Source organism: Cavia porcellus, unplaced genomic scaffold, assembly GCF_034190915.1.
Source record: "Cavia porcellus strain 051 isolate PalLab524CR breed Dunkin Hartley unplaced genomic scaffold, mCavPor4.1 scaffold_6, whole genome shotgun sequence".
Lineage (NCBI taxonomy): Eukaryota > Metazoa > Chordata > Mammalia > Rodentia > Caviidae > Cavia > Cavia porcellus.
The window spans coordinates 47514966-47624620 of NW_026947489.1; the positions used below are offsets into that span (position 1 = coordinate 47514966).

General features: G+C 39.6%; 1 protein-coding gene and 1 non-coding gene across 2 annotated transcripts; both read right to left on the reverse strand.

Moving 5' to 3' along the window:
• Positions 1–3048: 3048 nt before the first annotated feature.
• On the reverse strand, positions 3049–90254 carry Kdm7a (lysine demethylase 7A). The gene is made up of 20 exons (XM_063249595.1): positions 90055–90254; positions 53837–53922; positions 48117–48234; positions 43766–43926; positions 39787–39928; positions 39297–39483; positions 37953–38115; positions 35509–35596; positions 33823–33929; positions 25852–25943; positions 21758–21847; positions 17735–17944; positions 16320–16444; positions 16005–16159; positions 14409–14506; positions 13668–13816; positions 13331–13539; positions 11889–11974; positions 9808–10081; positions 3049–9334 (listed from the first exon to the last, which is right to left on the reverse strand). Exons 1-20 carry the CDS (start codon positions 90246–90248, stop codon positions 9240–9242), a joined length of 2829 nt encoding a protein of 942 aa, XP_063105665.1. The 5' UTR covers positions 90249–90254; the 3' UTR covers positions 3049–9239.
• Positions 77890–77997, reverse strand: LOC111758526 (U6 spliceosomal RNA). Its single transcript, XR_002792704.1, has one exon. It is a non-coding gene; the product is annotated as a U6 spliceosomal RNA (small nuclear RNA).
• Positions 90255–109655: the final 19401 nt, after the last annotated feature.

Below are 109655 nucleotides of genomic sequence, written 5' to 3' on the forward strand. Positions count from 1 at the left end.
GGGTGACTGGTCATACTATGGTGCTGGAGGCCAGAGTTCCTCTGCATTCTGGAAACTCTCCTTTCCCTCCCTCTTAACAGGCTCCTCCTCTTTCTGCCAGCCTTATCATCTTGTTATGCTTTATCCCTAGGTGCTCCCCCAAAGCCTGTGACCACCAGTGAGGATCTGGGGAGGTGTTGGATCATGGGCGCATGATGTCCATCAGCAATGAACCACTGATGAATTTATAGCTAAATGTGATGTGGGAGGGGAAGCCCTGTGCGTGGCAGGGGTGGGGGTGTTCACTGGGATGTGACCTGGAAGGGTGACTTTTTTCCTGGCTCGTTCTTTTGCTTTCTGCTTGCTGTCTGCCATACCTTCCTTTTTTGGAGCCTGTCAACTATGGACTTCATGAAACCTCTGCAAACTGAAACCTCCTCCTTTAAATTTGACATATTGGGTATTGAGTGCAAGCAATGAGAAAAGTAACTAAGACACAGCCCCTTTTACTTTCCTTCACTCCTGCTTGCTCTGTTAAGTAGTCCTTTATTAGCCTCGTAATTACAAAGTCTGAGGGGACCACCTGCATCTTCCATGGGCCCCCCACCACACATACACAAATGACAGAAATCCCTCCTAGGGACACTGGAGAGAGGTTCATGAAAGAAGCAAACTGGGAAACAGTGTTCCTGAGAAAGGTTTCTTTTCCCTTGGATTAATCCAAGGAATAATAGTATTGAGTGGTCACATCTGTTGGTGTGCCTCGCTGTTTGTGGTGTGTGGGAAGCCAAGAGCAGTGAAGGCATGAGGCCAGGCAGGCATGGTGCAGCCACTTCCAGAGCACAGGGCTGTCACAGAGGTCTAGGTAGGACCTGACCTAAGTGTGCAGTGACCCAGGGAAGCAACAGGAAGTGGCTGCCAAGGGTGACTCAGTAGTGGGTGTGAGCCAGCCACCTCTGCCCCACATAAACCAGGCCCAGTGATGCTGTAGGGGAGGTAGCTGCTACTATAGTGACAGATATAAAAAGTAACAGTAACTTTGGTCCTTGTCCTCATGGTTATTATGGTATAATTAAGACTTAGTAGACTTGGATAAAGAGAGTAATACCAATAATGACTGATGTATTTACTGAACACGTGTGCCAGCACAATGCTACATGTTTTACATGGGTTCTCACCCACTGTCCGTAACAGCCATATTTGTAGGTAAGATGCCTTGTAAAGATTCTTATTAAATACTGGTTAATGAGTGGGTGAATGAATGAAGGCTGCTGAGGTTCCTATCAGGCCTCTGTGCAGCTTTACAGATGCCTGACATCTGCAGAACCTCATGTCCCTGCCTCAGCATCAGAGGGAGGACAGCAGGCTTTTCTTTCCCCTTCCTGTGTGGGCTGACCCACTCATACAGCCAAGGGGCACAAACAGTAGCAAGCACCAGCTTCAACGCGGGAGGCTGCCATGCTGGCCCTCAGGGCCACAGCCACTGTCTGGAAATCCACGAGGCCCACGCAGCAAGCAGCACTGTTCATCTGCCCCCTGCTCACAGCCCGCACTCTCCACCAGCTCCTCCCAGGTTGCCCAGCCCCTAGGGTACTGCAGACACAGAACTGAGGCGAGACACAGAACAGCCCTGCAAGAAAACATATTAATTTAAATGTGTGGAGCCTACAAAGAAATGTTTAGAACACAAGCCGGTTCTAAGAACCATCTATCTGCCAGGTCATTACAACCAGACAGACTTCAATCAGAATCTTGGTTCCACAACGTGTTCGTGAGTCTGGACACGAGTGTCATTTACTCTATGTAGCTCTCACCTGTGGGATGGAGCGAACAGTGCCTCCCTCGCTGGGGTCTGAGAGGAAGAAAGAAACACTATTTAGTGAGGAGGCAAGTGCAATGAAGCACAATAACGAGGGCTGCTGGGCCGGACGCAGAGCACCTGGTTCTTCACCTAACACCAGGCATGTACACAGCATCCTGCTGGAGGCAGGACACAAAATCAGGCTGCGTGCACGGCGAGTAGGTGCTGACGCCCCTCGCCCCTCATTGCGAGACAACAGGAATGCTGAAACATCACGATTAACACTAGTGTGTGGAGGTTCGAGAGAGAGCAGGCTATTCAGCCGTTTGTGTCACACATACACAAACAGACAGCTGGAAAAAGGGGAGGTGCCAGTTGTCTTCGTGCTACCATGAGAGCAGCTGCAGGGCTCTGGCACCCCTACTCTCACGTGGGGCTGGGGAAAGAGCTGGTGTCTGGGGCTTCTGCTGCCTGGTATCTGTGAGGTTGCGGTCTCCTCCAGAGTCCCAACCACTTCCCATCTCTCTCTGAGGCTTCCTGGCAGCTTGGGGAGTGTGCCTGCCCAGTGTTCCTTTGTGGCCCAGGAGCCCTATCCCAGTCTGAATACCAGAGCTTAGCCTCGCCCATCTTTCCCTGATCTATCCCAGACCTGCGTCCAAAACTTGGCCTACCTGCTCACTCAGTGCTCACTTACGCTCTCCACCTCACTGTGCAGCTGGACCACGAAAGCTCCTGGCCCCACTCCCCCTGCCACACAGCACACAACTGTGATCCTGGGGACTGAACAAGGGCTCCAGCCCTCCCCTTTTGTTTTTTGAGACAGGGTCTCGCTAAGCTGCTCATACTGAGCTTGAACACATGATCCTTGTGCTCAGCCTCCCATTCCTTTGCTCTTTCCATGGTGTACAAGCCCAAAGGTGTAGGCTTGACTGCTTGCTTCGGCAGACCAGCACAGGGCTGACATAAGCGCACAAGCCCATCTCCGAGGCCCAGCCTCACCTTCCCAATCACCCTTCTCTGTCTTTCTGCACCACCCTCCCATACATCTCAGGAAGTAAGGCGGCGCATTACTTTTAAAGCTCAAGTGGTAAGGAGCTGAACACAGCTTTTCACATTCTCAGATAATTTAACAAGCAGAAAAAGGGAGCAGAAAGTCAGAACTGGATATAGAATTCAGATTTTTTTCTTTCAGAGACAAATTTTGTACAACTTTCAACATTAATACTTTCAAACAAAATGAGCAAAAAATACACTGAGTGCTAAAAAAATCAAAACAGAAGTAATACAATTTTAATTTCAGTATTTTAAAGTACATAAATCGAAAAGAATACTAAATACAACTTTAAACAAGTCACTTGTCTTCTATAATAATCAATGTAAGCTACTTAAAGACTTACAAATTGGGTAAAACAGAAACAAAATAAATACTGTACACTTTCCCTGCCTGCAGGCAAAAGATGGGAAATACTGTCATGAATCAGAAAAAAATGCTCTTAAAGCTTCCGCATCCCACTCCCCAGCCATGCTCCGTTCCACTGTCACACGTGTGCTTCTGTACTCAAAGGACACACATGTGCACACACACTGGCGGCCTACACACAGATTAGACACTACCCCACAGACACCCCCAATGAGAAGGCAACAGTTACCTGGGACCATGGGCATAAAAGACCAGTAAGGAAAGTCAGTCAGGCTAGCAAAACATTACTACAAAACTAGTAAATACCATAGCCAACAACTGTCCCCTTTTCAAAGTTCACAGTTAAAACCCTAAAACCAATACTCCCCCTTCCCAACACTAACCCCCCAACATCCAAAAGAAAACTTGCTGAAGCACTGGTAAAGTTAGACATTTCACAGTAATGTGAAAATTCATATTATATAATCTCTTAACATGAACCTTTTCACCCTCTTTCTACAGCATGAAACTGTTATGGCTTTAATTTATATTAAAAGTAGAAAAGTCTTTTCTGAGGGAAATACAGCCTGCGAAGATGCATGTGCATTTCCTGGTCAGTGCTATTTCATATGTAACAACTGCGTGACTTGCTTTTGAAGTCAGCAGCTGTTTTTGGAAAAACTGAGGTTATATAGCTTTTGATTCAGTCTAACCATAAACTGTAAGGCCCTTAGTTTGGTTTAGGTTTCTTTTGCAAGATAAAATAACCTTGGGGTTCACTTAGCAAGTTACACCTTAGGTCCCTGACTATAATGTGGAAGTTGTATGTATGGTTTGTAAAAATAAAACGTTACTTATGAAGCTTAGAGGGAAGAAATGACTCTAGGCAAGGAATCAACTCCTTATTATATATTTATATTTAATGCTGGTAACTTTTACCAACCAAAATCCATCAAAAAAATATAAGTAGGTACGTGAGGGTTATTTTACTCCTGCAAAACATTATATATTCTAGCACTTATGATCATTGTTTTGGTGAGAAATCTTGGGGAAAAGTAACTGATATATTGAAGAGGAAGTGACCAAAATAAAACTGGTGAAAACAAATTTTCTGTGATTAAGTTCTACGTATAACTGCTTCCTGAAATAAAGCAAAGTGAATTCAGACTGTCGTGGTTCTTGCATAGGTAAACTGCTTGGAGGTCATGGGCTACTTGGTAGCCAGGGTTTATTATTGAAATAGTGCAGAGCAGGTAAGTTTGTTGGAAGAGTCACTGAATAGTTTGAAAAAGGTTTGAACAAAAAATGTAAGGCTGCACTTGTTGAGACAAAGCCTTAAGACATTAGAGGGGCACCAAGGTGAAAGGGAGAATCTAACTCAAGGGACTATCATTTTCTCCTCCTCAGTGAAGAGAAGGGATGACTACAGAAGAATAAAATCAATCAAAATAAATTAATTGCTTTGGAAATGGGCATTTGCTTAAGGATATTACCTGTTTAAAAGTATTCATGTAAAGCATATCAAGTATTTGACTTACAGTGTAATCACTGAAAAACTAAGGGAAGGGTTTTCAATAAGGCTATTTAGTATTAAGATTATATTCACCAACGACTTACAGTGAGTGTGGAGTGCTGCCCTCTTGCACCTACCTTTAAGGAAGCACATGGACCTGTTCACTACAGGCAGAGGCTGCAGCATCACGCAACAGGGGCTGTCTTAGGAAGCAAGATATCAGAGGTCTTAGTCCACTGTGTCCTCGGTAAATCACTGCCCTACTTGGTTTACACTTTATTCACTACCTTGCTTTAGGCTAAAGGTTGTGATACTTGGCTTTGAGATTGCTTCTGGTGAAGAAGTAGCTCATAAAGACAGGACTGGCACTGTACCCACTCCACTCCACCTATATGGGGCTCAGATCCAGGGCCTCTGCCTGCTGGGCAAGAGCTTCTCTTACCATAGGAAGGGATTTGGTTACTATTTCATGAGAAAGACAAACTTTTAAAGATGTTTAAATTTATATTAGGAAGGCCCTGTCTCTCCATGTGGAAACTACACTCATTGCTAGAACATTCACTTCTAGCAGCTGCACAGTGGGTCACTCTCAGGGAGCAGTCTTGTCACTGTCACAGGCATCTATGGGAGACATCCAACCGAGTCTCCTTCCCTCCTCTGTTCAAGTGAGCTCTCTGCCTATGCCTCCGTCACCCATCCCAGAACAGTCTCTGTGGAGTCCATTTGTTGACCACTCTTAATTTTTCCTGGTCTGAGTGGCTGTTTAATCAATCCCATCCCATGGCTGACTTCACTCTACCTAGGACCTGAAGAATATGTCAAATCTGGGGAGCAGCACCATCCTAATTTCTCTTTGAGAAAAACCTAAAGTACTTTCAGTTACTCTGAATTATCTTCATGTGTTTGGGGATGAACATTCCCACTCACTACCCATAAAACTGCTCACTTCTTTTACTTGAAGTGTGGAATCCAACTTCAATTCAGCACCTTGTTAGAGATTCATCAGATTTTTAGGTAGCATGCCCTGCATATATATATATTTGAAATGAAATGTTTTATGAATAATAGCAATTTTCACTTAAAATGTATGTAAATGTGCATTCATCAGTTTTAATGATAAATTATGTGTAACTATGAAGTGTTACTAGATTAAGAAATGCTTTTTTTCACTGGAGAGTAAAATAAGCAGTTTTGTCCAAACTTAAAAATAAGGAAACTCAGACTCAGAAAGTAAGTGACATAAGTTGCATACAGGTCACACAACTGACACATAAATGGTATAACTTGGACCAAAACATGTCTTTTGCTTCCTTCTGTGCTAAAGAGATCCTCATGTCACCGACAGAAAGTTATTAACTTATGAAATGTTTGTTAAAATTTAAAGAACTTAGATCTCTTTTATTTCTACTTCTACAGTGGTATATTTCAGCTGAAACTAATCAAGTGATGCTTTTTTTTCCCAATAGGCTCTCTTCTGCTGAAGTTTGCTTAGAAGTAAAAATAATACTGCTAACTTCCTGGAGAAGCCTTTTATGGGCAGAGAACAGAACTGCAACTACAGCACTACCTGGTGCTAGAGGCTCGTATCTGGTAAATACCTGCTATTCCATATGAGTAAAAATAGCAAGAGTTTAGTTTTTAAAAGGCAATCATTAGGATTATTAAAAAAATAGAACAGTATTTGAGCTAAGTACTGATAAAGGTGGGCTTGTCTCCTCTCTGAGTTACGGTTTCTGTCAGAATATTCAATGTTTTATGGTTCAAAAATGAACTGGACTCACGAGGTCCCAAGTATTTCTAGGATACTGAACTCTACTATAAACTGCTAACTTTGTATTTTTACATCATTCATCAATACTGGGGAGTATAACGTTATATGATGTTGTGAATTACAGTACAGAGGATTCCAGGTTGAGTTACTTACTTGAATCAATAATAGGAAAACTACTATTATCATTAAAGTTGCATACTTTAAATTATTATTTTCAATTTTACATAACTGCATTTGCTTATGACTAGGTAAACACTATCACTGCTGTCTTCCTAAGTTGTTATGTGGTTTATAAGTGAGACGAAGGAAAAGACAAAATGTTACGTTTACAGCTGAGCCCACTTACTGGCAGTAGTTACCTCAAAGTCCAGCCACCTCTATGAGATAAATGGAAGCATCACCATGGGTAAGTTTATGAGGTTTGATTAGAAGTCACTGGATCAAATGGTTGAATTTTTTCCAATTCAGAAAAGACACATGTATTTTCTTCTAGTGGTTGTAGTACCTTGGTGAAAGTTTTGTAACTTAGCCAGTTAATGGACTAAAACTGCCAAACAATGAATCCACAATACTTTCACTTAAAAATTCCACATACTGGATACTCAAAATTAGTGTTTTATCAGTCTTAGGACACAAGATGGCTACCAGCCAAAATTTTAATTCATAAAAATAAATTGTTCTAATTATATAGCTAAAGAAAAAAGTAAAGACACTTAAGAGTTGTGAAAAATGTAAAGAAAAAAATCTAGATCATGATGTCACTAGAAAAAAAAATTACAGTTATTTCTTAAATCCATTATGGATCACTATAGACCCATTAGAACATGGTCTATAGAAAACCAAGACATCACAGTGATATAGTGTGTGAGAAGGTTAGGGCATCTGTCAAATCTAAGTATTTGCACCTTGAGATATCTCCACTAGTTACAGAATCATGTAGATGGAGTTTAAGTAGGCTGTTCACAGATACTGAAGATTTCCATAAAATTATTCTTCCTGATACTCAAATAAAACCTAGAGTATTGGACTAAAAGGCTAATTCATTAGCTCTTTCATAGTTATGCCATGAAACCTGGAAAAGACAGAGTAATACTCCTCTTTGGCAATTACAACCATGAAAGATGATCGTATAGATTCTTTTTTCTTAACAATTTAAGTGATACTTAATACAGACGGAAAATCCCAAGTTAAAAAAAAAAAAAAGACAAATGCTGCATTATACGGCCATATTTCTTCTCCATAAAAATAAATTTCATCATATTTGTCTTCGTAGGAATTTTTTAAATGCTACATATTTAGACTTGGGAAAATTTCCACCTCACCCTCAGCAGTCATTAACTTTTACATCATGAGATGGAAAAGGGAAAACAAAAATTCTTACAAGCAACCAAAAACTGCCATTCAGTAAAAATTGTACATAAAGGAGATAAACGATTACCTTAAAGTTCAACCTGATCCTTAATCTCAGTATGTACTGGCCAAGTTAAGATAGATGGAAATAAATGCAATAAGCATCCATTTTACTCCAAATTCTTATGTGAAATAATTCCTTAAAATGTTCAGAAATAAAAAAGTAAACACATACACAAGATCTATTCCAACATGCTTGCTTCTATACAACTTAATATAGTATAATCCTATTGTATTACGGCTTACTATGAAGATTTGAATAACCTAAATCAAATCATACTTCTCAACAGATTAGGATTAGCAAATAAAAGCATCAAAAAATATAATCCTTGCAGCAGGTGTTGGCCCTGTCCTCCAACACCAGCAGTCTGAAGAAGGCCCTCTGTACTTACAATGTACTTTAAAAACTAGAAACGTGACATTTAACCAAACTTATAATACTTTCCCCACAAGTAGGAAGAAGATATTAAAGCTGTTCTCTTTGGGACCCAGATATCAGCAAAAATGAAAATGCAAGAAGAAGCCTATTTCCTTATATTTAGAAGAAAACCACACTGTCAAAGAAAATGAGTGATGTGGGGTCTTTTATGGAGCTCTTAGCCATTGGCTATGCAAGTATTTCCCTGCAAAGAGAAGAATCTTGTTGGGTCATCACAAAATGAGGGATGTAGAGGGAGGGGTGTAAGGGAATCAACCTGGATAACAGTATGCACCTTGGATGTTAGCAAAAGCGAAGCTAATAGCTTATAAAAAACACATGAAATATATAAAATAAAATGATTTTCATATACATCTTAATTTAAAATAATTAATGCATCAAATCCCTGTTTAAGACTTTAACCTGAATATCAAATTTAAGAGTCCAGACTAGTTACTGTTACCGTGGCTCTTCCCCACATGTAACACACACACTATCAAAAATAATTTAAAAACCTTCACATTCTTAAATCTAAATTAGTGAGATATTTCTCCAGAAATCTTCCAAATAAATAGCTTTAAAAAAGAAAAATTTAAAAGCTGTTAACTTTAAAAAAATCTGTTAAATAAATTATTGATAATTCTTTACCCTACTACTGAAAATAAATCAAGATGCTACCAACAACAAAATGAAATTCAAGCCCTGACAAGAGACCCTTTCCAGTTCAAGGTCTCTTTTTAAGGTTCTACCCTCCTCTCTCTCCCCACCAGGTCCAAAGGGTTATTGCTGAGTGGGTGTGGCACAGTGAAGATGCAGCATCAGGGTCGCTCTGCTCTTCAGGCAGTGTTCTTCCTGTACGCGCCAACAGCTCCAGGCAGGGGTGGCAAAAGCTCCAGGCTCCTGCCCCACACTGCTCCAAAGGGAGGCGCAGCCGCCACAGCAGCTCATTCACACAAAGAAGCGTGCGTGGCCATTTCTGTTCAACTTAAGGATCTTCCCAAGACGCTGCTTGGCTGTTGCCATTCCTTTTTTTGGACGTTTGCCTACAAAACATAACACCATGGTAAGTAATAATGCAAAGCATACCCTCCAGACAGCACCAGAAAGATTTAGGAAGGAAGCCTGTGCAGCACACTGCATATCCAAGCCACACTTCTGGTCGGCCACTGTGTAAAACTCCTTCCTCTGCTCACCCCAGCAGTGGAGCCAGCCTCATATACAATGCTGCGGCAGCACAAATGACTGCCTCTGGGTGTGGGGTCCACGCTCTCAGCTGGACCTGTACTGCTGTCTGTTCTGTTAAGGCGCTCATCTTACTGTCCTGTCCTGTTTCATGCTCCGTCTCCTCCTGAGTCCCAGGAAGCCATCTGGGCATCTTTCAGTTTGACACTCCTAGTAATGGGCATGCACCGCTATTAAAAGGCCATCCCATCGGCACAAGATGTTGAGCAACAGTACAGAGAGACTGTACTGCCATCACATATCAAGGAAAGACACTACAGTGGGTTCCAGTTACCTTTTGTTGCCTGGTTGCTAACAGGTGGTGGATTTGAAGCAGGTCTCTTGGTGGGGTGAAGGGGCACTGAAAAGGAGGGTTCTCCAGCTGGCCGCTCTGGGCTCACACTGCCGCTGTTCATCTGGCACATGCCTGCAGCCACACCGGAATTCTGTGCACAGTTTCCACTCAGAAGGCCTGTGCCACTGCTCTCCATACAGTTTCTACTTTGCACCTTCTGACTTGCTTCTGATGAACCTTCCTTTTTGATGCATTTCTGGTTTCTGTTTAGATCCTGAAGAAGTAAGGAAATGAAGCTGGATTTTTAGGTTTAATGCATGTTTAAGCTCTCTCTGCACTGGCAAAGTCAAGAGAGAAAGGAAATAAACTCTAAATTTGGGTTTTCTGAACATGGATTAGGCCTCAAACTAATGGCAATTTTCCTGCCTCAGCCTCCCAAATGCTGGAATTAGAGGTATGTGCCACCACATTCAGCTCCAAACCTGATTTTTCTTGAAACACAACTCCTTTTCCAGTCTTCAAAGACTACTGAGTCAAATTTCAGGGGAAAAAATACACCTGATGTATGAGTCTTACATCAACTGATGATAGGGTCATGACCAGAATTAAAAAGGGAAATGAATAGGGACTAAGGATATAGCTCAGTAGCACTGTGCTTGCCATGCATGAGGCCCTGGATTCAATCCATAGCACTGGCCAAAAGAGAGAGAGATAGACAGGGATAATAGGTATGAACAGAGCACACTGTTAACTAATTTAACTTGTGTGTGTGGGAGAGAGATGTAAATATATCTCTGTCATAATCAGTTGCAAAACCAGCATTAAACATAGACCTGACTTAGTCTTACAAATAAATATTCATGAGCATGAACAAACAAGTGCTGATGTGACGTGCCACTATAACACACTCTAGATCAGACAAAAGAAATTTAGTTTTCTCTGCTGTGATTCTACTAATCACGTATGTTCTGCATCTCTAGGTTCAAAGACAATTACAGAAACAACGGCCATACAGTTTATTTTCGTACTGAATCCTCCAGTGCCAATTTCATGTGCAAGCCCCTCTTTCTTAAACCGGCTACTCAGGTCTCCTCCTCTCGCTCTCCCCCAGTGTTTCTTCAGACTCACTCTGGGTTTGAATTCTAAGACAGAAGCAGCCAAGGACTTTTGCTTCTGCTGATTTACTTTCCCTACATGTGCTTAGGCTGGGGAGTCTAATTCTGCTATGTAAGAATGCTGATTCTGTATGTACTATTGTTGCCTCATTTGACATGTTTGTGTTGTGTAGTTTTCTTCTTTCTCCTCCTGCTCTTTTTATCCTGGAAATAAAACGGAATTTGGAAAAAAAAAAAAAAGAAGAATGCTGATTCTTTCTTTGGCTCCCACTTTCCAAGGTTTGCAATAAAAGGTCCTATCATTTTCTTTGGCTGGTGCTGCTGGTAAAGCTTTAGCATTTTTAGGCACCAGGGATCGAACTCACATCCTCACATTTGCCAGACAGGCATTTATGCTGCTGAGCTAAATCCCCAGCCCCAAGTTTTAGCTTTTTAAAAAATGCCATTTTGGGTTTATTTTGTGTGGTATGAGCATTTATTAATATGCTGGGATCCTAAGACGCTGAGTTTCTTCTCTTAAAAGACAATGTCAGAGGTTAAAAAGGAAATGTTTCTGCTTGCACTTTTCATTCTACCAAGGTGCAATCTCGAGGTGCCCACAGCTAGGGGTTTCCCTACAGTCCTGACGAAGGCCCTCTCCAGCTCACACTCCATCCTGAACCTTGCAGTAGTCAGAATTCCTAAAATGTATTGCTGTTCAAATGTGCACTGAATTGTAACTTTTTAGTTTCCTAGATATAGCAGTGGACAACCAGCTATAAATTAAACAGAAAGTAAAAATAAAGTTAACAATTCTAATTTCCTTTTAATTATTCAACCTCTAAGGCCTGTAATCAGGCACTTGGGAAGCTGAGGCAGGAAGATCACAAGTTTGAAGCCAGACTAAACTACATAGTGAGCCCTTGTCTCAAAAAAAAAACAAAAAAAAATTTAAAAGTTTTTAAAAGTTTTAATCTCTAAATATACCTGAGGATTAAATTTGGAAGTTCTATCAATCTGTTTAATCCAAGAAGAGGTCCTCAAGTCTTGCTCTTCAGTCTTCACATGATATCCTAGAGACATTTTAATTCATTTTAATCCACACAAACTTGATATTAAAGAACAAAATTAGCCTAATGCTTGAAACTGAAAGCAATTTTATTTTGACATTTTGTTTAGAAACATATTAACTCTTTACATTTTCTTCACATACCTTTTTTTTTGTACTGGGAATTGAACCCAGGACCGTGAGCTTGGGAGGCAGGTGTTGTGCTGCTGAGCTGCACCCTTAAACCCTCATATACCTTAATTTCACTACACTCTTTTTCCTCTCAAAAATTGGCTGCTCACAGTGAACCTGCTGTTTCTCTCAGCTTCTTTTATACACAGGTTTTGGGCCAGATGCTGGGAGATCAGGAGGCAAACCCTACGACCCTGCGTATGTGAAACCAAACACAATATACTCTAATATTGGCACATTTTCCTACATAGAATAAAGGCAGACGCCTGCATGAATTTCCATAAAACTCTTCTCTTTTTAAGTAACAAAACTGTTACACAAGGATCAACTGAGAGTATTAGAAAGACAGGTAAACTTAGATTTCTATTTTATTTGTTTCATTACTAATGCAACTTGAGGCAAGTTATTTATTCCTTCCAAACTTCAGTTTCCTCTTACAAAATAGGCAAAGACTTTGGGATCAGATCATTCTGGGTTCAAATCCCAACAGCATTGAGTAAGAGCTGTGTAAAGTGCAGACAAGTTAAATTAATTTCACTAAGTCTTCTTTTACCTGTAAAATGGGATAACACTGAGACACTATGTTTCAAAAATTAAGTAAAATGGGTATCAAGTTTCTAACATAAAGCTGACCTTTAATCATGTAGAACTGACTGCAAATGTTACATAGGCATTCAGTTTCAATGTAGTAGTATCTTCTCCCCAATCTTCATACTTCTGGGGAAGCAATTTTTCTCCAAAGACACAGAGATGAAAACACTATGTGGGAACACTGATATGCCACTGAATCAGTTCTTTTCTAATGCTTTCTTTTTAAGGAGAAAGAATACTATCACCAAGAAGAAACCATTCAAAACTTGTTTTCCCTCTTATAAAAGGAAAAAAAAGAGTTGAATTTTCTGGCTTAGCACACCATTTAGGAGGCTGGAACATCCTTTCCTTCTGGTCAAGCTGCTAAGCTGCTAATTAAAGGGAAACACCACTGTTTTGTGAGAGCAGTGGTAGAACTCTGCCACTGAACACAGTTCTTAGTTCCAGGTAATTTATGTTTTTAGTTCTGATGCCTGTCATCTCATGTATAATAAAATAGTCCTTATTTGTATAATCCTTAACCTAAACTAGAATTACAACACTAGTAAAAGTTGTGGGTCATGCTACTTTTCAGGCACTGTTAATTTATGTTTCTTACCGCATTCCACTGGTTTATCATAGCGATATGACTGCCTAACCTCATGGTTACTGCTGGGGCAGCTGCTGGGATCTTCGGGAGAGTTCCTTGCACCACTGCAGTCTGTGCTTTGCATTTGCCTTTGTAAACATGTGGAATAGTGCAACCCTGCCATGGACAGCATGCCCTGAATAGCTTCTTCCTCTGTGCTTGTCGAGGTAGGACACTCCCTAAGGGACAGGTGAGCCAAAAAGGCAAGGGTTTATTTTTTCTGATGATACATTTAGTAAAATTTAAAACAAGTTTTCATAACATCTACACCACAATATTAAACAATTGCTACCACTAATAAACCCACCTTTTAACTGGAATTTCACTTCTAGATGGCTTCTGGCTCTTCTGAAGGAAGTTCTTCATTGCATTAGATTCCTCCTTAAAGTTTGATGTTACTTCTTGTTTCTTTTCATCACCTGAACTTTCAGATTCTTCAGTGGTAAAATTAATTTTCTGCAATAATAAATATTTAAATGGAAACAAAGCTATGTAAGAAATTGGACAAGGCTATACAAATTAATCAAAAAAGACTATCTAGGAAAAGTCAATCTTAATTATCATGGAATTGGTTTGCAGTTTCATAGAAAATCTTTGGTGAGGCAGGAGGATTGTTGTGAGTTTGAGACCAGCCTGGGATACAAAGTGAGCTCAAGGCCAGCCTGAACTACATAGCGAGACCCTGTCTCAAAAAGTCAAAAAAAAAAAAAAAAAAAAAAGAAAGAAAGAAAGAAAGAAAATCTTTGGTAACTACCATAACATACTACCTGAATTAAAAATACACAGTACAGTCTTTCTGTAGGTAAAATATAACCTGTAAGAAATATGTGCAATATAACAATAGTATACACAGAAGCATCTCTTCTTGTTAATCTGGTGAATGGCAGAAAGCAGTGTGCACATGCGATCATCACTCCAGGAAGACCTTGTGCTGCACAGTCAGAGCCACGCTCTGGGAGACCTGCTGTGTGCTGTCCTCCCAGGTGAAGATACGTGAGCATTCACCTTCCCCTCAAGTGACACACACGTCACAGAGCTGGGAGCATACCAGTGCAGTGCAATCAGGTCCCGAGTCTTCTGAATCAGAAATATCAGAATATTCTGATGATCTGCTCCTGAGTTCTGACTTCACACTTGTAAAAAGCCCTGATGAAGATGAAAGAAGGCAAAAAGACAAAGTCATTAATTAGAACTTTATGAATAAGATGACAAGGCGATCTCTCTGGTCTACCCAGCTTTGTGATGCCTCTCAATCTCCATCCTAACCTTCCTTTGCACTGATATTATTGTCTCCCTTTGATTTGTCCCAAGGTCTCTCCCTAATTAGCCAAGTTATAGGCTTAAGTATGTTCTGAAAACTTTGTGGGAGTTACTGAGTACGATTATACATTCTCAGTGGGTTGACTTTGTTTCCTTCCAGAAAACAGCCTTCAAAACTAACATTAGGGTTGGAGGTATAAGAGACCCTAGCTGCAAAATGCTTTTTACTTTTGTGTAGGTTTTCTTAATAGAAAATAAAACGATAAAAAAAAAGAAAATAAAAAGATAACTCTTCTAAATGCCCTCATAGACATCGTGAGTTCGGCAAGCTTACATGATCTTTCCCACCTGGCACTGCCACACAGCAATTGTTACCCCAGTTCTGCTAGTGAGCTGCATTTTCCCAAGCTGTAGAATCAACCAACTATGAATACCAAACTTATAGTACTTGAAATTAGCAAGAATTGAGGAATTCAACATGAATGCAATAATATTTATCTCCTGCAATATGTACTCATCCAAACTACTAAAATATTTAACTATTTTTATAATAGAAGGGTATATGGAGGTCTTGAAAATGTTGAAAAGGATGAAAACTCTCAAGGAAAGGGAGGTATTAGTATGCTATCTAATTTTACTAATTTTATTTGATGACACCCAACTAACAATCCAGTAGAGACATTCTTGTCAACAGTCAAGTGCAGCCTCAGCATGCAGATTCCTAATAGTTTCTGATCAGCCAGATCATATATATCCTAATTCTGTTTTGGTCTTTTTTTTTTGGGGGGGGGGTACCAGGGATTGAACTCATGACCTTGAACTTGCCAGGCAAGCACTTAAGCCGCTGAGCTAAACCCCCAGCCCTTGCTTTGGTCTTTTTGAGACAGGGTCTCACTATGCAGTTCGGGCTGGCCCTGAGCTCACTTTCTATCTCAGGCTGTCCTTGAACTTAAAAGGATCCTCCTGCCTTAGCATCCCAAGTGCTGGGATTACAAGTACGCGCTACCACACCCAGGGCATATCCTAATTTTGAAAACCATATACCTGATACCAAAAAATATACATGAAATTAATTACATTTGAAATTTAATTTTGAGTGTAGAGGCCATAAGACCATAAAATGTAGGAGCTTTCAGGAGACTTTTTAAAAATGAACTAGAGTTGGATTTCACTGGTCCTGTACCTCCCTGGCCAAGATACTGCACATGGTATTCACATTCATTACTTCCCTGATGGGAGAGCTACAAAGACAGACTTCAGAGTTTTCAACACTGTATTTGTAATTGTTATACAAATTTAAGAATTTTCAAAGTAGCAAATTTCTTTACCCACTGTCACATTAATAAAGAACAGAACTTTGAAATGACCATTACAACAAACATACTGTTGAGTGGTTTCGGAGGTTCTTCCCTTTCCGTCCCCTCTATTTCTGAACTCGCTTCTGTTTTCATGTTGGCCTTCCTTGTCCTTCTCTTATCGTCTTCACTCTCACTGTCTGCTGTATAAAGACTCTGATCTGCGAAGGGCTGCCTCTCATCTCTGCAGCATGGGCAAAGTAAGTGAGTCAGAAGTCATATAGGCTATGTGTGCACTTCCCTCTTCACTCACACAGTAAAGAACTGAGAACTTCCCCGTCTGACAGTGTGCAACACCATGGATTAGGTTAAATGAGCAAGGGAATCCACTGAAAATTACATACTTAATTATTCTTCCATTCGTCAACAGTAATCGCAGATCATTATCTTTTGCTCTCCATTCAGGTACCGTGGAAGATGGTTGGAGATGTTTGTTGAATTTTCCATTCAGTTTTGAGCTCAGTGTGTCCTTAAAGTATGAAAACAGAACTGACTTATCCTCTACCCTCAGGAGTACCTAGGACAGTGCTCCCCCTTGCTCTCAGCCCTGCCTTGTCTGCAAGAGGCCCTAAGGTCAAAGAGTGAAGACCAATGTCTTTCAGAAGGGCCATCAGCAATAAAATACCTTCTGCAAAGCAGAATACAAAAGCCTGCAGAAAGCAAATCAAAGAAAGATCAGTCTCACAGGCTGAAAGCTGGAACAACACTGCTTCAAGTATCTGTGTGCTCTTTCTTGGCTTCTTCCCATTGCCGAGAAGTATGGAATATGCCTCCAGGCTTCCCACGCACCCTGACCTCATAGTCCCATAAGACACTGTCAAGAGCTTCCCTGCTGTTACTAGCCACAGTGGCCACCATATGACACAAAGGGACAACAGGAGCTACTTTTTAATATATTCAAAGTATTTCCTTTTTAGGATGATCTTTTCCTTAATAAACAGAACCTTTCATAAGCTAAATCTTTTCCAGACTGCTACGGGTTATGTTTAGAACAACACATTTTGGGGGATAATTATATCAAATTTAAGACACTAAGAAGGTTATGACTGTGGGACCTTAAATTTTCATCCAGGGCTACCTCTGTCTTACTCACGTCAGAGTCCCGCTCCTACTCTGCCTGGACACGGATCTTGCAAACTCACACCGTCTTTGCCAAGCTGCTGCACACTGATTCACCCTACTCCCATGCATCCCGCACTTAGCACCAGTGCTTGACTCCAACAGATTGATTCTGAGAGTCCGCAGGCCCAGAATGGCCAGACTGGCACTGCCGGCCCCAGGATGGGCTTTCTGAGTCTGCTCTTCCTCTGCCTGTGTCCTTCCTCATAGCTCTGTAGCCAGCTGACTTGGTCCCACTGCTAAAGTGTCAGTTCAACTGTCACCACTGAAAGGCTCTCTGACACTTTTTCCCACTGCTCTTGTGCTCTGAACACCCACTGCCAGAAATGATACCGTTTGGTACCTGTCTTCTCTGCCTTCCCATGAACGCTCACAAGGCAGGGCCCTGAGTTCTGCTCGAACTGGTGTCTTTTCCAGAGCAGACTCAATCTCCTGGTACTGTGAACACTCAGGGAAACACATCAGCTAAGGCTTGGTGCGATCAGGCTCCCTGCCCCGTCCAGGCCTAAGTACTGGCTGACTCCTGCAATTCTCCAGCAAAGGTCAGGTAAGAAGAACACACAGCATGGAACTGTGGCTACCCTTTGACGAACTCAGTGACAGCCCACTTTGTCTTCTCGTCAGGAAACACACTACTTGCCTCTTCCCATGGGCACATCTCCAATCTCTTGAGGACTTCCCTCGTGTGGAGCTCCAGGATGTCCAGGTTGGAAGGTGTTCGGACATTGTGATCCCGGAGCTTCCTCATCTTCCGTCGGGAATGGTAGGGGGAAGTTGCTTCATTTGAGGACCGTGCAACTGGACACACAGTAGGAATTCCCTGAGATTTAACTGGTTTGCTGTTTTCTTCCTTTAAGAATTAAATTCAGGATATGTTTTATAATGAGACTATTATATAACACCCAACTAAAACATATTTACTTAATTTTCAGTATCAGATTAAGGGCTATCACATTCCACTCCAGTTCTTTCCTGTGAAAGTCTTCACATAGGCCACACATATCTGCCTAAATCAATACTTTTAAAATCAGCCACACACTTGAGGTTTCTTATTTTTCCACCTTTCAATATACTAAAGATGGACAACAGCAGAGGAACAGCAGACCCAAAGCAATTATGGCAATGCTGTTACCCTCTAGAAAAAATGAAGCCTACAGATTTAGTTAGCATTTCAAACTTTTACTAAATATTTTAATGACTCACTGGGCGTGGTGGTGCACACCTGTAATCCCAGCACATGGGAGACTGAGGCAGAAGGAACACTGAGAGTTTGAGGCCAGCCTGGGCTACAAAGTGAGTTCAAGGTGGATTGAACTGACCTTGAAACCCTGTCTCTAAACAAAACAAAACAAACATTTTAACGGTTCAAAATCTACCTTGATATAAAAACAACCTCTGTTAAGCTTGTTTTCTTCTCTTTTTGTTTTTTGAGATAGGGTGTCACTCACTGTACAGCCCAGGCTGGTCTCAAACTCACAGAGATTCTCCTGCCTCAGTTTCCTAAGTACTGGCAGTACAGGCAAAACACCACCACATCCTATGCACTATTCTGCTGTCTCTATGAATCCAACAATTCATGGGACCTCATATAAGTGGCACTATACACTTATCTGCCCTTTTGCGACCAGTATGTTCCACTTAGCAAAACATCTCCTAAAGTTCACCTATATTGTGTCAGGATTTTCTTCTAGTAATTACTGAGTATGTCCCACTTTGTCCAGCCATTATCCACTGCCAGACCCTTGGGTTGCTCCCTCCTTTTGGCCGCTGAGAACAATGCTGTTATGAACATCGTGTGCACAGATCTGTGAATCTGCTCTTAATTATTCTAGGTGTATACTAAGCTCTTGGAAACCTTACAACTGTGTTTTCTTTCCACTGCGCTAAATTTCCAAATAACATGTTTTGACTGCTCTCAGCTTTAGATATTACTGATTCCTATTAAAAGTTTTTTGTTTTTTTTTTTTTTTTGTTTGTTTGTTTTGTCTTTTTGAGACAACAGTCTCACATCACAGTTCAGGCTGGCCTGGAGCTCACTGCATAGCCCAGGCTGGTCTTGAACTTGCAATGATATTCTTGCGTCAGCCTCCCGAGTGCTGGAATACGGGTGTGTGCCACTGCACCTCGCAGTAAAATAAATTTTTAACCCTCATCCTTCTAAACCATTGCCTCTACACTGTTCTTTCCTCAAACATTATTTAAATGGACTCAGTGAAAACTGTGGATACCCACTACCATGTAACATATTATTACAATATTTTACTTTTATATATCCTATCATATTTTGTTTCTGGATTTTTTTATTGTGTTTGTTTATTTGAGACAGGGTCTCTGTGTAGTTCAGGTTGGCCTTGAACTTACTATGTATCCCAGACTGGACTCAAACTCATACTAATCTTCTTGCTTCAGCCTCCTGAATGCTGGAATTATAGGCATGTGCCACCATACCTGACTTTTATATGGCCTTTGATTTTTCCCTTGAGTTAAAAATTGTCTGACTCAACTTGAGATTATCCTCATAAGTGAAATAAATCAGATTTACATTTGTAAATATCATATTCTCTCTAGTGTAAAAAATAAATAATAATAATAAACTAAAAGAGTAATAAGATCCAAAATGTATAACCGATATTGTTATAATGAAAGGGAAAGTGCTTGAAAGGAAACAACTTGTAGGTATACACATATAACTATGTATAAATGTGCAAGATAACCATATTACTTTTTGTTAGTTCATCAAACAGAATACTTTGTGTTGTCACTGTTTGTTCATTTTTTATGCTTTGATTTCATAACTTGAGCAACTACTTCTAAGATAACAATATGTAATTTATCAACTACGTGATTTTAATTCTGCATTATTTCTATTTTTTCTGTTTTGCTTTTTTTCTCTAAACAAAACAAAAAATTGCCTAACTTTCCATCTCCTTTGCTTTCTATGTACGAAGTAGGATCAAAAAAGTATAAGAAATGTTTAATTGTTCAAAAAAATCTATCACAGTAGAAGGCACACTGCCATTTACCTTCCCTCAAAATATTTCTCCAGTTTTTCAACATACTTATTCTCTTGTTCTTATCACTTTCTGAACCAGCTCTGGAAGTCCTGTTTCCTGGGTGTCTTTAGGTGCACTGTCATGGCTGCCGTGATGTCCTGACTCAAATTACAGGTTTCCCTTTCCTGGTCATTTTGACCTCTGAGTAGAGCCAGAAGTCTCAGAGTGCTGGACCCAGTGAATAAGGTGAGTGAGGACATAGCAGCATGTTTTACTTCACAGATACTGCCATAAATATTTATTTTAATGAGGCATATAAAAACTATAGTAAGTATTTAAATAAGAGAATTTTTTTTTTTTTTGTCTTTTTGGCTCTTTGCTATTAATCCCTTTCAAAATGCTTAAAATACTCCAAAATTCAAACATATTCCTGTTTTTGGCAATGTGTGTTTTGCTGAAATACTTTTCTAATTTCAACTCTCAGTGCATTTTCTATTTATCACTATTGCCTAAATTCGCCTTCAGAAAAGGTAACCACTCAAACATATCTGGTAATCACCAAATTTATGTTTTTCTTTGAATACATCCCTTCCACACAGAATTGCCAGATAAAACATAAGACACCCACATAAAATTTAATTCCAGGGAAATAACAAACAGAGAGCCTTTCATTCACCTGATCCACCCTGACCTACGTGTCCTCTGGGCCTGTCCCAGGGTTCTTGTAGTTTATCCCACCACTTTCAATCTGTAATATCGGATTTGACACACTTGCAGCCATAGCATACATGTCCATCAATTTGTATTTTACCTCCCTTAGTAAAGATTCATAGAATTTTCTTCACTGACTCACTCTTTTCTTGTTGAGTTTATACTTAGTTCTGGTTGTTACTGTGCATGAGATTCACTTGTATTTTTGTATCTATATTTTGAGATTATGATGATTTTTTTTATACTAAATCCATTTACACATAATTACTATCACTTTTTCCACAGAAGCTAAAAAATACATGAACTATTACTATCCTAACCATGGGTACTAAAGCTAGCACTTTAATTTTTCTTAGATATGTACCTCTTGCCATTCCTTAAACACAGTCCTAAAGTAAGATGTTAAATTACTAGTTGGGAAAAAAAGAATTCTCGGTTAGCCTCCATTCCTCACTGAATTAAAAAACAATACATGACTTTAATTAAAACCATCTTTGCTTAAATAGAGCTCTTAATTAATAAATTCAAACACTCTCCATCAAAGGCATTCACCTTGCCAGCTGCTCTAGGGTTTTCATTCACGTGCATCTTCCTTCTTTCCAACCCAGCTTCACCTAACCTTGGTTTTTCTCTTGTTCTAATTACTTAACACATGTTCATCTCTGATTAGCTGACATTAATTGGATCCGAAAACTGAACTGATTGCCCTGTATTTTTTTATTTCTCCACTAACCTGAAGTAACCTGGTACCTGCTTCCTTACTATTTTGTACTTCAGTACAATATAATATTCTAAATTTCTTTCTAGGACTTGAGAAGCCTGGAAACCTGAGTCTGTCTGCAATTCAGCTCACTGGTGCTCTAAGTGTGTCAACTCTTTCAGTCTTCAGAGTGATGGAAGATGGATCTGCTTCTCAAGACAGAGAGTACCCAAGCATTTAGATGAGCTTCTCTTCTTACCTCTATTGCTCGAATTACTTTAGAAAGTTCCTTAATAAGATGCCCCGGTCTAACATTGTCTGGAATTTCAAAGGCATGCTCAGATACAAGCTGTATTAACAAAGATAAGAAAACCAAAATTATTTACATTTTAATATACAAAAACTAATTTAATGAATACATTTTTGAGTTCTCTAGCCTTTATAGACATACACAGATAGCAGAAAGCCCAGTCTCGGAGTTCACAGAGTTGGTATTAAGACATCTTCAAAGGAGAACCTCATTATTACATGAAACCCTCTCAGACTGAGTTAAAAACTGACTTGTCTCACAGTTAATTTTCTTTTACATTAAGAATCTTGCACTCTACCTTTCAAATCATACTGACTTCCAGCTACAACTATTAATTAATAAATTAAGCATAACATTTAAATCACAATATATAAAAAATTTTTATGGGAAATGTAGGCATCTAACCCTAGTTTCCTATGTGAAGTCTAATTTGAATTATTTTATTTTTTAAAATTTGAATAATTTTAGTAAACTTTTTAATAGTCAAAAGCAAAATAGGAAGAAAATCCCATTATAAGGACGAGGAACAGGTGAGTTAAATATTCATTGATTTTTATGTCTATTTCCAAGTATTTATCTCTGTATCTAATAACATTTTGAAACTGGGTATGGTGCCGCACACTTGTAACCCCAGTACTTGGGAGGCTGAAGCAGGAGGATAGGTGCACATTCAAGGCAATCCTGGGCTACAAAGTGAGCTCAAAAACAGCCTGAACTGCATAGCAAGATCCTGTCTCAAAAAAGACAAAAATAACATTTTGGTTTTTAGGCACACTCAAGAACTTCTATATGATATTAGCATAATTTGTTAAATTATTAACAACAGTTATATTAATGGGGCTAATTCTGTGCTTTGATGTGCCAAGTATTTATGAGTATTAATTTATTTAACCTCTTCAATAATGGTATGACATAAATATTATAGACTGAACCTTCTTTATCTGAAATGCTTGGGACCAGAAGTGTCCTAGATTTCAGAGCACTTTGGATTTCAGATACTCTAATTTAAATGCTCAACCAGTATATTAATCCCATTTTGCCACTGAGGGAACTGATCCACAAAGGTTAGGTAATATATCAAGTGTCACACAGCTAATTAGTAATAAAGCTGAGATCTGAACCTTAACATCTAATTCTAGAACCTCTTAACATTATGTTGAGCTTCCTCTCAACTTACAACAAATTTTTGTTATTTTTTTTAACTTACAACAAATTTAACAGTTAAATGTGAACATGATTTTAAAAATGCACTTCGGGGCTGGAGATTTAGCTCAGCAGTATAAGCCCAAGGTTGTGAGCTTGATCCCTGGTACCAATAAAATAAAAATAAATAATAAAAGAAAATAAAAATGTACCTCAAATGTAACACCTTAACAGTAATTCAATGATGGTAACAAATTTACCATGAATGCATCAAAATTGCCTATGAAGTTTTTAGAATCAGACCTGCCCCAGATCTACTGAAGCGGACTCTCTAGAGGAGGATACAGGGATTTTTAAAACCTCTACAGGCAATGTCCATAAGCATGTATTTGTGAACTGCTTGCCTAAAACCTCTAACAGAAAATGAAACTTTTATAACATACACTTTATTTTATTTTTATTTAGTCATATGGTTGTTAATTTGCTTAGGATTTTCCTTGTCATTTGGATAATGAAGTCTTTGACAGTGGAAGACATGATTTTATTTTATGAATGTTTCCACAGTGCCTTGCTCAAATGGTGGCAATGATTTAAAAAAAAGTATAAAATTACTGGAACTGTAGCCTATTAATTATTGTCTCCATATAATTATATATTATATATATATTTTATATTTTTATAATTATATATATATATATATATTTTTTTTTTTTTTTTTTTTTTTGGGTCTTTTCGAGACAGGGTCTCACTATGCAGTTCAGGTTGGCCTTAGCTCACTTTATAGCCCAGGCTGCAACTCGCAACAACCCTCCTGCCTCAGCCTTCCGAGTGCTAAGATTACAGGCATGAGCCACCATGCCTGGCTATCTCTCAATATTTCTTAGGAGCAGAATTTTTATTTAAAAATAAATAAACAGTCAAGAAGTATGAGAATATGAAACTTATTAAAGAACCTTCTCAAGAGATAATCCTATTCCCCAACTACCTATTACTATTCCCCATTCCTTTTCTCCAATAAATTTTCCTACCCTTAACCTCTGCTGTTCATTCTCCAATTTCAGGGGACTCAAATTCAGCATATTTGATACCTAGCATTTCTCCTATATCATTTTGGAGGTCCCACTGAGATACCTGAAAGAAGGGATCCAACTACTAAAACAACTGTAGTTGCTAAGGAGTAATAGTTCTCTGGCTAAGCTTTATATTTCAAAATGCTTGCTATTCAAGCGCTACCAAACTCCAAGTGATCATTTAGATGGAACCAACAACAAATGTGCCAGACTCCTTTCCTGGAATTGACTAGATCAACCTTGTAAAGAGTTCATAACTGCTAAACACAACAGGACTTCTTTCTGAGGCCTATTAGATTAGCTCTCTAGAGAAGGCCCCCAATTGCAGTTTCCCCTACAACAACGGTTCTCAATTCAAAGCAGCTAGATGGAATCCACACCCTTTCTCCCCTAACCATAGCTAAGGGTACCTCTTCAGAGGGGAGAATATTAGAGACAGCTAAATTAGATAGAAATATAGTAGGCATTCAGACAGGGCTCAAGGGCGTCACTGCAGAAGATAGGAATGCATCAGGACTGTGGCTGAAGATTAAAGTCACAAGGACTAGTTTTACATCCTTCCCAAAGGGATAAATGGAAGCTTGAGATTATTAGTATCACCCTTTTGAGATTTTCCATTATCTCATTAAGGGTGGGCCATCCTCTCCCACTTATTAAGACTAAGCCACTAAGATTGCTAAGACTAAAGACAAGACTAAGACTATAAATTGACCAAAATTAATGATGTCGCTCATGTACCCCTGCTCCTATAAATCAGTATTACCTAAGCAACTATACTTGCAATTCTATTGGTTGATCATAATTTTGACTCACCTTATACCTGCCTCATGATTTTGGTCTATAAAACTTTGTTTGAGAGGTGGGTTTGTTGGCAACCCATTTGTGACCTCTCCTGTCTCTCGAGAGCTATTCTTATTCTCCATTCCCCCATTCCTATTCTCCAATAAATTTTCCTACTTTTTTTTTTTTTTCTTTTTCCTTTTTATCAGTACCGGGGATTGAACTCACGACTGCCTGCTTGCAAGGCAGACGCTTATGCTAAATCCCCAGCCCCAAATTTTCCTACACTTAAAAACATAAATATATAGTAAGTATTATGTGCAAAGCTCCATGGGGTTGGAATAAAGATGAGATAGTCACTGTTCTTCTCATTGCTCATATACCTAGAGGAGGAAATATGCAGATATCACTCTATATGATCAGTTTGAAGTCTGCTAGCACAGATTTTGTTCCCAAAGTATAAGGGAAGAAAACAGTAACTCCATATGAAAATTTGGGATGCCCTTTGTGTTTTTTTGAGACAAGCTTGGGATGCACTTCAGGCTAGGATGACCTCTTGGAGGTGGAGGAGCTAAAGGGCAAACAACTTCCTGCAAATGCAAAGCTCATGCTTGAACGATGCCACTCACCTTTCCCTTATGTTCTACAAGTCTAGCAGACTGGGAAAGAAGCTGCCATCCCAGACCCTAGCTTCCCATCCTAGTATCACCAATTTCTGAAGGTTAAATGAGATCATATGCATGCAAACTACGCACAGTGCTTTCTCTGTGCAGTCTAAGAGTTCAATGTGCTTTATTATTATTCTCTATCTACATGTTTATTCCTTAAATACTTGAATTACTTTCTTTTACAAATTAAAAATTTTAAAAAACTGTAACTTCTTTATTCTCATAAATATAACCAAAACCAAGAACATTATACTATATAATAAAATGTGAGCTATATTAAAGAAGGGTTTTCTTTCTACCACTGGCACTCATAAATGCTTCCAACACAGCAAAAGGGCTCTTTCTTAACCTTATCGTATAAAAAAGAACAATAACGACTTACTTCTTTTTTCATCCATAATTTTAAAGCAGTATGCAGTGCTTTCACTCCCTGTACTAGGTAAGTCTGAGGCTGGAAACCATCTTCTCTCAGTTCTATGGGAATGAAGTTGGGTGGGAAAAGGAGTTAACAGAGTTCTGACGATGAAAAGGATCAACTCTATGTCTTAAATAATCACTAAATAACAAATACAAACTTCCAAATGAATAAAAGAGAAGATTTGAATATGGAATAATTCAAAAGGCAAAAAAAGGAAATTACATTAAATGTAATTGTACTAAAAGTATCAAACAAAAACATACAAAAAAGACACCAACTTTTCAAGAGTTATATAGCTATATCAACAGACTGTCATTAATAAGCATTATTTCATAGTGACAAAAATTCATTTCACTAGGAAGAGCCATTTAAAATGTGTACTCAATAATACAGATTGAAAACACAGAAAGCAGTAACTAGAGAACCACAAAAAAAGTAACTAAATCATAGGGGGAGTTTAACACATGTAAGTACACAATTAAATAAGTAGATTTTAAAATCGTAGATATATATTTAATTTGAAATATCAAACTCGATTTATTGGCTTTGAATAAGATATTTATACCCAGTACTTGCAGAATATACATTCTTCTCAAACATTCACAGAACATTTAGAAAAATCTATTTCCTAGGGCCATAAACAAGTCTCAATAAATTCAAAGAGCTAAATCATCTGTATGTCTGCAGGCAATTAACCTAGAAATCAGTAACAGAGATCAGAACAAAAAGATAAGTAGAAAAAAGGTCATATGTTTTAAAAAAAATAGACATTAACAAGCAGACTACCAAACAACGTTTAAATTTTTTTGAAATTGCTGAAATCAGAAAATGTTTTGGTTAAACAACAATGAAATCAATGTATTATGTTACATAGTATACTACACAGACAAAATCTATACCTTTAAATGTTTATGTTAGGAAAAAAATGCTAACAATTAATGAGTTAAGGACCCACTTAGAATGCTTAAAAAGAAAACAAAACAACAGAAAAGGAGAAAAAAATTATTAGCAAAACTTAGCAAAACAGAAAACAAGATTGTTACACCTCAAACTGATTATTTGAAAGATAATAAAATTAGTAAAAAGAAGCACAAACATTCAGTACCAAAAATGAGAAATGAGACATTATAAATGCTACAGATATTAGTTGAGGATAACAGGAACAAGCCAGGTGTGGTGGTGCACACCTGTAAAGCCAGCACTCAGGAGGGAGACAAGAGGAACACCATTCCCGGGTATAAACAACAACAACAACAACAAAAAAAGACAAAAAAGTCTTAATTCTTTGGACTGGGGACTTAGCTCAGCAGCATAAGCACCTGCCCTGCAAGCACTTGGATATGAGTTCGATCCCTGATACAAAAAAAGAAAAGAGGAACCCCATGTGTTTAAAGCCAGCCTGCACTACACAGTGAGACCCTGTCTCAACAAAAACAAAATGGAAATAACTTTATGTCAACAACTATTAAAAAAAATTAGAAACATTTCTAGTAATTGATTTATCAAAATAGACTCAATAAAATTAGAAAATCTAAACAACCTAAGCTCATAGATACTGATTCAGCATTAAGAAATCTTCCCATGAACAGATAATATAAACACTACATATTTTGATCAGTAAGTCTTATCCATCGCTCCACAGATTCTTCTAGAAATCAAAAAAAGAGAGAACAATCCCAACTTTTTTCCAGAGATGAGCACAACTTTCATACCAAAATCTAACAAGGACAGTTAGGAAATAAAATACACCAGGCGTGGTGGCTCATGCCTGTAATCCCAGCACTTTGGAAGGCTGAGGTGAGAGGATCGTCGAGTTCGAGACCAGCCTGGGCTACAAAGTGAGCTCAAGGCCAGCCTGAACAGCATATCGAGACCCTGTCTCCAAAAAAAAAAAAAAAAAAAAGAAAAGAAAAGAAAATACGGGCCAATTTTACTCATGTGCCAAAAGGAAAAAAAAATGTATATATGTAATATGAAAATACATTTTCTGTATTTTATGTAGATTATTTACAATTTTAATATATATTAATATATCTAGAATACTTAAAGTAACATATATGAAATATACCATGGACCATAAGCGAATCTACTAGTATGAAAAAACTGTATCAAGAACAATGTTGGGTTAACATTAGAAAAATAATAGAACTACTAAGTTAAAAGATTAAAAGAAAACCAAACACCTTTTTTTTTTGTGGGAGGACTACATTAATACATGCATGAAAATCTTTTTAATAAAATTCAACCAACACCGATTATTTAATTAAAAAAGATGTAAAAAAATAAATAAAAGATGTAATCAATCTTTCGGCTAACTCAGAGTAGACAAGGACTTCCTAAACTCAATAAAGGTTATCAATAAAGACTTCCACCAAACACAATGATAAAACAGTGGAAAGGTGGAAAGCTTTCCTTTGAGCCTGGCAACAAGATAAAGATCCTACTTTTCCTACTCCCTGGGGGTCCTAGCCAACCTAGTAGAGCAGAAACAATTAAAACATACAAATATTCCAAAAAGAACAAGACTGTCATTATCACAAAAAATGTATGCAATTATACATTAGAGAACCAAAATTTTCTCAGATAAATTATTAAATAATAGTTTTTAACAAGATTTCCAGATGAAAAAAATCAGTATAAAAATTGTTTTTGTATTTCAACATCACCTGAGTTATTAGATTTATTCTTATGAACTCCCAGTATCTGGCCATTTTTGAAATAAAAAAAAGCAAATTTATATCATTCAATTATATATAAATACATGTAGTGTCAATACATTATTTATAATAACACTAAAATATGAAGCACCTAGGAATAAGTCTATTAAGAAGTATGCATTTGGGCTGGGGATTTAGCTCAGCAGCATAAGGTGCCTGCCTTGCAAGTGTGTGGGTATGAGTTTGATCCCCAGTACTCCCCCCACAAAAAAAAAGGTGTTTGGTTTTCTTTTTTTTTTTTTCTTTTTCTTTTTTATCAGTACCAGGGATCGAACTCACAACTGCCTGCTTGCAAGGCAGGTGCTTATGCCGCTGAGCTAAATCCCCAGCCCCTGGTTTTCTAACTAAACCAAAAAGAAAAAGTAAAGAAACTTCAAAAGATCAAAGATCTAAATACATGTTCATTCCACTATAATTTTTTATTTTTTATTTTTATTTTTTTGGAGACAGGTTTTCACTATGCAGTTTAGGCCAGCTTTGCATTCATTTTGTAGCCCAGGCTGGCCTCAAACTGGCAGCAATCATCCTGCCTCAGCTTCCTGAGTGCTGGGTTTACAAGTGTGTGTGTCACCATTCCTGGCTTAAGAACTCCATATTTAATGACATAAAAGTTTATCAAAATTGATCTCCAAATTCAATATGCTCAAATTTAAACCCACATGTTCTTATTTACTTGCTTGCTTTTTTCAAGGGAGAAGAAACAGGATAAGCTTATAAGAAGGTAATTCAAAAACTTCTATGGAAAACAAAGGCAAGACACGCTTGAAGAATACAGCAGAGGAACAAGCAGATACCAGCAGAATTCCAGAATGTAACCTGGAAACTGTGCACAGGGAAAGACTGATCACCAGCCTACCAGGACTGAAGAATGAGTATGGCAGTAAGTGCCACAGGCCCTGCATGCACATTCACACAGAGAACAGACAGGAGCAGCAGCTACCAAGAACAGCAAAATACAGCATTGGAACCCACGAGGATCTATAAGAAAACAACTGAAAAGATATCCCTTCCTACCCATATCCACAAGAAATTCAATTATAAATAAGCCAAAAGCCTAAATGTAAAACATGAAACTGTAAAATCTTTTAGAAGACTGTATCTGCAAGACTCTGGGATCAAGGTCAGGGAAGTAGCTCAGTGGCACAGCACCTACTTGGCAAGCGTGAGGCCCTGAATTCGATTCCTCATACCAAAAAAAAAAAAAAAAAAAAAACAAAAACCCAAGAAACAAAAAACTTTCAAACAAAGCACAAAAGGCATTAACGTTCCGTTTAACTGAAAAAATATTATGCTAAAATTAAGAAGTATTATCCTTCAAAAGACACCACAAAGAGAGTAAATAGTTAAGTCAGTTGGTGGGATGCCATCTGCAACATATATTACTGAAAGGACAAAAGTCAGAATACATAAAGAATTTCTCTAAATTAGTACAAAAAGACAACTAAATTGAAATATTGGGAAAAGATCCAAGCAGACAATTAAATAGAAAATCCAAAAGGTTATATGGAAAATGCTCAATTATATACATAATCAGGATAATGTATATTAAAAATATAAAGCAGTAGATTTGCAAACTTAAAACCTAATGTGACAAGTTTTAAGCATGTCGAGCACTGTAAACCCTCACACTCAGCCATGGGAATAAGAATGGGGACAATTTGGCATCAGCTACTGAATTCTATACATAACTTAGCCAGCAGGCCTGCGCTCTGAGCTAACTCTTGCACTGAGTGGCAGCCCTAAGGACTTCTGAGAAACATCTTCCACAATCACCCCTGGCTGTAAACCAACCCCAGTACTCAATGACTTCTATAGAACATCAATGCAAATGAAGTTGTATTCACACAACAGAACACCACAGCAATGGAAAGGAAACTCTACCCAAGCAAACATGGACCCATCTCACGAATACTACTGAGTAAAAGGTAAGGTCCCAAAGTGTATCAGCTTGAATACTCATACGAAGTTTACAAATGGAGAGAATTCAACTGTTTTACTTTACAATACAGCTGATAAAATCAAAGAAAAGGGTATCACAAAAGTTGAGAGAAAGTGGTTATCTCTAGAGGGGAAGGACGCAGGCATGACAAGGAGTTATAATGAGGGAGGTGACATGTTTCTGAGACATTGGCAAGACTATTTTTTGGTCTAACGTGTAGGGATTAACTGAACAATAGGCACTTTGTTTAAAATGGGCAACAGTATGTGTGTATGCAGTGTATGTGTGATCTGCATAGTCAGTGGTCTGCCATATATTTCACTATTATACAATAAACACATACACATAGAAGTCATTTATGGGTTTTTAAAACAAATTGATCATCTGAAACTTAAGAAAAATATTTCAGCTGTAATCTAGAATTCAGGTAAGTTAAAACAAAAGCAAACAATTTCAGTTCTGCCCAGTGGCTAATTTACTTACACAAATAAAACCCGGTTTATTGCTTTATTATCACTGAGATGAAACAGAGATCAAGTTTTGCAGAATCCACCCTCACTTAGCCCAGCTAAATACAAGCTTTATAGCAGCCTAAGAGTTGGCAGATAATAGCTCACAATGCAAAGTAAAAAGGTCAGCCATGAAAGAAGACACAAGTGGAGAAACAAGGGTAATGTGGAGAGACAAGGGTACCAGTCCTGTTTTCAGAAAAATGTCCAGCACGATGGGGAGAGCTGTAATGGTCATTTGGCTTTTGCCTTGGCGCGAATGGAGTGCATCAGTCAGCTTCATTCACTTGCCAAGTGTCTACTGACCTGGCTGATAAAACATTTTTTTTTCTTTGGTACTGGGGAATCAAACTCACAACCTCACACTTGCCGGGCAGGCACTTATGCTGCTGAGCTAAATCCACAGCTCCCTGATAAAACATTTTAAAGCAACCTACAAATACCCTTTTATAGAAATTCTTTTGGTTTTTTGTTTGTTTGTTTGTTTGTTTGTTTGTTTTTGGTACCGGGGATCAAACTCATGACTACATGCTTGCAAGGCAGGCGCTTACACAGCTGAGCTAAATCCCCAGCCCATGTTTTAAAAATCTTTATTGTATATGGCCATTGTTTACAAATAAACTTAAATATTTGTGAACTTTTGATGGTCTAAGACAAATAGTAAATAGCTCATTTTTTTACTTGTTTTTGAGACAGGCTTTCACTGTATAGTTTATACTAGTTTTGAACTCACTATGTAGGTCAAGATATCCTTAAACCACAGAGATTCTCCAGCTTCAGACTCGATCATAAGTCCTGGGACTACAAGCATATGCCACCATGCCCAACTTAAGAGTTATTTCTAAAACTATGCAAAATGCTGCTGTGGCTTTAAAAATAATGAAGAGATTTTGTCTTTTGAATAAATTCAATTCATTCTAAAAGTCAACTGATAAGCTCCTCTAAAGCATTAAGGAGTGTTAGTAGAATTTTTCCTCACTAAAATAGGAACTCAGGATCCAGGACAGAATAACCAAAAAGGTGGGAGAAAAAACCCTGAACCAAGTGTAAAACTGCCAATCTCTTAATAGTAGAGAGAGTAACTGAATGCAGGACTTGAGTCTGTTTTTCTAGAAAATAGGAACACTCATTAATGCTTTTTACAAGTATGTTTGGTCCACATTCCTAGGCTTGCACTTGTTCAAAGATTAAGTGCCTAGCTTCCACTCCAACCTTGGCAGCTGAGAACTGCGACTCTCTGGTTCACTATGCCATTCCTGCAGCCAAGCACAACACCTGAACACACACCGAGGTGGGATCAGGATAAGGGTCGCTGCTGGCGTAGAAGCCGGCCTGCATGGAAGGACTGCAAGGTGTCATTGTTCGTCTACTCACAGAAGGACTTGACTGCTTTTTTTGGTGGGGGGTGGGAGGGATAAATGATGAGCTTTATGTCAGTTCTATACATGCTATTCTGGAAAGTAAACTTTTGGTTGTTTCTTTCCTTTTCTCCTATGTGTTTTAAATGGAAAAAAATGTTTACTGTTTTATTTGTTTACATCTGTTCCGGGGGTTCACTGTAATATCAGCACCATTTGCAAATTGAATAGAAAAGTTAGACAATTCAAAACTAGACAAACTGTACTCTCACTGGTACCTGGAAATTGAATGTCATGTTTATTTCTATGTACTGTTTTTCATGCACTTCAGGCAGTGAAAATATAATCTCCAGTGCTCAAAGATAAAGTTGGAATATGTAAACATCAAAAGCTGAATTCCCCCTTTAAAAAAAAATAGCTGTATATCTCAACAAAAAAGCTTCAAAAAATATACACACCCTAAACTGACATTCAGGGATTGGTACGCTCATAGGCAAATTATATCAGCCAGCTGACAGTCACAATGGTGACACAGATACTACCTGATTCTCCCAGGCCATAAGAAACGGTTCCTGGGCCTTTTAAAGCAAAATGTTTAAGAACCATATGAATTAAGAGTCTCTTGAGGGGCTGGGAATTTAGCTCAGCGGCATAAGTGCCTGCCTTGCAAGCAGGCAGTCGTGAGTTCGATCCCCAGTACCGATAAAAATGAAAAAGACAAAAAAAAAAAAAAAAAAAAAAAAAAAAAAAAGAGTCTCTTGACAAGTTGGGTGGTGGTGGTGCACACCTGTAATCCTAGCACTCGGGAGGCTGAGGCAGGAGGACAGTTGCAAATTCAAGATCAGCCTGGGTTACAAAGTGAGCTCAAGGTCAGCCTGAACTATATAGAGAGATCTTACCTCAAAGATTAAAAAAAAAAAAAAAAAAAAAAGCCGGGCATGGCTCATGCCTGTAATCCCAGCACTTGGGAGGCTGGAGCAGGAGGATCGTTGCGAGTTTGAGACCAGCCTAGGCTACAAAGTGAGCTGAACTGCATAGAGAAACCCTGCCTTAAAAAGATAAAAAGTCTCTTGACAGAAGCTACTTTCTGTGAGTGAAGTACCTACAAATGCTTAAAAATAACTGCAGGTCGCTGGAGTTATAGATGAAATGAGTCTTTCTCAGTATCACCACTGTGCTTCCGGTACAGGCGTTTACATGCTGAGTTCTAAGAATGCAGGTTGGCTGGCTATCGGCTAGAAACTAACTGCTAAGAAGGTTCCTGGTGGGAGAAATCGTGAACAGAGTATTTTAAAAAACTAACAAGGATAATAGCCATACTTTACTAGAAAAATCTTTCTATCATGCAGTTTTAAGGAAGTTTACAAACATTATGCATCATTATATAACAGAATGTGTAAAGCATTAATTACCTTTCAAGGTTTCCAGCAAATTTTTGGCTACAAACCAACATATGGCTTCAAAAAAAGGGAATTTGAAAAGATCTGGTGTTTTTAGCCTTTTTTCCATCTCATAACACCTAAATAAAGACAATTGGAAGAATTATCTTTACTATTAACATTTCAAAGTTAAATGAAGATAATCAATTTAAAAATATACTAAGCAGGATATAACATATAAAAAAAAAAATCAACCAAGTGTTGTAGCTATTAAAACACCACAGCTGGACAATGCCTAATTATGATCTTACCTAGGTTCTGCCCTTAATAAATTTGAGTGTACTTAATAATTACATTGTGCTTCATGAAAAATCATATCTTGGAATTTGTAACCTAATTTTAGCAGAAGCATTTTATGAAGATTCTATTAAAATAAGTGAAAAGTTTTTTAAAAAGTTAGTTCCAAGTGTTGGACAACACTGCAACATCCAGTCAAGTTTTCTTTAGTAAATATTCAAGGTCAAAACCACATCTGAGGTGGGTGTGTTTGTGCACACCTGTAATCTCAACATTTGGGAGGCTGAGACAGGAGGATCACCCTGAGTTCAAGGCCAGCCTGAGCTATGTAATGAGTTCAAGGCCAGCCTGAACTACATAGTGAGATCCTGTCAAAAACAAAATCAAAAACTCATCTCTGATACCAGTCATGGTGTGATGACGGGAACCAGAGTTTGCCAGTTACTATTAAGTCTTCTGTCACAGTCCCTGCTGGAATATGTTAGAGCAGGCGCTGTCTCTCCCGTACGGACAGCTCAGGTTCAAGAGGCGCAAGATCCAAACTTGCTGTGTATGGGTCTGACCTTGACTTAACAGTCCTACAAGGGCCACGATCTCCTGCAGTAACTCCATACATGCAGAGGCAGAGCATTCAGAGCTTCCCTTGGGCACACAAAGTTACAAGAGTCACTACACTCAGGGAAGACCTAACATATGGCTTCCAGCTAGGTTTTCCTAGTTCTCCCAGTCCTCATGCAGTTATCAGCCAGGAGCCATTTTTGCCCCCCTCCCCCACACACTTGCGTAATAATATCTTCCTCATTAGATTACCTGGTGAATAGTTACACAATGATCAAATTTTCATATGTAAGAGGAAGGCTTGTTAATCTTTCATCTGAGCAGAATTAAAACAAACATTCTGACAGCATCCTGATGGAAGGACTGCTCTATTCCAGCACCAGAGGTCGCAACTGAATCTGACTTAACATTTTCCTCATTGCAAAGCAGCCAAAAAAGAGTATATCCATCTTTACAAAATTTTGAAATTTGCTAGCCAGATGTGGTACACACCTGAATTGTCAGCACTTGGGAGGCTGAGGCAGGAGGATTGCTTTGAGTTTGAGGCCAGCCTGGCTACACAGTAAGTTTAAGGCCAGTCTGGACAACACAGCAAGAAGCTCAACTCAAAAAGAAAAAATTAATTTGGAGAGATAAAAATCATGAAGAATGAGTCATTATGTTTGCTTTAGATTTGAAATGTATCAAAGCATCACAAACAAAAGTTTTAATTAACACTTCTGTTAATAGTTCCTATTCCTAATCATTTCTCTAGACCTATCTCCATGGACTCTCAAATAAAATACCTTGTGTTTTTAAAACAAGCAAACAAAAATGTCCTATTTAAAAAAGACAGAAGATCCTTTCAGTGCTAGTGACACAAACCTGAGCTGCATGCCGATGTTAAGGTTGTGCAGAAAGTTTCCCCCAAAAGCCATACAGTCCTGAGACGTGAGCACAGCATGGATCCACCCTGAAATGGTTAAAATATGTAAGTCAGTGACTCTTCAATATTTCAACCAAAAAGATGTGATGCCTACCAGGGAGATAATTCAAAGAGCAACCTAAATTTGCTCCATTCTCCACTGCTTAGAAAAGTTAATGTCTATTACAATCTGTTAAGTCTTTCAATTAGATATGTATTCATTGCCTGTAACACGCCAAGCTCTGCACTGAGTTTGAAGAATAAAGTGAAGGTTTTGGTAGTTACTGTTGTTTCTGTGTTTAGTTTAAAAACATAATCCAATCTTACAGTAAAGATTTTACTCTAAGAAAACTGACTCTGGTCTCAATTAGGAAAGCATGTTTTCCTCAGGAAAACAGGAGCTGGAGACATTCTCTGCTTCCCTAGTGCTGTGCTGAACTAGCAGAGTGCCCTGCAGGGAAGGAGGAGAGGAGAACTAGACACTCAATCCGAGACCCAGTTCTGTAAGGAGGGAGAGGCAGTGACCAACATTTAGTTACGGAGAGTCACGGGCCTGCCTATACACAGAAGTATTGGCAACCAAAATAATGTTTCCCATAGAAGTGTTTTCAAGGTGAAAATTATTTCTAAGACAGGATTGCCTGGTTTTTGAAAGAAATGATGGACTTAACAGAAAGACTTTACAGAAAGATAAATGTGGGCATTCATAGGTACAAATCCTGTTCATTAACTATCTGAATCTAGAAACCAGATTATGCATCTAAACAAAGTATATCTACATGGGCTCGGCACAACATCCAGAAATACAACTATTGCAAATTGAAAGAAATTACAGTTTTGTTTGTTTGTAAGCATAGCAGTTGTTAACTATCTTGAGGAAAAAACTTACACTGCCTATCACAGTATTTTTCAAAGTGTGGTTCCCAGACCACACAATAGCATCAGTTAGAATTCGTTAAAATGTAAATTCTCAGACCTGTCCCAGATCTACTGAATCCTAGGGGTGATAAGGGTGAAACAATCTGGTTTCACCAGCTCTTTAGATGACCCTGATGCTCACTGAGGTCTGAGAACCAAAAACCCCGCCAAAGTGACAGCTGGAATTGAAGGCCACTGCACGTATCTGTACTGGTTTGCTGACTCAGGGAGTTAACCAATTCTGTCCTTTACTTCTACTGGGCACACAGTCACATATTAGAATAGTATTCCATTTATAAATTACCTCTTTACTTCTTTCTTGTAGTCCATTAAATCAATTTTTAAACAAATTATGCAAGAAGTTATACATATTATGAATTTCAATTCCAAATGGAACAACAAAATATTTGTTATAAAGGAGAACACTAGAAAGAGGATTTAAGGGATAAACACTGCTAACTTATTCCAGGCAATTCTGGTGGTTGTAGGCATTCATTCATTTATTCAAGTACATAATCATTATTACATATACCAGTCAAGGGAAAAAAACAGAGCCTTGGGAATAGCCTGTGAACTGTGCAGCCAACTGAGGCAGCCCAAATCAGAAGAACACAGCTGTCAAAAACCATTGGCCCTGAGAATCTACTTTGCATCTATTCATATCTCATCCTGACATAGTGTTATACATTTCAGATTTATGGCACATGCCCAGAACAGACTGATAGTTCCTCAAGATGTTAAACATAGTTAAAGCTTGCAATGCAGCAATTCTACCACTAGATAGATACACACTCAAGAGAAATTAAAACAGGCCTTCACACAGAAAATGTGTATACAAACATCCAAGGTAGCACTGTTCAGAACAGCCTCCAACTGATGGATGAGTAAACAAAACAGGACACTTACAGGGGACCACTGCTGGACCATAAAAAGAGGAAACACTTGTATGTGCTACAGCATGGATGGGCCTAGAAAACACTATATCGAGTGAAAGAAGTTGGACACAAAAGGCCACATATATCAGGTGTCCAGAACAGGTTAGCCTACAGCGACAGAAAACACAGAGGCTTAGGAAAGGGGAACATGGGGGTAACTACTGAAGGGCATGTTTCCTTCCTGAGAGGATGAAAATGTTCTAGTCAGGTAGTGGTGATGGTTGTATAACTTTACCAGTCTACTGAAAACCACTGAACTGTATGCTTTAAAAGGTGAAATATTATAATATGTGAACTTTATTTCAGCGAAAATTAAAATGATGGCAAACAACATAAAACAATGCCAAGAGAAGTCCTAACTGTAAGAGAAGCCCTCTAAGGGATTAAAAAAAAAAAAAAAAAAAAAAAAACCCTCAAGATCAGAGTTATTTCTTAAGCAATGCCATAAATCTACTTCACAAACATTTTAGAGCCACAGATTCTAATTACAAGCTAACTCCACGTGAATGAAAATCAACCATGGGTAGAGAGGGGTGGGCTTAAAACCTTACCTGTAGGAACAAATAAGGTATGTCCCTGCTTTACCACACATTTGTAGCATTTATCCACTTTATCTCCAAAGAATACCTCACTCTGGGTCACAGATGAACTCCAAGATTCATAGAGTGCCAAATTTTCATTTGTTGGCTTTATCAAGTAAAAAATCTTCTCGCCCTAAAAGGAAGTAACCATACTATCTTTGAAAAACCGAAAGCCATCCTTTCAACGGCGGACACTGATAATATTTTCCAATATAATGATGTATATTAAACAATTAGCAAAATGTTTTAGGTTCAAAAAGACCTTCCCATTTTTGATCAATAGCTAATTCCTTTCAACAGCATTTTCACAGATGCTAAACTCTTCTCCTCCCCCAATTGACAAGAAGCCAGTAATTTAAGTCAGACAAATCACTGCCAGATAGCAAGGTAGAAAACCACAAACACCTCCCTGACGACCTCTCATGTTAAAAGGCCTGGTCACAGCACAGAGTCATCTCTCTCTCTCTCCCAAGATCTATATCCCACAATGACTCTTTCTAAAAACTCGCAAATAAACATCCTTTAGAGAATCAAGTCTTTTCATCTTCCAGGTGAAAAGCAACAGGAGAGTCAAGGACTCAGTGTCCAGTGCAGCCCAGATGCGATGAGACACTGGACCAGCACTCTCTGACAGAATTTCTGTGGTGGGGGACCTTTCTCATCTGCACTACCTGGCACAGCAGTCACTAGCCAATGCGGCTGAGCACTTGAAATGTCACCAGCGAAATGGGGAACTGAATTTTTCAAATTATACTGCATTTCAATTATTTAAATTTAGCCACACATGGCTAATAGGTACAATTCTGGATAAAGCAAAGTGAATATAAACTACAAATAATTAACATTTTTATGGGCACTTAGGACTTAGCCACCTAGTTCTCTTACTCTATCCTTAAAGCCAGAAGCAATTATTACTATCATTTTGTTCCTTCTTAGGTATTTGGTCCAGGAATTAATGGATAATCAACTAGAGGGATGGAGAAAGAAAAAGATATAAGGTTAACGGAAACCAATTTAAAAGATGAAGACAAAAAGGAATCTAAATATAAAGAACTCATGAAGACTCAATATGTACCAGTTCCCCACATATCACAAGTACATACTATTAAAAATTTTTTAAAAAACAAACAGCTCAAGCCTATCACTTGTGATTTTTAGGAAATCATAACTATTAAGGCCAAAGTAATAGATTCTACCCAAAAAGTAGGAAAATTTCTCCCTCACTAAATGTCACTTGTAACAAATGAATACTACTTGAAAAATATAACTGTATATTTTTGTGATTAAAAGAACAAAGGAACACCCTAATCTTACCCAGAGGACGTGGTACCAGACTGATGTTCCACCGAAGTCAATGTGGAAATCTGTGTAGCTGTCTTGAACACCCATTAAGCAGTATTTTTGAACAAATGGTTTGGGAAAGACTGAATCGTCTGGCCAATAGTTTTCCACCCAGGAAAGCTTTCTTGCTATATCAGGGACTTCCACCAATTCAGACATTCTTTCAAAAGAAAACAGACACACATATGCACACTCACATAATGAAAATTAAAATTTCTTTAAACTGCTTCTCCCATGTCAACCTAAACCACGTAAGTAACCAGAACTCAAGGTTAACAATAACACTTAAAGTTTAAAGCATACCTTATTTCCAAATATTCTCTAAGTGTACTGAAGAAAATTTGTAACACTGCTACCAGTGGACAACTTCAGAAGTCAGTACCTTACTAAAATAAATATATCATTGAGCTACATTTAGTTACAATGTTCAAAATGTTAAAGCAAAATATCCAGAACTACTCACTTTGTGTCTGAAAATTCAAGGCTGATCACATTTAACACTTTTGGTCTGTCAGGATTCGTGAAGTATTTAACATAATTGTGAAGGGTCATTTTGCTGTCTGCCTGTCTTGCCACATCAATAACATCTATCACTTTGTCACCACCTATAGAGAAAAAAAGTCTTATTACTGGGCTTACAAGTTCTATCAATATGTGCCCCAAACAAAAATATTTGAAACACTGTATTTTCTTCATATGATAATTAAATTGACCATAAAACTACACAGCCAAGATAAATTCTTCTGTTTTTACTTTTTTTTTTTTTTTTTTTTTGGTCTTTTTGAGACACAGTGTCACCAAGTAGTTCAGTCTGGCCTTGAACTCACTTTGTAGCCAAAGCTGGCCTCAAACTCGCAGCAATTCTCCTGCCTCAGACTCCAGAGGGCTGGGATTATAGGCATGTACCTCCCCCCACCAGCCTATATTTTTTCTTTTTAAATTCAATTGGATATTTTGAAAATAAAAGATAGTTCTCAAGGGAAAAAAAGCAGTAAAACAGAGCTACAGAATTAACAGTATAAGGGCTAGGGATTTAGCTCAGTGACATAAGTAGCCTGCCTTGCAAACATGGTAGCGAGTTCGATCTCAGGTTCTGGGGGAGGGGGGGCTTAAAAAAAAATTAACAGTATTAAAAAGTACATGGTTGCAAAGTTTTCTTTTCTTTTTTCTTTTAATCGGTACCGGGGATCAAACTCATGACTACCTGCTTGCAAGGCAGGTGCTTATGCCGCTGAGCTAAACCCCCAGCCCCGGTTGCAAAGTTTTCAATGCATCAATGATTTCTTGCATGCAGCCCAAATGACAAAAAATATATATATTGGGATGTGAAAATTTTCTGACACTTTCTAGGTTTTAATTTCCTTATGCATAAAATGAGAGGATTAGTTTTTCCTCCTAACTTCTATAATATCTAAGATTCTAATTCTACCATTTTTTGTAAACAGATCACTCATTGAGGAATGGGTAGGCCAGCTGGCCAGGGTGACTTGCTTTCCTGGTAGTACTTTTTCCTTTCACATTCTCCCTCAGTATAAAGTGCTGGGGATGTAACTCAGCAGTAGAATACATGCCTAGCATGTGAAAGACCTGGACTCAATCCCCCGTACCACAAAAAGGAAAAGAGAAAGATGGAAGGGAGAAAGAACAGGGAAGAGGGACTAGTGGTACAGAGGCAAAAGAACCAGTTCGTACTAGTGCCTAACTAAATGTCCAAATTCTGAATTGTGATTAATTCAGTTTGCCTATAAAACCGTAAGCCGACAAGCATCACAATGCCTCTCTAGAGAGCTTACTAAATTTTACAATGAACTTCAAGATATGGTGGAATTCAAAGTATGGTAATACTTAACCAATCTGAAATAGAAAACAAATAAATGTCGTCTTCTGATGTAACTTCATACAAGTTAATAGCAGTATCTCATATATTTCTTATTTTTGGGATTTAATAGTTCTGTTATGATATATGCTTCTATACTATATTACATAATTTGCCAATATATAATCTAATTTCCTTATATTTGTTTAAGTTTAATCACTATTTTATCTTGTGTTTATTACAAATTCATATGTAGAATTTGAACTTTTGTGAAGTTTTTTTTACTGTGTTGTATTTTTTGTAATGTTTACAATTTCCAATGCAGTGTTCATTGTTGATACATAATTACGAGATTTTTGTAAATTAGTAATTTGTAAAATTATTACAATGTTTCTATCCTGCATTTTTGTAATGTTTACAATTTCCAATTTAGTATTCATTGTTGATACATAATTATATGACAGATTTCTGTAAATAATAATTTACAGAACAAAATATACAAAATCTGTATAAAAATAATTTGTAAAAAGATTTTTTCTGCTGGTATTTTAACGTTTACCACATTATATACAAGTGAAGACATTTTGATTGTTCTATCTTAATCTCAATGTGTACTACTTTTTCTTTCTTGTGTTTTCTCTACATCCATTAATATGATTTGTCTTTTTTCTATCGATTTTTAATGTAATGGATGACATTAGTCAATAATGTTTTTACATATTATTAATCATTTCGTTATAGCCCATAATCTGAATGACTATTGAACAATGAAAAATTTTGTGCAGTGATTTTCGTTTCTATGTTGCTGTTATTTTTCTTTTTCTAAAGTTGAGATCTTTATTCTTTTCTAACACATTTATAGTTTTTAAATTCTTTTGAAGCACTGCCATTTCAAGGACCTTGAAATGATAATAAAATGTACCTTCCTTTTTATACTTTACTTAATTGGACCTTTTATTTGGAAGAGATTTCATGTAAAACTTTGTGATGTAATCTCCAATTTTTAGGCATATATCAAGTATTTTATGTTCTTGATTTCTACTTTTGTTTCACCATTATGTGAGTGCTTACATGATTTCCATTCCTTGGGATATGTTTAATTCTTCATTTTGAACATGAGTCTATGTAGACAAATATTCCATGAGATTTTGAGAAGAGTACATAACTCTACATTTATTGGATAATTGTACAATTTTGATGAATCCACTTAAGGCATGATGTTGATTCTGACAGTTTCATTACACAATTTCTGCCTTCTTCACTCAATAGAGATGTTTTAAAACCTTGAGAAATATTGTAGATCTATGATTTTTCCTTCAGTTTTATGGTTTTGTCTCAAGCAACTTTGTGGTTTTTTAGTAGAATATGTAGTAAGGATTGTTAGTTCTTCTTATAAAATTTGTTTATAAAATTATTTGATCACTGTAATTCCTATTTACTTTGAGATCCAAATTAAAAACTGTCAAATTTTTTTTAAAAAGTTCTGTTACTAGTATTTAATTGGAGAAGCCTGCAGTACTAAAAAGTTGTCAAGCACTTTGAACGTTTTGTTCTAACTTTACACAAGCCATTTATTTTATAAAGTTTATCCATACAAACAGGTTTAGGTTAAACCTCAGGCTCACTTCCAGATTTAATCACAAATTTAGCTCATTGTGAAGTCAGGACATTTAATTGGGTTTCCATAGCAAAATAATTATCAATGATAAAAAATTATCAATGGAAATTGTCAACCTTATCATGTCTTTTTTTGGGGGGGACTGGGAACTGAACTCAGGACCTCATGTCTGCCAGGAAGGCACTATGCCACTGAGATACGTTCTGGCACCTGAAAACTGTCAACTGTCAACTGTTCAATAAAGGGATAAGTTCTTTGATATTCCATGCTGAGGACATAATGTAATGGATGTTCAATTTTGAGAAAAGATATATTTGGAATCTAATCTTCAAATAATATGTTTTTTAAAAGTTGAAAAACAAATGGCATCTACATACAGTGAACTTTGTCATCACTGCAAGAATAAATGAAATGACTGAAAATGTCAATAATTTGGCAATCAGTAAAGGACTTTTCCCCCTTATTCCTCCCCCCCCATTTCTTAATTATTTTCTAGGCCTCAAAATTACAGATTAAGTATACATGTCGTTAAATGGCAAAAGTCAACAAGTCATTAATATAAAAACAAGTAGAATAGAATCTCCTTTTCTTGCAGCCTTCTCTCTAGGCAATAGGCACAAAGCAGTGCAAAAGGCTTGTCAATACAGTGGGCTCCAGGAACTCTGTGTCAAGCTTCCACAAATGCCTAGAATCAGCCCCGCTCTCCGATGCTTCTTGGCTCTGCAGTGCTCCTCAGTAAGTAAGAGTCTTCCTTAAGCAAATACAGTTTTACATTCAGTGACACCAACACCAGCATAGGATAAGCCCAAACAAATCAGGATGGCCAAACACTGATTTTTCTTATATAGGAGGACTGCTGAGGAAAGCAGTTTTCAACAACACTGCGTCTCACCTTCGCTGACCCAGGACACAGAACTAAACTGACATTTCTTCATCCAGTTATAATATTTAACACATACTTACTTTTACCATATTTCCCTGAGAACTTAAAAAGAGTCAAGTTCGTACCTACGTAACGTTCCACATCCATCACAGAGAAAGCAGGAGAAGGAAGCCGGAGTCCTAGGTCATCTAATTTAGGGACCATGATAGGGGCATCAAATCCATGTTTCTCCAAGTATCTTTGTGTCAGCTGGCTGCCATGCATCTTCACAATGATCTCATCGGCACTAAAATATAAGACTAAGATGTCATTTTTGTTGGTAAGTTCAGTTTAAAAACAGTAACTGTGATAGTACATTCATACTGCATAATTAGCTACATCACTTCTCACCTAACATATCTAATTCTCCTCTTAATAACATTTTGCAAAGCCTTTTTGCCATTCTAAAGTATATTCATAAATAATATAGCCTTTAATTCAATAGATAGTAATTGAAAATATAAAATATTCTAAGCATTAAAAAAAGAGAAAGCAACAAACTGGTTTAGAGCAATATGTATTTCCATATGTAAAATTTCCAGATAAATTACACTCAAAGACATAATAAAATAGTAAGATGTTTAACATTAGTGGTAGTGAAGGGCTGAATTTAAAAGAAGTAAGGGGGGCTGAGCATTTAGCTCAGTGGCATAAGCACCTGCCTTGCAAGCAGGCAGTTGTGAGTTCGATTCCCGGTACCGATAAAAAGGAAAAAAATAAAATAAAATAAAATAAAAAAAATAAAAGAAGTAAGAAAACTAGAAGCCACTCAATAAAACTGTGTAGAAAATGAGAAGAGCAACTAGGCAGGTTGTATATTACAATAGAAACTAGTGTTAGGGTAAGTAAAATGCAGACCAGGTTTTACCTGACTATCAAGTTCTATCCAAACACTTATCAAGCATTTTAAAGTCTAACAGAACACAGAACAATGAATTGTGCTGCCTAGAGGAAGGTAACTACTGGCCCTGGTCCCTTACCCATTGAGAAAAGTGTCCCTCATGGCCTCATTGAGGACTATGAATTTAAGTGATTTGTTGCAAACAGTACTAGTAAGACTTTAATACTAGGTAGATACTTCATCAACTAAAAATATTTGGACCTCAGATTCCCTTCCCTGATATAGATATTACACTTCAGTGTGACTTGTCTCATTACTGTCCTCCACCACAAATCCAAAGAAATTCAGCATGCAGCCTCTATGTTTTTGTTATATTCAGGGGTTGTGAGGAGAATAGTTAGAATCAGGACATGGACTTCATAATATTATTTTATGATAATCACCCAGAGTTAACACAAGAAAATGCAGGAAATCTATCTACAACACCAAAGACATAGAATATTTAGCCAAGGGCCTGAATCCCATAGCAATGTCCCGCATGAGTCCAAGTGAAGACCCAGAGCTCATGGCAATGCCTCCCTAAGTCCAACTGGAGGTCCAGAGTCCAAAAGAAGGACTCACGCCAGTCTCTTTTACAGATCTATAAAGGCCCAAAGGTCAACGGTGGAAGCCAGAAAGTCTATGCCAGACAGGGTAAAGGAGCTGTGCTAATAGGTTGAGGGGTCTACACTGGAGGCGAGAAGTCACACTCAAAACAAAGACCAGAGCTGTTCTGAAAAGTACCACAACCATCCTCAGCAACATGGAGGTCCTGAGCTCCTCCAACAATAAGCACAGTCTACATGCCAGGAAGCCAGCATGATGAGTTCATCCTGGAGTTTATGCCACACATGTCTTTCCCTCCAGAGCCAGGCAGCAATGTGCTCAATGTGAGGACCAGAGCTTCTCCAGGAGAACCAATGGCTCAAACAGCAACACGCTGGAGAACCCACAATGCCTCAGCGCCTCAACATCTCTCTCCTCTATTTATGCTGGCAACTTTTCTCAGGTGGAACATTTACACTCAGTACCATGGTGATTTAATTCCGCTGGCATTAAGTTGACCACCAGTGTTTAATCCTTAACAGTATTTAAAATTATGTGCACAACTTGCCTTAACAGTTGAAACATAGCAGTTTCCATTTATATAAGCAGATCCTGGCCGTTTGATGCCACCTGCAGACTATGTGGTCAGGACAAAACAGAAGAAAAGGGGAATGCTGGTCTTCTGCATTACCAGGCCCTGATTCTCCTGCTGTCTCAGTAAGGCAGAGGCACAAAGGCCTCAGTAACTGACACAGCCTTCTCCCAGATAGTCCTTATGGTGAGGAGGATGCTAGGGATGGAACCCAAGGCCTTCGCGCTAAGCTACATCCTGGGCCCTTCTATTTTTCTTATTTTGAGGCAGGGTGTTACTACGTCACTCAGTTGTCCAAGTTGGACTCAAACTTGAGATCCTCCCACCTCCGCCTCTCAAGGTGCTGCCATTACAGATGTGGGTCCCCACAAACATCCAGCTTAGACAGTCTTGTAAATGGGTGGATTAGGTCTTCTTTATCTAACTCATCTATTGAACCCGAGTTGTACTACCTTTTACTTTACAAATAAGCATCCAAACTTCTCTCCTTCCCTTGCTCTCTGAGGATTAAATAATTCCTTAAACTCCAATCTAAGAGAGAATTTATCATCTTCACTCTTAGCTCAAATGTTGATAGTATTTAACTTCCTCTGTTGATCAAAATATAGATGCAAGCCTTTAAAATATAGCAACATTATTTGAAAAAGAATTGGAGAAAATTAAATATATACAAGGAGACAGTAAACCAAGTAAGGTTTTTATTGCATGTTACACAACAGTGCAAAAGTGAGGAGTGACCCCCTGATTGACATGTTTTGAAATTTTATTTTAGTTTTTTTCTTCTTTTTTTTTTTTTTCTTTTTCTCCTTGACATAAAATGGATTTGGAAAAATAAAAAATTAAAAATTAAAAAAAGTGGAGTGTGTGTATTCCATATGTAATACGGAATGATATCTAAAGTAAAAATGGCAAATTGTACAACACTATGCATAACATAATTTCATTTTATTTTAAAAGGTATATGCATACATACATTCATATATTCACACATAAAAGTGTTAAAATAAGAGAGATGCAAGCAAATCTACCCACTTTAATACACTTCTGTGTCATTATATCAAGCATGTGTAATTTAGTACTTACTGTTATTCTACTATGGCTTTACATGATCCAAACGCTTATGGAGTTACACAAAATAAATTCAAGGCCTTTAATTAATGATAATTACAGTTTAGATATTTTCTCATTTGTGTTCACTTAGGCAGAAAAGCCACAAGAATTACTAGGTCAAAGCTTTTACTACTATTTTTGTGGGGGCTCACAAATCTATTTGAAAAAAGTAAAAGCCAGGGCTTCTCTCACTGAGAAAAGGGTGCTCACATAGGTCACCACACTGGACACACTGTTTTAGGGCAGTCACAAACCTGCCTCAGGCCCACAAACAGACCCAGACTACAAGCTCCATGCCACTTAAGCACTGTCCAAAAGCGGGAAAGCAAGCAAACACTTCTCTAACTTCCAAACGAATCCTGTGCAAACATTATGTTTATTCTGTATGTTTTCTGTTTCTCTGCAGACCTAAGGGAGCCAACATGTATGCTCAGCAGTATGTTTCTGTGTAAGTATGAAGAGGCAGGGGGAGGAAAACGGGCAGGGTTTTTTTTTGTTTTGTTTTGTTTTTTTGTCATTTCAAGATCTCAAAAAATTCCATAATAGACCACAAGTGATACTGTGGTTTAAATTTAAATTGTACTTCCACTCTTTATCAAGCATGGATATGATCTGGTATAAAAGCCTATTAAGCATTATCACTTTAAATAGATGACAGCCAGTGAGTAGGAAATAATCTAAATTAGCATTGACTGCTTTATAATGCATCTGACTTTCTTTGAGCCACAGACAACTGAAATATATTCTATTATTTTTAAAAATCAAAAAGCTCCACCTTACTGCCTTCAATAGTTAAGCAAAGATTGTAGGTACTTCTGGTAGACAGATAATGAAAACAATGGTCAGGGGAGAAGCAGCTCCAGAGAAGATGAGATGAAAGCAAAGAAGCAGTACTTGCTTATCAGAAAGAACTAAGCACTGGGAACGACTGCTTCACATCAGCATCTCACAAAGCTTTTGGACTATGAATCACAGGTAAGAAGTGTATTTTGGGGCTGGGAATATACCTCAGAGGCACAGTGCCTGCCTGGCAAGTGAGATGTCAAGTTGGATCCCCAGCACCAAAAAAAATAAAGTATATTTTTACATGGTGACCACGATGCACATACATACAGCAAATGTTCCGTGAAATGATATGTATTCCTTTTACCTGAAACGTAAGGTATTTTCTACTCCATTTCGATATAGAAAAAAAGCAAAATGCCAGTTGAAAACAAAAATGTGTTACAGCCTAAAGCTTGAAAATAACGCTCTAGATAATGTCATTTTATCAGCCAACTTAAATTGTTCAGTCACAGAGTTTCCATACCTTGGGAAGATTCGAGCACGTAACTCTTTGACGAAAGTCCTGGTTCCAGCTTGTACTGGTTTGGAACCATCATCAACTTCTGTGTAGTCATGCCTGTGCCAGTTCCTCCTCTTTTTCACTGTAGTTTTAAAAGGTTAAAAAAGAAAACATTCTTGGTAACTGGTGACATTACGTCATTTGTTCATTTGTGCTAGGGATGGAACCCCAGGCTTGCACCCACTAGGCAAGTATGCTATCTCTGAGCTACATTCCAAAAATTTTTATTTTTTGTTTTGAGACAGTCTCACTAGATTGCCTGGACTGACCAGAATCTTGTGATCCTCTTGCCTCAGCCTCCTGAGCAAAAGCCACGTTACCCAGCTCTTGACATGATATACTTTCTGATCAGTATATCTACATGTTCAGAAAAAACAACTGTAAGTACAATAAAAATGCTCAGTTTCAGGACAGATATAACCACCATACTCTGGTTTTTTGTTTTTCTTTTTTTGGTAGTACGGGGAATCAAACTCAAAACTCACAGTTGCCAGGAAGGCACTTATACCACTGAGCTAAATTCCCAGCCCATGTTTTTCTTTTTCTTTTTTTACCCTGTTGGGTTTTTTGTTTGTTTGTTTGTTTGTTTGTTTGTTTGTTTTTTGGTGCCAGGGATTGAACTCACAACCTCGCATTTGCCAAGCAGGCACTTATGCCACAGAGTTAAACCCCTGGCCACCCTGTTGGTTTTAACCGGAGATTCATAAGCTTTTTTTTTAAAGACACAGGGAAAAAAACCTCAAGTTTTTAATATATTTCCAGGTCACAAAAGTAAATTTCATTTAATTACTGTTGCAATTCTAGGTAATTCATTGTGTTTTTAAAACCTATTCTTTTTATTTCAAAATAATTTAAAAATTAAATAATTTAAATCAAGAAATGAATTTATAATACCTTTATTTATCCACCCCATGACATTACCAACTTATTTAAAACTGTGATTTTCATGAGAACACTAGATCATGATATGATCTAGATCATCCAAGTTTTTCTCTCAAACAGGGCCTTTTATCTCATATCAAAATCTACATTAAGGGCCAGGGATTTAGCTCAGCGGCATAAGCACTTGCCTGGCAAGCGCTAGGTCATGAGTTCAATCCCCGGTACCCAAAAAAAAAACCTACATTAAGCTGGGTGTGGTGGTGCATGCCTGTAATCCCAGCACTCAGGAGACTGAGGCAGGGCGATTGCTGCAAGTTCAGGTCAGCCTGAGCTACACAGAGACTTTAAGGCCAGCCTGGACTACGTAGGGATAGGGTGACCCTGTCTCAAACAACAACAAACAAACAAAACAACAAAAAAAGAAATCTACTTTAACATTGCAATTCCTTTCGCTTTTATGTAAAGACTTACTTCCAAAATAAGTACAGTATATTTATACTGACATGAAGAACAGCTTATTGTTCATAATTAAGTGAGACAGGTAGGGTGACAAAATAAAACTCATGAGTGACTCAAAGTAGGGGTCCTTGATCCCACAGCGTAGGAGGCTATGATCATGAGTAGTCACAACAACCAAACTTAGGAAATGCGCTGATTCCTGTTTCATTCAGTCACTTTCACTGCAGCCTTGGGCCAGTGAGTAACACCTCTGAGTCTGGATTTCTAGGTTTTGGTCTGGAACTAAAGTGGGTTGGGGACAGTGTCAATCTGCAAACTGTATGAGGTACCTGACAAAGACAGAAGTGCAAACAGTGGGACCTCAATCCCACTTCCACCTGAGTGCCACACACACAGCTCTTCTGTGTGGTATCTATGTGAGATTTTATTGCATAAGCTTGAAAATCACCCTTAAGCCTAAAATCCAATGATTTTGGATAATATACTAATGTTTGCAACTTACTCAGAAGTGCATAAAAAAAGCAGTAAAAATAAAACATAGAATTACATGGAGAGATAAGTGGTAGAGTAAGTTAACATAAAATGTTGAACAGCAAAACCTAGACAGTGACAGTTTATAGACACTGTAGAATTACTTCAGCTTATTCTGTATGTGTTAACATTTTCATAACAAAATGTTAGAAGGAAAACAACTCTGTGATTTCAAGATAGGATGATGGAGGGATGGACAGACAGATAAATTTATTTTTCAGAAAAGGTCTCTCTATGTATTTCAGGCTGGCCATAACCTCTGCAATCCTCCTGCCTCAGCCTTCTGAATGCAGGGATTAAATATATATGCATGCACCATCATGCCTGGATTTCAAGTTATTTTAAATCTTCACCATAATAAGATCATAATAATACAATTAATACTGGATCCTCATATGGGTAAGGAAGATCATACCAAATCAATAGCAGTGAAAATCAGGCTTATTCAAATCTAAGCCTTTAAAATATCATTCCCAAGTAACTTATTGCAGCCAGCTTTCCAATATGAAAGAGAATAAATCCATTTTAAAAAATAGCAGGAGAGAAATTTAGAATCATAGAAAAACTTTCTTTTAAAATTCCACCAAGGCAATTTTTACATGTTATTTTTTTCTCACGTAAAACTGCTCCTAGAATTCAAGGGCATTTCATTGCAGGCTTTTTCCCACTATACATAGGATAATTTCATTTTATTTTTAACTGGAATCCAATACTTATCCTACTTACCTTTCTAATCATGAGCATTTTATCCCTATCAAGTATTCAAAAGCAATTTAAAGATAGCCTAGAATGTTGAGATGTGGATGCACCATTTTACAACTGAGTTTTTGACAGCCAGGGATTTAGCACAGCAGAGTAAGCACCTGTCTGGCAGGCACGAGGTCCTGAGTTTGATCCCTGATACTTAAACAAATAAACAAACAAACGAGCAAGCAAGCAAGCAAGTATAACTGGGATTTTTAAAGCACTCAGCTCATCCTGAAACTCTGTTCAAACAATGCCATGATTAACATTCATATAGATTAATCTGTTTCCAAATGAATTCCTCAGTACAAATTTCTAGAAATGCCTAAAGATTATTATTTTTAGCGTATGTGCTACAGAAGTAGTTATTATTTTAAATACTTACTGCATACGGCAAAGGTGCATCCAGAAAAGGCGTAGTTCCTCCTGGGCAGGGACCTAGCTCAGGCCCTGCATTAACAAGGAGCAGCACTTTTTTAATTTTCACTTTTACTACTGGCTTTGGATTTGGCAGCTATACATACAAAATCCAGCTCTACCAAGTGGTTCCATAAAAGACGCATTAGATAATTCTTATATTGTATGTAGGTTATAAATATCAAAGGAGATAAGAAGGATCATACTTAGGTCAAGTATTACCCACCAAAGTCCCTGGCATATAATAAATTGCCAGTTATCACTTCCTTTAAATATGCTGATTTGTAAGAGTAACAACTGTCCTATTGGGCCAACATGATTAGAATAAAAAAGCAGTCACTGCAAAAGATGACTAAATTTTTTTTCTTAGTTTTTTGAGACAGGGTTTTGCTGTGCAATTCAGGCTGGTCTTAAATTCACTATATGTACTTCAGGCTGGTCTTGAACTCACAGCAATCCTCCTGCCTTAGCTTCCAGAGTGCTCTGATTGCAGGTATACACAAACACATTCATCTTGAATTTCTTAAGGGAAGGAGACTAGTGAAGGAATACTTTAGTAATGGTCACAAGGAAAGGAGAGTAAATATCATGCTACATTTCAAGTGCCTGAGGAACACATGGAATATGTATTTGAGTGCCATCAAATCCTATTCATGATTCCCAATCAAGGAGCCCAGCCCAGTAATTCACAACTGTAACCATAGCACTGAAGAAGGCTGAAGCAGGAGGATCACAAGTTCTAGTCCCACTTGGGCAATTTAGCAAGTCCCTTTCTCAAAATAAAAATATTAAAAGGGCTGGAATGTCACTCAGTGCAAAGGCCCCAAATTCAATCCCCAGTGCCACCAATAAGAAAAAAATCCCAATGGAGGATAAAGTTTAAATTCAGCACACTAGTGGGTATTTTACTGTTTAAATGGTATCTATAATGAGTCATGGGGAACTCTGAAAGGAAAAGGAAACATTGGCTAGCAAGTAAGGCTTAAAAAGAAAAGGAAAGGAATCAAAAGTGATTACCTGGACTGGATGATGAAGAGGGGTGGGAAAGTGAGCCTTACATCAGGACAAAACAGATCATTAAATCTTGGAGTCTTGGACCACTCAGAGTTAAATTTTTGCCTACGAGATAGCCAGTGCCTGATCTGCTCTTCAAGGAGAAACATCAGAAGGGTCACACAATAGGCCAGTCTCCCTTGGATGCACCACTATTTAAAACACAGTCTGCAGTTCATTAAGGACTATGTAATCAACTTAGTAAGTGTGACAAGACTTTTAAAAGATGAACTTATATAGGGGAAATAGAAAATAAAGTGCACCACATATAGTAGAATATATTTTTCTGCCTCTTAGTAACTTAGAATTTCATGAAGTTTAAATTTAAATTCGACTTTTTTTTTTTTGTACCGAGTATCAAACTCACGACCTCACACTCTGTAGGCAGACGCTTACACAGCTGAGCTAAATCTGCAGCTCGATTTGTTTTTAAAAATATTTAAATTCTAAACTAAAACTATTATAAATTTTAGTTCTGCTCCCTATTATTTACTTTCTCCAAGAATTACTTTTGGTCAATATTTCAAGTCAAACCACAGACTTCCGTGCTGCTCAAGAGTAAGATTCTTTAAAAATACTGATGATTCTACACTAGTCAAATTATACCTGTAACAATTCTACCAGCTGGTTAACCTCAATGTTTATACTTGAACTTACAAAACAGATAGCCTGTATTTCACAAGGAAATACTGTAGCATTCTTTCAGCTTAGATTTCTTGGAGAGGTTGGCAGAGAAGTTCCAAACAGAGAGGACCAGGCAGAACTCTGAGCCATATTTAAAATAACAACCAAGCCAGGTGTGGTGGCTCACGCCTGTAATCTCAGCACTGGGGAGGTTTGAGGCAGGAGGATTGTTGTGAGTTCAAGACCAGCCAAGGCTACAAAGTGAGCCCAATACCAGCCTGAATTACACAGTGAGACCCTGTCTCAAAAAGACAAAAAAAATTAAAAAAAACAACAACAACCAAATTTGGAAAATATGAGTAACAGCTTACCAATACCCTAATTTTCTCCTAAAAATATAATGCATGTGTACATTGTACACTGTCCCAAAATACTAAAAGATTTTGTTTATGAAGAGATAAAATCGGGACTGGAGATTTAGCTCAGCGGCATAAGCGCCTGCCTTGCAAGCAGGCAGTCATGAGTTCGATCCCCGGTACAGATAAAAATGAAAAAGACAAAAAAAAGAGATAAAATCAATCAAAAGTAAGTTTTCAGATCAGAAAAGTTTATCACACTTCTCAAAATGAAAAATTTAAATATACGTACTTAATGAGTTCTGTACTGACAATTTAAAGCGCTAGCATTTTTCCCTTATTCTTTTGACTTATTTAATAAGTTATTTACTAACTCAGACAGAAACTGCATTCTAAGTATTGGGTGAAATCTTCCTTACAGTTCTTGGTGGGTATTATTGCCAGAGTGTTATTAAGTATTATTATATCACGTTAAGTTCAAAATATCAATTTTAGGGGCTGTGGATTTAGCTCAGGGGCACAAGTGCCTGCCAGGCACGCATGAGGTCATGAGTTTGCTCCTTGGTACCAAAACAAAACAAAAAAATACCAATTTTTACTTAGGCCTCCAGTACTTACTCAAGGAAGAGCCATGTAGAAGTGCACAGTTGGGACAGTGATACAGGTCAATGTCAACAGCATGGTGTTCTTCTACTCCAACACAACTAAAATAGAGAAAAATAAAAGTCAATACATGAACAGTTTGACAATCTATCAAAAATACAAGGCTTGGTTGGAACTGAGCTGAGAATATACAAGAAACTCACCAGCAAATTCTTTATAGCACAGAAATATGCACAAAGACAAATTTCATTGTCTTTACACACTTATGTGGGACAGAATAAACCCAAATATATACTAAGTGAGTCACTCAGCAGAACTACAGACATCAGAAATAATGTAATTGGGCTGGGCATTTAGCTCAGCGGCATAAGCGCCTGCCCTGCAAGAGCACAGTCGTAAGTTCGATCCCCAGTACCAAAAAATAAAATAAAATAATAATAATAATAATGTAATTACAAGCCATAAAATAATTAACCATTATGCAAATGTCATTGTTATGGAATTAATGTCATAAGACATGAATCAAAAGTCATAATGAAAATCTGACACAACAACAAAAATACTACATAACCAATTTGTAGGATGCAGAATCTACAAACCGAAATGTGTATCTTTTTTTTTTTATATACTTTTTTTTCTTTTTTCTTTTTATCGGTACCGGGGATCGAACTCACGACTGCCTGCTTGCAAGGCTGAAATGTGTATCTTTAAATAAGTGTGGGGTTTTTTTTGGGGGGGGGGGGAGAATGAAATTACTGAGTTAAACATATTCTCAAAAAGTGACAAAAAAAATAAACCTTAGCCACAGAAGCAAAGAAAAGTAGAGATGTATAACACAGAAAACAAACAAGCAACAGAGTGTCAAAACCAAGAACTGATAATTTGAAGAGGCTCACAAACTTAAAAAATTCTAGCAAGATAAAAGAAGACATAACCAGTATCCAGAACGGAAAAAAAAAAAAAAAAACAGGATGAAACAACTGATTCTGCTCAACAAAGTATGGAAGAGGATATTATGAATAATTTATGCTGAGAAAACTCCAGGCCCAGATGACCTCACAAGCAAATGGTATATAATATTCAAAGAATAAATAACTTTAATATTATATAAAACTTGCCTAAGGTAGGAAAAAAGATTTATTCCCTAACCCATGACAGTATAACCTTGGAACCAACACTTGGAAAGGATGAGTCCAGGTCACTCTCACATAGCAGTAAAGATGCAAATATCAAGGGGGTCCCCTATCAGGAGTGCAAAGTGGCTTGTAACACTAAAGATTCTAATCATTGAAATGAACCACATTAATAAATTTCAAGGAAAAATGTGACCATTTAAAAAGATTTGGGGCAAGTATTTGATAAAAGTCAGTATTTACTTTGGTTAAAATGCAGACAAACAAAACTTCTTAGCAAACAAAGAGCAGATGATACTTTCAGAATCCAATAAAGTACACTTCTAAAAAATCCCATGCATGTCTGAAAGCAGTCACTTTCAGATTAAGAGCACAACAAAAATGCCTGTTATCACCACTTCTGATAAACACTGCACTAGAGGAACAAGCTGGTATAGTAAAATAAGAAAAAGCATTAAAAGGTATAGGGATTGAAAAAGAAAAAAGCTGCATTTACAAAGGCAGTAGTTACACAGGCAAAAAAAAAAAAAAAGTATCTAATGATTGTCAAAATCAATAAAAAAGATTAAGGCAGAAGATCACTGGAATTTTGAAGCCATCATAGGCTTCATAGTGAGTTCAAGGCCAATCTGAACTACGCAGTGAGACCCTGTCTCAAAAAAGCAACATCAAGAATGAATCAATAGGGACTGGGGATTTAGCTCAGCGGCATAAGTACCTGCTTTGCAAGCAGGCAGTTGTGAGTTCGATCCCTGGTACCGATAAAAAGGAAAAAGACCAAAAAAAAAGAATGAATCAATAAAAAGACTGCAATGAGTACACTTTTACCACACTAAAAAGTAATCACATTTCCATATACCAACATTATTTCCATCTAGCAACAATATAAAGCTTAAAAATGAAATAAAACAACATGTACAACTGCATTTTAAAAAATGAAATAGGTGGGCATGGTGGCATATGCATGTAATTCAGAAGGCTGAGGAGGCAGGACGAACCCAAGTTCAAGGCCATCCTGGACTCATACATAGCAAAATCCTGCCTCAAAAAACAAACAAAAAATCAAATTAGACTAGAATAAATTTAACAAAAACTATGCAAGCCCTCTTTAAGAAAATTATAGGGGCTGGGGATTTAGCTCAGCGGCTTAAGCGCCTGCCTTGCAAGCAGGCAGTCGTGAGTTCAATCCCTGGTACCGATAAAAATGAAAAAAGACAAAAAAAAAAAAAAAAAAAAAAAAAAAAGAAAAGAAAAGAAAATTATAGAACATTACTGGAATAGTTTGAAGAATATTTAAATAGAGGGAGAGAACTAAAACTGTATTTGTCCAATTGGAACTGAAAAATCATAAGATGAAAATATCATGGAATGTAAAATTCAATAATACAAAGTCATAAATTTTTCTCAAAGTGATTTATAGATTCAATGTAATTCCAATCAAAATCTGTGGAAACTGACAAGCCAATTCTAAAACTGATGTGGAAATGTGAAAGGCCCAGAATATGAAGGCAAGCAGGTATCCCCAGTGGGAGAAACCCTTTAGAAGGGATCAAGGGTTATTTTCAAACTACAGGAATCAAGGTAATTCATAACAGATGGCAGAGCCCACAAACAATCCCACATATATGCAGACACTTGTGTGTAATACTGGAAGTGCTGTCTGAAAAAAAACAAAAAAGAAAAAGAAAGGAAGGAAGAGATGGATCACACCAGCAAGACAGTGGTTTCCTTTTGGGATTCATGATCTGGAAAGAATGGATGAGTCTTGAAGCTTTGGTGACTGTTATTACAAGAGTTTATATTTTATAATTAATTCATTCATTAACTGTATATTTATGTCTTACATACTTCTCTATTGTTATTTCATAATTAAAATGTGTTAAGGGTAAACTCTTATCTATAACTGTAATGGTTGTATCAGCTTGAGAAGTTTACAAGCTTAACTAAATAACTCAGCACAGGCGGCCAGGGCCCTTACTTTGTAAAGGTCCTCAGCCTGTGCAAGAGGAGGGCACAGAGATGGTCTGAGTGCTACACTCACCCTAGGGCCTGTTGCCCACTTACAATACAAGGGAGGAAAAGAGGCTTGCTCCTCCACTAGATGTTGCTGTCTTCTGCCACCTTAAACTGTTACCCCTCACCATGCTACCATGCCCTGGAGCCAGCTGATTATGGAATGAAATCTCCACAAACTGTGAGTCAAATAAACCTTTCTTTCCTTAATTTTGGGCATCAAGTATTTTGCCTCAGTAATAGGAGAGAGAAAAGTAACTAAGACAATAATCATATAGAAAATTAACAAAACTCTTGGATTGTATTAATTCATTAACTACAATGACAAGTCAAGCACCATGAATTTCAATGATCTCCGTGTATCCCAAACAAGACTGTTCTTACTTGAGAACTCTTAACAAATTTGCTACCATGAGGCCTCAGAATTTGAAGACAGGGGAATATAGCTCAGCTGTACAAACCTTGCACTGCCTGGCAAGTGCAAGGTCTTGAGTCTGATTCCCAGTACCCCATAAATTAATAAATAAATAAATTTAAAGAAAAAAAGTCTGGGGATACAGCTCCAGAAGCACAGTGCCTGACTGGCAAGCACAAGGTTAGAAGTTTGATTCCCAGTACAAAAAAAAAAATCTGAAGACAGCTTGATGTGATCGAGTTCAAAAAGCCTAAACCAATCAGGTATGAAAAAAATAACATGACATTTCTATATGAATACTTAATGCATATAACTGTATCAAGAAATTACACTTTGCCTCTGGAGAGAACAAAAACATACTATATTTATCCACCTGGTACAGAAAAAAAGTGATTATGCTAATCCTAACTTTTTGAAGTTTGTGTGTGTGTTTGTCTGGAGTTGTGATGCTGGGGATGAAACCAGGGCCTCAGGCAGGCTAGGCACATGCTGTACCATTCAGTCACACTCTTACCCCGGCTACCTTATTTCGGTGACTCAAAGGAAAGGTTAAGAATTATCAGATGGGATGGGACTGGGGATTTAGCTCAGCAGCATAAACACCTGCCTTTTAAGCAGGCGGTCGTGAGTTCGTGAGTTCAATCCCCCATATAGATTTTTAAAAAAAATTTTTTTTTTATCAGATGGGAGATCCACACTTCCTAATTTTAAAACTTACTTAACAAAGCTACAGTAACCAAGACTGGCATAAAGAAGAAACAATGGAGATCAATGAAATAGAAGTGCAAGTCCAGAAATAAAGCCTTACATTTATGGCCTATAGATTCAGTGGAAAAAGAAATCTTCAACAAATGGTACCAAGACACTGCAAAGAAACTCATTTGGATGTCTACACAGCAGAAACACATTTGCTAAAACTACACAATTACTAAAATAAAGCATACGAGTAAATCTTCATGGCCCTGAATCAGGATACAGTTTCGAGGCAAAAAATCAATAACAACAACAACAAAAACCCACATAAAGCACAAAAGAGATAAACTGGACTTCACACCATAGTCTGAAGACTTGCTTTCTCAGCTTACTTTGGTGTGAGATAATCAGCTGAGTAGGAAAGAAGTTGAGAGGTGAGAGGAAAGAAGGCACGGAGAATCTGGAGAATGAAAGCCCAAGAAACTCAGTATCCTGCTGGGCACTGTTGAGAGTCCACCTAGGGTTTGTGGCCACAAACTGCAAACTATTTCTGCACCATAACATGATTTACTTCAGTACAAGACCAGGGTGGGAGGTAGGGCCCACCCAGATTTGGGGTTTTTATAGGTAAAAGTCAGAAAGAGTTGAGGATATTTTAGAGAGTTAATATAATGACAGTTCATGAAATTTAAGCTGGACTAAAGAGACACGAAGACAGAAGAACACAGTGAGAAAATGGTCTCACTGTGGTCCTAGACTGATTCAGTGGAAGGCCTCGAGCAAGTAATCTGTAAGGAGCAGAGACTACACTCAGAGTAGAATGCTTAGAATTTGATGTATCTGAGGCAGTTTCATCTCCCACAGAGATAAAGTCCAAATGTGAAAACAGGGGGCAGCTAAGATGGGGCGAATAGAAAGATCACCAGACAGATGAGAAGACGTGTAAGAGCTCAAAACCAGACTTCATTTACAAAGTTAGTCAGTACTCAGTGCTACTGCCCTCCCACCAGAACAGAAATTCAAGGCCTGACATCCATTGGGTGCTTCTGGAAGCTCATGATTTGTCTTCTTCTCAGACTCTGTCCTGCCCTTGACTCCCACCCACATTCCTCACTGTTACCATGCAATGGTGACACCAGAGGAGACACACGTTAGATGTGCCTTGAAAGACCTATAGCAGCTCTTAGAGTAAACTCACGGGTGGATATCTAAGATACATAAATAAGGACAATTCCCTCCAGGCCTCAGAAACAGAGAAGGTAAGGAACATTCAAGACAGAACATTGGCCATACTAGCAAACAAGCCCAGTCTGAGAACCAGTGCCCGAGAGGGCCACCACTAGACTGGGAACAGCTAGACCCAACCCTCTCCTTGAGTCAACACCATTCAAGGGCTGGGGGGAGTGAGAACAATGGTCACACCAGCAAACAAGCCCAGTCTGGAAACCAGCACCACACATGGGCTGCTGGACTGAGAATGGCCAGACCCCACCCCTTCTAGCGTGCAAGCTTGCAAACAAGAATTACCACCTCCCACTACCACCACCACCATAAGGAACGGGCTTATCCAGGGAAATACGGGCTGTGATGACAGCTATGGAGGTGACATGCAGTTGGATACTGTGATGTTTGGTGTTTCACTAACATTGCAGGTCTAGGGCCAGTGGTCTGACCATAGGTTCAGAGGATAGCGGTATGCAATGTGCCATAGAGGGGGCATCTCCTGCTGAAGGCTGTAGCCATTGTTGATTCTGTAAGGGCTTGTTTTGAGATGCTGTATCATTCTCATCGTTTTTTTGGGTTGCATTTTATTCTCTCTTGTTTTGATTATGTTAAAGCCAATGGTAGAAGCAAGTATTTCAAAGATAGCAAGATATATTATGGTGGCAATTTTGGATTTACTATTGGCTTGTTTTGAAACCCTTTATTGTATTCATTGTTTTGTTTTTATTATGTCTATTCTATTCTGTACTGTTTGATTTTTACTATGTACCAAGTTATCTACAGCTATTTTGAAGACGTCAAAAGGCATTATGGCAACCATTGTTGATTTCATAATATTTTAAAGTCCTGTATCTCTTACACTGGTTTCTTTTGATTGGTTTTATTGTTTTATCCTCTTCAAAATAAAATAAAAGAAAGAAAGAAAGTTAGATAGATAGATAGACAGACGGACAGATAGATAGATAGATTGATTCTAACAAGTCCAGGACACTGTGGGCAAAACTTGGCCATCCAGGGGCCGGGGATTTAGCTCAGTGGTGTAAGCCCCTACCTGACAAGTGCAAGGTTGTGTGTTCAATTCCCAGTACCTAAACAAATTTTAAAAAAATAAAATAAAAACCACACCCTTTGAGCCAGGAATGGTGGCACATGCCTATAATCCCAACACTCAGGAGTCTGAGGCAGTAGGAGCATTGCAAGTTCGAGACCAGGGCTACAAAGTAAGCTCAAGGCCAGCCTCAACTGCATAGAAAGACCCTGTCTCAAAAAGACCAAAAAAACAAAAAACAAAACTTGACCATCCATCCTCAAAGATTCCTGATTTCCTCTGCCCACTCTCTACCCTTCACCTCATGTGACTTCACCCTATATAATCTGACCTACAGCTCAGTGGCATAAGTACTTGCCTGGCAAGTATGAAGTTGTGAGCCTATATAATCTGACCTACAGCTCAGTGGCATAAGTACTTGCCTGGCAAGTATGAAGTTGTGAGTTCGATCCCCAGTACCAAAGGCAATGATGTTTTCAGGATTGGTTAAGTTCTCACTAACTACCATAATATTCACAGCTACATTTTAAACTTTCAATACATAGAAAATTTGGTAAATCAGTTAAAAAATTAAATTTGATTTAAACCAAAAAATGCAATTTTAGCCAGTACAGTGACACATGCCTGTAATCCCAGTACCTGGGAGCCTGTGTCAGGAAGGGCGACAGAGTTTGAGGCCACCTGGACTACACAGAGTGTTCTGGGCCAGCCTGAACTATGAAAGGAAACCTTTTCTCAAAAAAACCAAAAAACATGGGCTAGGGGTTTAGCTCGGTGGTACAAGCGTCTGCCAGGCAAGTTCCAGGTCATGAGTTCGATCCTCGGTACCAAAACAAAAACAAAAAATACAATTTTACAAATCAAATTTACCACAAAAGTCTAATGTTAGATCTTGGAATGGCACTAAAAGAGTTACTAAGCTTCAATTTCTTTCAGAGAGGTGACTTCTCCCTATTCTTTATTAAGTTACTAATGTCACCTCTTTCTCCTTCCACTAAGAGACTTCTGGAATCACAGTACTTTTAACAGATATATAAACAGTAAATGTAGAAGGACACAAAATTCACTACTGTGAAGGCAAATATGTAAGAATCACTTTCAAACTTGGCACAAAATTTTCTTTAGTATCTTCCACTCCATTTGTTTCTTTCCTTCAAACACAAACTGAAAGGTTCTTGCTTCAGTAGAAATTATGACGGTGGTCTAACAAGGCGGATGGCCAAAGCCAAAGGGGGAATGCCTACCACCTCCCGCTTCTTCCCCAGCTCCTGTTTGCATGCGAAGAAAACCACAATCGGCTGCTCATGTGTCAGCAATGCCCACCCTACGCGCCACCATATGTATATCCCATGTCCCGTGGTCAGGCAGAGAAAGCCAGGACCCGGTGGCCATCGAGTTCTCTCCACGTCCTCAGAATACAAGCTATTTTTATTTTATATTCTCTTTCATCATGCTGAAAACTCTTTCACAAACAATCTCATTTCTTCCTAAATAGCAAAGCATTCGACGTTGATGAGACCACTGTGTGAGAGAGCAGGGTCCCTTAAGTCTGACCTCTGCTGAATGCCTTCCATCTGCACAGCAGCCTCAGTGCCATTTGGTGAGGGTGCAGTGACGACTTTAGCACTTTCTATTGTCTTATCTTCTGAAACTGTTACTTGGGTAGCTTTTTGGGAGTGGGGGGAGACACCTGATGACAACAATGAATTAAATTAATGACTAACCAGAATTCCCTAGAATCTGCCAAACCCCTTTTTTTCCTCAAGGATAATGCTCCCACTTATACTCTCTACTCTCAGTGTGAGAAGAGTGGGTGGTCAAATTCTGACCATGAGTGGATTTCATCAAAATGCCTCTTGCTTCACATGCTCTCCCCATTCTGCAGCAAGCAATCTTACATACCCTCCCTAGTCTCTGAAGCCCAGTACAAATTTCTCCTTTGTAAAACTTCCTTGAGAACCCTACAGAAAGTCCTTCAACATTTTACTAATACACATTTCTACTCATTTTGACCTAATATTAAGCTACTTTATATACTCTAATGAGCTTCCTGAATTGCACTCCCTAGGACTATGTTGGGTACCAAGTACACTGTGATCCCAGTAAAATTTCTGTTGATTATTAACTTCTTGGAACGCCACTAGTATAGTGTGGTAGTTTTTTTAAAAACTGTTTAGCTTTAATTTTTTAAGGAGTTGGTATAAACAGGAAAAGTAACAGTTGGTAAAGCAGAATATCATATCCTTCAACATATAAAAATTAGTAGTAGATTATTCTTTCTTTAGATGGTAGAAAGGTGTGGTATGTATTTTAAATTTTGCTTCAGTACAAATTTTACCTGTGTATCAAAAATTTACCTTTCCATCCAAAGCACCTAACTACTTCGTTGTCAGCTTGGCATTTGACAAGAGGGCTATCACTTATCACTGTGTATACCTAAAGCCCACACTAGTATCAAATACCTAATAATTTAAAATAAACTCTGCAGTTCAGAAAAACCCAACTTTATCACTTTCTTGCTGACATACAAAACTATTTTCACAAAATTAAGTGCTTTTCTTTATAAATTAAGAGTAGTGTATTCCAACTGTTGTGTAGATGATACTTTTACACATCACAGCTGCTTATTGACATACTACTTAGAACACTACATAGTATTTATTTAACAGGTATATGAACTAAGTACATATCTTGGGTCAAATTCCTTTTAGTTGACAGTAACCTCAGAATATGAGACAATTTGCCTACCTCCAACAGCTGAGCTCAAGCTTCTAATTGTTCCAGAGCTTTGAGAGTTATTTCCACCCAACTATAAACATCTATGTTAATAAGATAATACAATACAAAAAGGAAGTAAACAAGGAAATGAGAGGAAAATAAGGGACGAGAGGGACCAACAGGTTATCTTTTACGTATGAAACACTCCTTAAACCCTCAAAGTCTTGTTGGCAAACTTCTAATGAAGTGATGAATATGTGAAATACATTAAGATTTACATTAAAGATTTACATGCTGATTTGACACTTGAAACTATTTGTTTCTGGAGGACAAAATATATGCTTGTTGTTTTGCTTTTCACTGTCCGACACTAAGCACAGAGAAGCAATGCACATTATGAAAAAGGACAAACCATTCTCTCATGAAAGTAATGGTTTCTACTAGAAGTTTCCAAAGAAAACAGTATTTAACATTCCGAAATAGCCAAACAGTTAAGTGTCTCTTCACTGTCCTGCAGTCATTCTGCTGCCCATTCCCCAGCTCAAGCAAACACCTCTCATTCCCCCTTACCATCTACTTGCTGCCGATCTAGCTACCCAGGCAGTCTATACAAACTAAGCAAAGCTAGGATGACAATGGTGCCCAGTGGATCTGATACTTTGTGAAAATAAAGACTGTACTTTTATTTGTAACAGTGATACAGCAAATAAATGCCTCCAAAAATAAGTACTAGGTGAGAATTTAATTCAAATTTTGTAAATTAGGGCTGGGAATTTAGCTCAGCAGCATAAACGTCTGGCTTGCAAGCGCGTGGTTGTGAGTTCGATCCCCAATACTGATAAAAAAAATTTTTTTTTTGTAAATCATTTTGGGGGAAAGAAAACTTGCTTGGATAATAAAAGATAAATAGTATCAATTTCATAAGTTTGTTTGGCAATGTTTCTAAGTTAAAGGAAGGATTTTGAGGGGTTTTTGTCTTTGTTTTTTGGAGGGGTACCAGGACTCAAACTCAGGACCCAACACTTGCCAGGCAGGTGCTGCACCATTGAGCTAAATCCCCAGCCCCTGGAAAGCATTTTTAAAGCATGTTATCAGTAATATACGAAGTATGCAGATCAGTATGCATGTGAGCACCTATGACTGATGTGGGTATTCATATCTATTCCTTATACACAGGTATTAGAGACAATGGCTGTTTGGCACAGCAAGTTTTGTGGTGTACTTTGCCACCTCCCCCTTCTCTGTCCATTCCCACTTCCCTTAAATCAAAGAAAGGCAAAACTTGAACCCTACCTGATAAGAGTTTTTAGTACCAGGAATGGATCTAGAGATACACAACTGTAAGGATAACATGAACTGAACCAACAGACAGAGGGGTGGACAGGGGAAAGGAAGGGGAAGGCAAAGCAAACCTTGTTTCTAGCTGATTCCACCATCACAAGGTATCTCCCCAAAAGTGAAAGAAATAATGCTACTCCCTTGTGTATTTTTTCACTGATAAATTCCACCTAATTGCAAACAGAAATATGATGCAAAAGCTTGCTTGAATCTACAAATATATAAAATGTTTGTTGAGTCTAGTTACTCGTGAAAGCAAGACTTAAGGAATTAACATTCCAAGAAAACTTTTTCTACACTTCCTTTGTACTCATTCTATCTAGCACTCTCACTCCTGGTTGTGTAGTAGGGTCCCCTCTAGAGCTTTTTCAAACTTCTGAGTAGGCAGCATTGAAAAAAAAAAAAAGTATTTCTGTAAGAAGGGACACAGAAACATCTACAAGATAATGCTGTAAAGCGACAAAAGCAGGTACAGAAGACTTTTATAGTATACCCCTATACACGCCCCTACACACACACCCAAACAAGTTTGCAAATGCAAGATATGTGTCTGGAAGTATATGCAAAAAGTTGGTAGCAATGTATGCCTTTGGGAAAGAAAGATAAATGGATGCAAAATGGGGGAGAGGGAGAACTGCTGGTACTTGGCCTTCTATTTTTGAAATTTGCTGTACTGTTTAAGGGAAGGAAAAAAAAAGTTCCCGAGCCCCATCTTCAATCTATAGGGAAATATTCATTAATGGATAGCCCAATAATCTTTATTCTTAACAAGATACCCCCCACCCCGTAATGCTTTTGCAACAACTATAGAAAATGGCATTAGGTAACCACTGATCTAAAACTCTAGCAAAAGCTAGCACAATACCTTACCCCATGGCCACTGGCTAATCTGTCACCCCAATTAGACCTTAGGTTCTATTAAGCAATACTAATATGTAAATCAGAATTTCCTGCTCCCACCAGATCTAGTAACACTGACTCCACGTGAACCCACACATAGTATATATTGGTAGATATACAACAGGGAAAAAAAGCATAGCAGGGAGGCATTAGTTTGGGCTATTATCTTACAACTTATTCAAATATGTATTTTGCAAATATAATGAGGGAGAAAATGAATGTGGGAGGGGCTAAAAAACTGATCAACTTTTCTTTCAAGATCTTATTCTGCAATGTTCATATTTTTGTCAATGAAAAGCAATGCAGGATTTTTGACTACTCAGGCTTAGTTACAGCCAGGATCTTATTATACAGGAAAAAAGGTCATTACAGATTTATATAAAATGCTCATTTACTTTGTTTTCCTTTCATGTGGTCCCCAAATGTTCCAATAGGAACTTGACTTCAAACAGATTAGGCTATAAATAGAAATGAACTGATTTTAAAGAGAAGAAAAATAGTCATCAGAAGCCTTTTAATCCAGATCCAACTTTATTTCCCAATGGAAGTACAGGAAGGAAAGCTACACTTTCTCAGGCCAAATGACACCTATAGAAAATTAAATTTGCATAGAATTAAACCATACAATGGAACAAAACTTTTTATCTAGGACACTTAGTCATGAATCAGCTCCGAGGACAAGAGTCAACTACAGTAGATTCTTTTTATTAACCTTTCTCATTCAGAATAGTCCCAACATCTGCATCTAAAAGGAAAGGCTGCAGGCCAGTCCAAGCAAAGGCAATTCATATTAGAAAATTTTCTATTTGGACATAAACTATGACAGAATTCTACAAGAGGTTAATATTCTAACTGTGCTTCTTCATTCTTTATTAAAAATGAGTTAAGAGAGTTCGATCTCCAGCACCAAAAAAAATTTTAGTTAGAACAGGGTTTGGACCATGAAAATCTTGACACAATCTATAACACATACCACACTACTTGAAATTTTATATATGACCTTATATATGGTCATAGAATTTCAAGACGATTACAAATCAGCAAAATGAGTAGTACTGAGTTGTCCACAGAAGGTCAACAGCAAGCACTGGACCATCGTAATCCAAAACATACAAGTCACAGCATTATGTAAAGTACAGGTATGTAAGAGGGTTTTTTAAATATATATTTACATGTTGGATTCATTTAAATGATAGTGTCATCATACATTCCTCATACATCATCATACATCAAAGTCCTCTTAAATTCTTAATCTCCAATATAGATTAGTGACTGGCAAAAATATGGGCAGTCTATGCTTTGCATAGCAGTATGAAACTATAAAAATAACCACCCGGGGCTGGGGATTTAGCTCAGGGGCTGGGGATTTAGCTCAGCGGCATAAACGCCTGCCTTGCAAGCAGGAAGTCGTGAGTTCGATCCCCAGTACCGATAAAAAGGAAAAAGACAAAAAAAAAAAAAAAAAACCCACCCAAGCAAAAATCATGCAGTCATCTTAACAATCAATGGTAGAAATTACAATTGTTCCATGATCTTTTAAAATGTTCATCTAGGGCTGGGGATTTAGCTTTAGTGGCATAAGTGCCTGCCTGGCAAGAGTGAGGTTATGAGTTCGATCCCTGGTACCAAAAAATAATAATAAAACAAAATGTTCATCTAAACATTAAAAATTCTCACATGTGGATGATAACAGAGAAATGAAAAATAGCAAAACCAGTATTTCTTTAGTATATTCTGATTTAAAACACTGTGCAGTTGAACATAATGGCCCATGACTGTAATATCAGCTATCCAGGAGGCTGAGGTAGGAGCATCCTAAATGTGAGACCAGCCTGGGCAATGTAGTGAATTAGTGAGACTGTTTCAAAATTTTTAAAAACTGTTTTAAAGGCCTGAGGATGTAGTTCAGCCCTACAGTATGGCTGGGTTTGTCCCCAGTGTCACAAACACCACCACTGTGCAACAGGCAGAATGCGCCTCACCAAGTGCCTCTGACTGTGTGTCTAGCGGCTAGTAGCATCAATGTCCCTGCTGTTGGTTATTTTATTACTGTAGTTATGTCCAATTCAATTTCACTTCCAGTAAGATCAGTTGGTTTCTGTGCTGCACTTTCATCTTCATGGGCATGCCCCTCTTCCAAGTACCCGTTTTTGTAATATGTTGTGTGGGTTTGTTACTAGGAGGTAAGGAAGTAGCACAAGGACACATTTTCTGGTCTGTGGGAACTGAAGGACAGATACAAGCCCATGTCAAATCCACACATTAAAGAGTTAATTGCAAACTCTACTCTACCCACTCACAGGTAGATCATGGTGACTGAGTTTGAATCCTGGGGAACTAATGTTACCTAACTCAGTATAAAAGAAATCTGCATGACAGAACAGTGCAACATAAGGACAACTGCCTATTTAGCATTCTCTAAGAATCCATTTTTAAAACTGTGAACTACAGGAGTCAAGATGCTCACAAGAAGATTCCACAATTCATAAGCCTGAGGGTAAAGGCTAAGACATTTATTTACTAGCAAAAACTTCTCAGAGAATTCAACAAGTTAACAAGCATTTGGAATTTCTATGATAGCAATGTAGCATAAGTGAGAAATACTACTCTCCAATCTCAAGTCTTTTTCTCTTTTTTTCATGAAGTACTTCATGGTGCTATTATTTTCCACCTTAAGATAGTGCTTTAGAAGTTAATTTTCAGACTTATTAGCTGTGAAGTTTGTTGGGTGGGTTGTTTGAGACAGAGTTTGACATACAGTTCAGGGTGGCCTTGAACTCACTATGTAGTTCAGGCTGACCTCAAATTCACATTGATTCTCCTGCTTCAGCCTTCCGAGAGCTGGGATTACAGGCATGCACCATGCCTGGCAAGTTCGTTTTAATGCGTGTAACTGTTACAATTTCACAATTTAAATTTACACAATTAAAATTTTATGTTTTACAATTCTACAATTGGCACAAAGTACCAATAAGCAATACGTATTACAAAACCACCCTTAGCATAAGAAACCAAATTATTAACAGTATTAGTCAAGCACATGGTAAAGGACTATACATAAGCCAAAGAAGCATGAACTGATCATACACAAATGTTTTTAAGCTTTTAGCCCCAAAAGAAACTTAACAGCCGGGAGTGATGGCCCATGCCTATAATCCCAGCACACGGGAGGCTCAGGCAGGAGAACCTGTTGCAAATTCAAGACCAGCCTGGGCTACAAAGTGAGCCACTGAGCTAAATCCCCAGCCCTGGAAGGAAGGGACTTAACAGACATCTTTTTAAAATATAACCAACTGCTGACTGGGGATTTAGCTCAATGGCATAATCGTCTGCCTGGTAAGCACAAGGTCATGAGTTCAATCCCCAGTACCAAAAAAAAAGTCAGAGGCAAATATAATTAACAAGTACTTATGGGCCACTTTCTAGGCTAAAATTTGTAGACTGAGTACCCTTACCTTCAAGATCTAAATTTTATCAAAATACAACACCTAAATAAGAAGCAAAATGCATTATACCTCTAAGCTAGCCATGCACTCCTATTTAAAACTACCTAGGAGCCAAGACTGTCTGAACCCAGCAGGCAGAGGTCTTCTAGGATGAATTCAAAGCTGCTATCTAAGACTACAAGCACTTGCTTCAAAATTTCCAGCCTTGCCTACCAGACTTATTTAAATTTATCAAGCCCCTTTTGCACAGCTTGACTCCACACCTTGCTAGTGTTGTCACCAATGTATCAGAATTAGAGTGTGCAATTTAAGGTACAAGTTAAGAAGTTCTGTTTGAGCTGACCCGGATGCAGCGGCACATGCCCCCTAATTCCAGCATTTGGGAGTCTGAGGCAAAATGATCACCAAATTCAATGCCAGCCTGGACTATATAGTGAGTTCAAGGCCAGCCTGAACTTCACAGGAAGACCCGGTCTCAAAAAAAAAAGAGGGGGGGGGGGAAGAGGAGAAGTTCTATCTGATTTCCTATAGAAATGTTAAGCTTTACTCTAGTTAAAGAATACAGAAAAGCAGGAACAGTGGGGTGGGGTCTGGTCAAAGCAGACTAAAAAGCAGCAGGAACAAAAAAGATGAAACACTATCAACAAACGCCCACCAGGCCAGAGCTATTCCGTGCACATTTAAAAAGCCCAACAGCCCACATGACACAGAAAATAACTAAGGTCCATGAGACTCAGTCACCAAAATTTGTGTAGCATTCTATTTAAAAGCATAATACATCTGTAAAAATTCTTCTAAAAATACTTGACATCTAAAGTTTATCTCCTGAACAACTTTTCTGAGGACAGTTACTTCAAGTAGAACCTTCAGTGAGAGGAAATCTTATTTAAAAGTGGACCATATCATTCCCTGAAGGTTGCTAGTTTTCTTATATGCTAATTAATCTGTGAAATGTTAACTGTTCATGCCAATGTTCCTATACTAAAGGTTACTTTCCACTATAGGCCATTTCTAGGTTCTTGAAAAACATGAGATTTGAAAGGAAGGTAGAGATAAAATAGCAAAACGGTTTCAAGTTTTCAAGGCAGCAAAACCAGAAAACTATTCAATGAGGTAAGAAGCAGCTTTCACATTCTACTTTGAGAGCCATGCTTGCAGCACATACGCACACAGATAAAAGGGAATCACAGCACTGTGCAGTACAAGTACTAACGTCAACAAGGACCATCAGGTTAAAATCTTGCATCTGTGAAAGCCATACTATTTCCTTCTTCCTCTTCCCTCCCCCCTACCCCGCCCCTTTTCTTTTCTTTCAGTGCCACTAGAATTGGAACCCAAAGCCTCCTGTGCTGGGCAAGTGCTCTACTTATCTCTAAGCTATATCCCCATCTCTCTCCCTTCCAATATTATTTTCAAATCTAACATCTTTCACATTTTATTGCCTTTCTTATTAATATATCTACTGGTTTAGGCTGAAGGCTCCTAGAAGCAGGTATCAGACCTGGGCATAAGCATTCATTCAATAGGAGGTAAGCCCTGGAAATCCTAGAAAGGGGCTGGAAAAGTGAGACAGGAACTTAGAGCAGGTCTTAGAGGGTGTCACAATTAGCATTTGTCCTCTGGGACCTCTGGGAGATTCTGCAGATGCTGTAGAAGGGGATTCAGCATGGCTCCACCTAACAGAAGAAGATTTAAGTATTTATTCATGGTCTCCTAACCCAGAGGCTTTAACAGTCCAGCCTTTTCAGTCTGCTTCAAGTGCAAGCTCGTGAGTAACTACAGCCAGAGAAAGCCCTGTAGCTATGCCTCAGGCCCTTTCAACAACAAATATTCCAAAGACAGACACAAATAGAAAAGACTAGAAGATTGGGTAAGGCTCTACGCAGCCTCCCACCTGTGTGACATTCTAGTCAAGCCCTGCATTTGTGCACACACATGCTTAACCCACTCGGGTCTTTGCATACACATATGTTCCTCTCCATACCCACTGCACTATTCCCCGTCCTCTGGACCCATCGTCCTCTCTGGGATAAACACTGCATGATAATGTTCAGAGTAAGTATAGAAAGTGAATTTATGGGGCTGGGGGTTTAGCTCAGCAGCATAAGCACCTGCCTTGCAAGCAGGCAGTCATGGGTTCGATCCCCGGTACTGACAGTGCCATGTCTCCTCATAACATCTTGTCTCTTTGTTTTTTCCAGTCTAACATACGTGCATTCACCAGTGAAGTTGTCCTGGCTAAAACACCTAACATCAGCATCTACCTAGGCATCAACCTTCATCCCGTCGACTCCCCTAGACCCCAATACAGCGCCCTCAGCCAGCAGGAAGTAGTTACAGAGAGAAATCTTCGCCCCTTTTCCTAATAATCATAAGACAGGATATGAAAGAGTTGCTGGCCCAGACCGGACACTTTAACGAGGAAAAGCCGCAGCCAAGATAGGGGGCTCCTGCCTCCTCCACCCCTATAGATTTGCCTGTAATCCTATACCCCCATCCCTGGGAACCTGTTTCTGGTGCCAAGCGTGTGCCAATGAAATACCTGTGTATCCCTAATGCCCCTTGGGGTCCACCCCAGACAGAGGTTACTTATGGGCCTGACTCCACGTGTTGAAGGAGAAGAAAAAAAAAGAAGAAAAAGAAGAAGAAGAAGGAGAAAGGGAGAGTGTGTTCCAGAGAGAGACCACCGGCCCGGGTGCAGTGGAGATGCTGCGCCCCGGGGCCGGGGGGGGGGGGGATCTCTCCCCGCATTCCCGAAATAAAGGTTACTTATATTTTATATTTCTTATCTTTACAGCCACCACCGCCCACTACTTTCACGGCCGTCTACTCCACTCCTTCCACGGACCTCTTTCCCTTCCCCTCTTCTTCCCCTTCTTCTCAGACCTAACAGTACCAATAAAAAGGAAAAAGACAAAAAAAAAAAAAAAAAAAAAGAAAGTGAATTTATTATAAGTAAATGAGTATGAAGTAAGTACTTAAGCAATTTTTTTTTGTACTGGGGATCAAACTCACAACCTCATGCTTGTCAGGCAGGTACTTATGCCACTGAGATAAATCCCTGGCTCCACAAGCAATATTTAATACTGAATTCCTAAGCAAAGATTAAAGATATAATTGTTCAATTTGATTTGAAAACCCAAAATTGACTAGTGTAGAAATACAAGAACCATCTCTGACCTCTAGAATTCTTTAGAAGGAAAAATAGTCCTTCTCGCAAATTACTAAGTGTCAGTTCCAGAGACATCTATAAAACTAGTAAGTTTTAAAGACAACCTTGTCCCACCACTGAGGAACTCTCAGCTCTAAACTGAACTATGAAGGCTCAGCTACCATGAATTTCTTGCGAGACTGGACTATTACATACAACACTGAAATGTGGAGCACAGAGAGAAAGGCAATAGAATTTCAGACAAAAGGGACTAAAATATCTAAGCTATCTTAAGAGAAGTTCCCCCACAGCAAAAAGAACTTCAGGAACTACCTAATCATAAAGAAATCATGGTGCTGACCAGGGAATGTCCGGGGAGGCTTGCAGGAGGACAAACACTACACTGCATTACAGTAAGTACAGGGTGGCGGCAGGAGTGGAGATGGGTGGTTCTGAGAATGAGGAAAAACAAGAGGCTAGGAGTAGGCAGGAAATTGGGTCATAAAGACAATATCATACATCATATATGGTGGAGGGTTAGGCAGGGAAGATAGATACTAAAAGACCAAGGTACAGGCCATAATATCATGCATAGGTCAAACAGATACTATCTCTTTTCCTTTATCAAAAGATAAACTTTGTGCTGTGGAAGTCATCCAACACAGCATGGCCATTCACTCATCCAAAGCACTAGCAGAACTACGAAAACACAATAATGATAGTATCAACAAATCAAATATCTACATTTTTAAAGATTAAGAATCAAACAAGCACATGTATAGATAGTACGCCTGATGGTAGCAAGCGCTGTGTAGAAAAAGAGCACCAGAGAATAGGGGAAATTCTATTTTATATTAGACAACGCCTCACTGAAAGTGACAGAAGAAAAAACACAAAACACTCAGCAGGATCTGAGGGTATTCAGGATTCAAAGACCAGGAAGATAAGAAAGCAGTGCAATGAGCACTGAAAAGAAGAAAAACAAAGCGGCAAGAGAACCAGCGCAAGCCAACTGATGACTGACGGGCACTGTGTCACACAGGAAGATTCCTGCACAGAGTGAGCTACAGTGCGTGCATGCCTTATCACACACGTGACAGGTGAGGCACCCAGGCAGCTCACAGACAGAGAAGGAAGAAGTCCATGAACGCACACTCAACCTCTGGCAAGGAAAGCTCCCACAGGATTGTGGCAGAAAGTTTTTGAAGCCACCAGTAGAAACTGAGCAAGCAGCCTTTGCCTCAGGGTCCCCAGCACCCTGTTCCTTCACCACTCACTGGCTCAGTTAGACTGCTCCTGAGAATGACATTTCCTGACCTTTGTTTTATTCTCTGCAGGATGCCTGAATATTGGGAACACTTCCAAGCAGATCTCTAGCACTATTTTATTTTCCTTTTATATAATACTAAGGAATCCATGGGAAGTTATATAAATCAGAAGGACCACACCAGACCATACCCTGTTTCTCTATAAAACAGCAACCACTCATGGGACAACAGCTTTTGTACATTAAATTATCAAATGAGGTTTGGATGCCAGGTTATGGTGGTGCATGCCTGTAGTCTTAGAGTCAAGAGGCTAAAGCAGGAGGATCACCATGAGTCTGAGGCCAGCTTGAATTAGAGTAAAACCCTGTCTTGAAAAATCAAAAACAAATAAAATAAAACAAAAAAAGAGGGTTGGAGGTTCAGTTCTAGAACACTTAATCACATTTAAGGCCCTGAGCTTTAAATTTGTCCTTGTACTGAAAACAAAAACACCAAAAGACCTAGAATGGTAAAAGTTTTCAGTTTGCAATTTCATGATTTTCTTGCATATGATATCAAACTGTTAGGTTTACTAGGTGGTAAATAGGAAATGATATTAGATGTTTCGAATTCCCGTTTTATGCTCAAGGGAAACGACATTTCTAAATTATAAGCACTTCATGAAATATTCTGAAAGTGTTTAATCTTCTCCACAACAACATAAATTGATATGATACTGCATTTTCTCTAACGCTGATTTTTTTTTTTGCATCAGTTCACAAAAATAATGAAATGGACAATCAGACAAGGACTATAGATAGGGAAAGTTTCACATCACTCTACAAATTGAAAGTGATTGCAAGGAAAAGAACATTTCCTCCCTCCCCACCTACCCTTCTTTCCCTCCTAATAAAGATACAAATATTAGTATAACCTACTGAAGTTTGCAGAAGCCTCCCCCAAGCACCTGCCAAAAAACTGTATTTTATTAATCAGAATATTTTATAATAATTGTATTTTATAAGTCAAAATAATAATTGTATTTTATAAATCAGAATAATCAGACACCTCCAAAAAATCAAAATTTCTTCACCTTTTGATCAATTTTTAAGTAACAATTTAATTACTTCCAAGTTGGGTACCATTCCTAATGTGGAGTTATTGCCAACAAGACCTCAATTCTAGCTGATTTTTGGTGTACTATAATCAGGTAAATGCAACTTAGAACCCTGGTAAAGAAGTCTTAAAATTGCATAGTATATTTAATGTAGTCAAACATATATTTTGGTATCAGTGTTCTTTATGCTTCCTTGTGTGCCTTTTAGAATATTAAAACAAAACATAAAATATAACTATAGATAAACAATTTCAAAGTTAATGCCATAGGGCTAGGGGGTTAGCTCAGCGGCATAAGTGCTGCCTGGCAAGCACAAGGTTGTGAGTTCAATCCCCAGTTCCAAAAAAAGAAAGAAATTTGCCAGAAAAAAATTTAAACATTGCCAGGAGTTGTGACACATGCCTGCAAACCCAGCACTCAGGAAGCTTAGGCAGGAGAATCCTCTCCATGAGTTCAAGGTGAGCCTGGGCTAAGTAAAACCCTGTTTCAAACCAACCACGCTCTTCCCCCAAATAGAAAGAAATCTAGGTGGTTGCCAAGAATAAAGCTAAAGGGGCTGGGGATTTAGCTCAGCGGCTCGATCCCTGGTACCAATAAAAAAATAAAAAATTTTAAAAATTAAAAAAGACTAAAGGCCTGAAAGGCAGAAAGAAACAGACCCAAGACCAATCCCAGGCTCCTATTTGGGCATGTCACACTGGCGCCCTTGCAGCCAGCCCTGACAACATGACTCTGAAGCTCTGTCCCACCTGTGTGGAAGGTGTGCCTAAGGAAGTGTGCCTTTATCATCTCAAAAGAAAATGAAACCCAAAAAGAGAAAAATCACAGAAGAAGGAAGTCTTCAGTGGAAAATAGACAGGAGTGCTTTTTAGTTGAGACAAACAAGGTATCACGGCCAATTTTTTTAAATCAGTTTGTCCCATCAGACTATAGCCAGACAAATTGAGAAAATAGAGAAATCTACTGAAAAAGGCTTGAGAGTGTTATGGTTGATGCACTGTGTCAACCTGAGAAGTTTAGAAGTTTAACTGAGAGTCTCAGCAGGGAGCAGGATCCTTATTTTGTAAATACCTGAATCCTGTGCAAGAGGAGAGCACAGAGGTTTTGTGAGTGCTACACCTGCCCTGGAAAGAGGGGAGTGGCCTGTGTACAACATATGGGAGAAGAGGTTGTTCCTCCCTTTTGGCTCTGGCTGCTGCCTTGAAGTGTTGCCCCTCACCATGCCACCCTGTCTTGGAGCCAGCTGATTATGGACTGAAGCTTCTACAAACAGTGAGTTAAATAAACCTTTCCTTCCTTCATTTTGGGTGTCAAGTATTTTGTCCCAGCAATGAGAGAAAAGTAACCAAGACAAAAAGTAAACCTGCTAATTTCAAACTTTATTCTTTGGCAACAGATGAAAGTGGTGATGTGACAGGTTCAACTTGCCATTTTTAATTAGCAGTATTGATTATGAATACAATGTCATTGAAGAAATGGCTTCTTTGGTGTCATTAAAAGACATAGCTAATTCTCTTCATTTATATGAACCAGTAAAAGTAACAGTGATTTTCTTCAAACTTACCAGCATATCTGGTATAGCCATGGTGATGGTAGGAATAGCCTGTGATGGTTAGAAAGAGGGATTTACTGCGCGTGGTGGCACACACCTGGGTAGAATTTTTTTTTTTTTGATACCATGGATCAAATCATGAGTGCATCAACCATAACACTCACCAGGGAGGCATTCACACTGCTAAGCTAAATCCTCAGCTGGTGGTACACACCTGTCATCTCAGCACTTGGAAGGTTAAGGAAGGAGGATCATGATAAACTTAAGGTCAACCTGGGCTTCATAGTGAGATCCTGCCTCAAAAAAAAATAGGGATTTATAAATTAATAGGAGATGTACAATTGCCACTGGCAAGTCACATTTAATGAAATAGTGCTGCATCATTCATCAAGGAAATTCCTATGAAAAGTTTTAAAAACGGTTGATATGGGAATCAGGCATGTTGGCGCACACTTGTAGTACCAGTATTAGAGAGGCTGAGGCAGGAGGATCACCAAGAGTTCCAAGGCCAGCTTAGGCCCATAGTGAGTTCAAGATTAGCCTAAACTAAGTAGTGAGATCCTGTCTCAAAAAACCAACAACAAAAAAGGATGTTATGCAAATCATCATTAAAACTGTGAGTTCACCGCTTAGGGATCAAACTCACCAATTCCAGGAATTCCTTAAGAGTAATACTGCTATTATGGAGACATCATTTACTAAAGCAAGGTGGTCAGGGACCAGGGGTTTAGCTCAGTGGCATTAAGTATCTGCTTGACAAACGTGAGGTTGTGAGCTCAATCCCTGGTACAAAAAAAAAAGCAAGGTGGTCATGTGGAGTAAAATACTGAAAAGATTTTTCTGAACTGCAAAATGATATCAAGTTTCTTACAGCATCAAGGAACCTAAAGATGAAAGATTCCTCACCCGTTTTTTTATTTGGTGATTCACTTAAATGGAACACATAGGGCTGGGGATTTAGCTCAGTGGCATAAGCGCCTACCTAGCAAGCACGAGGTCATGAATTTGATCCCCAGTACCAAAAAATAAAAATAAGTAAATAAATGGAATACACTTATCATCAAGATGAAAAATCAACTTATTTGTGCTTGATCGCAAGTCTTAATAGTGTATAAAATGAAATATAAATTATGGCAAGTTCAAGTTACAACAAATAACTTTATGTGTTTTGATAAACTGGCTAACCATGGTCCTGGAAATAGTGGAAATTATGCAGCTTTCCTTTCTGTCTTGATACAGACTTTAAGATTTTGAAAACAATCAATTTTCTGGCATATGGGCAACTACCTTTTCATTTGGCATACAAGTGTTTGCCTGTAAGTTTTCCAATGGAATGTATAGGGTTCAGACGTTGGAAACTGTATTGTATCATCCTGCATCACAATCCAGCCTTACTTCTCAGCAGTGTGTATTTGTGAGCAACTTCTTATTTCTTAGTTTTTGTTTCTTTTTGAGTAAGTAAAACCATGCAAATGGAAGGGAAAAGGAACGGGAAGAGGAAGAGAAAGGAAGGAAAAGAAGGGATCCAGACACTATGATCCTTTTCTTCTGCATGTAAATGTGAAACCGGGTAACTACTGGTATTTACCATTGGGAGAAGGGGACTGCAGGAAAGAGACAAGAGACTTCTACTTTACAAAACTTCCACACTGTTTGAACTTCTTACCACACCTTTGGTTTGGCTGGCTGGCTGTGACACTGGCTCGGTAGGTTGCTGGACTGGCCTCAAACATCAATCCTCTCACCGGCAACCTCCCAAGTAGCTATGACTGCAGGTGCCCACTACTATGCCCAGCTAATTTCTTTTTTTTTGTCTTTTTCATTTTTATCGGTACCAGGGATCGAACTCACGACCGCCTGCTTGCAAGGCAGGTGCTTATGCCGCTGAGCTAAATCCCCAGCCCCCCTTTTTTTTTTTTTTGGATAATTTCTTTTTTAATGACTGATTATGTACTCCAAGGAAACACAGACCCTTTCATCATTTATCTTTTTATTTCTCTAAATATGTGTGAAAATTCTCCTTGAAGTACTAACCAATAGAGTATCTAATAAGTCAATTAACTTTTTTTTTCTTTAAATATGGAACGCTTCATGAATTTGCGTGTCATCCTTGCACAGGGGCCATGCTAATCTTCTCTGTATGGTTCCAATTTTAGTATATGTGCTGCCGGAAGCGAGCACAGTCAATTAACTTTTTAAAAACTATGACAAAAGGGAAAGTCAAGCATTTATTTTGCTTCTCACACAGAAACTATACAACTAAGTGATCAAACAGATGAAGAGTTGGGAGTGGCACATTCTTGTAATCCCAGCTACTAGGGAGGATGGAGCTGGATGACATTTTATCAAGGTCAGACAAGCAACTTAACTACCTGTTTCAAAATTTAAAAAATAGATGCAGGAAAATTTTCTCTTCATTGAAGTACCACAGATAATAAACAAGGAATTTTGTAAATTAAGTATCATTTCACAATCACAAATGAGTAGATATTAGTATTGATCAATGGCCACAAATATGACGGGAAAGTAGACATTTTATTGATTAACCTCCATATCTAGAAGAGAAAAAACTGGAATCTGACCAACTATTCCAGTCAACTACCAGTTTATAAGAAATAAAGGAACAGGTTACAGAGAAAAGAGAAATAGTAATTCCAAAACTGGAAAATTTGCCAGATATGATAGCACATGCCTATAATCCCAGGACTCAGGAGGCTGAGGCAGGAGGATCACCATGAGTTTGAGGCCAGCCTGGGCTACATAAGGGACTTCAAGCCAACCTGAAACTACATAGTAAGACCCTGTATCAAAAACAAAACAAAGCCCGGGATTTAGCTCAGCGGCATAAGTGCCTGCCTGGCAAGCATGAGGTCGTAAGTTTGATCGCCAGTACCAAAAAAAACGAACAAAATACTTGAAAACTTAATATTTTCTGTGACAAAAAAATATGGAGGGAGACAGAAAGGGAAATTCATAGGAGTCAAGGTTTCTTGATTTAGGAATGGAAATACATTTGGACCTTCCGGACCAGAGGATCCCTTCTTAGCTGCATCCCTGCCCTCTGCCTGCAGGTGCCAGCAGCAACCCTCTTGCCTTCAAATCAAAAACATCCTAGACACTGCCAAGCAATACCTGGGTGCAGAGCCTTGACCTGAGGACTACCCTGAGCATTACAGAAACCGACAAGGGGTATTAATTCATCGCAATGTGTGAACTTTGTTTGGATTTGATTCAAACAAGTAGTGAAAATAACTGCAGCATTAATGAGATAACCGTACATTAAAATACTGGGTATCTGATAATACTAAAATATTTAATTCTCTCTTCGGTTATAATGAAAGTATCATGGATTTAAAAAAGAAAATGTCCTTTTCTAGATAGGCAGACTGAAATAGAAATATTCATAAACATAAGATGTCAAGAACTCATTTGGAAATAGCACAGGGAATGGAGAATAAGTAAACCAAGACTGGCAAGGACCTGATAACCACTTAAGTGGAATGATGGATACCTAAAAGCACAATATATTATTCTGTATACTTTTGTATATGTTTGAAATTTTCTTTTTAAAAAAATTAGAAGTCAAGAGCACTATTTTTTATCATGAGGCATGGTAGTACAAGCTGTACTCAGCCAGTATCCAGGAAGCTGAGGCAGGAGGATCTCGAGTTCAAGGCCTGCCATAATGAGTTCTAGGCTGGCCTGAACCATAAAGCAAGACCTGTCTGGACAAAAAAAAAAAAAAAACTAGTAAAGTAATTTAAAAAAAAAAAGTGTGGGGAACAGAAATAGAGAAAAAGAAAAAACTTGGGTAGTTGGCAACACTCAGGTAAATGATAAATCAACCATATGACTGGATCTTGAGAACTTTTAAATGATTTCCATTAACCATTCTCACATATGCCTGCTCATATACACTCAGTGGCTTTTATGCTAATTCATTTTAAAATGCAAATAATCGCTGTCTTTTCAAAAGACAAATTAAAAGAAGTAATCTCCCAGAATACTTAAACCCCTAGCGTTCGTAAAACACTGGCTAGAAAATGCTATTTGAGTGTCTGCTAGTACAAGTCAGGAGTAAACCACTGCTGCTTTAAGGGAATTCCTAGAGTTCAAGAATTCAAGACTGGTCTGGACAACACAAGTGAGACACCACTCAGAGAGAGAGAGGGAGAGAGGGAGAAAGGGACAGAGGAACAGAGGGACAGAGGGAGAGGGGCAGAGGGAAGGAGGGGAGAGAAGGAAAGAGGAGAGAGGGAGGGGGGGAGAGGGGGAGAGGGACAGAGGAAGAGAGGGAAGAAAAGAGAAGGGGGAGGGGAGGGGTGGGGGAGGGGAGGGAGAGAGGGGGGAGGGGAGGAGGAGGGGCAAGAGGGAGGAAGGGGGGAGAAAGAAAGAAAGAAAAAGAAACAAAGAAGACAAAGAGAAAGAAAAAAAGGAGGCTGGAGATTTAGCTCAGTGGCATAAGCACCTGCCTTGCAAGTGTGTGGTTGTGAGTTTGATCCCTGGTACCAATAAAAAAGAAAAAGAAAAAATAAATAAATAAATAGCTCAGGCTGACCTTTAAAAAAAAGGAAGAAAGAAAAAGAAAAGTTCCATATATTAACAGATCTAAGGGAAAAAATATTTAGTTATTTCCACAAATGCTGAAATAGTGTGACAAAATTCACATACCGATTCATGATTTTAAACAAAACAATCTGGAAAAAAAGAATTGAAGAAAACTTCTTCATTTTTTTTTTTTTTTTTAATAAGGACTGGAAAGCCAGAGTGGTTGGGAAGCCAGACTCGAAGAAACCGCTGGGCTAAAGCCAGCCCGGAAGAAAACTTCTAATATGACAGCTAGCATTTTCTTTCAGCAAAGACACTGACATTACCTGCCGCCCTTCAACACTGTCCTAGCAATATAAAAGATGTGCAATTACACAAGAGAAATTAGAGGCAGAATAGTAAAACCACTTCTGTTTGTATATGGTATGAACTTCTAGCAAACTGATGATACAACAAACTCAATGTTTATAGTAAGGTAGCAAGATATAAAAGCAGTATTAGGGCTGGGGATACAGCTCAGTGGCACAAGCGCCTGCCTTGCAAGCAGGCAGTCGTGAGCTCGATCCCTGGTACCGGTAAAAAGGAAAAAGACAAAAAAAAGTAGAGAAAATTCTATTTACAATACTGACAAAAACAATACTTAGAAATAAACTTAGGACAAAATAAATAAAAAATCTACACAAATTGGAAGAGAAGGGGCTGGGGATTTAGCTCAGCGGCATAAGCACCTGCCTTGCAAGCAGGCAGTCGTGAGTTCGGTCCCCGGTACCGATAAAAACGAAAAAGACAAAAAAAAAAAAAAAAAAAAAAAAAACAAATTGGAAGAGAAATCTCTGACCTTGAAGAGAATGACTTGACATTATAAAAATGTGAGTTCTCAGGGCCAGGAATTTAGCTCAGCAGCATAAGCACCTGCCTTACAAGGGTGCCCTTTTCAAGCATGCCGCTTTAAGTTCGGTTCCGGTACAAAAGAAAGTCAATTCTTATTACATAAATTTAATGTAGTATCAACAAGCTTTTTAATAAAATTAGACATACTGATACTACAGTTCCTACAGAAACATAAATCTATAAGAAAAGGCAGAATACAAATAACTGTGAGGAAAAGACTGGCCTTACCTATCTTAAGAACATACCATAAAACCCTCTGTAATTAAAAGTGTGATGCTGGGGCTGGGGATTTAGCTCAGCAGCATAAGCGCCTGCCTTGCAAGCAGGTAGTCGTGAGTTCGATCCCTGGTACCATTAAAAAAAAATAGTTACAGTGAAACCCATTAGTTTGTATAATTAATATGACTGAATAATTACAATTTTAAAAAGAAACAATGCAAGAAAGGCAAATAAAGTCTTGGTATTAAAAAAAGATATATCTCCAATGATATGAAAATACATTTGCACAAGGTGAATAATTTCAGTATTGTTTGTAATTGCAAGATACTATATATAAACAACTTAAAAGCTCATACACACAAAAAAGAATGCTCAAATAAGACATGGTACATTCACATATATGTACCATACAGACATTAATAAAAATAAGGATGATCTCTACAAACTGACACAGAGAGATCTCTAGTACATATTGTTAAGTAAAAAGGAAAATTACAGTGCAGAGTACTTATAATCTGCTACCCTTCCTGTAAAGAAGTAGATATAAGAAAATACACAAAAATCTGCTCCTTTGTGAGGAAAAATTACAAAACACATGGTGGGCTGGGCATCTGCCTAGCACATATAAGACTCTAGGTTCAGGGCCGGGAATTTAGCTCAGTGGCCTAAGCACCTGCCTGTCAAGCACAAGGTTGTGAGTTCAATTCCTGGTATCAAAAAAAAAAAAAAAGAGAGAGAGAGACTAGGTTCAGTTCTGAGCAACACGCACACACACACACACACGAGAGAGAGAGAGAGAGAGAGAGAGAGAGAGAGAGAGAGAGAGAGCGCGCGAGAGTGAGCGCACCTCATCCCTATAGGGTGGATCAGAAGCAGGTGAAAAAGAGAAGGTAATGAGAAAATCGAGGAGTTGAAGGTGGGTGATATTTCTAAATATATCTTTCATATAACTCTAACTTCTTAGAACCATAATAATTCTCTACATACTTAAAAAATAAACCAACAATTAAAACTGGCCAGTGTGTAGGAGGAATCCAAAATGCAATGCAAACAGTAACAAATGAACCTAACTTCATTACAAATAAATGACATATAGATTAAAATGGAGAAAAAAAGAAAATAATACGTGTAAGTGTAGAAAACAGTATTTTGACTAAATACTGTGATGTTAAAGGCAAAAAGAATGATACATAAATACTGTAATCTACCTAGCAAATTTATTCCTCACAAGGGGGATGGGTTAGCAATTCTAGGCTTATTTTATACACTCACGAGGATTCAACAAATAAGTACAAATCATCAGTGCTGTTTCTCACTATTGGACAAAAACAGTTACAAATGGGAGAGAAAGCATAGACCAAAACAAGCCCTGTAGTATTGGACTACAGTCAGAGGTCTCATTATGAAAACTTAATTTTTACAACATAGATGGACAACAGGTACAGAAACAAATACAGATGTGTGCACATGTAGATAGTTCCCTAGCCCTGTCCACTGGGAAGATCTGAAGCACTAAACCCACCTAGTACCAGACAGAACTTCGTCTAAACACTATTCTCCAATAAAAGAAACCAAACTTCACATAAATACACACAACAAGCTGGGCACGGTGGCACATACCAGCACTCAGGAGTCTAAGGCAAGAGGATCCTTGCAAGTTCAAGACCAGCGTAGGCTACAAAGTGAGTTCAAGGCCAGCCTGAACTGCATAGTGAGACCCTGTCTCAAACATACACACTACACATGACAATCATAAAAGTTACTGTTAATTACCACTATAATCAAGGGGAAAGGGTAATTTTTATTAATAGAAATGTAAATTATCACTACAGTAATAAAATGTAACTTCCAAAAAGGATCAAAAACTTGGCAGCTCGCAGCTATTACATCAGCATCCACCAGCTGTTCAAAAGCTGTGCAAATTATCCTGGAGTTTAAATTGCCCAAATCAACCGAAGCCTATTTTATAGTCAAACTCCTCAACACCTGTTCCATTCCTATTCCATTCAACTCTTCAAAAACAAAAGCATTCCTTCCCCTAGATGATCAGAAAACTCGATTTCATTCTCAAGAACGGGATATGAGAGGATAGCAAGCAGAAATCTGCCCCCAAAGTATGGCTTTTTAAAAGTATGCTGTAAAAAAAAAAAATGTGCTGCAAAAACTCTATGTCCCCGTGATAAACTGTCTTACTCAAAAAGAAGTTGAAACAAAGTCAAGAACTTCAATAAAAGGCATTTTATTTTCTTATACAAAGCTTCATGTTCACTTAGTAAGTTTTTATTATGAACACTAAAGGACTTCACCTTTAGAGACAAATATCTGTAACAATTTTTTAAAAATAATTCCAATATCTAATTTGAAAAAAAAAATCAAACCACACTACAATTAGAAATCCATTTATAGGCTAGGGATTTAGCTCAGCAGCTCAAGTGCTTGCCTGGTAAGTACAAGGTCATGAGTTCAATCCCAGGTACAAAAAAAAAAAAAAAAAAAAAAGGTGGAACCTCTCCGATAGAAATCCATTTATAGGCCAGGGACATTGTTCAGCAGCACAGTGCCTGCCTGGCAAGTTTGAGATCCTAAGTTTGACTCTCAGCACCAAAAAAAAAAAAAAAAAAAAAATAAGCCATTCAGATCTAATCCTCTTTTTGAAGTTGGCTGCTGCACAGGAGAAATGCAGGACCATTACTGCATTAGTGGTGGAGACTGTGAGCTCAGGAGTCAGCCAGCCCAAGTTCAATGCTCTCCTGCCTGCTACTTTACAGCCCTTTGAGTTACTGAACTCATATTCTCACCTGTGAAATGGGGATAATAATACTCTTCCCTCAGGGTAGATGACTTCATGAGAGATCTAATGTAATCAGAACAATTATCTAGCATCTGGTAAAACATCCAGTAAGCAGCCAACTACATTTCTGGGGCCCTGCAGAGTGTGCACTAAGAAACTCCCAACCAGTAATACTATTCTAGACAAAATTTTTCTTCCACTTCTGTCTTCTTCCTGTTTATTTTCCATGTAACAATTAGAGGAATCCTTTTCCTTTTTCTCCTTCCTTTTTTCCATGCTGGGATCAAACCCAGTTCCTTACACATTCCAGGAAAGTGCACTACCACTGACCTATGCCACAACAAAGAGCAATCCTTCTGAAGAATCTGGCCTGCAAGGTCCCACACTGTGGTCCATTTTCTGCACATGCTCGTTTTTCCTTGCCCAAGCTCAGAACATGTCTCCAGGGCCTGCAGAATCACACAGTGTAAAAGCAGCATTACTAATACCTCATCCTCTTCTCCTTCTCAACTCAGTTCCTCTTCACAGCCCGCATCAATCAACTGTCACGGGTTTCTATTTCTTTTTCCCAACTAGAGTGGGTTACCAAAACAAGGACTTTGCTCTGGTCATTGCTACCTTCCTAGCACCAAGAACAGCTCCTGGCATATTATGGACTAGGTTTAAGTCAAAACACAAAAGGCATTAATAGGGCTGGGGATTTAGCTCAGCAGCATAAGCACCTAACAGCCTGCCTGCCTGCCTCGCACTGAGTGTGATCCCCGGTACCAAAAAAAAAAAAAAAAAAGGAAAATATCTTCTAAAAGGCATTGTTACTCAAGAGAGACAAGAAACTAAGTAAAATTATAATATACTGTACCTCAGCCATCAAAAACCAGGGAAGCTTTGGTTGTTAGAAACTTTATTTTAAAACAAAGTTAAAAGTTTTATTCTTAACTCTTACTGCACATCCAACTCAGCAAATCAGTAGATGTATATATATATATTTACCCAAGCAGAGAAGATAAAGATAATGTCCCATACCTCAGGAGCAGCCTCTCAGCCAACACTCCCAACAAGGGAAAACACACTGTGCTGGCTTGTTCCCCAATTATGCCTGCACTTGCACTTCATACAAATGGAAACAAACAGTACACTCTTTTTACATCTGGCTTCTTGCAACCAGCCTTACATCTGTGACATTCATCACGTTGTTGTCTACTATTGAATTCCTTTTTATTGCCAAATAGTATTGTTTTATAAATATAACACAATCTATTGTTGATGATACCTAGATTGTTCAAATTCAGGGACTGCTATGAACAGTTTTGGGGCAGGAGTTTTCATTTATCTACAGAGTAGCAGGTTTATTTTGAAGAAGGAAGGTAACAACATAATAGATTGGCAAGGATGCGGAACACCAGAAAGCAGGCACTCTTGGGGGAATATAAATTGTAGTAACAGGCAAGAGATATAGCTCAGCAGCACAGTGCCTGCCTGGCAAGCAAGAGGTTGTAAGTTAGATTCCCAATACAAAAAAAAAAAATTGTAGTAACATTTCTGAGGGACAATCTGACAACAGGTACAAGGACATCTGTACCTTCTAACCAATTATCCTACTTCAAGGAAAATTCTTATTGAGTACTCCACATGCTAGGTCTTGTGAATGTTACACATGTATTCACTTGGTTTATTCTCAGGCAGTAATTAAAGATGGCCACAATAATTTGCTATAAAGATACTGGGCAAAAAGAAAAAAAAAAGATGTCAGGTATATCACTAATAAATACAAGAAAGAATAGTAATCAAAGTAAACAAAAGGAAAATGATTTCAAAGTATATTGTACTTTCATGGAATTAAACAATATGCATCCACTAAAAATGTTTTCAAAGAATATTAACGATATGCAGAAAAGTACTGTAGGTTACATTAGAATACATAAAACAAATTCCAATATTTTTCAAAAATATATATATAGACATACTTCAAGTGTTGAAACAGTGGTTATCTCTGGAAAATATGGGTACCTTCATTTTTTTACTCTCCAATTTTTCTTTTTTTTTTCTTTCTAATTTTTCTGCATTAGTTTTACAAATCAAAAGAAGATGTGGTTAAAAGGACTAATAAGTGTTTCATTCCCATGAGGACACAACAGACACAGTGGTAGTGAACCTAAGGCACCCGTGTTACAGCCAGCTGTTTGTTATCATTAGAAGCTCTAAAAGGTTCACCATCACTGCTCTAAGACAATTTAATTAGGGCAATGATGCCATTTTTCACAGGAAGATATCAAAGTAGGCTGGAAAGTTCCAGGTCCCTGAGATGAGAGGGCAGGGCATTACCAAGAAGGACATCCACTGTCCTATTTCCACCCAGGATGCCAGGTTGGAAGGAACCTACCCAAAAACCCTGCTAATTCCCCAGCTCAATGTCCCTAGAGTATCAGTTATACATTGTACCCTGCCTGATGTCTTTTCCTCTCCCTTGCAAAAAGGCAAAAGCAAACTGATGAATGAGAATTCCTGAATACCAAAGAGGCAGCTCAAGGTTAACAGCCTCAGTACTACAGAAAGCTGTTCCACTCAACCTTGCTAAAAAAGCACCAAGAAGAACATTTCTTCCATAACAGGAGAAATACGGACAACTTTTCAGATTCCAGACATCACAAACTGCAGGCAAGTTAACCAAAATGTATACCTAGATTGATTAATTTCACCAATTTAAACAGTTCTCTGGGGCCAGGAATTTAGCTCAGTGGCATAAGCACCTGCATGGCAAGTGCGAGGTTGTGAGTTTGATCCCTGGTACCAAAAAAATTTTTTAATTAAAAAAATAAAAAATTATTTTACTTGAAGAAATAAAAGTATCAAGAAATCATCCAGGTACAAGCAATTCACTGTACCCATTTCCTCCTCTGCAGGACCTTTTTTTTTTTTTTATTATCGGTACCAGGGATCAAACTCACGACCACATGCTTGCAAGGCTGAGCTAAATCCCCAGCCCCAGGTGGACCATTTTTGGAAGCTAAAGGAAATTTGACCATGGGATTAGATATAGCATAATGCTTAAGGGGCCAATTCTCATACGGAAAAAATAACATTCGTTTAATAATTAACACATTAGGAACAGTTTGCTGTGTTAAAAATAATCACTTGTTTCATGGTACAATAAACACTGGAATAAATACAATGCTGATCACAAGAGTCATTAAAAAGATATTTTTGTAGGGCAGGGCAACACTAGTTTCCTAGCTTAGGACATCTGACATACATTCAAGTCTCAAAGGTCAATGACCAAAAAGATCATGCACTCCTAAAAAAAGATATCTGAGAGTCATTTCCACAGGTAGGAAATTACACATATTATGTGACAATGCAGAGAAAACATACATACTGGTTCAGGTGATCTCTCTTCAACTTCCTTTTACAGATTTGTACTTACAAGAAATCTGCAGCTGGGCATGGTGGCTCAATGACAGTAATCCCAGCACTCAGGAGGCTGAGGTGGGAGGATCCTTGTGAGTTCAAGACCAGCCTGGGCTACAAAGTGAGCTCAAGGCCAGCCTGAACTGCATATTGAGACCCATCTCAAAAAAGACAAAAAAAAAAAACCTCTCCAGAAAATATCTGAATAGTGTTGTTACACATATATGTATGTATGTATTTATTTATTTATTTATTTTTGGTCTCTTTGAGACAGGGTCTCTTTATGCAATTCAGACTGGCCTTGAGCTCATTTTGTAGCCGAGGCTGGTCTTTAACCCCAACCAATCCTCCTGCCTCAGCCTCCAGAGTGCTGGGGTTACAGGCCTGAGCCACCACACCCAGCCTTTAAATTATCTATATTAAAATGGAAAAAACTCTAATCTACCAAATATCAATATTGCACTATGAAGCAGATTTCTTACATAGCTCAAAACTTCCATTTTATTAAAAGTCTTTTGAAAACATGAACACAAACCACTATGAATTTTTATTTTTATTCTAAACAGAACTTAGATTTTTAGATAATCTCTATTCTGCTTGCTTTAGAATATGTTACAGAAATAAAGGATGTATAAACAAAATTGGCAAGATTTATTATCTTGAAATGTTACTTTTGTATATAATCAAAATATAGGAAAACACTCATATAGCCTAACAGAAAACATCTTTGGATAATTTATTCCTAATGACAAGTGGCAAAGCTGCAACAATATTCCACAACCATTTATCAGACTATTTGAGATTACCTTTACACAAAATGAGGACACTGCTCATCTTTTAAATTGATAGTTTGTGTACTCATTTCGACAGCACATGTACTAAACTGATAGTCTGTTGTGCTTTTTCTGTTGTCACAATCGTCTAACCTGAAACCTCATTAGGTAAAACCAACTGTACTTGAAAATAAAGAACTATACTGACATTTACCACAGTAAAGAACCCTGTAATTTAAATGGTTTTCTCTTCCCGGACCAGCAGAGGGAGACTAAGACATCTGGCCTGGTCGCTCAGTGTTTCTGTAAAATTGGGGAGGGGGGAAGAGGAGGCTGTATTTAAATGTCCTGCTGTCAATCAAAGGGCACTTCCTACAATCACAGTCACCATATCAACTATGACTTGCGAGCGAGCTCTCGCCCAGACACAACAGCCAACGGTGACTGGGAATCGCGCTTCACCTAAAGGTGACCGCAGGCTTGGCCACAACACCCAAATAAGGACTTTGAGAGCCCAACCCCAACTAGTTTCTTTGTTTAAATGCCTGTGAATCCCTCCCACGCCGGAGTCAAGAGGCTGTGGCGCCGCCCTTTATTAGCCTCACACTTTGATTACAAAACACACGAGTCGGCGGCCTGGCTGCAGAGGCGGCCCGAGTTCTCACAAACGTCAAACCCGAGGCGCGGCGGCGGCGGCTGCGGCGACAGCGGAATCAGAGGACAACGTCGGCCACCGCCACCGGCGCCGCCGCCACCGCCCCAAAGTTGCCAGTAGCCAGCCCTGGGCCCCCGCAGCGGGCCGTCCCGGTGTCGCCAACCCCCAGGCGACAGCGATCACACTCTTTTTAAAGTTTGCTCGGCAAGGCGAAGGCGACGCGGGGGCCGAGAGGTGCTGTCCCACTCCTCCCCGTCGCCCACTCCTCCCTCCGCTGCGCGCCAGCCGCGGGGGGTGTGTTGCGAGGTGGCCGGCGCGGAGCCCACCTGCTCCTCGGCCTGTCCGCGAGGGTCCCCGGCAGCGCCTCATCTGTTGCTCTGCCGATTTGCCGAGCCCCGCCACAGCCTGACGCGGTCCCTTCGCCACCCCGTCCCGCCGCCCCGCCGGCCGAGAAGTTTGAGAAAGACGGGAAGGGGGCGCGACAGGACCGCGGGGGGCAACGCGCGGCAGCCCGGAAGCAAGGCAAGGCGCAGGGTGGCCGGGGTCGACTCGGGCCGGAGCCCGGGAGAGGTGAGGCGAGACGCGGTGAAGCGAGGCGACACAGCGGGGTTGGGCGGGGCGGTCCGGGCGAGGGGCTGCGGGCTGCGGGCCTCCGCCGTCCCCGTTGCCCCCTCCGCGTCCCTCGCCCGGGCTCCCCCTGCCAACTTCTCCGCCGGCCGCCTTTGTTCCTGTTTGTTGTGGCGACTCTCCGCCCGGGCCGGCCGAGCCCCAGCGCCCCTCGGCAGCCTGCCCGGCGCCCGGCGAGCCCGGGGTCCCGCGCGCCCTTCTGCCTGGCCCGATGCTCAGCGACAGGGTCGCGGGTCGCGGCGCGACGGCCGGGCCTGACGAAACGCTGGGACCGGCGACAGCAGCGACGGCGGTTTGGGGTCTGGCGGCGGGGCTGAGGGTTTATTTACCTGCCGTGGAACCAGTCCTTGCAGATATCGCACTCGATCATGAAGCGGTTCACGTCGTACGGCTGCCGGCACACACAGTACACCGGCGGGGGCGGAGGGGGCGCCGAGGCCCGGCCCGGAGCCGCCACCGACACGGCTGCCGCGGCCGCTCCAGCTGCTGCTCCCGCGGCCACCGCCGCCGCCGCTCCGGCCATCTTTAAAACACACACACACACACACACACACACACACACGCACGCACGCACGCTCGCTCGTTGCTCCGCTAGCCGACTGGAGCGAGCGCAGCCGCCAGCCAGCGCCGCCTCCTGCAGCAGCCGGAGCAGCAGGCGGAGCGGCAGTGGCGGTGGTGGCGGCGGCGGCAGCAGCGGCGGCGGCGCCTTAGTGCGCGCGCGCGAGCGAGGCCTTGGCGGCGGCGGTGTCGGCGGCAACAAGGTGGGGGCGGCGCGCGCGACGCGTGAGGCCCGGCTCGGCCGCTTCCGGCGCTGGGCGCGGGGTCGTGCGTCTCGCGCACGTCGTCCCCGTCGCGGCGCGCGCGCCTTCTTCCTCCGCGGCGGCCGGGCGAAGCGAGCAGCTGACGGGCAGCGGGCGGGACACGCGCGGCTCTGGACGGAGAAGCCGGCTCCGAGCAGGCCGGGGAAGTTCCTGTGGAGCGAGACTGGGGCGGACGTCGCGTGTGTGCTCCGAGGCGGGGCAGTGAGGAAGTTTCAGCCGCTTGCGTCGCCTCGAGACCAGGGGAGAATCGGAAGTCCCTCAGCAGCCGCCCACGGAGCACGCGAGGTGCCGCCCCCGCCCCGCGTGGGTCCCAGTCGGGTGACGCGCAGAGCAATGCCGGGAGGAGTCCGCTCCAATTCCGGGAAGCGTCACCCCGGATGCCAGGCAAGTAGCTCGGAAGCCAGTGTGGCAGGAGGCCCTGTGGGTGGAGGGTTTGTCCCCGACAGGAGTCCACGAATGACTGTCTCCAGGGAAGACCGTCCTCGAGATGGAGCTGGTGAACAGAAAGATAACCCACTAGCATGTCTATAAAGGTCGTGACTTAATTTCGAGTGCTTTCTCTTGCCAAGTTAATTCGAAATGGGCTGGAGACACAAGTGACACAGCGCCTCCCTGGCAAGTGGGAGGTCGTGAGTTCGGTTCGCGATACAAAAGAAAGAAAAGAAAAAACTCGAAAAGCCTTTCCCCCCAACCCCCAGGAAGAGAGAAGAGAGAGAGGGAACAGAAAGGGACCTACAGTAGTTGATGTGTCACCGGCAACCAACAAATACTTGTGAATGAAAGACTAAGCAGAGAGCCAGTGTAAAATAATGAACTGAAAAGTAAAGCAGGCACCAAATACTGACTAGACAAAGGCTTCCTTAGACTCCTAACAGAACCAGAAGGGATCTTAAGGATAAAGTGAATGGAGTTTGTAACTGAATGTTTGCGTGCCCTTACACCATTAGGGAAACCCTGCAGTTCCCTAAGTTCTGATTAGGAAAAGTCAGGAGGGTTAGCTGTCTCACTAACCCGAGGCGAAGAATCACAGGTTTTTTTTTTCCTCACTTCCTAGTTATACTTAAGGAAGGCAGGTAATTTACCTGAAGCTTCACAGAGAGAGGAGGAACTGAATTGTAAGGTTGGTTTGGGTTTTTTGTTGTTTTTAATGGTACTCAGAACCTTCACACTGAGCTACATCTTCATTTATTTTTTTAAGACATGGATCTCACTAAGTCTCTGAATTGCCCAGGTTGGAATCCTGCTGCCTCAGGCCCAAGGGGGCTGAAATTAATTCTGCATTCAATCCTTTTCCTACCACACCACAATTTGTCACATACATCACAGGAAAAGAAACCTGGAAATCATAGTTGACCACAAATGGAATAAAATAAGTTTCAGTTAGAGTTCTAGCAACCCTTCTGTTATGTCTGCCAAGTGTACATGAGTCTTTGGTTTGGAAATGTAGTTTCAAAGGTACGTGGCTCTTTTGTGGCATCCCCCTGCAATCCCAGCACACAGAAAACTAAAGCATTGGAGTATCAGACCAGTCTGGGCTCCATGGTGAGTTCAAGCCCAGCTTGGAGTACATACCAAGACTGTTTGAAAGAAAATAAAGGTACATTAAAAAATAATAGCCTGGCATTGTGGCAAACACCTGTAGTCCCAGCACTGGGAATGTTGAGCAAGGAAAAATTATTTAAATTCAGTGGCAGCCAGGGTTAAGGAAATTAGAAACACAAATATGTGACCTTGAGGAAAAGCAAGGAGTGAAGGCTAGAAGTCTGGATAATGCCAAAATTTTAGTGGCACATTCCATACATGGTAATTAAGCAAATGGGTTTGAATTCAGCAACTTATCTCTGAAAACTTGTTCTTGGATTTTGGTTAAAGGAATAGTAGGATAGTATCTGCCTCAGGGCTGGGTGTATTAAGTGAGATAACAAATTTCTGAGCACAGTTCTTAGCATATAATGAGACATATAGCTGTTAACTATAATTATGAATAATTATTTTGTGACTTTATTAATAATAATAGTACTAAGGAGCGGCTAGAGATGATAAAGAGCAGAAAAAATACTATCCCCAAACCAGAAGCAGTTAGAATTTAACAGCTGAGCGTAGTAGTGCATATGTGTAATCCCAGCATTTGGAAGGCTGAGGCAGGAAGGATTATTGCAAGTTCAAGACCAGCCTGGGCTACAAAGTGAGCTCAGAGCCAGCCTGAACTGCACAGTGAGACCCTGTCTCAAAAAGACCTACCCCCAAAATAAAGAATTTAAGGAAAAAAATACTTTGTAAAAAGACACACAGCTCTAGCGCAAGGTTGGTTAACAGATGACTGTGGACAGCTCCAACCTGGTCCTCTGTGAAGACTCTGAGACCTGCAGTAGACCTCAGGTTTTCTTACTTCATGGAAGCTGGGTTTGACCTCCACCCATTCGTGAACCTTTCTCTAACAAATGTTTGCTTCCATTAACAGTTTGACTTCCTACTACCACCAATGTATGTCTCCATGACTCTGCCACGTTGACAGTTTGACTTTAAGCCATTGTGGTGCCTTAAATAATGATTTATTTTTGTATAGCATTGATACTACTTGATCTTCACAGTAACCTGTCCATCTCGTTAAGCAGAGGAAGCAGAATAGTCTGCCAGTGACTAGTGAGAAAACTGGGACGTTGTCATTTTCCTGTGCTGTGCTGTAAGAAAGAGAATAACATCTGAAGGGAAAATACTGCACAGGAAGACTAGATCCAACAGAGGAAATACAGTTTATCGTTGGGGCTGGGAAAAAGGAGAACAGAGGCCCAAACTAATGGTGAAAACATCCAAAAATGTAGAATTCAGCAACTTTGTTGACAGCCTAGTTTTCACTTTTATTTCAGAAGCTGAGGGAAATTCTGCACATACAGCTCAAAGTCAGGATGTTATTAAAAGAAGTCTGCTGAACTGAACTACACGTGTAGTTCAGCGGCACAGCACCTGCTTAGCAAACACAAGGCCCTGAGTTTGACTCCCAGTACAAAATAAATGAATACTGTTGAGCCAGTGTGGTGGTACACGCTTGTAATCCCAGCTTTGAGGAGAATGATGCAGGAAGGATTGCTGTACATTTGAGGCCGGTCTAGGCTACATAGTGTAAAACCAGTGTGAACTACACAGCTAGACTTTGTCTCAAAAAAAGTATAATAAATACTATATTTTTGAACTGAGGAGAGTGGGTAGCTCAGTGGTAAATCTTTGACCTAGAATGTTCAATCCCAAACACAGAAAAACAAAAAAAAAAGCTGGTGATGTAGCTCAGCAGTGTAGCACCTGCCTGGAAAGCACAAGGCAACTGAGTTCAATTCCATTACACTGGATCACATTGAATGTATTCAGTCAAGTACAAACGTAAGAATAAAACAGTAGCTGGGCGTGGTGGCTCATGCCTGTAATCCCAGCGCTTGGGAGACTGAGGTGGGAGGATCATTGTGAGTTCGAAACCAGCCTGGGCTACAAAGTGAGCTCAAGGCCAGCCTGAACAGCATAGTGAAACCCCATCTCAAAAAACGGTAAAAGTGAAGGCAAAACAGAATGGAAGCTGAATGAAAAAATGTGTGCTAGAATTATACACCTCCTGAAGGGATAGGTAAAATACACAGCATGATTTACGGAATATTCTTACCAAAAATGTTCAGCCTATGCAATCAAGCAATTAGACATGTAGTTTACAGGAAATTTGAGAGAAGGGTACCAGTTGTATGATACCACAAGGAAATAAATCCATTTTTTCTTCTTTTTCCTTGAAATAAAATAAATTTGGAAAAAATAATAAAAAATGAAAACTATATTCCCTTCTTAGGGTTCCCATTGGCCAAATTTTAAAAAAAAAACAAAAAACTAATCCAAAATGTGAAACATTCCACAAAGACAACTGGGTTAGTTTCTCTCTTTTTCTTTTCTTATGCTGTGGATTGAATCCAGGGCTCCAGGCATGCTAAGCACATTAAAAGTTGTCATTAAGCTGGGCATGGTGTTGCATGCATGTAATCCCAGCACTAGGAAGACCGAGGCAGAGAATCACTGTGAGTTCGTGGGCACCCTGGCCTATGAAGTGAGTGCAAGGCCAACCTGAACTGAATAGTAAAACCTTGTTGCAAAAAAACAATAAATAAAAGATCATTAAATAAGATAATAACAGGAGATGGGAGGAACAGTCTTCTGGATGAGATTGTTTTGTTTTGTTTTGTTTTGTTTTGTACTGGGGATGGAACTCATGACCTTGTACTTACCAGGCAGGCACTTAAGCCACTGAGCTAAATCCCCAACCCCTTTTGTTTTCTTTTTTGAGACAAGGTTTTACTATGCAGCTCAGGCTGGCCTTGAACCCACTTTGCAGCCCAGTCTGGCCTCAAATTCAGCAGTTCTCCTGCTTCAGCCTCCCAAGTGCTGGGATTACAGGCATCCTCCAACACACCCTGCTACTAGATTAGTTTTAAGAAACAGTCAATGGCTGAGTATGTAGCTATATGGGGGCTTAGTGGTAGAGTGCTTACCTGGCATATGTGAGGCCCTGGTCCCGTTCCTAGTAACACGCAAATGACCAAACACAATTCCCAAGCCTTAATAGATTTGAATTCTAAGAAAAATAATTTGAAGGATACTTGAGGAATACTTGAAAATTTTAACCTGGCTATTAGAATATTATGAAAATAGCATTATTTGCTAGGCTACTATATTGTGGTTATTATAGTTTACACCATTGATGCTTGTGTTGGAAGGTGAAACCTGGTTGGAAGAGGTGGATCACTGGGGATGTAGCTTGGGAGGGTGAATCTCTCTCCTCCCTTGATATCTCTCTGCTTCCACTGCCCTATTTTGAGCTATTTCCCTTCTGCCCTGCCCCTCTGCCATGGCAACCTGCCTTGGAGCCAGCCAACTAGGGACTGAAATCTACAAAGCCAAAATAAAGCTTTCCTATAAATTGTGGCTTTCAGGTATTGTGTCAGAGCAGTAAGACAGTTAAGAGTGCTGGGCATGGGGACACATGCCTGTAATCTCAGCATTTGAGAGGCTGAGGCAGGAGGATCACTGCAAGTTTGCAGCCAGCCGAGGAGGCTACATAGTGAATTCAAGGCCAGCCTGAACTACATAGCAAGACTCTGTCTTTAAAAAAATAAAAAATAAAAAGTGATTTTGCAGAAAAACGTGTTTTTTGGGTTTTTTTTGTTTTTGTTTTTGTTTTTTTGTCTTTTTCCTTTTTATCGGTACCGGGGATCAAACTCATGACTGCTGAACTTTCTAAAGGGGAGACATGTTGTCTTACTTTGGAAGAGTCCACACTACCCTTAAAAAAGACAATGCAAGAGTGACACAAATGAAGGAAACAAATACATTATGTGAATATTTGTTAAATCTGGGTATTGATATGTACACAGATGTTTATTGTACTTTCAGCTCTTCAGTATTTTTAAGTCATCCCTAATAAAATGTTTTAAAATATAGCCTCTTTATTTTCTTTTGGCTTTTATTTTTTATATAACTTCTATCTTGAATCTGTTCAGATGTTAAATAAATTCTATTTGTGATTTTCTGTTCTGCATATCGCTGTTTTTGTTTTAGAATAAATTGTGACTGTGGGGGCATTGTTAAGTTTTATAGTCCAAATAGCTTGTGAAGTAAGTGGGTATAATTCACTTCTGCCGGATAGGAGTGGAGAGGCTGTGTGTGGGGGAGAGGAGAGTGCACATGCACACGTGCCCCTCTGTCCCCAGTCTGAGGAAAGCTGTTACTCACAGGGATGTGTTGCTGCACATGGAAACAGTGTGAGAGCAGAAGAAAATTGGATCCCTTGGGACAGTCTTCAGAAGTTCCAGTTGACCCGTCTAACCATGAAAAAGATACCAAACAAATTCCCATAGAAGGGAATTTCTACACACTACTGATTTGAATCTCTGCAAAACTGTCAATAAGGAAAGTCTGAGAAACTGGCACAACTGACAACACTGGAAGGAGACATGACAGAGAAATGTAACGGGGCGTCCACATTGGGCTTCTGAGGCTGGGGGTTTAGCTCAGTGGTTCAAGCGCTTGTCTGGTAAATGTGAGGTTGTGAGTTCGTTCCCTGGTACCAAAAAAACCAAACTGGGATTCTGGAAAACAGAAAGGGGTTAGATTAAAAGTAGGAAGCCTGAGCTGGGCATTTATCTCAGCAGCATAAGCGCCTGCCTGGCAAGTGCAAGGTCAAGAGTTCTATTCCTGGTACCAAAAACAAGAAGGAAAAAAAATAGTAAATCTGAACAAATTGTGGACTTCAGTTAATGATAATGTATTGACTCATTAATTGTAATGTGTGATATGTATACATGCCTATGAGAACTCTACTCTCTCTCTTTTTTTTTTTTTTTCTTTTTTTGTCTTTTTCCTTTTTATTGGTACCGGGGATCGAACTCACGACTGCCTGCTTTCAAGGCAGGCGCTTATGCCGCTGAGCTAAACCCCCAGCCCCTATCTCTTCTTGATTTGTCAATGAATATAAAACGTCTAAATTTTTTAATTTTTGAAAATATATTTTAAACTTTTTTTTTTTTTGAGATGGGGTCTCTCTATGCAGTTCAGGCTGGCCTTGAGCTCACTTTGTAGCCCAGGCTCGACTCGAACTCGCAATGATTCTCCCACCTCAGCCTCCCGAGTGCTGGGATTACAGACATGAGCCACCACGCCCGGCTAAATCTTTTTTTTTTTTAATTGTACCATGCAGGGACCTACAGCTTAAAGCTGTCTCATAGTTATAAACCTTTAAACCTTTGAATCTACAATATTACTTAATAGACCAAAACACTGTTGCAGCCCAGGTAGGGTGGCACAGAACTGAGTGCAGCTTCTCAGAGGCTGAGGCAGGAAGATGGCAAGTTTGAGGCCAACCTGGGAAACTTAGCAAAACGTTGACTCAAAAAAGGGATAGAAATGCAGCTCAGTGAAGAACCCACCTAAGTATCCATATTCGAGGCCCTGAATTCAATCTCTAGCACCATAAAACAACAAAACAATCACTTTTGCACATATAATTACATACATAAACACTCTTGCATATATAATCAAGTCTATGTTTCAAATGCTGACACAGTTGCTAAAACATAGTTTTGCTAACTGGGCATTGTGATGCATGCCTGTACCCCCAGAATGTGGGAAATTAAGGCAGGAAGAACATCCCTAGTTCATGGGCAGTCTGGGTTACCCTGTAAACTCAGGAGCAGGCTAAACTACATACCAAGACCCTGTCTCAGAAAGAAAAACAGTTACACCATGGACTCTTTAATGGTTTTCCATGTTGAATAGTATCTTACTTTACTGCAGCTTATTCCTAATAGGGTCAGCAATATGTTAGAACTAAGAAAATCCTGCGTGTGTGGACATGTTATTAGCTGAAGGGGTTAGCTAAATTTAAAAATAAAACACTCAACTACCTATTCATTCAGCATTCTTTACTACAAATATTTTTTGCTAAGTTCAGCAGAGATAAAAGGATCCGTTGTCTATCAACAGGCTCCCACTCTGTAAAGGAGAATGACAGTTAAGTATGAAGCTGTGACATACTGTGCTGCGTATGATGGTGGGGAAAACACAGACGTACACAGTGCAAAGGGGACAGACCTCACCCGGCCTGGGGTTAGTCCTAAAGGGCAGCTATGCACAGAGAGAAGGTCTACGCCCTTCACATTCCCATTTAAGAAACAGGAAACATGTTCCTTTCCAAAGAGCACAAGGAAGTTTTTCCCCCAACTCAAGCAGATTGCTTTTTCTTCTTCCTCGTCTTCTTCTTCTTCTTCTTCTTCTTCTTCTTCTTCTTCTTCTTCTTCTTCTTCTTCTTCTTCTTCTTCTTCTTCTTCTTCTTCTCCTTCTTCTCCTCCTCCTCCTCCTCCTCCTCCTCCTCCTCCTCCTCCTCCTCCTCCTCCTCCTCCTCCTCCTTCTCCTCCTCCTCCCCTCTCCCCTCCCCCTCCTCCCTCCTCCCTCCTCCTCCTGTTCTTCTTTAATGCTAGGTATTTGGCTTTTCAAGACAGAGCAAAATCCCTAGTGTATCAGTGACCACAGATTTTTTTAAACATTGAAGGCAGTTTTTTCAGCAATGTTGCTGGCATAAAGAAAAAAATTGATAAATACTGTAATAAGATGGGAAACACAGAAGAAATGGACAGATCTCTGGATACATAGGAATTTCCAAAGCTGAAACTAAAAGATTCTAAATTACCTGATATTCCTCAATGAAATTGAAGATGTAAATCTTTTATTTCTTTTTTTTTTTTTTGAAAATAAAATTTTTTTAAAACCTACCAACAAATAAAAGTCCAGAAAAGAATCTAATCTGCTACTTCTCAAATTCTTTAATGAAATCGAAAGGGGAGAAATACTTCCAAATTCATTCCTGTAAGCATTACCCTGACACCAAAACCAGAGTAAGACCCCACCATAAAAGAGAACATAGATGAAAAAATCATCAGTAAAAACTGGCAAAATGGGCATCAGATGAATAATACACACTTCTCAGATGAAGAAATACAGCAAATAAATAGGTGCAAAAATGCTCAACTTTACAGTCATTTGAGAGATACAAATTAAAACAACTCTGAGATTTCATCTCACCCAAGAAAGAATGGCTAGTATCAAGAAATCAAGCAATAACAAATGCTGGAGGGGCTGTGGGGAAAATGGAACTCTTCTCCACTGTTGCTGGGAATGCAGACTGATGCAACCACTGTGGAAATCAGTGTGGGGAAAAATTAAAACTAGAGGTTTCACTCAACCCAGCTATTCCCCTTCTGGGTATTTCCCCAAAAGAATTAAAAGCCTCATACCACAGTGATCTATGTGCTTCCGTGTTTATAGCGGCATAGTTTGTGATAGCCACATTTTGAAAACAACAAAAATGCCCATCAACTGGTAAATGGATAAAGATGTGATTTTTTTTTAAATAATGGAGAACTACTCAGCCATAAATAAGGAAAATTTGAGACATTTTTAGGTAAATGAATGCATCTTGATATGGGGGGCCCTGGCCAAGAGTGAATGATTGCACTGAATGATTAAACAGTGTGACAGAATTGCATCCATTCTAAGGGGAGTAAATGGTTAAAATGCAGAGCCAAAGCACACAAATAATTGAAGCATGAAGTAAAAAGCATGCAGGCACTGTGAGGAGTAAATGCGTAAATTATGGGGCAAAAGCACCCTGACTGTGTGAGAATCAAATGGTTAAGATTTGATTAGCTGGATGTGGTGGGAGATATCTGTAATCCCAGCACTCAGGAGGCTGAAGCAGGAGGATCATTGCAAGTTTGAGACCAGCCTGGGTTACAAAGTGAGCTCCAGGTCATCCTGAACTGCATACAAAACCCTATCTAAAAAAGACAAAAAAAAAAAAAAGTTGAGATTAATGAAACACGTTGTGTCAGCTGTGTCCTTCCCTTTCCCCGAGAAAAACTGCTTAGTCTTGAGACAACTCGGTGGCTGCTCTTCTTTTCTCCTGACTTGGACATTCTAAATAAAAGCCAGAGAGCTTTCAGGTTGGTGGCTTTTTCTTCCTCCGGAGTCTCCCTAAAAGCTGGTCACGCTCAGTTGAGAAATCGCCCTTCTAGGTTCTCAGTGGGTTGAATTTAGCCTCATTGCCTCATCTTTTTCATCCTCTACAATGCAACACCCAGACCGTACTTTAAATGAATCAGACATGTGTAAATATCGCATTTTCTGGTGTGAGAAACCAAAAGTGTAAATAAGGACCAAAAAGTGTAATATGTATTGTGAAATAGGAATAAACTGTTCAAATGAGAAGGGGAACAAGGGAGGGGAGAAGGAGAAAGGAAGAACGGGAAAAGGAGAAAAAGAGATTAGAAGGAAATAAAGCTTTTGTAAAAAAGGAAGGGCAGGGGGCTGGGGATTTAGCTCAGCAGCATAAGGGCCTGCCTTGCAAGCAGGCAGTCGTGAGTTCGATCCCCGGTACCGATAAAAAGGAAAAAGACAAAAAAAAAAGGAAGGGCAGAGGGGTTGAAGGCAGGGAAGAGGACTGGGGAAAAAACAAGAATCAAGATGTATCATGTACAGGTACAAATTCTCCATGATGGATGTGATCATTATGTGCATTTTAAGTGTACCAATAGTTACCTTTTTTTTTTTTTTTTTTGTCTTTTTCCTTTTTATCGGTACCAGGGATCGAACTCACAACTGCCTGCTTGCTGCTGAGCTAAATCTCCAGCCCCACCTATAGTTACCTTTTAAAATGCACCTTTTAGCCAGGCATGGTGGGACACACCTATAATCTCAGCACTTGGGAGGCTGAAGTAGGCAAATTGTTGCAAGTGCAAAATCAGCCTGGGCTACAACTTGAGCCCAAGGCTGTCCTGAACCTCATAGCGAGACCCTGTCTCAAAAACACAAAAAAAAAGCTTTTTGAACTGATGACACAAAATAATCAGTTTTGGTTACTATTACTATCCCCATTATAATGCCATATTATTAATTTTTATTACCCTTTTATAAATTTTTAAACAATTAAATTAAAATATTTGCCAGGCATGGTGGCACACATCTATAGTATCAACACTTGTGAGGCTGAGGCAGGAGGATTGTCTGTAGTTCAAGACTAGTCTGGGGTACAAAGCCTAAATGCAAGGCCAGCCTGAACTACATAGTGAGGCCTAACTCAAAAAACAAAATCCAAACCATATGTGATGGCACACACTTGTAATCCCAGCACTCAGCAGGCTGAGGCAGAAAGATTGTTGCAAGTTTTCAATCAGCCTGGGCTACAAAGTGAGCTCAAACCCTGTCTGAACTGAGTAGTGAGACCTTGTCTCAAAAAGACAGGAAAAAATTTAACTAAAATATTTCCCAAACTGTTTATATAATTTGTTTACTATTCTTAAATTGGAGTATCACAAATTTAAACCTACTCTTTACTTTTATTTATTTATTTTTGTGTGTGTGTGGTGCTGAGGATTGAACTCATGACCTTGTGCTTGCCAGGCAGGTGTTTATGCCACTGAGCTAAATCCCCAGCCCCTACTCTTTATTTTTAGCTCTTAATAAGTTAGCTTTTAGGCTGGGGATTTAGTTCAGCGGCATAAGCGCCTGCCTTGCAAGCAGGTGGTCATGAGTTCAATCCCTGGTACCGATAAAAACCAAAAAAGACAAATAAATAAATAAATAAATAAGCTTTTGATGTGATTGGAACATATATTCCTTACAATAACTTCTGTCAGAATAATTTACATTTTCTTATTTATTTGTGTCGTTAATATTCATCCTCTATGAATGGTGGTCTGAATTTTCTCTCGGATATTTAGTAAATACATTTAAACTTGACAAAAATCTAGATTCCACAGTTTCTTACTTTCTAGATAGAGATGCTCAAAGCACTTCCCAAACTGCAATTAAAGTGGTATATTCAAAGTTCACAGGGGGCTGGGGATTTAGCTCAGCGGCATAAGCGCCTGCCTTACAAGCAGGCAGTCCTGAATTCGATCCCTGGTACCGATAAAAATTCAAAAAAAGAAAAAAAAAAGCAAAGTTCATGAGGCCGGGGATTTAGCTCAGCGGCATAAGCACCTGCCTTGCAAGCAGGCAGTCATGAGTTCGATCTCCAGTACTGATAAAAAGGAAAAAGACAAAAAAAAAAAAGTTCACTTAAAATTATTTTTGCCAGGTGTGATGGCACATGCCTGCAGCTTTAGCACGGGGAGGCTGAGGCATGACAGTCACTGCAAGTCCAAGGTCACCCTGGGCTACATAGTGAATTCAAAGCCTGAACTGCATGGCAAGATTCTATCTTTTTTTTTTTTTTTTTTTTTTGGTCTTTTTGAGACAGTGTTTTGCTATTCAGGCTGGCCTTGGGCTCACTTTGTAGCCCAGGCTGGTCTTGAATTTGCAATGATCCTCCTGCCTCAGCCTTCTGAGTGCTAGGATTACAGGAGTACAACACCATGCCCAAGCAAGCCTTGGTTTTTTTGGTACCGGGGATTGAACTCATGACCTGGCACTTGCCTGGCAGGCACTTGTACCGCTGAGCTAAAGCCCTGGCCCCAAGAGACTCTGTTTAAAAAAAAAAAAGTCAGTGTGGTGGCACACAATTGGAATCCAAGTACTATGGGAACCTGAAGCAGGAAGATCACAAATTCAAGCCCAGCTTGGGCAATTTATCAATTAAGCAAGACCTTGCCTCAAACAATAGAACAATGGGTATAAGTGTAGCTCAGTGCAAAGTCCCTGGGTTCTATGCCCAGTAAGCACACACAAACACACACAGTCAGATATCATCCCCATCAGTGGGAGGCAGTCTCTGGAATGGCCCTAATGACATGTGCCTCCTGTATTCACACTCTTGTACAATCCTTTTCCCTCAAGGGTGCACTGGACCCAATGACTTCTACCTATGTGACTATTCATTAAGAGAATACAGAAGCAAGGCTGGGCATGGTGGTACACTCCTATAATCCCAGCATTCAGGAGGCTGAGGCTGGAGGGTTGTTGTAAATTTGAGACCAGCCTGGGCTACAAAGTAAACCCAAGGCCAGCCTGAACTGCATAGTGAGACCCTGTTTCAAAAAGAAAAAAAGAGAGAGAGAGAGAGAGAATATGGAAGCAATGGTGAGATGTCACTTCTGAGATTAGATTACAGAAAGACTCTGGGTTCCATTTTGCTTTCATTCCCTTCCTCTTTTGCTTCTTGACTGTCACACAGGCTGGCTGCCGTGCTCAGGGCTGCCATGTTGAGAGCTACCATGCTGTGAGGATTATACAACACAAAGAGGAAGCCCGCTAGCCAACAGACAGGGAAGACCTGAGGCTCTCAGTCCAATAATCTGTGAGGATCTGAATCCTGCCAGTGACCACATGAGTGACGTTGGAAAAGAACCCCTTCCCCACAACCTGCAACAAGCCACCCAGCCTTACTAGACACGGGACTGCCGCAGTGGGCGAGCCCCTGAGCCAGAGGGCTCACTAAGCCACCATCGGGCTCCTGAGCCAAAGGAACTGGGAGGTAGTGAAGGTTTGTTTTAAGCTGCTAAATTATGGAGCAGTGAATCACTATACACAGTCAAAAATGTTTTAGTAAGTAGGCATTTGTAATTTTATACCAATTTGCCCTAAATTACCAAGCATAACCTCAACAGGCAAAAACTTCCATTGACACTGAGTGTGGTGACACAGGCCCCTAATCCCAGCACTCTGGAACGTTCAGGCAGGGAATCACAAATTCAAGCCTGGCCTCTTGGTGAGACTCTGTCTCAAAATAAAAATTTTTTAGAAAGGGTTGGGAATGTAGCTCAGTGCAAAGGCCCTGGTTCAATCCCAGGACAAGAAGAAGGGGAGCACAAGGAGGAAGACAGGCAGGGACAGAAGGAAAGTAGGATGGTGCAAAGAAGAGGAGGAAAGGAAGGACGAAAGAGGAGAAATGGAAGAAGAATTTCCGTTGGATCAGACACTGATAAGAACAAAGCCTCCTGAGTATAAATTCACACAGCTCAAGAAAGAGGATTTTCCACACAGTGACTTTGGGCTCCCTCCTTTTAAAAGCCTTGTTTCTCCTCTATTTTCACATAATTCTTTTCAAACTACTAACTCTTGTGCTACACTTTCCTGGCATAGAACAGTGTTGCAACTAAGTGGGCACAACAAATCCTCCCGGCCTACAGTGTGTGAAACTGGCTGATTCCAGCTCCCGAGGCCAATGTTCTACTGTCCAGGAGGTTAGGAGGCGGTGATTACACATGACCATTTAAAAAATCTAAGTTATAATTGAATAAATAATATTAAAACCAAAGATAATAAATGCTCAAAACTCATCACCTCACAATTATTTTATTATTAATAAATTGGACACACATGTTTGAGTACCGCATTGTTTCTCGGTTGTGAGAAACCAAAAGAGTAAATAAGGACTGAAATGTATAATAAATATTGGGAAATGGGAAGAAAATGTTCACATGAGAAATAGAGGGAAAGAGGGGAGGAAGGGAAAATGGTGCATGCCTGTAAGCCCAGCACTCAGCAAGAGAATTGCCACAAATTCAAGGTCAGCCCGGGATACACAGTGAGTTCAGGAGAGCCTGAACTATACAGTGAGACATGCTCAAAAAACAAAAAAACAAAAAAAAGAGGGGAGGGAAATGGGAAAGAAGAAGCAGCAAGATATATCATTTACAGGCACAAATTCTTTTTTGTTGTTGTTGTTTTTTTGTGTGTCTTTTTCGTTTTTATCAGTACCAGGGATCGAACTCACGACCAGGCACAAATTCTTTACGTTGAATGTTGAATATATCTAAAATGCCCAAAAGCCAGGTATGGTGGCACACATCTGTAATCCCAGCACGCAGGAGGCTAAGGCAAAAGGATTGTTGCCAAATCCAAGACCAGCCTGAGGGACTGGGGATTTAGCTCGGCGGCATAAGTGCCTGCCTTGCAAGCAGGCAGTTGTGAGTTTGATCCCTGGTACCAATAAAAAGGAAAAAGACAAAAAAAAAAAAAAAATCTTGGGAGGGGGTTGGGGATTTAGCTCAGTGGCCCAAGCACCTGTTTGGCAGGTTGGAAGTCGTGATTTCAATCCCTGGTACCACCAAAAAAAGAAAAAAGAAAAAAAAAAACAACCTTTTGAACAATTTTTAAAAATGAGGCAATGTAACCCACACATCATAGCACACACCTGTAATCCCAGCATTTGAGAGGTTGAGGCAGGAGGATTACTGTGAGTTCAAGGCCAGTCTGGACTACACAATGAAACTTTGTCTCCAAAAAAAAGACAATGTAAACATATTGCTAGGGAGCCTCCTATGGCATTGGAAGACTTCACAACAAAGCAGGTACTCCAAAATCTAAGCTTCATGAATTTCACAGTACACCTCTGCCCCATGCCTTTCTGGGTTTTTCCACTGCTCCACTACCTAGGGCTGACTGCAGGGCGGGGAAGTAGGGTGACAGAACATTTGCATGTGACACGCTTTTCTGTGTCACATGGGTAGGAACTCAATACATATACACAGGAAAGAATTTGCTTTCCTCTTCATCCAATGTGAAAGAAATTGCTCCTGTGGCTTATTTTTCTTATTCTTAGGAGTCATTATCCTTCTCACGGCATCCTGCTTCAATCTTGTCCTAGCATTAATGGTAAAATAGCAAAACCTGTTAGAAAAGAAATATATGATTTATCAAGAAGGAAAATAGTAGCCTCAACACCCCAAGCCAAGCCAAGTCAAACAAACAAACAAAAAAAAAAAAAAACAGAAAATGGGGCTGGAGGTTTAGCTCAGCAGCATAAGCACCTGCCTTGCAAGCAGGCAGTCGTGAGTTCGATCCCCGGTACCGATAAAAAGGAAACAGACAAAAAAAAAAAAAAAAAAAAAAAAAACAGAAAATATAGCTGTAAGGATTTTAAAAACCATCATATCATTGTAAAACTGTTCTTTACAAATTCATATAGAGTAAGAATCAGGAGGCAGGTGTGGTGGTGCACACCTGTAATCCTGGCCCTCAGGAGGCTGGGGTAGGAGGGTTGCTTCCAGTGTGAAGCCAGCCTGGATTACACGGTGAGTCTGAGGCCAGCCTGCATTACAGAGTGAGACCTTGTCTCAAGTAACAATCAGGACCAGAATCCTGGTTTGTAAGCCATAAGGAAGCCAATTTCAGCTTGATTTCAGTCCAGCAGGGGTATTTCCCCACACTCAAAGGGTTCTCCAAAACCTGACACCTTTAAAAGAAAACTCAGTTGGCAGAGGGACCTTCCCAAGCAAAAGCAGGAAAACCAGTCTGAGGATATTCACATGGAAGCTCCAGGTTTTAATTAGATGATGTTAAAGTCTGCATCTAATTCTGCATTCTCCAATATTTTTCACAACTGGAGTGGCAAATATCTCACTAGTTTCTGCAAATCTTTTATTTTAATAGTGTAGGAATAAATTACCATCCAAAATCTACCTCGTAACTTAGAGCTACTGCTATATAATTTTCTTTTAAAACTTTATCTGGAAAAGATCTGACATGATTGAAAGACAAAACAAAAACAAAAATTCCCCTAGCTCCAAGATTTCAAATTCAAGAAAACATGAAATGATCTTAATATGAAATGATCCAAAATAGGTAATATAATTTTCACATCTCATGGAAAAATACTGAGTCATATTGCCCACCCACGTCTTACAAAAATAAAAGAAATTCAATGATTCAGGCAAGATACACTCTGTCATTGTATGAAGCAAATATGTGAGTCATTCCGGAAACTTAGGAGCAAACTCTCATCAGTGACAAAAGTTTAAATTCCATGTCCCAAGGAAAATTTTGCAATGAGGAGTTTTTTTCCAGCCCCAAACATATGTTTTTCTTTTACCCTGGGATACCTCAGGGCTGGCTGCGGTCCTGTTTTATGAGGACAACCAGTATCACATGTTCAGCTGGCTGTGCTAAAGAGAAATGCTGTTCATTTAAGCAGGGCACAGCTGAGCCCAGCAAGCCGTAAGCAGGACTCCAATGACAGTCCTTAGGGACAGGTCCAGTGCCCAGGACAAGGGTGGGAGAGACTTCCTCAAGACCCTCAGAACCACAGGACAGATGGAGATCACACTTCCTTGCTCTCCTAGTTTCCTTCCTCCTCCACATTTTCTCTCTCTCAAACAGGTCTGCATTTGGAGCTTAGTGGTGGAGCATCTGCCTAGCATGGCTGAGGCCTTGCATTTGGTCCTGTCTTTTTCACTTTCCTTGTTGCTGAGACAAAACACCCAACACTCAAAGGAGAAAAGGTTTATTTTCACTCATAGTTCATAGAGGTTTCAGTCTATGCCAAAAGAAAGACAAAGTGGCAGGCAACCTGTGGCTTCTTTCTGTCCTTTCATGTTCTAACCAGGCTACCTGCCCTTAGGTAACACTCACACCCAGAACTATGTCAAATCACTGAGTAGACTGATTTAGTAATTATACACCCTTAATTCCAGCATTCTAGCCACCTCTGAAAAGCTCCACCTATGACTGCATGAGGTTTGGGGGGACATCTAAACACAAGCCAAAATAAATCCCTAGTACCATGTAAAAACACACCCATCCAGGGCTGGGGATTTAGCTCAGTGGCATAAGTGCATGCCTTGCAAGCAGGTGGTCATGAGTTGATCCCCAGTACTGATTAAAAAAAAAAACACACACACACACACACATCCAGAAGCATCTGAGCCCTTCACCTGTGACTTTATAACTAACTCCCTTCCCACCTTGTTTGTGCATCCTTTATTTCCTGCCCACCCGGCACCCTCTTCTTCCTCCAAACTCGGGTTTTTCAGCACATTGCCCAGCAGTGACAGCAGGAACTGGAACTGCTCAATTAACATCTGCCCTTGAGAACATGACAACAAAAACAAAAAGAATCCTCAAGCAGCTGTACCATCAGATTTCAAAGTCCTGTCTGTAATAAAGCAAGGGATCTAGCCTTCCACCTCTTCCACGAGGAACCCTGGTGTCTCTACTTTCTCCTTCCCCGTCACTCTCAAAGCCCCACATTCTGCTTATATTCTGCTTACAAATGGTCCCCAAAATGGACCAACAGCCTCTCGCTTGCTAAACAAGGGGCTGCTCACACTCTGCAGCCCTAAGCAGTGGTGATGACCCACTATCTCAGAGAAGGCAGCTGACTGTCCTGCTAATTTTACTGTGAGCTGCAAAGCTCTTCCCTCAATCCTTTCTCTTCATTGCTTTGCTGATTGCTCTTTCTCTCCACTCTCTAAACACCGCACACCCCTTGCACTTCCCTCCAACAGCTTCTTCGGAGCCCTTTGAGCCTGAACCACGGTGCTGCTGCCACCCATCTCATGTCCAGGTCGGCCCCCAGGGCTTGGTCCTCGGCACCTCCAACTCTTCCTGCCACCACTGTCTGTCTTCAACCCTGCCTCCACCACCAGGGCTCTGCCACATCCTAAGGCTCTTCCCCAGGGCCTCCTTTGTCTTCTCGACTGCTACGGACCTGAGCACACCTCACTGGCCACGACACCCTCATCTGGGTCACACTCAGGAGGATCTTTACCAAACCCAAGAGTTCTTCCTGAGAACTGTCTCCTCCCTTCCTCGCCCTTACCTTCCCCTGCCACCCACCTCCAGTCCTTCCCACCGCAAGTCTGGACTCTTGCTCCCAAGGAAGGGTCCCCCAAATTTCAGCCTCTCACTCCTCCAAGTTAGTGGAGGCATCTTCCCATAGCCCCTTGCTAGCCTGCTCCACTCTGCCCATGCGTAACACCACTGGGCCCCAGATTCCCCGGTAAAATTGACACCCGTGGCTTGGTATTCAAGATCCCTCAGATGCAACAACAAATCACAAACAAATAAATATCTGGTTCTTACTTATTGATCACCATTGAGAGCAGAATATAATGCCAAGGAGCTAGGACTTGGACTCTAGAGCCCCACTCCTACTTCCTAATAGTGTGGGGGTTTGGCAATTCAACATATCTGGGCTTCAGTATCCCTATCTACTAAATGGGCCCAAATAATAACAGTGACAAAGAAGAGATAAGTTAATGTTACAAAGCGGTAAGAGCATATTTCAGGGGCTGGGGGTTTAGTTCAGCGGCATAAGCGCCTGCCTTGCAATGAGTTTGATGCCTGGTGCCGGTAAAAATGAAAAAGACAAAAAAAAAAAAAAAATAGCATATTTCAGTTGCTCTATAAGTGGTGGCTAGCATTCTCACTCTCCCACTACTCCCAAACATGAACTTCTCGTGACCCCCTCAGACCTCAGCCCCTTCTCTGCTCTGCTCAGGTGAGCTCATCCTTATAAAACGCCCAGCCTTCTCATCTCCCATTGGCTCAAATCTGCAAAGGCCAAACCCACGCACGGCCTTCTCCACAAAACCCAATTTGATTCCTTTGGCAGAAGAGCTGGGGGGCTGCTCTTCTGCCAGAATCCTGGAATGAACTGAGTTTGTGAACCGAGGCGCCACTCTACTGTACTCACGAACGGTCTGGCCCTGTCCAAGCTTGCTTTTAAGCTTTGTTTAGTGGGATCAGAACAGGTTTCAGTCTGAGCTAATCTGGCCCCAACACTGCTAGCAGCTTTTCTGAGGATTCTGCTCAGTGCCCTGGCTGGGAAATCAGAAACGGTTCCCATCTCTGTCGGCTCCCGTGGT

Coding starts and splice junctions, on each gene's coding strand:
- Kdm7a (XM_063249595.1), bottom strand. CDS start 90,248: ATGGCCGGAGCGGCGGCGGCGGTGGCCGCGGGAGCAGCAGCTGGAGCG. Junction 38,116..39,296: donor TCTGGTACCACGTCCTCTGG/GTAAGATTAGGG, acceptor ACTTCCTTTTAG/GGCGAGAAGATTTTTTACTT. Junction 16,445..17,734: donor AGATGTGCCCATGGGAAGAG/GCAAGTAGTGTG, acceptor TCATACTTTAAG/GACACACTGAGCTCAAAACT.